The sequence below is a fragment of the Caretta caretta genome, chromosome 14 (assembly GCF_965140235.1).
Source record: "Caretta caretta isolate rCarCar2 chromosome 14, rCarCar1.hap1, whole genome shotgun sequence".
NCBI lineage: Eukaryota > Metazoa > Chordata > Testudines > Cheloniidae > Caretta > Caretta caretta.
The window spans coordinates 47102619-47243225 of record NC_134219.1 but is presented as its reverse complement, the minus strand read 5'-3'; the positions used below and the strand labels follow the sequence as shown (position 1 = coordinate 47243225).

General features: G+C 50.1%; 4 protein-coding genes and 1 long non-coding RNA gene across 21 annotated transcripts in view; 3 read left to right on the top strand and 2 right to left on the bottom strand.

The window, feature by feature from the left end:
• The first annotated feature begins 29017 nt into the window (after nucleotides 1–29017).
• LOC125629581 (early activation antigen CD69) lies at nucleotides 29018–41451 on the top strand. 2 transcript variants are annotated; one of them, XM_048834955.2, is made up of 6 exons: nucleotides 29022–29175; nucleotides 34437–35000; nucleotides 35742–35858; nucleotides 37256–37425; nucleotides 39730–39833; nucleotides 40074–41451. In XM_048834955.2, exons 2-6 carry the CDS (start codon nucleotides 34814–34816, stop codon nucleotides 40201–40203), a joined length of 708 nt encoding a protein of 235 aa, XP_048690912.1. In that variant the 5' UTR covers nucleotides 29022–29175; nucleotides 34437–34813; the 3' UTR covers nucleotides 40204–41451. The 2 variants fall into 2 exon arrangements, with proteins under 2 accessions (XP_048690914.1, XP_048690912.1); XM_048834957.2 differs by lacking the exon at nucleotides 34437–35000 and having other exon boundaries at nucleotides 29018–29175.
• A 706-nt stretch (nucleotides 41452–42157) lies between these two features.
• Nucleotides 42158–100636, bottom strand: LOC125629577 (killer cell lectin-like receptor subfamily B member 1B allele C). 4 transcript variants are annotated; one of them, XM_048834938.2, is made up of 8 exons: nucleotides 55697–55785; nucleotides 51831–51939; nucleotides 51298–51393; nucleotides 46270–46488; nucleotides 45230–45384; nucleotides 44540–44652; nucleotides 43787–43915; nucleotides 42158–43037 (listed from the first exon to the last, which is right to left on the bottom strand). In XM_048834938.2, exons 3-7 carry the CDS (start codon nucleotides 51323–51325, stop codon nucleotides 43792–43794), a joined length of 639 nt encoding a protein of 212 aa, XP_048690895.2. In that variant the 5' UTR covers nucleotides 51326–51393; nucleotides 51831–51939; nucleotides 55697–55785; the 3' UTR covers nucleotides 42158–43037; nucleotides 43787–43791. The 4 variants fall into 4 exon arrangements, with proteins under 4 accessions (XP_048690895.2, XP_048690893.2, XP_048690894.2 ...); XM_048834936.2 differs by lacking the exons at nucleotides 51831–51939; nucleotides 55697–55785 and adding an exon at nucleotides 100349–100636; XM_048834937.2 differs by lacking the exon at nucleotides 51831–51939 and having other exon boundaries at nucleotides 55697–55961.
• On the top strand, nucleotides 62354–69615 carry LOC142069149 (uncharacterized). Its single transcript, XR_012664991.1, has 3 exons — nucleotides 62354–62826; nucleotides 64895–64947; nucleotides 67687–69615. It is a non-coding gene; the product is annotated as an uncharacterized LOC142069149 (long non-coding RNA).
• Nucleotides 74625–126804, top strand: LOC125629579 (C-type lectin domain family 2 member B). 13 transcript variants are annotated; one of them, XM_075119595.1, is made up of 12 exons: nucleotides 74625–74803; nucleotides 77422–77569; nucleotides 78646–78808; nucleotides 81278–81587; nucleotides 95703–95829; nucleotides 98307–98409; nucleotides 111280–111354; nucleotides 112302–112361; nucleotides 113134–113226; nucleotides 114784–114968; nucleotides 117839–117948; nucleotides 120094–126804. In XM_075119595.1, exons 6-12 carry the CDS (start codon nucleotides 98325–98327, stop codon nucleotides 120254–120256), a joined length of 771 nt encoding a protein of 256 aa, XP_074975696.1. In that variant the 5' UTR covers nucleotides 74625–74803; nucleotides 77422–77569; nucleotides 78646–78808; nucleotides 81278–81587; nucleotides 95703–95829; nucleotides 98307–98324; the 3' UTR covers nucleotides 120257–126804. The 13 variants fall into 13 exon arrangements, with proteins under 13 accessions (XP_074975696.1, XP_048690896.2, XP_048690897.2 ...); XM_048834939.2 differs by lacking the exons at nucleotides 74625–74803; nucleotides 77422–77569 and adding an exon at nucleotides 78012–78135 and having other exon boundaries at nucleotides 81288–81587; XM_048834940.2 differs by lacking the exons at nucleotides 74625–74803; nucleotides 77422–77569 and adding an exon at nucleotides 78012–78135.
• Nucleotides 126805–132107: 5303 nt separating this feature from the next.
• The window catches only part of LOC125621671 (killer cell lectin-like receptor subfamily B member 1B allele A), an 8779-nt gene continuing 279 nt past the window's right edge, over nucleotides 132108–140607 (bottom strand). The window contains exons 1-6 of the mRNA XM_075119591.1: nucleotides 138746–140607; nucleotides 136820–136906; nucleotides 135623–135790; nucleotides 134685–134839; nucleotides 133398–133510; nucleotides 132108–132277 (exon numbers count right to left, since the gene is read on the bottom strand). The exon at nucleotides 138746–140607 is cut by the window's right edge and continues 279 nt beyond it. Coding sequence (XP_074975692.1) covers nucleotides 132154–132277; nucleotides 133398–133510; nucleotides 134685–134839; nucleotides 135623–135790; nucleotides 136820–136906; nucleotides 138746–138890 — 792 coding nt within the window. The 5' untranslated portion in view covers nucleotides 138891–140607 and the 3' untranslated portion in view covers nucleotides 132108–132153. The remainder of the gene's footprint in view (nucleotides 132278–133397; nucleotides 133511–134684; nucleotides 134840–135622; nucleotides 135791–136819; nucleotides 136907–138745) is intronic.

Sequence of the window (140607 nt, the reverse complement as noted above, 5' to 3'; positions counted from 1 at the left end):
GCGTGTGGCATTTACACCTGCACACAGGAGGGGGATCATTTGCGTGGGGCTCAGTGCTGGGAGGGAACTCATTGGGTGGCATTTTACATGGGATTGGCACACGGGTAAATGTTGAGGTCAAGTGGAGGGCCGGGGAGGTCGAGGTCCCCAGGCTGGGGACAAGGAGTTCCAGAATCTGGGCTAGGAGGCTGCACACTTCATAGCTTGTGTAGGCCGAGCTCACCGCACACACCAGGGGCTCTTTGCCTCCCTCTGTTCCACCCCACTAGCTCTTGGGGTGGGGGGAGACACCCTTGATGTCAAAGTCTTCCTGCAAATTCCCACATCTGCCCCTGCCAGCAGTTGTGTGTGGCCCCCCATTGTCCCCATACCAAAGGTGATAGGACAATTTAGTTGGGGATTGATCCAGCTTTGAGCAGGGGTTTGGACTAGATGACCTCCTGAGGTCCCTTCCAACCCTGATATTCTATGATTCTATGAATTTCCTGCAGTATTTTTTGGGAGATCTTATTGAATTCAGCATCAGTATCTTTGGAGTCCTGTGTAAGCAATGCAATGTTTATGTCTGAAATGCAAAGGTTTCATGTTACCGTGGGCCTGGATGAGCAAAGGACTGTCCTGAACGACCTCCAAGGCGAGGATGAACTTTTGTGACAGTGTAAAGTGGATTTCCTGGGAAGTATCTAGGGGGAGGTGAATTCAAACTTCTACCTCCCCTCTGTCTCAGCCCTTTGAAGCTCTGCCCAGAGGAGAGGGCAACTGTGTGCAGAGAAACTGTTCTCAGGGTCCCCAGCTGAAAGACCCAAACTCTTTATTCACAGATTCATGGGGGTGCTTGTTCTGAGCTAACAGCTGTTATGAACTTGCACCCCCAGGAAAACCTATCTGTGGGTTTGAAGGACTGACCCTGGCCAGATCTCTTGTTGGAGTTGGGGGGTGATCTCTGGTGAGCTGGTCGCAGGCCAGGTTCTGTCCTATGTTTTCTCTGTAATGCTTTAACCTTAAGAATAAATGTGCTTGCTTGGAGAGCGCTGGGTGATAACTTCACTATAGACAATGACACTGTTTATAGCCTCTGAGGAGAAGGCACAGCCGGCCAGGTGAGCCATTCTGGCTGGCTGGGGAACTTGCAGCAGAGGTAGGGAACTGCGCAGCCTGGAAAAACCCCAGTCAGGAGAGAGAGAGACCCAGGCCTCTGCCCAAGAGAGGTGGGGAGCTGGGATCCTAGAGTGGGTGCCCTTGGAGGACCACAGAGGGGGTATACAGGTGCAGTTACCCTGAACTATGACCCCAAAGTTTCCCATTTTCCCCCATGCTAGTGGTTCTCAAAAATTATGGGCCAGGCCCCTCAAAAACATGAAACTCTTGAAAAGCATAAGATTTCAAAAAATAAATAAAAGTTGGGTTCCGTATATTTGCATTCTGGTTTCTGAGCCTTTGGGGTCATGTTTTCAAGATTTTCCTCTGGTTCCACCAGGGCTAGACATGTACATTTTCCCTTAAGGCAGAGGTCCCCAAAGTGTGGGGTGTGCCCCCCTACTAGGGCGCGATGAGACATTTGGGGGACATGGTGGGTCCAGGCCAGGCCCCCAGGGGGCAGCATGGCAAAGAAGCACAACCCAGCCCCTACCCGCCCGGGGTTCTACTCCAGCCCAGCCTTCAGCTGTGGCCATGGCTCCCAGCCCCACTACGGCCCCCGCCCCCAGCCTCAGTCCGTGGCCATGGCTTGGTCCCCGGACCTGCTCCTAGCCCCATCCCCATCCCTGCAGCCCCCTTACCCCTGCCTGCATCTCCCCCCAGCCACGCCCTGCTCCTGGCTCTTGGGGGTTGGGCACAACCCTCAAAAGTTTGGGGGCTGCTGCTTTAAGGAAAACCGAGAGTCTCTCATTATCACATGACTCCAGGAGCTGGGGCCTTAAGGAAAACACCAAATATCGTGAGGTTTGCATTAAAACCGTGAGAGTTGGCAATGCTGATTCAAAGCAGCTTTCCTAGCTCCAGCCCATGGCACAGGGTAACAGTGGGGCAGTGGTAGAAACTAGAAAAAGCAACCGACAGGAAATGATGGAAAAAACCTCTTTACCTAGCTGTGCATTAAACTATGCAGTTTCTGTGAGTAAGGCAGCGTGGCATCTAGGTGAGGAGTCTAGAGCTATTTGTTGAATCACTTTGATAATAAGTGGGGAAATGCCCTGAATGAATGGAGCCTTACAGACAACTTCCTCTGCTGATGAGTATCCCATCCGCCTTCTGATTGGGCTGCAGATATGAAAGACCCTGAAAGGAATGCCAGCAGGGATTTCCCAGAGGCCTGCTATTGGGGTGAGACTATTCCGTATCCTGTCCCAGGATGAGAATCACCAGTAATAAGAGACTTCTGTTCTTCTCCTGTTATATAGATTTCACAGATTTTATGGAACCATTAGATCATCTAGTCTGACCTCCTGTATGACCATGGCCTGAGAATTTCACCAAGTAACGCCTTTAACGGGCCCAATAACTTATGTCTGGCTGAAAAATCTTCCAGAAAGACAACCCATTCTAGATCTGAAGCCATCCAGAATCCACCAGTTCCCTTGGCAGTTTCACAGAATCATAGGACTGGAAAGGACCTCGAGAGGTCATCTAGTCCAGTCCCCTGTGGCAGGACTAAGTATTATCGAGACCATCCCTTAACTAGTTTGCTCCAGTGTTTAACTACCCTTAAAATGTGAGCCTTATTTCTAACTGGAATTTGCCGGATTTTTATATTCCAGCCAGTGGTTCTTATGTGCCATGAGATTAAAGAAGACTTTGGTATCAGATGTTAGAAAGTTGCCGACAACCAGATTCAAACTTACAGTATATGACTATGGGTCAGCTTTAATAGCAACGGATCATCATCTTGGGCCACCTACTTTGAAAAGAAAATATATTCCAGTGTCCCAAATTTAGGCGATATCTGAGAAACAATAATAACAACAACTGACAGGAGTTGATACAATAGGAATGGAACCTGAGCGCTCAAGAACTAAACGCATGAGCGCCTCCAACTTGAGCTAAAAGGTCAGACATTTGTGAGTAGGGTTCGTAATAGTTTATGTCCTCTATGGCTCAGCAGGAGAGGCACTTGTAATACAAGCTTATGTTAGTTGCCGCTAACCCTGCGTTGTTCACTATTATGGAGAGATAGAAGTCACGCCATAGCTAAGCTTGTAACTAGAGCCGGTCGCAAAAATTTAGATGCAAGAGTTTTTCATTGTTTTGTGGGAATGTGCTGAGTTTGATGGAGTTTTCAACAGAAAAATGTTTCATTTCGATAAGGACGAAATGTTTCTTTCCCGCTCTGTATGCAGCGTTGTTTGTAGCCATGTTGGTCCCAGGATGTTAGTGAGACAAGGTGGATGAGGAATTAGCTTTTGTTGGACCGACTCAACTTCAGTAAAAGATTACCTCACCCACCTTGCCTCTCATTTCAGCCCTCGCATTTTGATTCATTTTGTTTAAATGTAAGTATAATATTCATATATCAGATTAAATATATCTACAATATTTTAATATAGCAATGAAATATAAAAGTCAAAACAAACTGAATCAAAAAATAAAGTCGAAATGTTTTTACCTGATCAAAGTGATTCAATGTTTTTAATCAAAATATTTCAATTGTCCTGAATCTAAATTTTTTCACACTTTTTATTTCATAAGACATTTTTGAAATATTGGCTTTTCATTCCAATTCAGCAGAAAAAATTCCAAGATGCTGGAATTTCAGGAATTCTAGTTCCCGACAAGCTCTGCTTACAATTGTCATTCCAATAGAAACTTGATTTTTGTGCGCCATCAACAATCCTTATTTCTAGTTTAAATTTGTCAAGCTTGTTTCAGCCATTGGTTTCTTGTTCTATCTCCCTCAGCTAGGTTAAAGAGTCCTTTAGTTCTTGGTATTAGAAAGTCATTACGAGTAGGACTCAAACTCATAGCATATGGTAGCTGAATAGGTTTGCAAGCGACTCATTGAGCCAACCACTTTCTCTAGAGAGCATTTATTTGTTCTAGTGTCCCGGTTTTAGGCAGACCCTGAGAAATAATAATTTTACTGAGCTCCTCCTAACCCTGGATCTTTTCAGTATCATGGAGAAATGAGAGTCAATCCATAGCTAAGCTTGCAACCGAGATTCTACCTGATTTTCACCCCCACATCCAGTCACAATGGCCTCAAAATGGGTAGGTTGGGTCTGGGTCCAAGGTAGAATAGTTCTACCAAGTTTGAAGGTAATCTGACATGGGGTTCTTGGGTTAGGACTCTCCCAGACCAGTGGGCTTAAATTATTGTAATGTATTTATTGGGCAGTCACTATTTGACAATAAATGCCTGGATCCCGATAGGGCCCCTTTGCAGTTATCTAGCATCGCAAAGGGTATAAAACTGCCTTGACTGGGGAAATAAGGATTCGCTCACCTTGGGTGAATCAGATGGTCTAGAACTAGAAGAGCTGCCCTATTCCATGCCCTCACACCCTCTGCACCCTTGTGTAGGGGGCATATGGGAGCATGCCCAGGGGAGGAAGCCTGGCTGGAATTCCGCTGCTCTCAGGTGATCTCTGGCTGGGAGAACTGCCCCTTTGGAAGATTGGAGTTGTGCGAACTTACTCCACCGGTTGATGCAGCCTCCTGCAGCCCTGGATGCAAGGACAAAGAGTGCCAAGGTGGCATCTGCTGCCTGCCGGCCAGTTGGGTCCTGCAGCTTGAGCCAAGTGGAAAGATGGCCCCATGGCCAAAGTGTTGGGTTACAACTCAGGAGATCCAAGTGCCAGCTCTTCTTCTCCCACAGGTGTCCTGGGTAACCTTGCTCAAATCGTGTCGTCTCTCCATGCTTCACCTCCCCATCTGTGAAACAGGTGTTATAATCCTTCTTCTGTCTACCTTAAATAGTAAACTCTTCAGGGCAGGGACTGTCTCTCCCTGTGTGTCTGGGCAGCAACTTGTACAACAGGACCTCCCAGTGCTATTGTAATTATAACGCTCCTCGGAGTAGGCCCTTCACTTCCATTCTAGTTTTTCTGAGTATTTTGTTATTGAGTGTTTTCCCCAACTCCTGGAGTCATGTGATTACGGACGTGAACCTGCCCCTCTGAGACCAATGGGAGTTTTGCCATTGACTTCACTGCGAGTTGGATCTATTGAGAATCTCAGGTTTGTTTCGTTTCAATGTAGGTGTTCAGGGCGCACCTGAGCCCAGCACCCCACAGAGCGGGTTCGCCATGGGTTTATGGAAAAACGAATTAATCATGAACTGCAAATAGCCACCTGGACATTATAGTCCAGAACATAAACAATAGCCTTTCTCAGAGGTTCAAGGCAAATACTGTCAAAGTTATGGCCCTGACTGGCCAGCTTACTGGGATTAGGGCAGGGAGAGCCAGCCTTCCCCATCTTGGTCTCTACCTGGATTAGCTCTTCCTAGAAGCAAATAGCCCTTTAGAGCCAGCCTGCTGGGCCCTTATTGGCCTCCCCCTGCTCCCAGACCTTCTAGTTACTGGAGGACCAACTCTTGCTGGTTCTGCCTGCGGCTGATCATGGAGACATCTCCAGGCACACACTGGGGCTCTCAGCTTGCAGCATTTCCCTTCCAGCAGGACTTCTTCGGAGCGCAAGGTGTGCCCAGCCGGTAGGGCCTCAGGTAGGCGCAGCAAACACCTGGTGCGTCCTGTCACTGTAAATTTCTACCTCTCGCGTTTGCTCAGAAAGGCTCGAAGATGTGATTCAAAGGCAGAGTGCAGGGCGGGTTCTTAAATAACCGATTCCAGGCCTTCCAATACCGATTTTCTTAGAGCTTAATAACAGAGCAGAGCTTTTCAAGGAGTCTTTGGTCTCCAAAGCCACTTTCCAAAGTCCAGCTTGTTCCCATAAATTTGTGGCTAAGGCCAGGTCTACAGGGGAAACTTGCCAGTGTAGCTGTGTTGCTTAGGGGTACGATTTTCTGTGATCTTTCTACACTGGCAAAAGCCCTAGTGTAGATGCTGTTGTACCGCCATCAACATGCTTTTGCTGGGAGAGCTTTTTTCTCTTGGGGAACTGGTGTATGCTCTGCTGGCAAATGCCCACTTTGCCGGATAAACGACATCTCCACTTGGAAGGTGTGACTCTCCGTACCCCCAAAGCAGCACCCTGGCACCCCCCTATTCACCACTGTCATATGACTAGGCGATGTTTTGTGCAAAGTGTGCCTTGGGAGGTATCATTTAAGAAGTCTTCATCTGTTGAACATTAATGTCCGGTTGGGTCGTACGTACTATCATTGTGCGTGAAGTTATGAAGTATTGCTATACGCATTACCGAACTATGTTGGGAGACGCCCACAGCCAGCCTTTCAGTAGTGACAAAGGGGCAACCATCTAGTCAGACAGGTGTTGACAGCCGATCAAGAAGAATTCACTCTCCCGAGGCTCCTTAGGGATGGCACTTACCCGAGGCGGACTGCCTGACCCCCATGTCACAGCAAGGATCTTTCTAGCAGCTAGACGAAAGTATAAAAGCGGGAGAGTAACATCATCACTTGCCTCCCCGCACCCTGCCCCGTCTCAACACCTGGAAGATCATCTGGAAGAGAGAGACTTTGAACCAGGGAGATTGGTCCTAGGCTGGAAGGGAGTTCAGTCTGAGTGTTGAGATCATAGGTGCTTTCTAATTTTACTGGGGGTGCTTGACCCCCACTCTGCCCCAGGCCCGACCCCCACTCTACCCCTTCACTCAAGGCCCCACCCTGCCCTGCCTCTTTCTGCCTCAATACACCCCTCCCCTAAGTGTGCCCCACCCTTGCTCTGCCATATCCCCCACCCGGCGCCTCCTGCATGCCTCTGAACAGCTGATCAGTCGCGGGCGGGAAGTGCTGGGAGGGAGGGAGAGCAGCTGATCGGTGGGGCCACTGGTGGGTGCTGAGCACCCACTATTTTTTTTCCCGTGAGTGCTCCAGCCCCAGAGAACCCACTGAGTCGGCGCCTATAAACTGTAAGCTGCCTATCAGCCTATCAGCATCTATCAGGGTGAGAGACTGTTTGATTCAAATCTTGCTTAGTCTGTGAAAGTTAGAATTTAGACTGCGATTTTATGTCTATTTCATATGTAACCAACTCTTATCTCTCTGCCTGCTACTTATCATCACTTAAAATCTATCCTTCCGTAGTTAATAAATCTGTCCTACATGTTACCTAAAACAGTGTGTTTTGGGTTGAAGTGCTTGGGGAAATCTCAGCCCAGGTTAACAAGGGCGTTTGCGCGTCCACTACCTTTTTGTCAGTGGTGAAGTAACTAACCAACTTGCCCTGTCCAAGGGAACCTTGAGCAGTGTAAGATGGTATATTTCTGAGGGGCAGGGCTGGGGTGATTGTCTGGTGCCTCTCTCCGTGTGATTCATGAGTGTCTCAGGGAACATCCATGCAATTTAGCTGGGCATGGGGCTCCACATGCTGATGGCTGAGTGATCACAGCACCTGGAGGGGTTTGCTGCTTGTCACTGGCATAGCTCCGTGAGAGACAGCCCAGGCTGGAGAGTTAAGGGGGCACAGCAGCCCCACAGCCCCAGGTTGTACCCCGGGGATCCTGTCACAGCGGGTTAGCCAATCTAGCCATTCTGGTCGAGCTGTACTGGCAAAGGTTTTCCAGGGTGGACCTGATCTGAGTCACCCACCCAGAAAGCCGTGGGGTAAAGCGCATTTCCTCCTCCTGTTACATGTTCAAACTTAAACATGTCCCAACTGCAGCCTGTGGGATTCGTTGAATTGGAACATACACAAAGCCAAGGCAAATTCTTAGGAAGGAGCGTTGTGCAGTTGATCGCTAAATCAGTTATCTGTGGCAGATTGCCCCATCCCTCTGCCAACAGACGGTTTTCCCTGGAAGCCGTATAGCTGAACAAACAGACATTGTGCAGCTGGCCTGTAAAGTTGTGCAAAGTTCCCTGTTTTATTCTGCCAGCGCTCAGGGCCTGGTTCCCTGCTGCGATCCGTCTCCTATGCATTGCTCACGCATTGCAAAGGGACTGGCAGGGCTGGACTTATTGGTGGGTGCCGTGGTCAGGGGGTGCTGTGCTCAAGAGGGTTAAATGAAAACATTCCAATAGCAGCCCCGCTCTGCCCCAGCCTGGCTCTGCACCCCCAGCCCTGTCCTTCAGCCCCAGTTCGGAGCAGGACGCAGAACGGGAGGGGAACAGGGAAGGGAGCTTGCATATAGATTAGTGGGAAGACAATCAACAGGCTGTTTACTCTGTGATAGGGAAGTGAACAATTGGCACACTGCCAGATAGGGGAAGAACAAATGGATTTTGTGCCCCTGTGCCCCCTCCCCCAAAAGACAAAGACCCCTGAACACAAGGGAAGTGCTGGGGGCTAACGGCTGTGTTCCTCTTAAGTGGTTTGGCCAAAGCTTTGTGGTTGTTACAGGCCAACGGCCTTCCTATACCCTGAGCCCCCTTTCCCTGCCATTGCCCCCTTTCCCCCCCAACCCGGCAAGAACTGAAAGACGGTTTCCACCCCTGCCAACCTGTGACCGCGGAGTAATGCACAGAGCAGAGAGCGACAAGCCCGGAGGCTGTGGGCTGGATTCTCATGAGCCCGGTGTACTTCCAGAGTGACCCCACGGCCGTCCATGGGGTCAGGGCTGGGTTCTGCTCTCGGTGTCCCCCCCTGACTTCAGCGAAGTGACCCCGGTTCATAACTAGTGCAGGGCAGAACAGCCCGGGGCTTTCTGTGCAGACAGACAACAGCAGCTAGTTCTGCTGGTTCATCCCACAACGCTGGGGGCAGTTCATGCTGCAGGCACCTCTCAGGGGTTGATCCTTTATCAAGAGCTGATAAGTGATTGCCCAGTGTTCCAGTAAATGGTTAATCGTTCTACCTTGGACCCTGACAAGAGTGAGGAGAACTGAGGGGAGCCCCGGAGGGGGAAGGACCTTTTGGGTGTGCAGCAGCTGGGACTGGGAAGGCCCCGGATGGGGACTGAACTGGCACTGGACTTGGACGAAGGGCTGGTGCCACGGAAAACCCAGAGAGGGTGTCGGGAGAAGACACTGGCTGGGCGGCCAAGGGAGTGGCCAATTGGTGGGGGTGGGGGGGTGAGACGTAAAGCCCCCTGCAAGGCCCCCAGAGGTGAGGATACACCCTGACTGTAGAGGGCATGGAGGAGGTGAGGGAGTGGGGAGGATAGCTCAGTGGTTTGAGCATTGGCCTGCTAAACCCAGGGTTGTGAGTTCAATCCTTGAGGGGGCCATTTAGGGATCTGGGGCAAAAATTGGGGGATTGGTCCTGCTTTGAGCAGGGGGTTGGACTAGATGACCTTCTGGGGTCGCTTCCAACCCTGATAATCTATGGTTCTATGATCTACGATTCTGTGGCTGCTGCATGGCACATGCCAGCACCCCCAAGAGATGGGCAGCCCCTTTGGGACCCAGCGTGAGCCCCAGCAGGCCTGGTGTGGCCCCAACCCCCGGGGTCAGGCAGCTGCACTCAGCCCTGTTGTGGTCTCTCTGCCTTTCGATTTCCCTAGGGAAGCGCAGGGCAGCTGAGAATCTGGTGCAGAGCTATTGCAGGGCGGGGAAGTGTTCAAACCATGGTTTCTAGTTCAGTGCAATGCAGCCTTTTCTGAGAAATGAAACCTATGCAGCTTGGCGACATGATAAGTTTTTCTGTTTTGTTTTCTTCTTCTTGGCTCTTTACCAGGCAACAGTAACCTCAGAGCTCAAATGTCACGCAAAGGTGCCATTGATAAACGGGCGATGACCCCTGGATCCTCCGAGCATGTTACAGACCTGGGGCAGGCTGTGTTCCAGCTGGATATAAGCCACCTCTGGACCAGCTGGACTCTACCAGGCTGGAACAATGATTAACCATTTACGCAATCACTTATCAGCTCTGTATAAAGGATCAAGTCAGTTTGTTCTTCCCTAGCTGGCAGTGTGCCAATTGTTCACTTCCCTATCACAAAGCAAAGAGCCTGTTTATTGTCTTCCCGCTAATCTATATGCTAGCTCCCTTCCCTGTTCCTGTTTTCCTTGGTTGGTGCCCAGCAGAGCTCCAGGCTCCAGTCTGACAGGCTGGATAAGGCCAGCAGGAGCAGGGCTTCCCCCTGGCCCAGCTCAGCCGGTCCCTTGGCTGTAGCTGTCCCCGCCTGGCCAGTGAGGATCAGAGCTGCCCTGGGCGTGGGCCCTGCTGGCATGAACCTCCCCCTCCATGCCCCACCGACTGCCCCAGGGACAGGGACAGAGCCCACTGGAAAGGCTCCCCTGACTCCAGTGGGTTTGGCATCCCCCCTCCCAGCCCAGCGCTGTCACCCTGGGGGGCCTAGAGGCAGGCACCCCAGTCAGAGGGGCTGAGGCCCCGGGGCAGCCCAGGCTAACCCGCGTCTGCTACAGCCCCAGGATTATCAACACACCTAGCCCGTTAGCTCAGGGGTGCCGCCGGGTGCACTGGGAACAAACCCCCTTGGGGTCAGCTGCAGGGACTGAACCGGGGACCTTGGGAACTGAAAACAGGAGCCTTCACTGCTTGAGTTACAAGGGCCCCTCTGTTAATGAAGAGGCAAGTAGCAAACTCTGCTGTGGTGGGTCCACTAGAGGAGGGCAAAGCCCCACTGGGTCAAGAGGGGTTAGGTACCGTGTGAGAATCAGGCCACGTTCAGCTGACCGGCTTCAGTTGCCTGGGTTTGAAAGCGTCCGTCTGTCGTGTTTGCAATTCTCGGCCCAGCCAGCCCCACCGCCCGAGCCGCAGAGACCCAGCAAAAGTGATGAGTTTGCAACAACGGCTCTACTTCAAGCCAAAATCGGGAACAGTTTTTCTTCTACTTGCGCAGAGGGTTCGTTTCCAGGGCCTTCCCGCAGGAAAGGGCCCTGGCCTGCAATTGTGATGATTCCCATAAAATAATTTATTCCCTTATAACTAAGAACAAATGTTCCCATGGCAAATCCCCTTCCTACAAGAAGCCGGGGGCGGGAGGTCAAAATAAGGCTCGCGATGGTCCTCTGGCTGCAGCTTTAACTAGAGGGTCGCGTCCTTTGTAGCTTGTGCTGGCTGAGCTCCTTGTACCCACCTGGGATCCTGGTGTCCCTTCGTTTCCTGGGTGCCCCCCTCTCCTTTCCCTCTCTCGCAGGGGCATGTGCGAATAGCTCAGCTTGTGTGATTTATTTCTTTTCATCGGGGCCGGCCTTACGGCTGGGTGATGTAGGCGACCGCCCAGGGCTCTTTGGTCAGCGGGCCCGGGGGGCGCTGTCCGAATGCTGCGTGCTGGCCGGCCTCGGCTGCTGGAGCGGGGGTGAATGGCCGGTCAGGTGGGGGGCTGAGTGATGCCACCCAGAGCTGCCAGCTTGGCGGGGAGGCCCAGGCAGCCGGGCTCAACCCTGCAGAGCAAGCCGGCCAGCGACCGGGTTCCTGCGGGCATAGGCGGGAGCCATGCACCCACTCTCCTCCTCCTCCAAGGGGGCCAGGGGGTGTATGGCCGGGGGAGCCCCCAGGCTCGGAAACTTCTCCCTGGGCAGCCCGGCTGGGCTGTGGGGTTGCGAGCTGGTTCCCGCGCCCTGCGCCCCGCGCTGCTGTTCTCAAACTCAAAGAAAGGGCACCAAGGTACGAGTTGGCCCAAGGTGCAGTTTTCCCTAAGGCCGGCCCTGCTTTTCGTTCTGCGAGGGGGATCGGTCGTTCAGGGTGTCCCCCTTTTAAACTCCAGGGGGACGCTGGGCAGAGCTGAGATGGTGAGTTGTTAGGCTGGGAGGTTTTAACAGCTGCCATCAACCAGTTCTTTGATCCAGAGACAATTACAGACCTGGGTAGAGGTGATGGGGAGCTAACCCAGTGCCAGGGGGTCTCTGTGTGCCCCTTTCTCCCCCGGATTTTTACCCAAATCGATAGGGTTCTGCCCATGGATGCCTAGAACATTCCCCAAAACTTTGGGATCGATCGGCCGCGGTGTCCAGAAGTTATCCCATTACAGCCAGGCAGAGAAGCCACGTCACGTTGACCGTCGGGCTTTGCTTCATTCGGCCACCTAGGGCGCCCCGGCCAGCGTCTGCGCAGAGCTGCAGAGAGCAGATGCCCTTCCCAAGCGAACAGGGCCGGGTTTCCAGCTGGCGCAGAGCGGTGTTGCTCCATTGGATCAAGGGGGCCCGATCTGCCGCTGATGTAGGGTGGGGTTGCTCCCTGGGAGTCAAGGGGCTGATGCCGGTTCATGCTGACTTCCTCGCGTTGTCGTGACATGTATGACATGACAGACAGGGCCCTTCCTTCCCTGAGGAATCTGTCTCATGTCAGGCGTGAACCATGCGGATTCGTAAAAATGTTTCCTCCTCCTGAGCTATTTGGCAGCTGGGAGCTTTAGCAGCGAGACCCAGTTCATGCCTTTCTCCCATACTCCCGAATTGCCCCCCCCCCACCCCCAGCTGCTCCCTTCCCACCAGCCAAACCTTCCATTTCCCCCCCGCCCCCTACAGTTCCTAGATGCAGTTCTGGGCCACCCGTTCAAAAAGTCCAGACACCTCAAAGGATGGGAATGTGGGGGCTGAGGAAACCGAGTGGGGTTTAAGAGAAACAGCTCACCAGGACACCGATGCGTGAGTCATTTTCAGATCTGATGCAATGAAACTGAGTTCTGCAGAATTTCCCTCCGACTCCACTGGGATGACTCAGGCCACCTCTACACTATTAAGTCAGCCGAACATATGTCGGCCCACAGCCACGGGGGTAATTATGGCGGCTTTTCACGCCCACGCCAGGCGCCTTGTGTTGGTGGCGGGGGGCTTCCTCGCCGGGGGCACTTTCACCAAATTAACCGAGGTGGTGGGGCACGGAGAGCCCGCAGCCCTGCCCCCCCCGGGCCTGAGAGCCGGAAGAGTCAACGCCGCGTCTCCCCTGACCCCGGGTGGACCGAACTACATCGACCGAAACACTGCGCCTCCCGCAGAGGTGGAGTGATTAGGTCGGTGTCGTGGGTGGCTCACGTCGGCGGGAGCAGCATTGTGGTGTCGAGGCTTGTAGACTGAGGTCAGTGTGAGCTGCCTTACGTCGGCCTAACTCTGTAGTGTAGACAGGGCCGGTGCAAGGAGGTTTCACGCCCTCGGTGAAACTTCCACCTTGCGCCGCCCCCCCTCCACCCTAAGGCGCCCCCCCTGCGGCAGCTCCCTGCCGCCGCCCCCCACTCGGCCCAGGAAGTCCCCCCTGCGGCAGCTCCCCCCCCTCGGCCGGGGAGCCCCCACCATGGCAGCTTCCCCCACCCTCGGCCCGGGCAGCTCCCACCCCGCGGCAGATCCCCGCCGCCCCCCCCCACGGCAGCTCCCCGTTGCCCCCTCCCCGCGCCCCCCTACCCCAGCTCACCTCCGCTCCACCGCCGCCCCCAACCACTTGGCGCGCTTGGTGACCGCCTAGTTTGCCTAGTGGTTGGGTAGGCCCTGAGTGTAGACCCGAGACCCCAGAGGCTTGGTTTAGGGCTTAGGTCCAGACAGCCATGGTTTGTTTTTATCCCTGTGTGGACATACCCACCGAACACCCTGGGCATGGACTCATGTTAGTGTCCCAGCCTCTCCCCTCTCCTTTGACTGTAGTTAATACTCCGCCAGCCCATTTCTCTGGTCAGTGGTTTGCAAATTATTGTTCTTGGGCTGAAGCAAAACAGACGCGGCTTTAATCCTGGAGCCGCCATCCAGGAGAATATGGGCATTGGGCATCTGGTTGTCTTTAAAGAGACGGGACCCTAAAAGAGTTAGCTGGGAAAAGATTTATAAGACCAAGTCCATGCCCCTGTCAGGACTGGCCTCAAGAGAGGAGGGTTCGAGGAAAATCAGTGAGGTCTGGAAGAATCAATGTTTTGTCACTGATGCGCTGTGTGACCATGACCAAGTCACTGCACCTCCCTGCCTCAGTTTCCCCATCTGTAAGTGGAGTGATAATATTTGCACACCTACCTTGTGTGTGTATTGTAAAGCTTAATTTGTTCGTGTCTGTGCACTGCTTTCAACACGCAGCATGCTATGTAAACGCTACGTTGGATTATTAACCTAGAAAGTTTGGATTTTTAGGAGGCTTTTTAAGAGACCTGGTCGAAACTCTTTTTTCCCTCCAGAGAAAAACTCTTGAGCAAAAAGTTTCCATCCAAAGATTGAGTCCGAATTTTTCACAGGAAACTTTTGCCCCAGTTCAAAAACTCTGACGGTTGGAATCACTGTCCCTGCGGGGTGCAAACTGAATAGTTCAGCTGTTCGCTGTCAGTAACGATTCTTCTTTTGTGAGTTCCTTCTGCTTATTGTCCTGAAGGCCTGGATCCAAACCAGCTGGTGTTTACTCAATGACTGGCTTTGAATTGGTGGAGCGGGCAAATCCTGTTTGGACGAGTCCAGTGCTCTAACTAATCCTCACCCATCAGCCAGGTGCAGCCTGGGTTTGGTTCTAATTAAATTGTCAGTGTGTATGTGTGTGTGTGTTTTCTTTGTCACACTTCAAAGGACTTTGTGAAACAAACCCACTGGGTGGGAGCTGGGTGGGGCAGGCAGCTGCAGGAAGATCCCTGGAGGGGTCAGCGGGGGGCCGGTTTTTAGAGGGAAGGGGAAGTGGCAAGTGGATGCTCAGAAGGGAAAGTTGAGGCTGGGCCCTGCAGCCAACTGTCTCCTTAGCACGAGCTTTGGGCCAGGCAGGCAAAGGGGGGAGAGGCTGGACTGCTGCCCTTAGGCTGCTTTAACTTATCCCACGGGCTGAGCCCTGCGGGTCCACAGAATACAGAGCACAAAGGGGGCTTCAAGCTGCCTTGACCCACCTCTGTCCCGTTCCCAAGAGCAAGAGAAAAAGAATGAGGCCCATTGGGAGCTACCAGAGCAATGTGACTATGGTACAGGGAGGGCTTGTGAGAACTAGTTGTGGCTGGCAAGGCGCGCTGTGCTCCTGGATTTAACTGGTGTAGATTTACAGGGCTGTTACTGGATTGTCAATATCTTTATAGGTGGGTGTTGGAGCAGCCTGGTGATATGCCAGAGAGTTCTCACACTTCTTGGCACCATTACTAAAAATGCCCCTTGCATCCGTGGCATATTATTTTCAGAGTGTGCAGGACCCTTCCAGGGGTTTGTGTCGCTGGTGCAGGGCCTTCCGGGCTTTAAATGCTCTTGAAAATGCCGCCCATAGGTGCCAATCCTGCAAAGACTAATGCAAGTACAGTACTTCGCTTGATGCATTGAGTAGCCTTTGAAGTCAAGCAGGCTACTCGTAGACCGAAAGCCCATGGGTGAGTGTTTGCAGGATCAGGGCCGTAAGTAGCACATGGAATGTGTCTTGGTGTTAATTCCACCCCTCTAGAAATATCAGTGGGCTATTTCAGTTTTTGCATAATATTTGCCTTGTGCAATGCGTTTCTTTTACGCAATGCAGGGAATCACAGCTGGTATTTCCCAGTGCTCCAGAAATCTGGAGTCTTTCCCCCATTGCATAACTTTCTTTCTCCACAACTTCCCTACAACCCAAATCCCATGAATTCTCAAAACTGCTGAACAGAGTTGGTTAGAAAACATTTTTTCCATGGAAAATTCAGTTTTTTGAGTGGAAAAAATTGAAACCCAAATATTCATAGGTGAAGACCAAACGTTTCAATTCAGAAATGCTACCCCAAAGCCTTGTGGGGGTTGTAGTTCAGGTGCTTCATGCCTCTGTTCTTCTCTATGGGCCAGGCTCCCCAGCCGGACTACATCTCCCATGATGCACCATGGCCTCTTCTCTTGTTGAGCCACTGCAGTGCGTCATGACAGTCCTGTGGCCGATAAGCGTAGTAGAATCGTAAGACGGGAAGGGACCTCAGGAGGTCTCCTAGTCCGGCCCCCTCCACTGAGGCAGGACTAAGTATTATCTAGACCGTCCCTGACAGGTAATTGTTCTTAAAAACCTCGTGATTCTACAACCTCCGTAGGTAACTTATTCCAGTGCTTAGCCACCCTGACCATTAGGAAGCTCTTTCTAATGTCTAACCTAAATCTTCCTTGTTGCAATTTAAGCCCATTGCTTCTTGTCCTTTCGATCCGTGACTGAGTCCCCAGTGAAGTGGACAGACAGCAGAGCAAAGTGCAGGATGCCGTTGTTGAAAGCAGGTACAGGAAAATGCGATGGGCCGAGCACAGAGCGAGGCTCCCTGACAATCAATGGACTGCAGCTGTCGCCGAGTGGCATCCATGGGATCTGAAACCACCACTCGGCAATCTCCAAAGAGGGGAAGATTTTATCGTGGAAAAGCCTGGCTGCACACGGAGAAGGACGGCCAGGGTAAGAGAAGAACGGAAGACGTGTTGTGATTGGCACAATCTATATGAGGGCTGAAGGACCGATTGATCAAGGTGATCAGGGCTACTTGTTCCATCCCCAGGGGATAAGGAGAACAATGAGAAGTCCTAAGGAATCTCCATCCTTAGAGGTTTTTAAGGTCAGGCTTGACAAAGCCCTGACTGGGATGATTTAGTTGGGGTTGGTCCTGCTTTGAGCAGGGGATTGGACTAGATGACCTCCTGAGGTCTCTTCCAACCCTAGTATTCGATGATTCCGGGGTTCTATTCCCAGTTCGACCACAATCTCTTTTGTGCAAGTCACTTCACTCATCATAACAACCTTTTACGTACTTGAAGACCGTTATCAGGCCCCCCCCCCCTCGGTCTTCCATTCTCCACACTAAACAAACCCAATTTTTTCAGTCTGTCCTTATGGGAGATGTAGTCCAGTTGGAGAGTCAGGGAGCAAGGGCAAGGGTGAATGGGGCCCAGTCTGGTTGAATCAGTATTAATTACTGCATTCGCACCAAACAGAGCGCCTCCGGGACAGGGGAAACAGCCCGAGTTAGGCAAATGGAAAAGGAGCCTTGTTTGAGATGGAAATTTCTCAGCTGAGTGGGGATTTGAATAGCAAAGAGCCTGGGACCCACCCTTTTGAGGAAGCTGATCCAGTCACAGTGTCGATAGCTGCTGACACTCCGCAGCGGTGGAATCAGGCGCGTGTGGTCCAAGTGTGACAGTGTATAAGGGTGGGAGAAGACAGCATGTGTGTGGTCAAGTAGAGGGATGAGGCTGAAAGAACACTGTGCCTATGTACTGTGCAGCTCCCACCCCTAGACTGTGCGTGGTTGGGGCCCGGGTCCCTCACAAGAGGCTGTTAAGGAAACTTAAGGCAGCTGATCCAAAGCTCATTGACATTCACGAGTGGCTTTGCATGAACTTCAATGAGCAATGGGGTGAGGCCCAGGATCAGAGGCAAATTATTAATATGGGAGTATCTGTGGTCACCAGCCCTATGCAAGCACGCAACACAGAGACCAGCTCTTTTGCAAGAAGCTGTGGGAGACAAATGGTGGCAAGGGTGAATGGGGCCCAGTCTGGTTGAATCAGTATTAATTACTGCATTCGCGCCAAACAGAGCGCCTCCGGGACAGGGGAAACAGCCCGAGTTAGGCAAATGGAAAAGGAGCCTCGTTTGAGATGGAAATTTCTCAGCTGAGTGGGGATTTGAATAGCAAAGAGCCTGGGACCCACCCTTTTGAGGAAGCTGATCCAGTCACAGTGTCGATAGCTGCTGACACTCCGCAGCGGTGGAATCAGGCGCGTGTGGTCCAAGTGTGACAGTGTATAAGGGTGGGAGAAGATAGCATGTGTGTGGTCAAGTAGAGGGATGAGGCAAGTAGAGGCAAGTTATTAATATGGGAGTATCTGTGGTCACCAGCCCTATGCAAGCACGCAACACAGAGACCAGCTCTTTTGCAAGAAGCTGTGGGAGACAAATGGTGGCAGGTGGAAACCTGTCCTGTGCTCTCCATGCTGCTTTCCCCTGGAATATCCAGTTGATTTCAAGGCCTTGATCCTTATCTTCAAGGCGCTCCATGGCCCGGGCCCAGGGTAGCCGAAGGAGCTGAAAGCTCCGAGATGGGGATCATGGGTAACAACTCTGCTTCTCAGGCACCCAAGGGATCCCTCTAGCTTAATGGTAAAGCACGTCAGTGCAAGGCAAGCTTTCTTGGGGGACCTGCTTTGAAACAGGCGTGAATTCCCCTAGGCACTAAAGACTATCACAAACCTCCCCACTTACAACTAGCTGAAATATTTCAATCAAAAAAATGTTGGCAAAAAATTAGATGAGTCAACAGTGAAACAGTTTGCGAGTTCATGTCGATTTCGCCAATTTGCTCATTTCGGGGAGCGGGAACCCCCCTTAAATGCCGAAGAAATCACAACGCTTTGTTTTGCCATCTTCCGTTCAAAATATCTTTTTTTTCCATTCAGAAATTTCCTTTCGTTTTAGGCCAATCAATTCAACCCTTTCAAAAAAGAAGCCTTGAAATCAAAACCCAATGTTTCATTTCGGGCCGAGCGAAAGGCGTTAAGTTCCACCTCTTCCCGTTTTTTGGGACTTTTTCTTATATAGGCGCCTATTACCTCCCACCCCCCACCCCCATCCCATTTTTTCACAGTTGTTATCTGGTCACCCTAGATTTAATGCACATCTGGTGACAAGGGCGGGATAAGAACATACTGAACAGAACTGATTGTCACCCACTCGCTAATCAAAAACCTCTCAAGGGCTTTTGCTAAAGCTTTCCCATCGAATGCTTCCTCTTCTCCCACGCTGACTCTTCCCTCCCTTCTCGCTAGGCTGAAGGATTTCTCATAACTAGAAAATTTCTGCTTGGTTCCCGCTCATGCTCCCTGCCTTTCCCGGCCAAGCCTCTTTCTATAGGAAGATGGAAAATGAAACAAGTTTCTCCTATCCAGGAGAAAGGCTGGCTGGCCTTTGCTTTCTGATGGGGATGAGCTAGACGTGTTCTGGACTCTGTAAAGATTTATGCATGTGATTAACTTTATGCACAAATGAACCCAGCAAGTTACTCAGGTGCTTCAAGACAAGTACATGCATAAGTCTTTGCAGAATCAGTGGCTGGTTCTGTTTCCTAGCTACTAAACTCCCTGGATGGTTTTGATTTTCCCCTCTGCATGTCACCGAATTTTGAAATACCTGCGTGGGGCATTTATATCCCCGGTTGCTTGTGGATGGGGTTCCAGTGGAGGGAATTGGGTGGCTAACTCCCTTGAGCTGTGATGCTTCAAAGAAACCTTAAAACAAGTCATGATCATTCTCTGGGTGATGGCGTGCGCAGGGCTTAAATTCAGCCAGAGCTATCCGGAGCGGAGCTCCAGTAAATATTTTCAACCCTTCTGGAGGTTTCATAGCATGTTGGGCTTGGGGACTTCTAGGAAATACTCTGTGCGTGATACAGGGGAGATGTTCTAAAGTCTGTTTGGAAGAGAAAAATCTAATCTTGAATAGCATAAAACTGCACCCAAGGTTATTGTCTCATTAGCCGAGACATTCAAACAGTGCACAGCTCAAAAGCAATATATATTTTTATGAGGCTGTTATTGTAAACGTTCATTCTGGCACCGAACACGCTGGTTGATTTCAGATTCTGTGTATAACACCTAGCTTATGTTGAAGGGGCCATTCTGACCATCTAATCTGATCTCCAGTGGGTCACAGGCCAGAGAAACTCGCCCAAGGATTCCTGCATTGAGGCCATAACATGTGGGGGAGCTAGAGTGTATTTTAGAGAGATCCAGGCTTGATGGAAAGGCTTCAAGTGAAGGAGAATCCGCCAGACCCTTTTCTATAGATGGGGGGAACTGGAAGATTGGGTGGAGGGATAGCTCAGTTGTTTGAGCATTGGCCTGCTAAACCCAGGGTTGTGAGTTCAATCCTTGAGGGGGCCATTTGGGATCAGGGCAAAAATTGGAGATTGGTCCTGCTTTGAGCAGGGGGTTGGACTAGATGACCTCCTGAGGTCCCTTCCAACCCTGGTATTCTATGAATTGCACCTGGATCTCGTAAATACCTGCTCACGACCTTAAATGCAAGGTCAGCCTTGCACAGCTCAGTGTTCTTGTGCCAAAGCTAATCAGTCATTATGACTTTCTGGAATGTAGGTGACAAGGGTCAGTGTCTGGAGCTCAGAAAGCAAGGTTAGCTTCCCCAAACTGTGTGTGACTTATTATCGAACAGCTCTTTTAGTTAAGGCTGCAATGGGGAGCCCATTACAGGTATGTCTGTATCTGGGAGGGCGATTAGATCCCACCTAACCTCAATGTCTTTTCCTAATGCAGACATACCCTGCAGGGCAGATTTTGTTCCCTTTGTTTGAGGATGTAACCAATGGCCTCTCTCCCCCGGGTCACTTTGCATTGCTGGGGGGCTGTCAAAGCCAACCCCGAAGGCAGAGGTTCTCGCAAGAAATTGTCTGGTAGCCTCAGAGTGCAGCCACCAACTCTTGCTGGTGTCCGCTCGGACACTTTTCCCTAAAATACTTAATTATCTTTAGGGAAAACAAATAAATCTGCCTCAACACACGGCCAGATCATTGTAATTTATGTACATAGCATTTTTTAAATTTTTTTTGCAGATTCAATAATTAAAACAATGGTGGGGAAAGAGATATATGTGTGTTCGCTAATATCACTTTTCACAGCAGACTTAGTAGCTAACTGGGAAGCCCTGATAAGTGATATTAACAAGCCTACAAGTATCACTGGTCAGGGCCCCCCAGCTAGCTTTGCTGTGAAAAGTGGTACTTGCATGTTTGTTAATCTCACTTTTCTCAGGTTTCAGAGTAACAGCCGTGTTAGTCTGTATTCGCAAAAAAAAAAGGTGCCACAAGTACTCCTTTTCTTTTTACTTTTCTCAGTGAGCCCCAGGGCAAATTAAGCCCTGGGCGGGCAGCTCAGAGCCGGAGGCAGCAGGGGCCAGGGGTGATGAGGGGGGGCTGTGGGGACCTGGGGGTGGTGGATTGGAGATTGGGGGAGGCAGTGAGGGCCCAGGGCGATGGGCGTGGTGGTGAGCCTGTGTGGCTGCAGCCAGGGGTCAGTGCCCACCGCTGGGCGGTCGGAGCTGAAGCCAGGGATCAGAGCCTGGTGCCACGCGGCTGGGACCCAGGGCCAGCTTCCACCGCCCCACAGCCAGAGCCGGGGTCCAGAGCCTGAAGCCGGGGCCACGTGGCTGGAGCCAGGGGTTGGTGCCTGGAGCCCCACGGCCAGGCAAACAAAGTCCCACATAAAGCAGTATAACTACGCCTGTCTGACAAGGGCCCAGTTCTCTCCTCCTTTCCACATGTAACCCCAGCCATGTATTGCCCTTGTAACACCACCGTGGGGCCGTGTCTGGCGTGGGATGGGACCTAAGCTCTGGGTACTCCATGTACTGTGAGTCAACAGACTTCTGGGGGGGGGGGGCAGGGGGCAGGGCTCCCCCCAGTGAGAGGGAGAAGAAGTGAGGTCAGTTCCAAATAACCTTATCTCTGACCCACACTGAAAACTCCTCTTTCAAAGGCAAGACTGTTTGCATGGGGCTGAGTTGCGTATGGCTTATATTTGCTAAGACTGTTGCTTTTCCTTATTACATGGGAGGTACAAGGGTTATGAGACTTGGATCGCTTTGTTTTCTTGATTTTTTAATGGCCTGTTGCTGTTGTTTTTTTTTAAAAACTACTAGAGGATAACTGCGCTGGTGTCACTAAGCAAACACATCCCGTTTGGGGTGGAAGGGGTCAGCTCTGTGACTCTTTTAGAGGCCCCAGCATGGTGTATTCTGTGCATGCCGTCTGGGGACCAGGAACGCTCGTGTAGATATGATCCAGGAAGGATGAGGACATGCATGGGCGGTGGGTAGCATAGGCAGGGGAAGGCTGTACCTCTGCAAACAGCCCTGTGAGGCCCCGCTCACGCTCCGCCCTGCTTGCCACGAGTTGGCCCCAGCCGAGGCAGCCGGCTCCTCTTCCGGGAAGCCTGCTGGGGCTAGGGCAGCTGGGGCTTGGGGTGGCCCCCGGTCCACTGGGGAGGCCCCCGGTGCTGGAGCTGTGCTGCCCAGGCCTCCGGGGCTGGGGTGAAGGGGGTGGGCGGCCCTGTGGCGCTCACCCACCCGCTCAGCGTTCTGGGGCTGCGGCAGGGGGCCGTGAAGCGCCTGTCCACTCGGCACTCTGGGGCTTGGGGGGGGGCACGCCATCCACTGGGCGCTTTGGGGCTGGAGGCGCTTAGGTGGCCCGGGGCTGGCGGCCGTGTGGAGGGGGCCTCTGGGCTTCTGTGGGGAAGGGGGGCAGGCGAAAGGGGTGGACCGGACCGGGGGCTAGCCTCCCCGAGCCTGGGGTTCACCCCCCACCCTTGAGAATGTGCTGTGGATTCTCTTTCTATTCCTTTTCCTGGAGAGGTGGACGCTTTAGTAGCCACTGAATCCAGCTGAATCGGGAGCAGAGAGGCGTTGTATGTCTGATATTTTAGGAACCACTGACAATGATCTTAGAACTCTCCCATGCATAAAAATGTCATGGCTCAATAGTCAAATATTCCAGGTCCCGCAGGCGTAGCATTGCATGCTGGGAATCGCTCGGATGCTGTGTGAAATTCCCATTTCTCAGGCTGCAGGCCGGTCCCTCAGTCAGGACAGAATGTTATGTTAGGCCCTAGGGAGAGGAGAGGCGAGGGGAGGGGAATTTGGGGGGGAAGGATGGTGCAGAGGTTAAAGCACTAACTTGGGAGACCCCCAGTTCAATTCTGTGCTCTGATACAGACTCCATGTGGTGTAGGTTAAAAAAATCCCTTCGTTTTTTTCCACTGCCTGTAAAATGACCATGATACAGACTTTCCTATCTCAGGGGCTGTCCTGAGGCAGTTACAGTGCTGGGGGCGGCATCTGTATCTAACACAGATTAAGGGAAATCCCACCACCTGGGGGAAAGAACAAAAGAATTTCCACAAAGGTCGATTACAAAGGAAAGGCTGATGGGAGAAGCAGAGCTGGGTGGGGACTAGTTTTCCTACCTCATGAAAATTTTTGCGATTTTTGAAAAAATTTCCTGTTTCTCATCAGGATGAAACCGAGCCCTTTTGGAATTATTTTCCAAAAAATGAAAGAAAAGATTAAGAACATAAGAACAGCCATACTCGGTCAGACCAAAGGTCCTTCTATCCCAGTATCCTGTCTTCTGACAGTGGCCAATGCCAGGTGCCCCAGAGGGAATGAACAGAATAGGTCATCACTGAATGATCCATCCCCTGTCATCCATTCCCAGCTTCTGGCAAAAAGAGACTAAGGACACCATCCCTGGTCCTCCTGGCTAATAGCCATTGATGGACCTATTCTCCATGAATTTATCTAGCTCTTTTTTGAACTCTTTTATAGTCTTGGCCTTCACAACATCCTCTGGCAAGGAGTTCCACAGGTTGACTGTGCATTGTGTGAAGAAATACTTCCTTTTATTTGTTTTAAACCTGCTGCCTATTAATTTCATTGGGTGGCCCCTAGTTCTTGTGTTATGGGTAAATAAAATTTCCTTATTTACTTTCTCCACACCAGTCATGATTTTATAGACCTCAATCATATCCCCCCTTACTCGTCTCTTTTCCAAGCTGAAAAGTCCCAGTCTTATTAATCTCTCCTCATACAGCAGCCGTTCCATACCCCTCATCATTTTTGTTGCCCTTTTCTGAATCTTTTCCAATTCCAATATACCTTTTTTGAGATGGGGCGACCACATCTGCACACAGCATTCAAGATGTGGGGGTACCATGGATTTATATAGAGGCAATATGATATTTTCTGTCTTATTCTCTATCCCTTTCTTGATGATTCCCAAGATTCTGTTTCCTTTTTTGACGGCTGCTCCACATTGAGTGGACGTTTTCAGAGAACTAGCCACAATGACTCCAAGATCCCTTTCTTGACGGGTACCAGCTAATTTAGACCCCATCATTGTATATGTATAAAGACAGATGGAGAGAATACCCCATATGGCCGGTGACCTGGGCTGTGGGAGATCTAGTTTTATGTCCCTGCTGCAATAATGATTTAATTATTTATACAAAGTGGACAAGCTCCCACGGGAGTGCGGGGGAAGGACACACCATATAGCCCAGCAGTCAGGACGCTCACCTGGGGTGTGGGAGACCTTCACTTGGGCTGTTGCTCCCAGTCAGGTGGAGCGATTGGGGTTTAAACCTGGGTCTCTCACACCCAGCTGGGTGCCCTAAGCAGCAGGCTATAATGAGACGGTGGGGGGGTGGGAGGCGGGGGGGGGGGGGGTGTCTTTCTGACCAGAAATTCCATCCTGGCCCTGATGTCCCATCTGCCTAAATGTCAGGGTTCAGTCGATTCTTCCGGCCAAACAGGAGCAGGGAATGGGAAACCAGCCCTGCTGATGTCAGTGGAAAAGGAGCCTGATTTGATATGGAAATCTCCATGCCGAGACGGAATTTGAATTGTAAAGCACCCACTGAACTAAGGGTCCTCAGCCTGGGACCGGCACAGTTCTGCAGCGCAGGGGCGGGTGGATGGTTGTGTGTTCAGTTGGGTAGGGTGGGTTGGGGGATGGGGTGGCCCAAGGCACAGGGCTGGATTAAGGTGATCTAGGCACACCAGAACCTGTCCTGCCCCACAATGGCCATTGTGCCCTTACCCTGACCCCTCTTCTGTGACAGGGACTAGGCTTGCAACAGCGGTGTGCTGGCTGGATTGGGGGGCCCTGTCTGGTCTGGTTTTGGGGCAGGCTGGGGTTCTCTGCCTCCCCAGAAGGGCAGGAGCAGCTGCAGGGATCACGATCCCATCAGGAGAGCAGGGGTAGCAAGGAGTTCCCACTCCACTCCACAGATGCCAATCTGGCAGTGGGAGCCCCCAGTACTTAGCCCAGCAGCTGGGGTGTCTCTGTTTGGAGGAGGGGGACATTGTAGTCTTCCCCATCTGCCACACACACACAGCCCCATGCTGGAGTGGGGTCGACAGGATGCCCTGAACAGTGGGGTTGGGAGTTAGCACCCCATTGAGATGAATGGTCAGTTGTTCCCCCCAGGTCACAGAGCAATTGGTTCAGGCTCTCTGCAGATTTAGGCAGCATTGCTGCATTGATTATACTCAGAGCCATTCCACTATTTCAGAGCAATCAGTTCAGGCTCTCTGCAGACTCAAGAAGATGTCACTGTGTTGGTTACACTGAGGATACTCTTTTAAGGTTTTCCACACAACCTCAAGAGCTAGAAATTGACTACTTCATTTAATATGAACTGAGACACCCGACAATAATTAATTGCCAAAATTAGGCTATCCCATCATACCATCTCCTCCATAAAGTCACCAAGGTTAGTCTTGAAGCCAGATAGGTCTTTTTCCCCCACTTCTCCCCTTGGAATGCTGTTCCAGCGCTTCACTCCTTTGATGGTTAGAAACCTTCATCTAATTTCCAGTCTAAACTTCCTGCTGGCCAGCGTATAAAACTATATACAGAGGAGTTTACAAGAAAACGTCAGTTTGAAGTTTAGCTTGGGAAACTGCAAATGCTGAGTAGTTCTCTTAGAATGCGTCTACCGGGAAGAATAGCTCTGTCCATTGGTTTATTTTTGCCACACTCATCCTGATGGCATGTGAGATCTTTATATAGTTGTAAAATCCACCCTGGAATGTCATCCTCTCCCACTGTCCTACCACTAGATGGCACCGTGCATAACATACCTTATTGACGCTAACCTCCCTCATACCTGGCTGGGCATTAAAGGCATGTATGGAAAACACATCTCTGGTTTCTCTCTCTCTAAAGGGAGCTCTGTAGCCCGTCCGGAGCTAATACAGATGACTGACTTGCTAGGAGCAGCCCCTACTAAGTACAAGGTGTCTGTGATGGGGCGGAGAGCCGGGTCGAGAGGAGAGGAAAGGGGACGGTCCTCATAGTGGAGGCTGAGAAGAAACGGGGTCAAAAGAAGAAAAGTGTCAGGACAGAACACCCCGCTACACGATCATGGTGTAAACACACTCCCAGAAGGTGATAGGGGGACACACTGACCCCTCTGAAAGATAAGGTCAGCATGATGGATACAGCTCTCTTAGCAAGCCAACACGTACAAGGTGAAGGTAGTTCCTGACCATCTCAGAGAGTGGTAACGAACCATGTCGGCGGGGCAACATGTAACTTGTTTGTATTGATGTATAAAGAAGGGTTTCAGAGAAGCGTGTCTTTGCCTGGCCAAGGGGGAAATGTAAAATCCCACCATTGACTGAGCCGAGGCCATTCTCATGGGCATCCATGTCCCAGTATCCCCATAAAGTCTGCCGGGTGTTATTATGGGGCTTCGTTGACAATAAACCCGGCTGGTAGCCTTCGCTACGGAACTGAGTCTGTGGTTTTTTTTGGGGCCATTGGATCGAGGTCTGCTGCGTACCCGTGCAGAGCTGGGACAGCACGCACTGAGAACACTCCTGCAGCCAATGACCGATTACGCCAAATGACAAATAAACGGAACCCGGACTTCATCCTCGCTTTAAATCTCCTGCTTTTTAAGCCAATCCGCTGATTTGGAGTTGGCTCAGTTCCAGCTGATCTGTGGGTGCTGAGCACATTGGCAAATCAGGCTAAAAGGGTGATACATTCGCAGACAGCAGCTGAATCAGTAACGTGAGATCCAGAGGGGGTTTTCATCCTGCTTTCGCTGCCAATATCAGCCCAGTTGTCTCTAAGGAGTCGTTACGGACACATCCAACCCGCAAAGCCTGTTGTTCCTGATCCCTGCTGAGACCTTGGGAGGGTTTGTTGTATTCACTGTGTCTATTTGACTACCACACAGCAGGGGAGCAACCAGTCCAGTTCATATAACTACACATTGTGCATTAGCAATGGAAGCTGGGATGTGGGGTGGGTAGGTGGGTTAGAGAGACCTAGGGGGGGAGGGAAGGTTTCTGTTGTGTTGTGTTGTGTTGGTTGGAGCTGCCGGTTGCCAGCTCAGAGGTGGCACATATAGGGTAACAAACTGCTCCCCAGCACAATTAGCCACTGGCAGCAAATACTGACATCCACCTATTAGCTATCCCTGGCTATTAGTGTTTGCTACCCCACACCTTTCTCCATCCCCTGGTCCAGGGCTAGGAACAGCGCTTAATTTGCACCACTTGTAACGCCGACAGATTCCCCCGTCGGCGGCAGCTGGGAACAAACCTGGGACGTCTGGAGCTTAAGGCATAAGCCTCTACTGGATGAGCTAAAAGACGCACCTCTCTTGGCCAAAGTTATAGCAGGCTCAACAATCGCTAGCTGGCCTAGCTGCCACAAGAGGGGGACAGAGGCCCACACCAAGCAGGCCTGGGTTACATATGGACGGGGAAAGGTACAAGGGAGAGCGACTGAATTAGTCCAAAGGAAAAGGTCTGCTGATGTAATTCAAGGACTGGGTTAAAATCATGCCTGGTCCACACAAAGTGTGACCCAAAGATGGTGTGTTGGAAACTAGGCCTAATTGGTGACCAAAATATCCCATGCCGCCCACCACGCCCCTGTGAGGGCCTTAATGAAAGAGACTTTGAAGCGAAAAATTGGCTCCTGGAGTGATCGACTGGCCTGACTGCCCCATCGTCTGCTGGGACCCCAGACCTTCTGCGTCCTACTGAGAGACGTCCTGCCCTGACCAGACCAGGCCAGAGAGAGGGACCCGGATAACATCGGCATTTTCTGCTGAATCCCAAACACCCCCCCGGGATGAAATGGGATCGGACTTTACCAGCAGCAACGGCAGCTCCAGCTCATCTCAACTAACTTCTTCTCTCTTCCCCCAAAGGACAATTGTTGCCATCTGTGATACCATCTAAGGGACTGTCTGACCAGGGGAGGGGCTTCCTTCTTTAAAAACTCTCTCCAGCGAAAGGGGACAAGGGGAGTTGGTACCATGGAGGACTTACTAGAGTTGATACTTTACATTCCAAAGGCTTGGACAGTTTTTCCTTCTTTGTCTTTATCTTTAATTAAAGGTTAGGAGGAGGATTTGTAGTGGGGGTTGCCATGGTCCTGAGCAAGCTGAAGTCTCCATGTACCAAACCTCAGACCTTGTTGGAAAGTGTCCAGAGCTGGGCAGTGACTGGGGCATGTTAACCCCGTTGGCCCATAGATTCCTTCTAAACCATACAACCTCACTCACCTCCTCCCCCTGGATACCCCTAATGTCCCAGTAGCAGGCTCATCAAAAGACGGGGGGGGGGGGGGGGGTGTGTGAAATCCGGATCCACTGAAGTCAAGGGAAAACTCTCACGGACGTCCATGGATTTCACTCAGGGAGTGTAAAGGTGCCTTAAACTTAAAATCACTTTAATTGCCCCTCCGCTCCCGCACCCCTGCACCCCGCACATGGATGGAGACACTGTGAATTAAGAGCTGCTCTACACTAGAAGAGTTATCCCGCTCTAAGTACCTTGTCTGGGGCTGTGAAATATTTTTAGCACAATAATTACACTGGTGAAGCCCTTGGTGTGGACAATGGGTTATACTGGTAATGGTGGATTAGCCACTGGGCCAACGGGGCCCGGGCCAATTGGGGGGCCCCCAGAAATATGGGTGCCCTGACCCGCTCTGCCCAGCACTCCTGCCAGTAGGGTTAGGGTGCAGTGGCCCCCACTCCCTGGCAGGAGCGCCAGGCGGGTGAGGGGTTGGGGGGGCAAGGCCCCGCACCCTGACCCTGCTCCCCAGCAGGGGTACTGGAGGGGGGTTGGAGGGGTCTCCATCTGCTCTGGCCCAGGGCCCCAAAAAACAGTGATCTGCCTCTGTATAAAGGTGCCCTGCACCTCTACAGGATATTCCCTCCCTGCCAGGGGATCTGGGTACCAATCTGAGCCCCTTTATCCAAGTACACCCCGGGGAGCCAACCAGGACGGTTAGGGCTGCAGGCCCCTGTAGTGCAGACAGGCCCCGAGTCCAGAGTGGCCCTCAGGTTTCAGCGCCCGGGGAAATCTGCCCCCAAGCTGTGTTGCACGGGGAGACTTTAGCCCGGCCTGACCTGCCTGCCTCAGTGAACCTGCAGTGCTCACTGGGCCAAAGAGTCTTTGGCTCGGGTCCCTGGGGCAGCTCAGCTTTCTGCCACCCGGGCATGTTTCTGTTTCTGAAAGACGTGTCAGGAAGTGGATTGTTTTTGATTTGAAATCCTCTCCAGGATGCAGTTTTAAAATTTCTTTTGTTTCAGCTTCTTGGAATATTTATGACTGACGCCCAGAGCAGGGAGGAGCTGTGGGGCCAGTGTATAACCCGCCTGCTACAGCAAGGGACCGACACAGGACTGTGAGTGTCTCACAGTTCAGCAAACCCTCCCTGATTGGAATTAACCCTTTCGCTGCTGTTGGTCCTCCTGCGGGGAGCTGCCTGGCTGCTGCCCAGGTGAGCAGAGAGCAGCAAGAGCTGGGGGGTGGGGTGGGGGGGGGAATATCTGCATGGGGAGCTCTCCTTGGGCTGCCTCCATTCTGTCTCTCCCCGGCTTTGTCCCCACGAATCCAGTTTAGCTCCCAGCTCAGTTGCCCCAGCGGGTCTCTGAGGGGCTGGTTGCAGGGGGCTCCTATGGGGCAGGGTGAGCGGGGGGGCAGATGCAATGCCCCTGGGCAGGCTGTAGTGAATGGCCTGGGATGTGTCCGCCCCGCAGAGCCAGGTGGGATCTGATTGCTTCACCCCACTGCAAAGCACCCGGATTTGTGCCCTGGGATCAGACCCTTGGTGCCAGCTCCATTGGATGCCTTTGCTGGGGCCGGAGCTGCCGGATTCACTCCCCGGGCTCCTGCCCCGATGCTCTGCCGCTGGCTGGCCCTGCAGATAGGGACCCTCCTGCAAACACCCTGGGCAGCAGCTGCTGCTTCTCTCCCTGCCAGAGCAGATCCACAGAGAGACCAGAGAGCGCTTGTCAGCTGCTTTGGCTGGACTCAAGTTACCGATTATTAAATTCATAGGCCCTGATTTTTCTTTTTGCTGGCGGGTGCTTTTGAAGAGGTTGTGTGTGTTTTGGGGGGCATTCTGCTAGTTTCGGGGGAGGCTATTTTCAGCATATGTATACATTTCTTTCATATTCTAGTTATTGGATGTGTCAGTCATTGGTATCTTTACTATTTGAATAAGGATTCAGTTGTTATTTTTAGCAACTACCTAATTACATTCTCATGAATTACAGTATATTAAGATCATTGCAGTCACCTAGAAGCTGTGTTCACTAATGTCCCAGTTTCAAGACATTATGTCTCCAGCCAGCAATCTTATTTACATCTAGTTCCCTGGTATGGTCTTGATGCACGTTCAGGACAGCTGCATTATCCATGAGAGAAGACTGGAGAGAATTTTTAAGTCTTCTGAAGCTAGAGAATGAGTTGGGGATGATAGAGGCACAGTGAGATGGATTCAATTTGCATATACTTCCAGAGTCCTGCAAATGATTCCAAGGTTTCTTTCTTGATGGGTAACAGCTAATTTAGACCCCATCATTCTGTATGTATAGTTGGGTTTATATTTTGCCATGTCATCGAATCATAGAAGATTAGGGTTGGAAGAGAGCTCAGGAGGTCATCTAATCCGACTCCCTGCTATAAGCAGGACCAATCCCAACTGAATTTGCATTACTTTGCATTTAACATTGAATTTCATCTGCCATTTAGTTGCCCAGTCACCCATGTTAGGGGGCTTATTCCTTCACCTGTTTACTTCCCTGGTCCTTCTCGCATGAACAGAGAGCAACAATACCCAAAGTCCAAAGGTGCAAACAATTCGATGTTTATTGGGCTGAACTTCCAGCAAGCATGATTCCAGTTTCCTTCCTTAGTGTCCCCCTTCCCAGCTCTGACACCACAGAGCCTTACCTGTGTCCCTGTTCCCATTCCCCACCCCCCTTAGCAAAACATGATTCCAATTCCCCTCCTAGCAAAGCACGATTCCAGTTTCCCCACCTCCATTCCCTGTTCCCATTCCTGCCCCCCTTACTTCCTGATTGACTGCAGACTATATAGTAAAACTTGAGTTCTGCTTAGCTATACCTTAACCAATCATTTTCCTGAAATTTAACTAACCAGTCCTAACATATTGTAACACGATTATTTAACCATTTTATATCCCACCACCTTAATTAGTTTACACCCAGCAAAATTAATTATCCAGCAGACAGAAACAATCACAGAACCAGACAGAGACCATGCAAATAAACAATAGCAAAGTGGGAACAATAATGACAAAACAATACAGAAGTGAGGATTTCACAACTACACCTATAAGGACATAAGGGTTTCCCAGCTGTGTCTATTGGTAAGTGAGTTCTTACCAGACAGAAAACTATCAAACTAAACGTCCTTTTACATCCTCTAGGCCCTTCCCTTTCTCTGGAGGTGATAGATCGGATCACCTTTCCAACAGCCCCAGATTGCCTTATTTCAATGTGACTGGTTTGGGATGTGAGGATGTGACCAGTCGCTTCCCAGCTTATGGCAGCCTCTGTTGCTTAGCCAAAGGCCTTAGCCTAAGAACAGGGCCTCAGACTGTCACAGTAAGAGAAGGACCTTACACTGGCAGACAGTGATTTTGATTCTTTCTTTTATACCTCTATAACTAGCCAAGTGACAAGAATACACCTAAATTCTTAGAGAAAAGGCCTTTACAGACAGGCCTGAATATCTATATCCTAACAACCCAGTTTTCAGAGATCCTTTCATAGCTCTTTGCAGTCTGCCTGGGTCTTAACTATCTTGAGTAGAATCATAGGACTGGAAGGGACCTCGAGAGGTCATCAAGTCCAGTCCCCTGCGCTCATGGCAGGACCAGCACCAGCTAGACCATCCCTGACAGGCGCTTGTCTAACCTGCTCTTAAAAATCTCCAATGATGGAGATTCCACAACCTCCCTAGGCAATTTGTTCCAGTGCTTAACCACCCTGACAGGAAGTTTTTCCTAATGTCCAGCCTAAACCCCCTTGCTGCCGTTTAAGCCCGTTGCTTCTTGTCCTATCCACAGAGGTTAAGGAGAACAATTTTTCTCCCTCCTCCTTGTAACAACCTTTTAGATACTTGAAAATGGCTATTGTGCCCCCTCTCTGTCTTCTCTCTTCTTGTATCAACTGCAAACGTTAGCACCTCACTGCTTACCCCTTTTTCCAGATCACTGATGCATTTTGCACAGTGCTGGTCCCAGTACAAGCCCCTCGCGGGGGGACACCTCTATTTACTCCTCTCCATTCTGAAAATGGACCATTTATTCCTGCCCTTTGTTTCCTACCTTTTAACCGGAGCGCCTGGCAATGCTTTCAGGATCATCAAACCTTCATTTCATTTAATGCCAAGACTTTTGCTATCTTTCTTAATCCCTCTGCCTCTGTTTCTAAACAAACTCCCTGCCCCCGGGGCAGAACCTGTTCGCAGCCCAGAGCTCATGAGAGCTCTGCCTCCATGGTGCTGAGCACCCCGCTACTTCTCTTCCATAGCACCCAGGGAGTCACATCGGTGATTGAATTGCTGCCCCAGCTTGTGGGTGCGTTTGTGCGTGAGCGGCGGGTGTGTGTAGGTGCGTTGGCTATGTGAGTCTGTCAGGGTGTCATATATCATACGATCTGCCAGCCCCACTGTGTAAGCTGGGTCCTGTGAGCAGCCGGGGACAAATGCCCACTGGGGCAGATGGTGTTGGGAGGAAGGCGGGCAGGGCTGATCCTATAATTGTGCAGGGGGAGCGACATAGGAGAGGGTGGGGGGCAGCTCTAGACAGAAGCTGTGCAGTGGCAGAGACTAAGATCTAAGCCGAGAATGCTGCGTTCCTTATTCTGCAAGTTTCTTGCTGACTGGTGGAAAAAAGTGACTCTAGGGTGTGTCTACACAGCAGTGAGCCCAGCTCAGACTCAGGTTTGAGACCGCGCCCCTTTTTGTCCACACACAGATCAGTCTGACTCCGGTCAAGTCAGGTCCTAGCATCCTGCTGGGGCGAGTCTGAGCCTGCGTCCTGGTGTGACTCCAGTCCGAGCTCTGCCATTTTGCAGTGTGGACACAGCTCAAGCTGCAGACCCATCAGAAGGTCTGTGCGGTGCGGTGCGGACCATTAGCACAGCTGAGAGGCCCCGGGCCAGCAATCGTATGCCTAGGTTTGCAGTGCAGTGTGGATGCTCACGCGTGGGCTCGGACGCAAGTGGCCACAAACCCGGGTCCCACAGAGCTGGCTTGACCATGCCGTGGAGATGTAGCCCTAGTGATTCACTGGCACCAGCCCAGGCCAGGTGTAGTTGCCAGTGGGTTGGTGATGATGCAAGTGTCTAACAGAGAGGGGAGAATCCTAATCCGGTGGCATTTTATACCCCACTAGGCAGGGGGCAGAGATGTTACAAGGTGCCGGGCAGGGGAGACTCCGAATCCCTGTACGAGCACAGGAGACTCTTACCGGGGTGCATTTTCTGTCTCCCGGATTCCTGCCCTTGTAGCATTTTATGACACACAATGGGACTATGGGGCAATGCCCAGCTGGCTGAGGTAGCCGTTACCCCCCTCCCCCATAGCTCTGCTAATACCCTAGAGGAGCTGTGAGAGGAGGGGGCTGTTTGTTTAGCTGCCTTTTATTGTTTCATTGATGGAGCTGTTTATTGCCTGACTGGAATGACTTTTCATTTCCACTCAGGGGCAGGTGTCATTTTGCAGCAGCTCTCCTGAAACCACGCCCCTGACTTGAAAAGGCGGCAGATTCAAATCTAATGAAATACGTTTTCACCCAAGGCACAGCTGGCCTGTGGAACTCACTGCCACAAGATCTCCTTGGTCAATCTCCTTTTCTAAATCCTGCCAAACTCTTGACATTTATAGATATAGTGGGACTGTCCAGAGTTATAAACATCAATATTACAAAATAACCTGGAGTGGGAAGGGCTCTAAACCCTCCTGGGCAAGGTATAAGCTCCAGCTTCTAACCAATGGGGGTGAGGGAGGAATCTGTCCCCGGGGCAGGTTATTCCATCACCGTCCAGTACAGGGGTGTCCTGCCCCTCCCGCTGAAGCAGCTGGTGCTGGCTGGTGTTGGAGATGGGGTGCCCCCTTCAGATCTGCTCAGTAACAGCTCTGCTGCGGCCATAGGGTGCAGCTGGGACTGTCTGTCTGCTGCTGTTCTCCCAGGCCCTGTCCCACCAGGGGTGCAGGGACTTCCTGGGGCATCCCCCAAGGGCAGAAAGAGGGAACTGTCCCCGGCCCCCCGTGCAAAATTCCAGGCACTGCAATTAAACCATAACGACTTCTTGTAAACTATTTGCATAAGGGGAAGTGATCATTCCTGCCAGTTCAGGTGTGGCTGTAACAGACATATACACAGACCTCACCCATCAGAGCTGGGGGTCAGAACCCATTGACTGCAGTGCAGCGATGGCTAATTTCACCAGCTGGGGATCTAGGTTCAGTGATTTCAATGGAGCTGCCCCAATTCACACCATCAGATCTGGCCCCACTCTCTCTACATGGAACTGACCCCGCTCCGGCGCATGTCTCCATGGGTTTGTCGAGTGCTTTGGGATCCTTCAGATGACAATCGCTGTAGAGAAACCCGGGCAGTCCTCGCTCTGCCAGCTCTAACTGCCCCTGCTGTGCAGGGCTGTGGCTGGGCAGATAAAACCCCGACACAAGCCAGCCAGAGTAACCCGACAATTCTCTCCACAGGCAAACCTCGAACCCAGACCCTACAGAAACCAGTAAGAGGAAACAGAACCAGGATGATTCTGTGACCTGGAATTGATTTGGTCAGCACCTGCTAAGGCCTAGTTGACCCTGGGGATAAAAGCCGTGCCAAGGATACCTTTGAAACAGTTCATTCGAACACAGCTCGGGCCCAGCCTGGCTGGTCGGGGTCTTCAGGTAAAACTCACAATCCAATTGTATTTGAAAGGAGTTTTTCCTGATCACCCCACGTAGCCAAACCGCACCTGAGCTGTAATCCAGTGAGCTGCTTTGAAGATCTCCTTACGAAGGGCTCTGCCGGCACCGCCAGACCCACTGTGAACAGGGCCGTAGTTACCACTGGCTGCAGAAAGGTGAACATGCCCCCTGTTTTGGAGTCCGCAATTCTTTCGGAGACAGAAAAGATGTGGAACGGGTTGTATCCTGCTGAGAAGATAAAGCCAAATCCACTCCTGGCTTCCCATGTAACCCAAATGAAACCAAACGGAACAACTCATGTGACCATCCCACCAAAGGATGGAGAGAGCAGCAAAATTTATCCTACAGGTACAGCTGCCTCTTTGGGATCTTCTTACACTTTAACTCAGGAGGGCCTTTATCTCCCTTTAGTGGCTGGTCCATGTAAAATACACTTAAATTAGCCACGGCCTTCAATGTACTGCAGCTTTTAGCTCTGTGTCCAGAGATCCCTGCTTCAGTCCCTGCATAGTCACCCCACCTCCTCCATCAGTGCGAGACAGGCTGGTCAAATGTCCATCAACGTCTTCTGGGTGGAAAATGCTTTTTTGAACTAGACAGATTTTTCCCCACAACTCTTTTTGCTCAGAAGGTTTCTGGGTTTCAAATGGAAACAAAGCCAATCTTCATTTCTAATGGGAAGGGTTTTTTTTGGCGGGGGAGGGGGGAATTTTGTGTTTGAAGTAGGAAAAGAATCCCTTTTTGATTTAAAATGTTGGGGTCTGTCCCCCCCCCCCATTCTCTCCCCTTTTAGATAAACACTTTCACTGGAAACAGTTTGAAAATGCAGGGGGAAACTCCGAAAACCTCCAGTTGAAACCCCTGTTTTTCTGATTTTATTTTTATTTTTAAGTTGAAAGGACTCCCCCCCACCCCCCATTTGGAATGAAAATTTTCACTTCATGCTCTCTAAATTTCTCTCTATATATTTGAAAATACCACCCCCCCTTTTTTTTTAAGCCAGCTCCAGCTGGTGCTGCTGATCAGTGCAGGGCCCATTTCTCCCTGCTCTAGCCGCCCCGTGAGCCTTAATGGCTGTTTCTATTACAGGTTTGCTCTCTAGGTGGAAATCACAGGCACGTCGCTGGGCAGTTCTGAACATGGTTCTTGTTCCCATCCTGACCATCACTGTCATCACCCTCATCGTCGCCCTCATCGCCCTGTCAGGTGAGCGTGGAGCCTGCACTGGCCCCGTCTCTGTGTCTTACACTCCGTGCTGGAAATCTCACAACACCCCCCAACTTCTCCCCTCTCCCCCCCTCCCCCCACAGCCCACCCCTGCTTCAACAGTCACATCAGACTCTGCTGAGCCCGGGGTGTTTCTGTGGGGTCTCTCCCCCCTCACCCACCATAGTCCAGCTCCCACTGGCTGTTGGCTCGCTCTGCCATGTCACCCAAACACACCTGGTTACCCAGGGCTATGAGTCACCGTGTTACCCCCCTGTCTCCAGCAGGGAGACACCTGTCTCCATCTTTTCCCAGCTGGCTGTCAGCTCCCTAACCCCACCAGCCTCTCAGCCTCGCAAGCCCTCTCCTCCCGGCTAGGCCAGCCCTGGCTTTACCTTGTAGATAACAATAGCTGCACCCCAACCCCTGTGTCCCTTTGCAGCGTGCCCCTGTGACCTCCAGCCCTGGCACCCAGATCCTCTGCCCCAAAGGTGCAGCATGCCCGTATTTACCAGTTTTACTATAAACCACCGCTCCTGTGAGCTCCCTTGTGAGCATGGCTAATAAACAGGAGAGGTTTGTTCAGGAAAGAAAAACGATTTAACTAGAAACGAGAGAACGAGGTGGGCACAAATGATAACAACACAAAACACGAACCTGGGTCCACACTCACCTTTCCTGTCTCATGAAGCCGCTTTCCCCCCAAGTCCAGCGTCTTGCCGAGCTGGCCGGCTTCACGGGCACCTAGATCCAAGCCTTCATGGAAACCCCCCCTGCTCCCCCTCAGTGAAAGGATCCAGAGGGTCTTTTCCTCTCCTCTGGTAGATTCAAACTGAGAGACAACAGCACCTCCTGGTGTCTGGTTGCGTCTATTCTATACCTAGCATCTCACCTGTGGGTGTCCAGGGGGTAACAGCTCCACCTGGCGGCTGATTATAATTATCTCATCGATTGGTTGGTACCACGGGAGGCCTCACCACTGGCCTTTTTTCAGAGCACGGTTTTGTGCCCACGACACACGGCTCCGGGATTGCTTCCCCCGCAGACCAGCCCTGCCATGCAGAAGCCGAAGTGCCCGACATGCGGGTGCAATCACCGGCACCGGCTGTGCCTGCGGTTAACTGCAAGGGGGCAAAACTGGGGCACAGCAAAGGAGACCAGGGCTGGAAACGTGGCTCCAAATTCACAGCCGGTGTCGCTGTGGAGGGTGCTGGTGGAGGGCGCTGGCCTCTCCCTGTTGTAAAGGGGAACGTGTCCCGGCACAAGACCAGCTTCCCCTGGTGTGCGTGCACGGTGTTCCATGGTGTGGTGTCGCTGGGGGGGCGGGTTCCCTTGGAGGGAGACCACTACAGAGGGAGACGGGCAGATCTCTCACCCTGCTACTTTCTCATCTCCAGCAAGGAAATCTGAGCCGTGTCCAGCTGGTCCTGCCTGCCCGGACGGCTGGCTCGGGTACCTGGGGAAGTGTTACTATTTCTCAGAGACTGAAGGAAACTGGACCTACAGCCAGAACAACTGCTCAGCACTCGGTGCCTCCCTGGCCGTGATCGACACCCAGCAGGAAATGGTGAGCCCCAGATTCTGGGCTGCACAGGGTGGGGGTGGCAAAGGCGGCTTTCTGCTGGGTTTGTCCTGGGGCTGTCAGGGCCCCAGATGCTGCTTGAATTTAGGGCAACTTCTCACATCCCAGAATAGCCAGAGTACAGAGTGCTCCACCCACTCTCCATCCTCCCCGTTCACTAGGGATTGAGTCGGAGCAGTGTGGGGCTAATGTGCTGACCTCCAGGGGAGTTCCCAGTGGGGGAATCTAGATGCTTTCCAGCCCCTTTTATGTGACAGGAGCAGCATTGCCAACCCAGGCATTTAAAAATCAGCAGTCAGGACCCCCAAAACCATGAGATTGACTGAAAAATAACAGCTGCCAGGGCTTCTAATTTGTTTTCTGGTGTTGTAGCTTTTAGGGGGTCACATTTTCAAGTTTATCTCTGCAACCATGAGAGTTAGAAACTTATGAAAGATGAGAGTCTCTTGTAATCACCTGACTCCGGGAGCTGGGGTGTTAAGAAAAGCACCAAACAGCATGAGACTCTCAGTAAAATCAAGGGATTTGGTCAGCATGTAGGAGTGGTAAAGGCCTGGAGTGCAGCTGAGAGCAGAGCCAGATGGCTGCTAACTACCGGAGCTGGTTGAAAATCAGAATTTCCAGCCTATGGGAAATGTAGGATAAAAATAAATGTCAAAATATTGGAATCGGGACAAGAAGCTGAAATGACTCAACTTTTAACTTTCCTGTCAGTTCCAGAAATATGTGACAATGTCTGGTTTTGACGTTTGATCAAACCAACTTCTTTTGACACTCACAGATCAGAACAGTTTGATTTGTCAAAGCAAATCAAAACATTTTGTTTCAGCCTGGTTCATAGAATCATAGAATCATAGAATATCAGGGTTGGAAGGGACCCCAGAAGGTCATCTAGTCCAACCCCCTGCTCGAAGCAGGACCAATTCCCAGTTATATCATCCCAGCCAGGGCTTTGTCAAGCCTGACCTTAAAAACCTCTAAGGAAGGAGATTCTACCACCTCCCTAGGTAACGCATTCCAGTGTTTCACCACCCTCTTAGTGAAAAAGTTTTTCCTAATATCCAACCTAAACCTCCCCCACTGCAACTTGAGACCATTACTCCTCGTTCTGTCATCTGCTACCATTGAGAACAGTCTAGAGCCATCCTCTTTGGAACCCCCTTTCAGGTAGTTGAAAGCAGCTATCAAATCTCCCCTCATTCTTCTCTTCTGCAGGCTAAACAATCCCAGCTCCCTCAGCCTCTCCTCATAAGTCATGTGTTCCAGACCCCTAATCATTTTTGTTGCCCTTCGCTGGACTCTCTCCAATTTATCCACATCCTTCTTGTAGTGTGGGGCCCAAAACTGGACACAGTACTCCAGATGAGGCCTCACCAATGTCGAATAGAGGGGAACGATCACGTCCCTCGATCTGCTCGCTATGCCCCTACTTATACATCCCAAAATGCCATTGGCCTTCTTGGCAACAAGGGCACACTGCTGACTCATTGAACAGCATTGAACAGCACCTGTGGTTCCTCATGCGAGTTGTCCTTTGGGTGCCTTCTGCCCCCTTTTGTGCATTGAGATCCCGGGTTGGACTACATCACCCATGATGCCCAGCAGTGGCTCAGCCAATAGGGAAACCATGGTGCTTTATGGGAGATGTAGTCTAGGGGGAACCAGCCCATAGTAGAGGGAGGTGGAGGTGTGAGGCCCAACTATAATTCCCACAAGGCACCCTGGTAGCTCAGCTGGCTACAGACTAATGCTGAACTGACCCAAAACACAATAATTGCTCAGTGGAAATGGAAAAAATTCAGCGAAATTTACTTTTGGAAAAATTCATTTTTGCAGGAAACACATTTTCTGTCACAGAATATTTTGATGGAAAAGCTCCAGCCAGCTCTACTAAGCGCACTAGACTAGTTGCAAAAAGAAAAGGCACCTTAGAGACTAACAAATTTATCTGAGCATGAGCTTTCGTGAGCTACAGCTCACTTCAAATAAATTGGTTAGTCTCTAAGGTGCCACGAGTCCTCCTTTTCTTTTTGCGAATACAGACGAACACGGCTGTTACTCTGAAACTAGACTAGTCTTAGCACAATGTCCACACATGGACTGACTTCCCCGTAGCTCATGGAGCGGATGGGTGCTGCCTTCGAGTCTGGATTGTCATGTCTTGGTGTCGAATTCCCAGCCTGGACCCCCTGCCCAGCGCCCCGTGTCGTAGCTCAGAGAATCAAGTGCAGGTTGTAGGGGCCCAGAAATGGTGTGTGACGCATACTTACTTTTATTTTTCTAACAAAGGATTTCATGATGCGCTATAAAGACATCCCCAACTATTGGATCGGCCTCCGGAGGGACCTGAACCAGACCTGGAAATGGGTCAGTGGCACCAAATTCAGCAACTGGTGAGTCCCTCTGAGTTCTGTTCACTCAGTGAATGATGCAGCTCACATTTAAAACGGAAGACAGGCCCTGTGGTTAGGGCCTGGGGCTGTGATTTAGGAAATCTGGTTCAATTCCTGGTTTCACCCCAGGTTTGCTGTGACCTTGGGGAAAATGGCTTGGAGCCAGATTATGGCTGCTAGTGGAGGCTGCTTTCAAAGTTTTGTTCGATTTCTGATTATTTTTATTTGTTGCTGTTGCAGGTTTATAATAGCAGGAGAAGGGTTGTGTGCTTTTCTGAACAGTGGCGATATTTCCAGTTCAGGCTGCTCCAGGGAGGGACGCTGGATCTGCAGCAAACCAGTGGAGAAAACAGAAGGCAGAGCACAGTGACAGTGACCTGGATGAGGCTGGGCCTTGTCCTTTTAACGGGGCTGTCCCAAGCTGCCTCAGCAAGTGGGGGACTGGATGGGGCTGGCGAAGGGGGACAGCCCCAGCAGCAAGGAAGAGAGACGGTCGCTGAAAGACAGCGTATAGCTCCTCCCCTTGGAGCCTCTGGCACCCATTGGCCCATTTGGGAATGTGGGGTGCTCCAGGGATTTAACAGGGAGACCACATAATGTGCGTCTTTTATGGCTCCATTCCAGCAGCCCCACCCTGAATTAGGGGCGAGACTCCGTGGCCCTCCCAGGCTGAGGGCAGCCCCTGTGTTCAGGTTTAATAACATTTGGAGCCTGCAGCTTAAAAACCAGGCGTAGGAGCCTGAGAAGAGCTGAGCGATCTGGCCAGGGGAATGAAGGGGCTGGGGTGAACCCCTGCAGCCTGGCGGAAGGACCCCTGATCTCCTGCTGTAAGGCGAGAAGGGCTGGTTTGCAGGCCCTGCTGCGAGAGCATGAAGAGAAGCAGCGAACAGGAGGGGATGTGAACCGCTGCTCCCAACCCTGTAGGGAAACTGAGGCAACAGCTGCATCCTGCCAACAGGGGAGTCCCCACAAGGACTAATAAACTGAGGACAATCCCTTCCATCTGTCATTCTCTCCTATCTAATGCCTGCCTTTATACCACACTCTTCACTATAATGTCCTGCCTTGTGTATGTCCCAGTGCTATAGCTGGAAAAACAAGAGCACCCCAACAATCGGACAGATGGAATACACTATAGCCATAAGACAGGACATGGCAGTTGTTTGTACTTCACAAGCAGTAGGGTGTGAAAAATTGGCAGCAAATCCTGCTGGGAGAGGAAACGGGTATAAAAGCCAAGGGCCCCGTCTATGGCACAGAGACAGAATCTTTTGACTAGGAAATTGGAAGGGGAACAGCCAAACCTGCAGCGTCCCTCCTCTCAGAGACCCAGGGCAGGAGCCGGAGACGAGCAGTGGCTGGACTGATCTGCCAGAGACTGTCTCTGGAGGTGTTGTGGCCCCTGCAGCCATGGGGGAAGGACTCAAACTCCTGCTGTAAGGCGAGAAGGGCTGGTTTGCAGGCCCTGCTGCGAGGGCTGCAGGAGCGTGAAGAGGCACCGCGGACAAGAGGATTGCTGGCACGTGCTAGGATAGACTCTGTGTGTGTGTGTGTGTACATGTACGACATTTTTATAATAATAAACCAGCTCCCAGAAGGGACATTTTTATTTTGTAAACCTTAAATCCTCATGTGAATGGCTCCTCCCACCCCAACAGGGAAACTGAGGCAGCAGCTGCATCCTGCCAAGAGGGCTGTGAGTGCCCCTCCCACCAAGTGTGTGTGTGTGTCTCTCTCTCCTTTTTCTGCCCGATCCTCTTCATCTTTCCCTCTGCCTGCCAAGGGGTGATGTTCTCTAGGGGAAGGGCTCTCCACTCACTAGGGGAAGGGCTTTTCCCTGGACTCTGCCTAGAAAGGGCAGGGCTCAGCCTGACGTCTCTGCCCTGGGAAGGAACTTGTCTGTCATGAGCACAGTGGAATGTGTGTGTGTGTGAGAGAGAGACATCAAAGAGCTGAGCTGTTCTCTGTCTAGCCATACACAATCCCCAGGAACCATTACTGATAGACAAACTGCAGACAATTACACATGAACCCACACCACCATGCTAAGCATCAAGTATGACACCAGTGGTTAGAGGCTCCAACTGAGATCAGGGCCCCGTTGTGCCGGGCGTTGCCCAGACACACAGCGAGAGACAGTCCCTGCCCCAGCTGAGATCAGGACTATATTGTGGTCCCTTCACCATCTGAACAGACAGGACAGACAAAGGGTGGGAGAGGAAACTGAGGCACAGATTGGGCAAGTGACTTGTCTAAAGTCACATAACACGTCAAAGCCATGGTTCGAGTCGCTCTGTGGCCCATCAACAATAAACACACCCAGCTTTCGCACGGTTTAACAGAAACCTTTAATGTCCCCATGATCATGATGATCCCTAGCTCCGATCTCGAGCTTTGCATCTGTAGATCTCAAAGTGCTTCATGCAGGAAGGTCAATATCAATATCCCCATTTCGCAGATGGGGAAAGTGAAGCACAAGGGCGATGTTTACACGGCAGTTGGACACCTGCGCCTGGCTCATGCCACCTAACCCGGGCTCGAGCGAAGGAGCGGTTTAACTGCAGGGTAGATGCTGGGGCTCTGGTTGGAGGCCACACCGTCTCCCTCTTGTGACAGCACCTTCAGCATGTTGCCTTCGTCCAGCTCCAGGACCAAACCCTGAACGGGCCAGCGCTCGCCAGCCCTGTCTCTTCCGCGGACCGGACAAGCTCTGTCCTGTTGCACTCACAAGCCCAGTTGTCTCGGGGGCGGCTCCTAAAGACACTTGGGTCTGTTTGGAAGGTCAGCTCTCAGCCTGGCCAGCCGCCCTGCCCTCCAGCTTTGCCAGGCCATCTCCTCCTGGGCTGCTGGGCCACGGGGTAACAGGGCGTTCGTTAGCCCCCAGCCGTCCCCGTAGTGCCCCCCTCACTGCCATGGAGCACCCCAATCCGGCTCCTCTGACAGAGACAGTGACCCCGGAGAGCGTCAAATAATGCACAGGGAAAGGTTCCATTTGGGATCGGGGTTGGGGGCACTGATCTACTTAAAGGTGCCCTAAGGAGGTAGCAAGTGGACAGCACATCCACACAGAAACCTCTGAAGCTGAGACCCCATCGTTAGTGACAGGAGTTAACGATCCGTTAGGGCAGGATGGGCAGAGGTGCGTCAGGTCACAGGCTGGACGGGAGCAGTGGGTGCGCCGGGGAAGAGAGCGGAGAGCGGAACCTGGCAGAGAGGTGAAAGGAAATGAATCGGGTGAAATCCAGGGGAAAGCCCAGATCCCCAGCTGGGGTCAATCAGTTCTGCTCCACTGGACACTGAATTGGGGCTGATTTACGTGACCTGGGGCAGACTCTTCTCTCCCAGTCCTGTGGGGGGTGAGGGATAAATTGCCCCAGGGCTCTGCAGAGCCTGATACCTGCAGCCCAAGCCCTGCCAGCCAGCGCTGGGCGAGGGGGAGGGGCTGGGAGCCAGGACTCCTGGGTTCCATTCCCAGCACTGGGCGACGGGGAGGGGCTGGGAGCCAGGACTCCTGGGTTCCATTCCCAGCGCTGGCGAGGGGGAGGGGCTGGGAGCCAGGACTCCTGGGTTCCATTCCCAGCACTGGGCGAGGGGGAGGGGCTGGGAGCCAGGACTCCTGGGTTCTATTCCCAGTGCTGGGCGAGGGGGAGGGGCTGGGAGCCAGGACTCCTGGGTTCTATTCCCAAGGCTGGGCGAGGGGGAGGGGCTGGGAGCCAGGACTCCTGGGTTCCATTCCCAGCGCTGGGCGACGGGAAGGGGCTGGGAGCCAGGACTCCTGGGTTCTATTCCCAGTGCTGGGCGAGGGGGCGGGGCTGGGAGCCAGGACTCCTGGGTTCCATTTCCCACTTTGCCATCAATTCTCGGTGTAATTTGGGCAGGTCAGTGTCTGCCGTGTGGTTTCCCCTCGTGTGACACGGGGATAACGGTGCCGCGCTCTGAGGTCTCCCCCGTACCCTGCTCAGAGCGGGACGGCGTCTCGCTGGCAAATCGACTGAAATGCAGAGCTGCAGGTGTCAGAACCAATCCGATTTCTGTTCACCATCCCACAGCTGTTCCCCTCAGCCTGGCCTGACACCGGGAGCCTGCGGGACAGAGGAGAGGGGCCCTGTCAGCGCGTGTGGGTCCATCACACGCAGTCGGTAGCGGCTCTTCCCTGTTCCAACGGGATCCGCAGCCGTCGTCTCCTCCAGCTCTGCCCTGGGGGCTGCCCCCACTCCCCACTGTCAGGGCCCTGGCCAGGGTCTCGAACGGCCTCTCCCTGCCCAGAGCCCAGGGATCTGCTCCAGCCTCCTCCTCCCCGCTGGGCTAGACCCTGTCCATCTCCCTCCCCTGCTCCGCGTCCCCTCCCCACCGGGCTGGGCCGACGCTGCCCCCTCCTGATCCCCTCCTGCCTCTCTGGCGGCTCTGTGTCTCCCCCTCCCCCCTGCCCCATTGTCTGGGGGATCCCCAGGGCTCTGGCCTGGCCCCTTTGCTCTTCTCCCTCCACACCCCAACTCTGGGAGACGTCCCCCGCCCCCAGGGCTCCAGCTTCACCTCCTCTGGGGGCCGGGGGGGGGAATAGAAGGGTCTTTGTCGTCACCTTACACTGAAAATGACTTCCCCCAAAGTCCTGACCTTCCCCCAAACATCCCCTCCCCCCATCTCTGTCCCCGGCCCCTGCTGCCCACGGAGGGGAGGGAAAGGGTTTGACTCAAGGAATCACTCACAGGGTCTGATCCAGCGGGGAGCCGTCCAGCCAGGTCCAGGCCTTCTCCGGGGAGGGGCGGGACAGTCCGACCCAGAACTGATACGTGCCTCGTGTCAGGGGCTGGAGGGACGCCTGCAGGGAGTGTGGGACAGGCAGCTGGGGACCAGAACCTGCTCTCGGCTCTTTTCTTGCAAATCCAAGTTCTCAACAACTTTAGCCCCAGAACTACTGTCTGGCTGTCCACCTATCCCTGTACACACCTATCCATCCCCACGCATACCTGTCCATCTCGCCAAGTATTCCCCATGTAGACTCTTCTGTCCACCCAGCCCCACACCTACCCCCTCTCTCTGTAGCCCTCAAGCCTCATAACTCTCTCTCTCTCACACACACACACACACACACTCAGCCCCTCTCTCCAGCTGAGTTGTGTTGGGCACATCCCAGAAGGGGGAGGGTACCGGTAGCTTTAATCCACCATTGTCAGTCCCTGATCTCAGGGCTGGTGATTTAGGCTGAGATTTGTCGTAGCTGCCTAGGGGATTTGGACACCCTGATATTAACAATTAATGGGAATGGGGTGTCCAAGTCCTTTAGGCAGCATTGACAATCCTAGATCTACCATGTAGCATATACGAGTCCTCGGACTCTCTACCCAGGGCCCAGGCCTGCAGGGGCAGCTCCCGCAGGATGTTACCGTCCCCTTTACCAGCTCCGCCTTGTCCCGGATCACCAGCAGCTGGGAGCCCCTCGCTGAGCAGTCGGAGCGGCTCTCACTCCACGTTTTACTTCCACTGCCGACCCAGTAGCACTTGTCCCCATGCAGCTGCCAGTCCGTGGGGCAGAGTTTGCACCCGGAGCCCCCTGCAGAGAGACAGGATTCATTAATGCTCTGAGCCCTCTGGGCCTCATTCCCGGCTACTCCCTTCCTGCGACTGGGGCTGGGATGGGGATAAAATGGGTTTGAATCCCCTTTGTGCTCCCTGAAATCTGGGGTTAGGCCGGGCCTTGCCTGGCTCCTGGCGTCAGTTAGAGCAGCCTCGGGGCTGCTCTGCCTTATCCATTGCTCCCATATGGGCCCTGGGGAGCAGAGAATACCCATAGTGCACTGCCACCCACGCCAATCTGCTCCCTACTTTGGGGGTTGGGAACAGAGTGTGTGAGGGGCTCTTACTCCAGTCCCACCCTAGGCAGGGAGGTCTCCAGGGCAGAGGAGACCTCATGGGGCTATTTGCATTCATTTTAAGGCTACATTATTCTGCCAGAGTGGCCTAGAAGGGGCTTAGGACAACTGAAGATGCGGTGGGGGCTGGTTAGTGGAAATCTAACAGGATATGGGAGGGGAGGTGGTAACTGGGGAGCACAGGAGAGAAGGTGGGATCCCAGGGATGGCTGGCAATGGGAGGGGGTGAGTCCATGAGACCGTCTCTCTGCTGGGATCTGTCCCTGCTCTGCAAACATTTGGCCATCCTGGTATTAGATTATTTTAAGACCCCCCCTTGAGCAGTACCGGGCATGGCCACTAGATGTCGCTCTCCCCCACGCCCCAGAGCCCCCACACCCAGTCCCAGCTGAGGCAGGTCCATTCCTCGCCTGGCACCCAGCGGGGCTGGTGGCTAGATCGGTGCAGCCAGCAGGGGGCGGCGTGTCCCTGCCCTGCAGGATCCCCACGGGCTGGGACGGCAGCTGGGTTTCCACTGGCCGTGCCCAGGGCGGAGGGCGGCTCAGAGACACACGAGCTGGGGTTACCTGCTGGGCCGGGCTGGGCCGGGGGGCACAGCTGGGATCGGAAACGCTCCAGGCGGGCGCTGCATTCTGCCATGCTGCGGTCTGCACTCCCAGGGGGTGTCGCTGTATCTCTGCTCCCAGCTCCCTCGCTCCCAGGGGGTGTCGCTGTATCTCTGCACCCGGCTCCGTCGCTCCCAGGGGATGCCAGGGTCCGTCCCTTCTCGGACATCAAGTGGGAAACTGCAAAGCGGCGTCGGTGGGAGTGAGGTGGCGGGTCAATGTGATGGGGAGTTGCTGGGGAAAAGCACCGGCTGAGACACAGGGCCTGGCCCAAAGCCCACTCAGCCCCACCTTCATTGACTCCCATGGGCTTCAGAACAGCCCCAAAGGGCCACAGTCCAAAAGAGTGGCTTGGGATTGAAAATCAGTGGGAGCTGGATGCCTAAATCCCTTGGGCCTCTTTGCAAACCCACCTCATCTTTGCATCTAAGTTATCCAGCCCCCATCAAAGCAGTATCAAAACACCTCAGAGTCTTTGCTAGATTTTGCCTCCCAGTCGCACCCTGTGAGGCAGGGCACGGGGCTGTTATCCCCATTGTACAGGTGGGGAAACTGAGGCACAGAGCTCTTCACAGTGGTGTGGACCAGCCTGGGTTCCGAGCCGGGACAGGCCACCTCAGCCGCCCCTCTGGGGCTGCAGGTTCAATACAGTGTAGCCCTCCTCACTGTGCGTCCTGCCCTGGAGAGAGGAGGGTCCAGGAGCCACGTGGGCGGGGGTGTGAGATCGCACAGGAAGCCGAGACTCTGGGCTGAAGCTGTGTGGGAGTCAGGGCCGGGGTCACAGCGTCCGGCGTCAGGGGCTCTCTGCTGCTGTGGAAGTTGGCTCAGTGAAAACAGGCCTCCCAGAAGCCTCCCCCTCCAATGCAGCCACCCAGAGGGGCGCAACCTGTCTGTTGCGGAGTTTATCTGACCCCTGTCACTTGCTGTCTCTGTCCTTCACCCACATTCCCTATGAAGAAGGGGAGGATCATGGGGACAGATTGTTCAAGGGGTTTAGGCACTTAAAGCTGCAAAGAGACTCCGAGTGGGGTTTTCAGAAGCACCTAGGCCCAGATCCTCAACAGGATTTAGGTGCCTAACTCCTGTGGGTGTTGGGCACCTAAATACATTTGAGAATGTGGGCCCTAGGAGCCCAATTCCCATTGACTTCAATAGGCATTAGTCACCGAGTGGGTTGTTTTTAGGCACCTAGATGCAGTGTTAGGTACTTATAAACTCCTGTGGAATTCCAGCCTTAAGGGACCAGCCCAGGGTCACACGGGGAATCAGTGGCAGAACCAGGAACAGGTCCCAGAGCTCCTGAGTCCCAGATTAGCACCAAAACCAGTGGCCAGCCTTCCTCTCGGGATGCCTGGGAGCTCCTGCCCCGTCCCACCATCCTGTGGCGAACAGCCAGCTCTGTCTGACACATCAGCCTGGCGATGGGAACACGACCTTCAGGGGGAAACATTCCCAGCCACATTTTGGGGACGCCCCTTCTCCATTTTATCCACCAGCTACATTTCTTCACTATTACGTGTTGGGGACAGTTGTATGGAAACGCCCACGGCTGATGAAAAGCTGGGGGTCCACTAGAATCATTTCCCCCTGCCCCCAGATTTTGAAGCAAGTGGAAATATTTCAAAATTTGAAATTACAACAATCCCTTTACAACTCCCCAGCCGGTGGTACAGTCGAGTGCCCAGCGTGATTAATGGAAAGGCAGCGTGAGGAGGAAATCGGGATTCAGACTTAGCTCTGCCGTATGACCTTGGCCAAGTAATTTCAACTTATTTGCTTTGACTGTCTTGTCTACTGAGATTCTGAGCTCTTGGAGGGGCAGGGACTGTCTCTCCCTGTGGCTCTGTGAAGCGCCCGGCACAACGGGGCCCTGATCTCAGCTGGGGCAGGGACTGTCTCTCGCTGTGGGTCTGAACAGCTCCTGGCACAACGGGGCCCTGATCTCAGCTGGGTTACTAGTGCAATGTTAATAAAACTTTCCATTGACTTAGATGACCTTTGAAGTTGAATCGCCCCCTCACTGCCCAGTCTAGTGTGGAAACAGCTCCTGTCCTCATTTTACTTCCTCTCCCGTACCACAAAGAGAAACCACCTATGTCGCTCCGGCCGCCCAAGTAAACAAGGTTACAAACAGGGACAGGGCAGCAAACGGCATCTTCTGCCCAGAGCCCAGCTGGCTCCTTACAGCCCAGCACAGACACTTTCTAGGCTGCAGCTAGGCCGTAGCCCCTCGGACCAGCCTTCTCTTACTGGTATTATATCTATGACTGTGGAGCCGAGAGGCCCAGCTGTGCCCAGACACCCAGCGAGAGACAGTCCTGGCCCCAGCTGAGATCAGGGCCCCGTTGTGCCGGGCGCTGCCCAGACACACAGCAAGAGACGGTCCCTGCCTCAAAGAACTTGCAATCTGCTTAGATGAAGGAGGCACGATCTCCATTTTTTCGATGGGGAAACTGAGGCCCAGAGCACTTGCCCACAGTCACACAGGGAGTCTGTGGCAGAGTCAGGAATTGATGCTAGAGCTAAGAGCGGCTTACAGCCAAGTGGAGGGTATTTAATGTCAGTGTGAAGGTGGTGCTCCTAAATTCCTTAAGGGCTTCTGAAAATCTCCCCGTAAATGGACAAGGCAAATCATCGGCTGGGGAGGGAACGGAAACACAAAGGCAAAGTGCCTTGTGCAAAGGTCACCCAGCAGATGTGGAAACAGAACCCAGGTCTGTTAAAGACAATATCCTCTTTCTACAGGTCTGGTGCGCTCCCTGTGTCTCCATTACTGTGACTATCTCTGGGGCTGTGTATGTATTAGAAAGAGTCGGTCAAAAAATCCGAATTTATGTGCCACAGGCAATTCCAATATTTCAACATTTGTTTTTGCCCTGAATTGGGACGAAAAGTCAAAGTATCAAAAGCTTGTTTGTGGAAGGAAAAATTCAGAATCAACCTGATTGGGAAGCATGAAATGTTTCACTTCAGGTGGGTTCAATATTGACCTGCCACGCCTAGGCTGCTGGGAGTTGTAGTTTCGTGCCTCATGCTGCTGTTCCTCCTTATGGACTAGGCTCCCTGGCTGGACTACATCTCCCATGATGCACCGCAGGCTTGGGACTCCCAAGGTGCACTGCAGTGACACAGCCGGAGCGGAGATATATATACATGTGTAAGCCCCAAGGTGCTTCCCTAGGTTCCTGGGGCTCTGTGTGCCAGTAGCTCAGGGAGAGGCGCTATCCCTGGGAGGAAGGCAACTCCCAGGTTAGAGACCTTTGTTGGGAGGGGGGTTTGAGCATTGTCCTGCTAAACCCAGAGTTGTGAGTTCAATCCTTGAGGGGGCCATTTAGGCATCTGGGGCAAAAACTGGGGCAAAAACTGCTTTGAGCAGGGGGTTGGACTAGATGACCTCCTGAGGTCCCTTCCAACCCTGATATGCTGTGTCTGTGAAAACTCCCCCCACACAGCCTGGCTGAGTTTAGCCCCCATCTCCCTAGGGAAAATCAGCCACCCCATGGCACCACTGCTCTGGCTGCTAGCCCGGGGCTGCCGCTGGCGGGGAGTGTGGCTGAGTGCTGGGGTGGGAGACTGAAGTAAGGATTTTCAGGCTAGTTTAGTAACCTGCCCCCGGAGCCGTACACCCCTTGGAGGTGAGGAGAAATCCTGGGAGCAGCAGCAGCCTGACCCCTGCCTGAAGAGGACACCTGCCCGCAGTGATCATCAGCCCCTCTGCAGTCCAGAGCCATCTCTGACCGTGAGGATCCGGCGTGGAGTTGTGAGTCGCCATCCTTCCGTTAGCTAGTCAGGGAGATGGTTCGGGAGAAACCCCCCCTACTCCTGGGAAATGTGCCCTCAAGCCAGCGGGTCTGGGTTTGGGGATTTTATAACCTGCTGACTATTAAACCCGTGGCGGGACTGACGGCCTTATCCCACGCGTGAGTCCTTTGGGCTGCACTGAGCCCAGTCAGCCACGCTGCTAACAGGCACAGATGATATTGTGGTCACAGGTCGTCAAGAGCCCCTACAAGTACGCACGCCAACGGGGCACTAATTTCACCTTTGCTAGATCAGGTCACGTGACTGGGGAAATTCATGGGTATTATCAGCGTGGACACCGGTTTCCCCTGGAATAGTGTTATATTTATCTCCTGTCTAATATAATGACGGTGTGGAATATATTGTATGTGTCTGTGTTATTTCTTGGGAGTCTCCAGCTAACTGGCAAGTAAGTGGGGGTTACCCTGGGCTGAGAATTTTCCTCCCAAGCTGCCCTGGTGACCCTGCCAGGCAGGAGTGAGGTGGGTAGCGGCACCGGCAAATAAATTCATACGGGAAGCAAATAAAAATGTTACACCCTTGGGAGCGGAAGGTGGGATCCAGAAGAAGACAGGCCCGTCCCTCAAAACCTGTCAGGGGATTGGTGCTAAAGAAGGTAACCGGGGGGATAGGGAGCACTACACATATAGCAAAATCCAAATTTCCTTTTTTAAAACACACATTTGGCTGACAAATTCTCAACCAGGGCTAGTATTGGAGTTGGCTGAAATTTTTTGCTAATTTTAAAATGTTTATGTAAATTTGAAACAAAAAATGAGGGAAAATGTTGATGAAACGGTCACCCAATTCTCCCCACTCCCTCCCTTTTTTTCAGCCAACTTGCAGAGCTTTTCAAATTCTGAGCTTTCAGAATTTAGGGGGATCTTTTGAATTTTGAACAGAGGGTGACAAGGATTTTTTTAAAAATATATCAGTAAATTCCCCCCCTTATTTTTAACCAGTTCCAGTGTATGCCTGGATCTATCTAGTTTTCCATCCATCCCCATTCACACCCATCTCCCTATATATTTAATTTTCTCTCTACGTTACAGTCAAGCTCTTCGGAGCATCAAAAAAATGTACCAGCTAGTGGGAGGGGCTCCACAATGGAGTGCTGGAGGGACAGGCTAATCCATGCTATACACTGATGGACCCGCACAAATAAACACGGAGCTGTCAGCTACTCACCCCAAATCCCCAGCGCTATCACAGCCATCACCAGGACAACGTTCCCAATCCATCCGACCCACAGCGCTGTCCGATGCCACCGGGGACTCGGGGGACCTGTAAGAGCCAACGTCTGGTGAAAAACAATCGGAACCTGGTGTACGAAAGACCGTTTCAAAGAAAAATACATCCCCAGCGTGGGTAGAATCCGATGCCCACAGGGAGTTGATTACAGGATTGGGGCCTATACACTCCCCTGTTCATCTGGTTTCCCTTCGTAGGCCAGTCTGGGATGACTGGAGAGCTGTCTGACTTTTAATGTAAAGGCAATGGGGTGAAATTTTGGCCCTTTTCTTGAAAATGGGAAATATGAACATTTAGGAAAATATGAACATTTTCTCAATATTTTACATTTCCCACATTTTTAAATGACCTCCCCTTTTTTTATTCTTCACCATATTTGTTTGTTGTTTTTCAAGTTCTTTTTCTGTTTGATTGCATTATTCTTAATTATTGTCTATTGTGTTCATTATGTATATTGTCAATTTGCATACCTTGGCTGTACCGTGCACGCCAACGGAAAGTCCAGGAGGAAATAATGTCACAAATTGGCAAGGTAGCAGCTGCATGGACCAGCTTAAACACGATTCGGTCATTGCAAATCTACAGTTTAAAGACCAAACTATGAGTATTCAGCTCAAATGTTATTTCCACCCTAATGCATAGATGTGAAAGCTGGAAATCCACCAAAGGCATAGACAGATGTCTAAATACCTTGGAAAGCAAATGCCTTAGAAAATTACTAGACATTAAATGCAATTAATTAATAACAAATGCCAAGAGTCCAACATCACCTGCTCTCTTAAGTTATCCAGAACAGAAGTTGGAAAGATCTGGGATGTGTTTTCTTTGGCCACTGTTGGCAGACAGGATATTGGGCTAGATGGACCATTGGTCTGACCCAGTCTGGCCGTTCTTAGGTTAAGAATGAAGCAGAGCATTGGCCATCGGGCAGCTGGAAGAACATGCAAAGGGGGCCTAGCAAAGGATCCCTCCATCGAGCTGTCCTCCGAGAGACAGAGAACGTACAGAACATGACAACCCCAAATACAGGCAAAGAGCAGCCCAGGTTAGCCAGGGATGGTGGAGTCTGGGTCGTGCCCTGAGCAACCTACAATGGCCCGGGCAGGATTCGGCATCACTATTATTACTTTGCTTTCCCAGCTTTGATTTTCTCAAAGGTTTCCCATTTGCAACTTTTTTGGCTGGAAACATTTTCCCATTTGTAAATATCTCTAGTTAGGTGCTTTCTCTTTGCATTTTCAAGGTTTAATTACTATGTTGCATGGCCAGCTTAGCCAAATGACATTATTATTTCAGACTTAACATCTTTCAATCTTGAAGACAGAGAACCACAGAAATGTAGGGCTGGAAGGGACCTCAAGAGGTCATGTAGCCCACCTTCCCCCTCCCTCACCCCTCACGGAGCTAGGACCATATTTACCCCTAGACCGTCTGTGACTGGTGTTTGTTTAACCTATTCTTAAAAACCTCCAATGACTGAGTTTCCACAACCTCCCTAGCTAACCTGTTTTAGTGCTTAACTACCCTTAGCGTTAGAAAGTTTTTCCTAAAATCTCACCTAAATCTCCCCTGCTGCAAATTAAGCTGATTACTATTTATCGTACCTTCAGTGGCCATGGAGAGCAATTGATCTACACCCTCTTTATAATAACCTTTTTCATACTGGAAGACTGGTCTCATTTCCCCCCTCCTCCGTCTCTCCTCTAGACTAAACACGTACAGTTCTTCAACCTCTCCTCGTCGATCATGTTTTCTAAACCTCTTCTAAACATTTCTGTCTTGAGATCAAAACATTTCAAAATGATGATGTTTGAGAACAAAAAATGGTGATTAAAAAGATTCCATGGAAAAGGTCCAAGAACAAGAATATCTGCCCTTGTCACAAACTGATTGAACTAACCACAGTTTAACTACGAGCTACTCAGAGATTCCCAGGCCGGAAGGGACCATTCTGGTTGTTTTGTCTGTCCTCTGGTATTACACACGCCAGAGAGCATCCTCAAAATAATTCCTAGAGCTGATCTTATAGAAGAATCACCCAGGGTTGATTTAAAACTTGTCAGTGATGGCGAATCCACCACGACCCTTGGTAAAATGTTCCAATGATTAATTCCTCTCCCTGTTAAAAATTTACATCTTATTTCCAGTCTGAATTTGTCTAGCTTCAACTTGCAGCCATTGGATCTTGTTAGAACCTTTCTATGCTAGATTGGAGAGCTTGTTATTCAATATTTTTCCTCATGTAGATACCTATAGACTGTCATCAGGTCACCCCTCAACCCTCTCTTTATTAAATAGATTGAGCTCCTTGAGTCTATCACTACAAGGCAGGTTTTCTGATCCTTTAATTATTCTTGTGGCTCTTCTCTGACCCCTCTCCAATTTAGCAACATCCTTCCTGAATTGTGGGCACCAGAACTGAACACAGGATTCCCACAGCGGTTGCAGCAGGGCCAAATCAAGAGGTAAAAAAAACCGCCCTGCTCCTACTCGAGATCCCCGTTTATGCATCCCAGGGTTGCTTTAGCCTTTTAGGCCACAGTGTCACACTAGGAGTTCATGGTCAGCTGATTATCCACCCCCCCCTTCCTGAATCCTTTTCAGAGTCCCTGCTTCCCAGGACAGAGTGCCCCATCCTGTAAGCGTGGCCTGCATGCTTTGTTCCTGTTGGACTCAATCATGTCAGTTAGGGCCCAGTTCAACAAAACATCCCTATTCAGCAAAGAACTTGGACGTGGGTTTAACTTGAACAGTGTGCTCCAGTCCCATTGACCGTAATGGGGCTTAAGGAAGTGGTTAACGAGAGGCGCGTGTGTTAAGTTCTGTGCTGAATTGGGGCCACAGCATAAGGAAGAATAATTCTAATCAAAGACAGCATCTGTAGGTGACAGTCTCTGGCCTGGGTTATGCGGGGGGGGGGGGGTCAGACTTGACGATCAGAGTGACTCTTAGACATGCAACGTGTATGAATCACAGGCGCCTAGCAAGAGACATGCCCTGCCTTGAAGACGCTGGGTGCACGGGATGAAATTCACCGCTGTGTAGAGAACCCCCACAAAGTCCAGACACCACTCTAGTCCTCTTTTGCAGGCTGGAAGTTGGGCATTGGCCTTTGCACTTGGCCCTCTGCAGAGATGTGAATTTCCCCCACCGAGGTTGGGAGAGGAAACAATAGCTTAAATATAGCTGCTGTGAAGTCACGGCTGCCCAGAGCGAGTTGAGAACCGTAGCTTCTCGAAGAGTTTCTTAAGAAGCGTGCTAATGCTGTGCATTGCAGAGATTCTGTGCAGCAGGGGAAGTGCAATCCCGGGGCTTGTGATTCTGGGCTTCTCCAAATCAGTCCCAGGTGTCAATTAGAGCAGCCCTGGGGTTGCTCTAATTTATGGACAGTCCCGAGAAACTCGGATTATCTGGAGCAGCAGAAATTCTCCTTACTGCTCCCAGGCCCACCCCTGCTGGAAACTGTTCTCTGCTAGGGTTCTTTGAGGGGGAGGCTCTGTAGCATGTGACTGCCCTACGCTGTACCTGCAAATTCTCCTCTGGCCACTTGCAGCAAAATCCTGCCCCTGTGTGCTGCAGATGTGGGGTATGAGGGCCGAGGCAGGCTGGGTGCTGAGCTGCGTACGGAAAACTGGCTCCAGCTCTGGGGGGCTGAGCACCTGACCAAAATAAGGACCCACCATGTCCAGATTCCCAGTGCAGGGGCTTACCCCGGAAGCTAGCCTTCCCCGCCCAGCCAGCGCTCCTCAGCTTTCGAGTAGCAGCTCCGTGGACCATTACAGAGGATGCCCAGAGGCAGCATTACAGTTGTGTGTACTGGTTTTCCTCGGAAGGAAGAGTCAATTACGGTAGCACCCTGAGAGGCTGTGTGAGATCAGGGCCCCGTTGGGCTGGGGGCTGCAGGTGCATATAGCCAGAGACAGCCCTCAATAGCACGTAGAGTTCGTGCAGTAGCTTTTGTGGCTCATCCCCACTCTAGGGTCGTGTCCGAGCAATTCAAATTATTCTTGCCAATGCCCTAGTAGCCTGAGTCCGTCATGCAACCATCTATAATTCCACAAGCCCCCAGCGAGAGCTTGGTGGGTCGTAACTGGAGAAGTCTGATGCACCACCCGGGCAGGCGAGTGGGTGCACGGACTTCCCCTTTCCACCCCAGGCTTCTGCACCGAGAGAGCCCCGCACACAGAAGTGAGCAGCTACAGAGAGCTGATCAAAAGTGTTGCAGCCACCTCCCCCCAAAGCCAGAAATTCCCCTGGCACAGACCTGCTCTGGGCTTCCCAGCAAAATCTGTCTTTGGGTTTACAGCGACCCCCCCGGGAAATAAAGGTCACTTACTGAGGGGCTGAGCTGAAAGGGGCGTCCTGGAGCCAGGAAAGCCAGAGGGGAGGTTCAGATCAGCATAGACTATCTCCCCAGCCATGATGCGAGCAGCTGATACGAGCACCTGGCTGTGCTCTCAGGGCAGCCGGGGCTTGGTCTGTGAATATAATTGACATCAATCCCATGTCAGGAAGTGCCGCCTCTGAGAGCTGAATTCCGCTCCTCTCACATGTGACTGCAAAGGGTCCTGTCACAGCCAGGGCTGTCTGGGTCCTGCAGCCTTAAACTAGTGCAACTGGCCTTGAAATGTAGAGACTGGTGCAGCCTTGGGGCCAGGGATTTCAGAGGCACCGTAGCTTTCAGGTAGCTGTAGTAGGGTCTAGTCACAGGGGCTAAACTCTTGGGCTGGGAATTAAAATTCCTGGCTTTGTTCTCATCTCAGTTCTGACCTGCTGTGTGAATTTGCACAAGTCACTTCTTTCCCCTCTGCTTCAGTTTCCCCGCCTGCTTCGTATGTATTTCAATTGTGAACTCTTTGCAGCGTGGACTCCCTGTGTGTGAAGCACCCGGCACGATGGGGCCCTGATCTCAGCTGGGGATCAACTCCCATTGAAACTAGGTGCCTAAATATCTCTGAAGGTCTGCTCCTAAGTGACTTTCCAAGATGACACACTAAATTTGTGGCAGAACTTTGCAACCCAGGTCTCCTGGGTCCCAGTGCAGTGCATTAACCAGAAGACCATCTTCAGTTCTCTTTTTAACACCACTTGAGGACATTGGTTCAGCCTGGGAATGATTTACCCAGTGCCGCTGTTGTGCCTGGCATTTTGCTGGTGAAAGGTTCACTGTGATGTAGCATTAGAACGGATCAATATCATAGTTCAAAGAGTTCACAGGGACTAATGGAAGAACAAACTAGCTGGACTAGTTATTGACTGAAACCTTGGACGATGTAGTTTGCAAGTGTGGCCTGAGCACGCATCGGAAAATATTACTCTCATACCACAACCGGCCAGCCGAGAAAGCTGTCGTGTGACAGTGGTTAACAAGTATTAACAGGGCTCTTGGGCCGGATCGCAGCTGCTGTGAATTCGCCCTATTTCTGTTGGAATCCATAGGGCCAGAGAGCCCCCCGCCAGAGCAAGGTAATTTTTTTCCAACGTGCGAAGTAATGCACATTAGGAAAACTAATCCCAACTATGCTGACACAATGATGAGGTCTAAATTGGCTGTTGCCACCCAAGCAAGAGATCTTGAGTCACCATGGCTTGTTCGCCGAAAACGTGCAGCAGCCGTAAAAGGGTAGCAGTATGTTAGGAAAGGGATAGAAAATAAGACAGACAATATCATAATATATATCTGTGTATAAATCCGTGGTGCGCCTACACCTTGAATACTGTGTTCAGTTCTAGTCGCCCTGTCTCAAGAAGGAGATAGTGGAACTGGAAAAGGTTCAGAGAAGGGCATCAAAGATGATCAAGGGGATGGACCGGCTTCCGTACGAGGCGAGACAAAGAAGATTAAGGCTGCTCATCTTAGAAAAGAGACGACTAAGGGAGGATATGATCGAGGTCTATAAAACCATGGATGGTGTGGAAAAAATGAACAGATAAGTGTTATTTACCCTTTCCCACAACACAAAACCCACGAGTCACCTAGTGAAATTAACAGGCTTCAGGTTTAATACAAACAAGAGGAAATACTTTTTCACATAGCACACATTAAACCTGTGGAACTCATTGCAAGGGGATATTGTGACGGTCAAAGGTATAACTGGGTTCTAAAAAAGAACTGGGTAAGTCCCTGGAGGATAGGTCGATCGATGACTATTAGCCAAGGTGGGCAGGGATCATAGAATCATAGAATATAAGGGTTGAAAGGGACCCCAGAAGGTCATCTAGTCCAACCCCCTGCTCAAAGCAGGACCAATTCCCAGTTAAATCATCCCAGCCAGGGCTTTGTCAAGCCTGACCTTAAAAACCTCTAAGGAAGGAGATTCTACCACCTCCCTAGGTAACGCATTCCAGTGTTTCACCACCCTCATAGTGAAAAAGTTTTTCCTAATATCCAATCTAAACCTCCCCCACTGCAGCTTGAGACCATTACTCCTCGTTCTGTCATCTGATACCATTGAGAACAGTCTAGAGCCATCCTCTTTGGAACCCCCTTTCAGGTAGTTGAAAACAGCTATCAAATCCCCCCTCATTCTTCTCTTCTGCAGGCTAAACAATCCCAGCTCCCTCAGCCTCTCCTCATAACTCATGTGTTCCAGACCCCTAATCATTTTTGTTGCCCTTCGCTGGACTCTCTCCAATTTATCCACATCCTTCTTGAAGTGTGGGGCCCAAAACTGGACACAGTACTCCAGATGAGGCCTCACCAATGTTGAATAGAGGGGAACGATCACGTCCCTCGATCTGCTCGCTATGCCCCTACTTATACAGCCTACTTATACATGGGGATGCAACCCCATGCTTGAAATTAACCTAAACCTCTGACTGCTAGAAGCCAGGAGAGGTGGGTGGGGTGAATCTCTCCAAAACTGTCCTATTCGGTACACTTCTCCAGAAGCTCTGGTACTGGCTAGTATCAGAGACAGGATACTGAGCTAGATGGACCATTGGTCTGACCCGATATGGCATTTCCTATGTAAATTGGCCCTAGCTCCACTGGAACCAATGGGGCCAGATCCCTGCTGTGTATCTGAATTGATTCACTGAGCTCCCCAGGGCTGTGCTGGTTTACACTAGCTGTGGGTTTGGCCCATCGCACTTCAGAGAAGGCTCGGTTGCTATGTGCTGCTAACCACATCCCTATTCCATTGAGGGAAGTGTGTCCTCTTACTTGACATGGCTCTTTCTCATGGTTTCACGCCACCCTTTGGTGTGTTCGGTATAAAGGGGATGTGAGGGGACAGGAAAAGGGGCGTGCAGATTTGAACTGTCCGTTCTCGGTCGAGCCCTCCCATCCCTCAGAGACGCGAATCGACACAGCGGAAAACTCAGCGAGGCGAGAAATAACCCAGCCGGAGGCTCTGGGGTGGAAAGACACAATTTAACGGGAAGGCCACTGGGTGATGTAGAGGCCAAAATGAAGAGCCCTTTAAAGGTGGGGCAGTCAGATATCAGTGCCCCGCTGACGCTAAACACAGCGGCGTGTCGTGTTTAGGAATGAGGTAGTATCTCTTTTAATAGTTTGTGACCCCTCGAATGATGCTCACTGTGCGATACCCTTTTATTGACCCCCGTTACTGTAACGTCTCTGCATATTCTAGCCTGTGCACCCTCGCAACGCCACTAGGGAAGCGCTGGTCACCCCGCTTTATAGCAGGGCAACAAAGACTGAAACGAAGGGCCAGATTTTTAAAGGTATTTAAGCACCCACCACCGCAGATAGGGCTCCTAGTAGCATTTTCAAAGCACACAGGGCCCTGGTTCGCAGTGCTGAGCGTCATAACGCCTAAGTGTGCCTGGGGGAACCCCAGCTTAGGGGGGCTCAGGATGTCTGAAACTGGGGTGAAATAGGAGGAGGTGGGGCACCGGCAAATGAGGTACAGAGGCCCCAAGTGTATTTTCATGGGCCTGTCACCTTACAACTTTTGTGAACTCCACCCCTAGCGGCTATTGGGGACGTTCTCTGACCTGTGATATACGGGATGTCAGACTGGATCAGTGGGCCCCAAACTGTGGAGCACATGCAGGAATGTCCAGGGGGATGTGGTGGGCCCCGGGCCAGCCCCCATGGGGAGGGAGAGTCACCTGGCCCCAGTCTGCACCAAGCTCTGCTTTGGTCTCGGCCACGGCTCGGCCGCCGGTCCCCAGCCCTCGCTCTCGGCCATCAGCCCCAGCTGCGGCTTTGCTCCCAGCCCCGGGCCAGCTGTGACTCCGCTCCCAGCCCGGTTGGGGGCCCAGAGACATTCTATTACTGGTAATGGGCGTGGCGGGGGGAGTACCACTGGACTCGATGATCACAACGGTCCCTTCTGGCCTTGGGATGTCCGAATCAGCTGCTTTTTATGCCACGCTCGATGACGTAGCTAGTGCATCACGTCAACATCAGAGCGCCTGTTGCACCCGCTAGCCCCCACCTCCCAGCACCTAACGATGATGATAGGTGCCCGGTGGGGTTTTCAAAAGCACCGAGGGGTGGGGTTCACAGAGGAACCCAGGTGAACGTGAGAACTAGTCATGAGAGGACTGGATTTGAACGGGTCATGAAAAAACTAGATTTGAACCAGTTCTGGGGCCACACAGCTCACTGGAAGAGAGGTCAGATAACCACCGAATATCAGGGTTGGAAGGGACCTCAGGAGGTCATCTAGTCCAACCCCCTGCTCAAAGCAGGACCAAACCCCCATAGTTGCCCCAGATCCCTAAATGGCCCCCTCAAGGATTGAACTCACAACCCTGGGTTTAGCAGGCCAATGCTCAAACCACTGAGCTATCCCTCCCCCCCATGGTGTGCCTCTGTTCAAATTTGCTTCCGCACACGGATTATTTGTAACGGCTACCAGGTTTCAGCCCAGTAATAGCCAGAAGTATACATTTCTGTAGCCACCGGGCCACGATGCAGCCTCGGATCACGTTCTACTTCAGAACCCCCTGACTAAACTCATCTGGGAGGCTGACCTTGCTCCGGAATCTGGGTGACTCCAAATAGCAACCATGATGTTCCACGTAATTAAGTTTCAGAAGTGGTGTGATGAAGCTAGCCAGCATGGAAGGGGTAAAGGAGAGTCTTTGGGCCCAGCGAGCCCTGGTCTGTTATACCTGCAGCCAATGCCTGGCCTGGGAAGGGGAAAAAAGGAAGGAGCCTGGCCCATTTCGGGGCTGGCTGGTGAAGAGGCAGAAGCTGGCTGCCTCCCTATCTGAGGGGAAGGTGCACCAGCCTGCCGGCTCAGGCCGCCAACAAGGAGTAAGCACCATCTCCCCGGTCGAGGGAGACTGGGAAGGGAACCGAGGAGCCTCCAGTCACTGAGGGAGCGAACCCCAGAGACAGTGTGGGGCTTGCCCTCACCAACATGCAGCTGCCCTGCCTGAAGGAGCCTGAAGGACCTCAGCAAGGTCCCACCCAAGACCGAAGAGGGGATCCAACGTGAAGCAACCCACCCAGCAAACAGGACTGGAGGGGCCACACCCCCAAACTGAACAGACATTGGTAGGAAGTAGCTCAGGGCAGCAGATTTTGACTCCCTACTAAGAGGGCCTTGACGTGTACAGGGGCCTGGGATGGGACTCCGTGGCGAGGGTGGGCCCAGGTCCCTGTATTCCCCACCCCTCTCCGGCCTTAAAGACTGAGGCTCCTCAACCAAGCAGTGGGGCTGAGAGCCACGCGCCCTAACCCCTAGGCCACCTGGCCCTCCAAGCCACCTGTTACACATAGGTGCCTTAAATAAATCCAACAGAAAGTCGGCCGGTGACATAAGAAGTGATACTTGCAGGCAAAACAGTCACAAAATGATAAAGGATCTGGCCTTGCTAGTATTTCATCAGAACTGCTAAAGAGGGGAGGTCCGGATTTCATTCACTGTCTTCACAGAATCCTTTAAAATGTTTGGGGAACAAGTCACTTTCCAGAAGATTGGGGAAAGGACTGCAGTATCCCTTTTTTACAAACGGGAGAGCGACCAAATTGCTCAAATCACATCACGCTGCTGTCAGACCCAGCGAAGGTGTTGATCATCATACTCCTGAACCGACTGAAAAACTGGCTCATCCCTAAAATGAACGACAATCAGTGTTGCTTCATTATAGGTTGACTTGCAATCCGTGCTATATAGGCCTTGTGGAATGTAATTAAAAATGTCGAGAGTAACAAAGGGAAATTAGCATCACCTTTATAGACTCTTCTCGCAGTGCTTCCATTGTCACTGTGGTTACTGTTACATCAGTATGGGGCACCTGACAATTTAGTGTCCCTAGTGAGTGATTTTACTGGGGTACATTTTCATTGTGTGATTGTCAACAGCTGTTTTACAGACTGGTTTTCCGTAGAATCAGGAGTACACCAGGGATGCAGTCTCTTGCCTACTTTATTTAATGTTCTAATAGATTATCTGATGCCAAAGCTGATGGATGCCAAAGTAGGAGATGTGAAATATGAAGATTAATCTTTAAAGGATTTTGAGTATTCAGAGGATATTGCCTGATTTGGAGAGACAACAGCTAATGGTGGAAGAGCTGCAGACTGTATGGGACGTCAGATCAATGGTGATCAAACTAAAGGTGTGCACGCCTCCTAGAAATGGAAACGGACGACTTGCCAACACTGCAGGTAGATGGCAATGATACCAAATGAGTGAATAGCTTTATTTCTCTAGGTAGTCAATTGGCAACCAGAGGTTCTCTAAAGACGTAAGTCATGCTTTGGGTCCTGCATCGATGGCCCTTCAGTATCTTCAAAGGCCCCTGTTTGGGTGGCAGGATAGCTGTGTGATAACTCAGGTGAACATTCAATGCAGTGGCGGTGACAACCCGGTTCTATGGAGCTTGTTAAAAACAGCTGAGGAGAGAGAATGAAACAGTTTTCGATGTCAAAAATTAAGGCATATTCTTAATGTCCGTTGGCTTGATTTTTGTCATAAGCGAGGAGATACTTAGACAACCCCTGCAAGTTGCAGCTTACACCAGTTGAGAATACGACCGTTGCAATGGTGGGATCATGTCCTGAAGGGTTCATGTTTAGCTATTCCACCTGGAAGCAGGCAGGGCACACCTTGACTGTTTTGTAGAAGCAATGCACACATTGCTCTATCCAAGGACAAGGGCTAGATATGAACCATGAAAACTTGATTGTTGGGACAGTAACTGCGGGAGGCTTTCTTAGCCTGGGCTCAAGGCCTGAGAACCAGGATTGTAGTAGCTAAAAGATGCAACTAAGTATATTAATCAACGTCATACATTCTTTTGTGTATCTTTTTGCTGTAGCAGTGTGTAATGCTTAGGGGGGAGAAATATAATAAAAGGAGAAGGTGGAAGGCGGGGGGCAGAACGCCCATCTCAGCTGACCAGCCTGCTTTCTTGCATAAAGCTGTGTTCTGTCTCATCATTGAACTGCCACAACTGGCGCCCAAACGTGGGGCCCTCAGCACTCACCTCGCCCGGCAAGGGTTTCAGACGCGTCACTCATCCGCTTCGTGGATCCCGGTGAGTATTTTTCATTGTGGTAAGTATGGGAAGCTCCCTCTCTGCTTTGCAAGTGCAACACCGCAATGAGCTGCAGTATTTGCTGCGTAAGGCTCAGCATGACTGCCCGGCTCGAGCACTTACTCTCCTGCTACAGGAGGTGCGTGCCCAGTGCCCGTGGTATCCTGAAGCCGGAAGCCTTAAGCTGGCGGACTGGGAGCGATTGGGCCAGACATTGCACGAAGAGCCTCGGGCGCCCGTGCAGGCTTTACATGCCTGGCACCTCTGTCGCGACGCAATACTGCGTGTCACCTCGGATAGGCCCTCTTTCACGAGGCTGGTGCTCTCGCCACGCCCGTCGGCTCCTGTAGCCATTCCCGTTGCAGCTATCCCCCCTTCTACTGATACAACCCAGTGTGTCGCTTCGGAAAGACCCTCTCCCGTACCCACAGCCCCCCCTCTCCCTGCCTTGCCCCCAGTGTCTTCATTATCACCGCCTCCCTTGCCTTCCCCACCGGAGCCAGTGCGTGATCACCCTCCCTCCGTGGGGCCCCATGCTCCGGGGCCCCCCGGAGGGTCATCTGCATCTGCTCAGAAGCTTTCGCTGGTGCAACAAATGGTTCACGCGGCGAAAGCTCGATCAGATCTTACAGCGGAGGAGCTGGCTGATCTGCTCTCAGTTTGCCCGGTGACCTGGCAGAATGATGACCAGGGCAACCCCGTGGGCACCTGGACCACTTTGTCATACTCGGTGGTTAGAGAGGTGAGGAAAGCAATTCGTGAGTTTGGCCTGACTAGCACTTTTGTGCGTGGTCTTGTTGAAGGGATAGGTACTGGGTACTCCCTAATCCCTGAGGATTGGAAAACGCTGCTGCGCATGATGTTATCACCTAGTCAGTATGTTATTTGGGTTAGTGAGTTTCGGCAGATGGCAGAACGCCAAGCTCAGATACACGCAGGGGCTATCATTTATGATCAATTGGTAGGGGAGGGCCAGTTTGCTACTATTCAAATGCAGTCTCAACTCCCTCAGGCCATTTTCCCCATTATTTCCACCTGTGCCCAGCATGCTTTCAAGAAGATCCCGGATTCAGGCAAGCCTACCAAAAGCTTTGTCAGTATCCGTCAGGGTGCCTCAGAGTCCTTTTTGGATTTTACTAACAGATTGCATGAGGCTATCCTCCGGCAGGTGGATAACACTGAGGCAGCTCACGAGCTCCTGTTAAAATTGGCAGTTGAAAATGCAAACGAGGATTGCCGCCGTGCTCTCCAGGCAGCACAAGTCTCTGGTATTTTAGAGCTCTCAGACATGCTGCGGGCGTGCCAGAACATTGGCACACAAGCCCACAAGGCTGGAGTTCTGGCTGCCGCCCTCAGAAAAACTGGGAAGGAGGGGAAGCGTTGTTACCGCTGTGGTAAGGAGGGTCATTTTCAGCGGGAGTGCCGCTCATCTAAGGCACCAGCCCGACCCTCAAAGAAGTGCCCCAAGTGTGGGAAAGGTTATCACTGGGCTAATCAGTGTCGTAGCGGGTCGGGAAACCGCGCGACGGGTCCCCCCCGAACCCAGGGCCAAACGGGGGTGTTTCCCACTCAGACAACCGTTCCTCTGCCTTAAAATCCATAGACTCTATGAGGGCGGCGACTGCTGGAAGTGCAGGGCTTGATTTGATCATGCAGGAGGACACTGACTTTCGGCTGCCAGGGGAGGTCTGTGCCATACCTACACAGGTGACGGGACCTCTCCCTGCCGGCTTTGTAGGTCTTGTTCTCCCTCGCTCACATGCTGGAAAACAGGGCTTTTTTGTCATTCCAGGGGTCATTGATGCTGATTACACTGGCATTGTTAAGGTTCAGGTGTGGACTCATCTTCCACAGTCGCTCCCGCGTGGACGGTCAATTGAACAATTGATTTTAGTCCCCTATCAGGTGCCAGCTGCCGAGGATCGAACTCGGGGCGGAGGCGGCTTTGGATCGACGTTGTCTCACTCGCCGTCTCACAGCGCGTCTTCTCCACTTGTTGCTCTGACAATGTCAGTCCGCCCCTCGAAACCTCAGTTAACACTTCTCTTAAATGATGTTCCCTTTACAGGGCTGGTGGACACTGGAGCTGACGTTACGGTGATTCGTGATCTGGAGTGGCCGGTTAGTTGGCCTACGGTTCCTTCTAAAGAATTGTGGGGGATCGGGGGTAGTAAACCCGGGCGCCAAAGCTTGTCTTGGGTCACGGTCTCTAAACCGGGAGGCCGTACCCTTGCTACTATCCGCCCTTTTGTGCTCCCTGTCCACCTCAATATTTGGGGCCGTGACTTACTTACAAAGTTGGACACCACCCTCGATATTAACATCTGATGGCCCAAAACCCTCCCTCACCCACCGTGCCCTCCGCATTACCCTTGGTGTGGCAATCCTTAGAGCCCGTATGGATTGACCAGTGGCCCCTCCCTCTAGAAAAGCTAAAAGCACTTCAGTTGCTTGTGCAGCAGCATTTGCAAGCACAGCGACTGGAGAGCTCCACTAGTCCCTGGAACACCCCGGTGTTCGTTATTAAGAAAAAATCGGGTGCTTGGCGGCTGTTACATGACTTAAGGGAAATAAATAAACGCATCCAACCTATGGGCCCCTTGCAATTTGGCTTGCCAAATCCAAATTTAATTCCTCAAACTGATCAACTTTGTGTGTTAGATTTAAAAGATTGTTTTTTTACCATCCCCCTTTGCCCTCAAGATCGTGAAAAATTTGCATTTACGGTGCCACAATATAATAATCAGCAACCCTCTCAAAGATATCAGTGGAAGGTCTTGCCCCAGGGAATGCAAAATAGTCCAACCTTGTGTCAGCTTTTTGTGGATCGGGCCCTTGCCCCTTTTCGTGCCCGGTACCCTTCGCTAAAGGTCTACCATTACATGGATGACATTTTGCTAAGTGGTCCCCGGGTCACGGCACAACAGCTTGAATCTTTATCTCAGATTCTCGGCCAAAATGGCCTGTTAGTGGCACCAGAAAAAATCCAACGCTCTTATCCCTACCACTACCTCGGATATAAGGTTTTACAAACCTATGCTGCTCCGGTTCGTCCGGAATTAATTCTACCTCAACCCCTAACCCTTGTTAAATTGCAACAGATCTTGGGTCATTTAAATTGGATTCGGCCCTACTTTTGTCTCCCCACTTCCATGCTGCAGCCGTTGTTTGAGCTCCTCCGTGGAGCCCGGGCACCGGGTGCAGTTATTGCCATCACTGAAAAACATACTGCCTGCATTCGACAAATCAATGCAGCATTGAGTCAGCAGTTTGTGGACAGACTCCCAGAGGTCCGTCCCTTACGATTGGTTCTTCTTGCCACCCCTCATACGCCAACTGCGGCTCTGTTTGTACCTCGTACAGACACAGCCGTCTCTATTATAGAATGGCTATACCTTTCATCCACCCCTCCTCGAAATATTTATCCGTATTTAGATGCCCTATCTGATCTTGTTCGTAAAGCCCGCCACCGTGCAGTGCAACTCACTGGCACTGACTTAGTTGCCATTGTGCTCCCCTTGTCCCGTACTGAATTTGACTCTTTGTGCCACACCTCCTTGGCCTGGCAGGTTGCTCTTTCTGATTATGTGGGAGAGATTTCTTACAATCCTCCAAAAGATCCTCGGTTGGTCATTACCCAAAAGGTACCCCTAGTTGTTCATCGTCTTAGCCGCTCTCAACCCATTGTTTCCGCTGTCACTCTTTTTACTGATGGCTCTCCCCACCGAGGTGTAGTCACTTATCAGTTGGGTGACCCCCCTCGTTGGCATTCTCGTTTTACCCTGCCTCAGCGTTCTGCACAGCGTTCAGAATTGGCTGCTGTTATTTTGGCCTTTCAACTTTTTGCTGATTGTCCCTTTAATTTAATTGTGGATACCCATTATGTTTATCAGGTACTTGATCATTTACCCCTTGCCCTCATTACCCCTCAGGTGGATGCAGACCTCCTTCGCCTGTTTTTGTCTTTGCAGCATCTTCTTGCCACTCGTCATTTCCCTTACTTTGTTGCTCATATTCGCAGTCATACCCCTCTACCTGGGCCACTCACTGAGGGCAATGCACGCGCCGATCGCGCGTTGCGTGGTCAGGTAAATTCCCTTTTTTCTGACCCCATTGAAAGCCATGCCTTTTTTCATCAGTCTGCCTCTGTTTTGACCCGGCAGTTTCACATTCCTGCTGATCATGCACGTTCCATTGTTCGTTCCTGCCCCCACTGTGCTGCTGCTGCTCCTACCTTTTCTTATGCCGTTAACCCCCGAGGTACCGCAGCAAATCAGCTGTGGCAAATGGATGTTACTCATGTGCCACAATTCCGCCCCTATTCGTTTTTACATGTTTCCGTTGATACTTATTCGGGTTTCCTTTGGGCAACCCCACAACGTGGGGAAGCCACTAACAAAGTTATTCACCATTTGCTGGCCTGCTTTTCTGTTATGGGTCGCCCCTGCCAAATTAAAACAGATAATGCCCCAGCCTACTGCTCTGCAGCCCTCTCCACCTTTTGTGCCCGCTGGGACGTCCGTCTTAAACACGGCATCCCTTATAATTCTACGGGCCAAGCCATTGTTGAACGTGCCAATCGCACACTCAAAACCTTGCTGGACAAACAATTAAAACAAGGGGAGCTGCGTCTCCGAACCTTAGGAGACATTCAACAACAAATGCATATCCTCTTGTTTACTTTAAATAATTTAACATTGAATGCAGATCAGCAGACCCCTGCGGATCGGCATTTTCACAAATCTGAGGTACTGGAAAGACCGCGTGTCTTTTATCGTCAGCTGCCCGATCCACAGTGGCTGGGCCCAGTACCTCTAATCACTTGGGGTCGGGGATATGCTGCTGTGTCTCTCCCTGCAGGACCGTTGTGGGTTCCAGCTCGGTGTGTGCGACCGGCACTTAAACAACATGGCATGGCACCAGGGACTGTCGAATCCCATACCAGAGTTTCAGCTGACCTTGGAGGAGACCGCGTTGCCCCCCGAGTCGACAACGACGGGACGGAAACGGAGGAGGCGTAGTGTCCCAAACCGGCCCGTGACATGGGGAGCAGTAAAAGCATTGGTTGCCGCGGCCCAACGAAGGCTGGCAGCAGATCAACAGCCAGAGACTCCTGAGACTTTGTTTGTGGCGATTCTTGCCCAAATCACTGCTAATTCTGTGATGATTGTGTGCCTTTTGTGCCTGCTATTTCCTGTAGGGGTTGGCTCGGACGCGCTTCCCCCGCTACGAGCCCGAATGACATATAACATATGGGAAAGATTGGCTTCAATAGCAAATGTTACCCACTTTTGTCTATCTAATTCTGTAGCAGCCGGAGATTTGTTAGGCACATGCCTTATTCCAGTATGTCATCACCCTGAGGAGATGGAGAATAAGACACTGTTCTCTGCTTATGCGAATCTTTCCTCCCAGTACTCTAGCATGGCTAATTGGGGCCCAGCCAACTATACTCTGCCTCGGACGGCTATATCCCTCCACACACCGTACCCAGCCGGGGCTCACAATGTTACTTGTGCGCGTATAGTTAACTGCACTAGTACAAAGGTGCCCTTGGGCTGTCGAAAAATTTCTCAACCCCTTTTAAATTGTTCTCATGCTGTTAATGTTTCATATAATTATGGCCATATCATCCTACCATCAGGATGGTTTTTTACTTGCGGCTCACGTACCTTTAATTATATTCCTGCAAATTTAAGTGATGGCACCCTTTGCTGTCTTAGTAGAATGACCCTTATATTGCCTTTTGCTGGACAAAATCGTAGTAAAAGAAGTGTACCCCTTTTAAATGATTGTATTGCAGATGTTGAGCTTTTTAGTCGTGCTGAGTATACTGCTTTAGCGGCCTCTATTGTTGGGGTCCCCGCGCTTGCTACATATTCAGCCAGAACTTTAAATAACCTGGCATGCTTTGCAGCAAAGGCAATTAATACAACATCCCAGGCTATTGCCTTACTTAACACAGAACAACACGAATTAAGAGATGCAATTTTGGATAACAGAGCAGCCATTGATTTTCTGCTCCTAAAACACCATCTAGGCTGCTCCACATTTCAGCACATGTGTTGCTTTAATTTAACTGATAATAGTCGCTCCATAGAAACTAGACTGGCTGAATTGGCCAATCTTACAACACACATACGCCAAGATCTGGGGTTTGAGGGCTTTTGGAATTGGCTTACAGGTTGGCTGCCCTCTCTAGACTGGCTGCGACAGCTTTTTGGTTATTTTGTGTTTGTAATCATTGGGCTTATTTTTTGCTGCTGCTGTGTACAATGTATTCCTTCCTTGTTAAGATTTTGTGAAATTTTGCCCTGGAAGGCTCCCCAAGTTATGTCCTTGTCTGTCTGGGAGTTAAATAGCATGACAAAACAAATTGACGGCTACAATGAGATGGCCAATTATCATTAAATAAAAAACGGGGGGATGAAGGGTTCATGTTTAGCTATTCCACCTGGAAGCAGGCAGGGCACACCTTGACTGTTTTGTAGAAGCAATGCACACATTGCTCTATCCAAGGACAAGGGCTAGATATGAACCATGAAAACTTGATTGTTGGGACAGTAACTGCGGGAGGCTTTCTTAGCCTGGGCTCAAGGCCTGAGAACCAGGATTGTAGTAGCTAAAAGATGCAACTAAGTATATTAATCAACGTCATACATTCTTTTGTGTATCTTTTTGCTGTAGCAGTGTGTAATGCTTAGGGGGGAGAAATATAATAAAAGGAGAAGGTGGAAGGCGGGGGGCAGAACGCCCATCTCAGCTGACCAGCCTGCTTTCTTGCATAAAGCTGTGTTCTGTCTCATCATTGAACTGCCACAATGTCCACCGTGCAAATGAAGATACGCATCTACAGAAGGTTTACGGAGCATTGGTGGAAGGAAATACACCATGAGGTTGGCCATGAATGAGGTTGGAAGACACAATTTTGAGGGCTGTAAGAAGGCTAAAGCCTCCCATACTAACTCTTGATGAAAGAAGGAGACTTGCAGGTGGTCATTCATGTAGAATGGACTCCCATCTCAGCACCATGGCTGCATTTATAGCCACGTGAGTCTGGACTCTGCTTCTACAGCACCCGGCACAATGGGGACCTTATTTCAGCGGGGGCAGGGACTGTCTCTCACTGTGTGTGAAGGGGATTATTTAAGTGGGCAAAAGTGGAAGGTTTTCTTTGGCAAGACACAAAATTAAGTATGGACACAGGCTGTGCCAACAGAAGGAAAGTTTTCCCTGATAAACTTCTTAGGGTTGACCATGCCAAAGAAGGAAATTTAAATCTGCAGAGATGACTGGCTGGAAGCAGAAATCTGTGGAGATAGAGAGAGAGAAAATCTGCAGGGACAGGTGAATAAAGGGAAGGAGAGAAAAATCCCGCAGGGGTGGCAGAAAGAAATCTGTGAAGGTGGCTGGATGGAAGGACGGAAACAGAGACATTTGCAGAGATGGGTGGATGGATCCATGCGGGGTCAGGCTGGGTCGATGGATGGAGCTCTGCAGGATTGGACACGCAGAGCTGCCTGGTGTGTTTTCTCCTACAAGGAAGGAGTGAGGTCTCAACGCCCTGTCGTACTTGAGGACCTACAAGTGTCACCCTTCTGCCTGGTGACGTTGGCAGCAACGAGGGCTGGGTTCAATATCTAGCAGTTCCTCATAACCCTACAAACAGAACCAGCTCCAGCCCCCACCCAGTATTTTGAGAAAACTTACTCCCAACCCCGGGCATCTCTGCAAGGCAGAACTTCCCCTTTCCCAAGCACAGAGTCTGCGTACAGGAAATGAGAACTTTTATGAAAGGGAACCGAGTGTTAGTTTAGGAAGACATGGTAACCACATGCCAAGACAGGCCACCATAAACAAACCACCCACCCCAGAGTACGCTGGGCGGTGGCCTTCACCTCAGTGGCTCATCTGACAGTGTGAAAGCCCGGCTCACAGAAGATCCTTTAACGCGCCGCTCCCCTCTCCCTCCATCGCATCCCACACTCAGTCGCTGTCCTTGGCCAGAGAAGGCCCAGAGTTCAGACGGGGCCACCTCCCACCCCTGCCGCTGCAACCGGGCTCACAGTTGCCCCGTTCACTCTGCATTAGCTGCCCGCTGCTAGGCCATTGTTCACTCCACCCCCTGGCCGCTGTGCCATCGTTGACCCCGGGGCCATGGCTTTCTCTGCTGCCGCCCGCCACTCTACGGCACTCTCTGCGATGCCGCATCTTGAAATCCCACCCCTTCACCCGGCTCTCGGTGATCTCGGCCGTTAGCCGGGCACCTCACCATTCGTGCAGGCTGGGCCGTGACTTTCACTGCCCCACAGCGGGTCTAAGGCTGAGCACCTCGACCTGGCTACCAGTGATTTCAGCTCCAGGGAGCACTGAACTTGACAAAAGACTCTCCACTGAGTCTTATCTGTGCTGTGTTTAAACAGTGCGGAGGGGACAGGTCAAAGGGCATCAAGGACTCTAAGGGCAGGTTTACACGGCAGACCTGTCTCGGCCAAGGCGCCGACTCCGTGGGTGCTCCCGTCCTGGAGCACCAACACCGGCAGCCAAGCTTCCCTCTCTCCCTGCACTCCACACTCCTGCCTGCCGGCAGCCTCCACCAGTCAACTCCTCCCCCAGGCCTCCTGCATGCCACAGAACAGCTGTTCTGCGGTGTGAGGGCAGCGTGGGGAGGGAGTGGAGCAGGGACGGGGCCAGCTTGGGGGAGGGACAGAAAGACGTGGAGAAGAGGTGGGGCAGGGGTGGAACCTTGGGAGAAGGGGTGGAGTGGGGGCAGGGATGGGGCTGAATGGGGGTTGAGCACCCCCAGGGAAACCGGCGCCTGTGTATATGGGTATAACTACATCACTAAGGGGTGTAAAAATCCCATCCCCCACAAGCAACTTACTCCCCCTGCCCGGATAGACAGCGCTATGCCTAAGGGAGAACTTATCCTTCCTCTCAGGGAGTTAGATTAACGATACTGATTTGAAAGCGCTCTCTTATTGGTACAGCCGCACTGCTGTACATAAACACAAGCCCTTCACCCATGCCCCCTCTCTCTGCTTTCAGTGGGGTTTGCCCTTCCTACCCCAGGCTTAGCGAGTGAGGTCAGGCTGAGGGTGAACTCCTCACTCCGGGCCGGCTACGCACAGTTCTGCTGCCCTTTACTCACACAAGCAGAAAAACCACCTTTCATTACCCCTGCACTCAGTAATAAAGGGGTTTGTAACCCAGCACCAGCCAGAATCGATCACTTTGGCGACCCAGCTGCGTTGCTGAATACCTGAGCAGAGTGGGTGTGTCTATGCAAATACAGTCCGGTGCTGAGGTCTTCCCTCCCTCCCCCCCAGCTCATTGCTAGATGCCAGCGGAGAGGTCGTTCAGACCCGGGAAATCCCCCAGGCCCTGTCGAATGAGCCTGCCTCTCAGCTGCTCGCTCACTCCTGTCACTCTCGGCGGTGGGGGGCTGAGAGTGGGGGTCGGGGTGCCTCAGGGAGTTAAGAGAGCCTGGCTATTACCAACACTCAGCACACTCTGCATCGCTTTTAGGGGTGTAAACGAGCACAGCATGGATGCACGCTGCCCCCTACTGCCGGGAGCGGTGAACTTTCCAGGTTGATTTCTACCAGCCGGGCTTCTGTTTGTATTTCGTGAAGGCAAAAGTTGCCCCTCGTGCTGAGCCTTGGGCAGCTCGTAGAGTCTGCTGGACTTTGTTTCACAGCCCGCCCGGCTCCCAGGGGAATGTCTACACTGCAAAAAACCCCAGATGTGCAGTAGCAAGTCTCCAGCTCACGCTACAGGGCTACAAATAGCTGTGCGGACATTCCTCCTTGGGCTGGAGCTCAGGGTCTAAGAGGCGGCTGCAGGGTACGGCTGCAGGGTTTTGCGGGGTTTTTGGCACTGCAGACGTACCCCAAGAAACCTCTGTCTTTTGCACAATGAGATGCGGATAAAGCTGGGCAAATAATTGGTTTGTGTTGGTACGCTGGCCATTCTGAAAAATAATGCCGACGTTTATTTGGGGTTGAACCGAAAAAATGAAACTCTTTGAAAGTTTTGGTGAATCAAAAAATTGAAGAAGAAAGAATTAATTTGGGGTCAAATTAAACATTTTGTTGGATACAAAATGAACCGTGGTGTGTTTCTTTTGAGCATTTTAAGCATTTGCTCGGTAAAATGAAAGGAAGTTTTTGAAACTACAAGTCAGGCTGAACCAAAAAAATCAAAACATTTTGTGGAAAAAAGGCCAAAAAAGGAAACATTTTGACTTTTTTGGAGTTCGTTTTGGTTTGTTATTTTTACTGAGACAATTTGGCAAAACCGAGATGAATTTGCCAAATGTCCTGATGTCGCTGGATCTGCGTTTATCTCAGGGAAAAAAAGCTTTGTGTGAAAAACTTCACCAAGCTGTATATACGGAACCTTTGTTTCAGACAGCTCTGTTGTGGTGCTGGGCTTTTAGGTGCCCAATTCATTAAGTGCGTTGGGAGAGCTAAGGCTTGATGTGATGTTTTCTAGGGAGCCAGTGCAGAGAGCAGAGGATGGGAACCCCCGTTGCTAAGCCAACATGATGTCGGGGTTTAAAAGCTCATTATACTGTCCTGTGGGAGCTGGCTCCATGCCCAGATCGATTGCGTTGCTATAGTACAGATAGAAGGTAACCGGAACACATATTGATGCAGCCAGTAATCAGTATTGTCACCCCCAAGTGTTTAAAAATCATGGATCAGGTCCCCAAATAATGAAATTGGCTTCAAAATGATGAGGTTTTTTTTAAAAATAAATGTTAGAAGATACTTTTATTTGACTTATGTTTTCTGAGCATTTAGGGCCCACTCTGGTCATTTTTTCAAGCTGTCCTATGGAACCAAAAAGGTAAGGAATTTGCTTTATAAAACAAATGCTTAGATTCTTATGTAATCACATGACTCCAGGAGCTGGCACTTTAAGAAAACCATTAAATATTGTGAGGCTTCTGATAGAATTGTGAGAGTTAGCAACACTGACAACTATTTAATTTAATTCTTACCCATGCAACTTTAGCTTGTAGCTAGAGCTAGCAGGAAATCTTTCCTCTCCTGGGGAAAATGCCCATGAAACTGGAGGGAAAAATAATTTTTGTCAAAATTTTCAAGGGGAAAAAATTTGATGTTTTGTAAAAAAATGGAACCCCCCCACCTTGTTTTGTTTTCAGGTTGGCAACAGAAAACTGATTTTTATCTGATATTGATTCCTGCCCCCCCCCCAAAAAAAAACAAAACAAAAACCCTGCTGTAAACCAAAAGAAAAAAAAATATCAGCTGAAAACTTAAGCATGTTCAGGTTTTCGCCCAAATTTGTTCTCTAAAGAAAAGTCAAAACTTTTCAGGGAAACCAGAAAATGTCCATTAACCGCCTCCCCTCCCCCATTTAACTGAAAATCCAAATTTCCATCCAAAAATTCTGGTGGTAAAAAGTCAACCTGCCCTAGGGCTGAGGTGAGCAGGTTGCAGGACGTCCTGTCAGGCTCGGCTGGAGAAAGCAAGATAATTAGCAGTGAAATGATTCCACCCCATCTATGCTGCATCTGCTTCCTCTTTAACCTCAGCTCCTTCCCTTCTACCTCCAGCGACAGCAGCTCATGGTGGGCAAGCAAGGGGCTGTATGAGGTGTTTGTTTTGGGGGGAGCAGGAGATCTGAGCAGAAGAGAGGAGGAGCTGCGTGTATCAGTGACTCAATTGGATCATACAGAACACGTGTATTGAACGGGGCTCTACATTCATCTCTGCAATTAGCTGCCACCCTTCCGTCAGTATTTTCTATTCATTTTCGGCAGGAGGAAGTGTGCAGGGGATGGAGTCTCAGCGGATTGCTAAAGTGATTTGCAACATCACTGGTGGAAGCAGGACAGAGAGCGATGGGCTCTGGGAGGACTTTGGGAAGCATCAGAGGTTGGAATCAGGGGTTAAAAGCCTCCCACTGGTGGGATGCCCCGGGGGAAGATTCAGTGGGCATTGAGGTACGAGAATCTGTGTGTGTGTCTTCAGGGCCATGCTCCAGGGTGTCAGAGCGTCGGTCCACACAGTGGGAAGTTCCTTCAGAAGAGGGGTGGGGAAAAGGGGTCAGGCCAAAGCAGCAAATTGGCAGCCGGAGTACTGTGTCCAGTTTTGGTCACCGATGTATAGAAAGGATGTCGAGAAATTGGAAGGGATCCAGAGGTGAGTGACAAAGATGACCCAAAGGATGGAATGCAAGCCCTATAAGCATCTGAAGGAACTGGGTATGTTTAGGTTGGAAAAGAGGAGACAAAGAGGGCATATGACAGCATTCTTCAAATACTTGAAAGGTTGCCATAAAAAAGATGGAGAAAAGTTGTCACAGAGAGCAGAACAAGAGGCCACGGGTTCAAACAACCGCATGGCAGGTTTAGATTAAATCTCAGGAAACGCTTCCTAACTGGAAGAAGAGCAGGGCAATGGAACAGACGCTTAGGGAGGTGGTTGAAGCTCCTTTGCTGGAGGTTTTCGAATGGAGGCTGGAGCCATCTGCCTTGGATGGTTTAGACACAACAAATCCTGCATCTTGGCAGAGGGTTAGTGTGGTCCCGTCTATGAACCCAGCCCTCTCCTCTCAATGGGTCTGAGCTGGAGGGAGAGGATCTAGCCAGCAGAGGTCGCTGCGTCACTCAGTTCAGAGGGCTGCACAATGAGATTGAGCTAGAAAAAACGGAGACTGGGAATGCTGTGGATGGGGGGGGGGGGGGGGACGGGGGGACGGCAGTGAGGCGGTGTGGGGCAGAGTGGGGCACATGCACGTGGGGTGGAAGGAGGACGGTGCAGAAAGTCCTGAGTGAGACCACAGACACAAATCGGAGCTCGGCCTGGCAGATCGGCAAGGAGCTGCTGGATTGTCCCTGGGAGAAAGGACCCTGGAGGGGCCCACGGGTTCAATTCCCTTTTCCCCTCTAATCGCCTGCCTTGGGGGGCTGGATTAGCAGCGGCTGCGCTGATCTTCTGTTATAAGCTGATGTCCCAGTGCTCAGGGCATTGGCTCCCTCTGTCTCTGCCAGCCACAGTATGGAGTTATCCACGGCTTACTGGGAATGGGTGGGGTTCATGGGCTGGAGCCGGGGGCGTCTCTGGCCTTGTGCTGTACTGAGCTCCCCGCTAGGCACACCCTGCTGGGGTGAACGGTTACTAACAGCTGTAGCACCTGGAGACTACAACTGAGATCAGGGCCCCGTTGTGCCGGGCGCTGCCCAGACCCACAGGGAGAGACCGTCCCTGCCCCAGCGGAGATCAGGGCCCCGTTGTGTCTCACGCTGCACAGACCCACAGGGAGAGACCGTCCCTGTCCCAGCGGAAATCAGGGCCCCGTTGTGCCCCCACCAGGCTATCAAGTCCCACACAGTTCAGATGTCCGTCCGCCCACTGCCGTGCACGCCTGCCTTCTGCCTCGGAGCTGCACCCGGGAGCCTCAGTGGGGGGGGAAGGAGGAGGAGGGAGAGGGGTGCTGATTTCAGGGTGTCCCCCTCCCTGCACCCCATCTCCACAGGGGGGTGGGCAGGCCAAGGCTCAGGACAGAGGGAGCTGGCTGGCAGCTGCTGCTGTGCTATATCTGAACTCGCTGATCTACTTAAGAGGGCAGCGTACTTAAAGGGCAATGCACGCCTCTCTCTCTCTCTCTTTCTCTCACTTCCCTCCCAAAACATGCTCGTGTTCTTGTTGTTACTTCTTGATACTTCTTTCAAAGTGTGTGATTTTAATTTTTTGACTGGTCTAGGCATTTCATACTTTTTATTTCTCTCTTACGCTTACATTTAATTCTTTGAGTAGTGAGTTCTAAAATACCCAACCTGTCCTGGCTGGAGTAATTCTCCCTTTGGTAACTTTTAAAAAATATATATTATGTCTAGGTTTTTGGTTTCTACTGGTGATGCACATCCGCACGTTACCTCAATATGGTGCACATAACAAAATTCATTCTGCACATGGGTGGAAAAAATTACAGGGAATACTGTGTGCCGGGCGCTGCACAGACCCACAGGGAGAGGCAATCCTCCCTGCCCCGCAGAGTCTGGCGACCTGAGCTGTAGAGACGTTATGACTTGCCCAAGGTCACACCGGGAGTCTGTGGCAGAGTCAGGAATTAAATCTAAATTTTCCAGGTACCATGGCAACGCCTCCAGCGCCGAGCCAGCCTTCTTCACAACATGGCTGCCCCGGCCCACACGGCTCAACACAACCAGTGTTGGCTTTGTTGTTGGATCAGGGTTGTGTTGGTTTCACAAAAGGTGCATTTTGAAATCCATTTAGTTAAACTGGTGCAAAACCCAGCCTGACTCCCCGTGTTCCCACGTCAGGGAAATGAAACTAATTGTGCCCCTTTTCGTAACCAAAGCAAGAAGTGTTAAAGGCCTCCATAATTCAATTGAGACCATGCTCCGTGTCTGCTCCCTGCCCCAGGTAGTCCATCATTCCTCACCAGAAGAACCGCTAATGTGGATTTTCATAACACTAATCAGCCCTCTCCTTGTTCCAAGGCGTTAATGAGCAGTGACATAACTCACAACATTAATATTTAAGGCATCATCTCGCTTAGTAGAGACAAGTTCGTATCTCAGAGTTTGTGTTTCAGGCTGTCTGCAGACTCAGGCAGAAGTCACTGCGTCTGTTATATTCGGGGCAGTTCCTATAGGACTTGCCGGACTGGAACAGATCAGATCCAAGATCCATCTAACACAGTACCCTGCCTCTGGCCGGTAACCGATGCTTCAAAGGCAAATGTAAGTGCAGCAGGAGATGTGGGTTAATCTGCCCCCCATATTAGGTCATACCTTGGTCTCTAATAGCCGGAGATTGAGCTATGCCCTGAACCAGGAGGTTCGCTGCCACAATTTGTTAGCATTAACTATTGTAACTCTGGTGGCTCTTTTTATGCATAAAAGGGCCCAATCCTTTTTAAATGTTGCAAAGTTCTCACAACCGACATCTTCCTGTGGCAATGAGTTCCACAGTGTAATTATGTAAAATTACATGTAACTAGATCACCTAGATCCACTGCAGTCACTTCATCCCAGCTCGTAATCTAGCCAGGAAGGAGTACAGCTGGTTAAGTACTCGCTCAGACCAGCTGGCTGTGCGGGATGGAGGTGAAAAGAAAAGGAGGACTTGTGGCACCTTAGAGACTAGCAAATTTATCTGAGCGTAAGCGATGGAGGTGTGGCCACACGAGTTGGAGATCTGGCCCCATTGACTCCAGTAGAGCGACTCTGACACACACCAGCTGGGGATCTGGTGTTTGTCGTCCTGCGGCGCCGGTGGGGAGAGAATGATTTAAATAACAGCTCAGGTACACACAACTGCTCTGGGAGAGGAAGCTATAAACCAGCTGCTCTCAAGCTCTGCCAGCAGGGAATGGCTGGGGGAAAGGCGATCTCAGTGCAGGGCTGGTATAAAAACCACTGAACCGGGGAGAAACTTTTGTTACCTTTTGATGGTGGGTTTTTCTGCGACCTAAAGGGCCAGGGCTCGGACTGACTCAGTGACTGGCTCTCCTGAGCCAGCCAGAGCAGCGCTGTGTGTGTAGCTGAGCCGGGTGTGTAGTCAGTAAACACGGTGTTGGGGAACTCCCCTGGGCCTGTGTTGGTGCCACACGGCTATTTTGTTGTGCAAAGAGCAAAAGGCACAGCCCAGTCCTTGCCTGGGAGAGTTTATTATCCAACTAGAAAAGACGGGGAGGGGAAGGTCATGCAGGGAGGGAGATTCCACAAACTCCCTAGGCGATTTATTCCAGTTCTTAGCAGCATGAACTCAATTCCTCACTTGCTCTCCTCCTCCTCACCTGCCCCTCTTCTGACAGCTCGTTCTCCCATTGGTTGTTGAGGATGACGAAGGAGTGAGAGGGCGCAGGAGAGAAAAAAAGCAAGAGGGGCTGAAATGCCACCTACCGCTGGATCCTACAGATGCTCACTACATGGAGCAGGCCCAATGCATTTAGCTCCCTGCAGCTGCTTGGGGTCAGGGTAAGTGGTGGCTTGTGTCCAGGGGAAGTTGAAGGGGGGTTAGTGGATTTCTTAAAGGAATATGGTTGTTGGAGGCAGAAGAGAGGAAACCCTCCCTTCAACTCCCCCCAAGGGTGTGGGGGAAACATCTGAGAAGGGACTGAGGGTTTGAGATCTGGGGGGAACGGATCCAAGGGTGGAGAAAAGGGGTGTTCAGGGCAGTGAATTGGCCCAGCCAGGCAAGGGGCAGCCCTCGGCTTGGCAGCGTTTCTCTGGGTCAGGATGACTCTGGAAAGCTGCAGCGGATCAGTTGCAGGATGGCAGGGATTGGTCTGGGGATCAAAGAGCCGGGTGCTGGCAGCTCCTTCCAGCATCACCGCCCCCCAGCTCAGCTCTGGCCCTGTCCCCGGGGAGTTTGACAGGCGTGATTGATGGCTCAGAGAAAAGAAATGAGTGTGTGGGGGGAGGGGGATGCACAGAGGCCCTGGCATGGGGGCAGAATGGGGGGATCCTTGTATCTGGGGAGGGAGGAATTTGGGGGCACACAGAGCCCCTGGCAGAGTGGAGGGAGTTGCTTCGAGTCCCCACAATAAAGGGAGATGGGAGCTTGTTGAGAGGGGGCAGGATGGATGCAGGTAGCCCACGGTGTGTGCAGTGAGCTTGGCCTGCACAGGTTGTGAAGTGTGGGACCCCCGGTGGGGTTCAGGGCAGTGTGTGTGTCTGTTTTCCTGGGGGCAGCGAGAAGGCAGGGGCTGACACAAGGCCCGCAGAATTATTTCCATTAGCCAGGTGCCTGCTTGTCTCCATCCAGCTGCCTGGATGTATCTCCACTGGGCCACACCCCAAATCCCTGGGGAAAGGGAGTGGGGTTCCTGAATTAAGGCAGGGCCGGGGCATCTGTGGGCAGATGGGAGCCAGTGGGCCGCACAGAACAGAAGGGCGATTGTGGGTTTGCTGGATCACCTCCCTTCCTATGGGGCCTCATGCAGGGAGAGCTGCAGCCATAACCAGCCTCCCCCTGCTCTGCTCAGATGGGCTGGGGGAAGGGTGGAGGGGTCTCAGCATGGAGGGAAGGAGGCTCCCTTGTTTTGGGACCAGCAGCACTGGGGTGGGTGGAACTGGGAATGGGGGAGGGAAGGAGGCCCCTGGATTTGAGGGGTGGGGCAGGAGGGGAGACCCATGCTTGCTGGGGGAAGGACAGAGGCGGCTCATTCCAGGGGGAAGGCAGACAGCAGAGGGGGTCTGGTTTGCAGCAGGCAGGGTGGAGCCGGGCTAAGGGAGCAGGGTGGGATAGGGGCCGGGTGGGGGAGCAGAGGGGAGTGGGGCTGGGAAGAGGAGTCCGACGTCTGTTTGCAAAGTGAGGGCCTGAGTCAGGATGCAAAGGGGCTGGAGAGGAGAGGTCAAGGCCCCTCTGCTTTGGGAATACCCTGAAAATCCCCCTCACCAGTGCAGGGGCCTTTCCAGGGCCAGACGGGAACAAGCTGCCCATCCTGTAGTGTGTGTTACGGGCACAGAGGATCTGGATTGTTTGAGCCTGGCTCAGCTCACACTGGAGCAGTTCATGCTGTTAGCGCTGGAGATCCCTGAATTCAGCCAGGCCTACAGCTGTTGCCCTGGTAGTGTGGCACCAGGCTGGAGGCCTGAAATTTAAGAGGCTGGGCTTGAGGAGGCAGGGAGGGGGAGAGACGTGCCGTGAACCCCGAATGATTATTCACCTTCTGGTCCGTTTCTAGGCCTTGTGGCCAGGGAGAAAAGTTGGAAAACATGAATCCGAAAGGCTGAGAAGCCAGGAGGCAAACAAACAGAACCCTCCTCGTAACTCCCAGCGGCCAGCGCCACCTTCTCTTTGTCACTGTTTTCAAGATCTGCTCCTGTCTCTTTCTCCTTGCCCAGCATTCAGAGCCATATAAAAATCCAGGCCTAATTATCGTCTTGTAGATCTTACATTGCAATTTGATAGGCGTTCTCCTCTCTCACGCTGCTCACGTCTCTCCATGTACCCCATGCCTTCGGATGCAAAGTGCTCGTCTTTGAGGGACAAAGGCATTAGTGAGAACATGTCAAAGGTCTAAATGCACGTTAATCTTACCAAAAGCCACACCTCTCTCCTAGTGATTTCTTGTAGATCAAAGCCTAGGGTGACCAGATGTCCCGATATTATAGGGACAGTCCCGATTTTTGGGATCTTTTCTTATATAGGCACCTATTCCCTCCTCCCCACCCCCCTGATTTTTCACACTTTCTATCTGGGGTCTCAAAGATATTAAATGCATCGACAGCTAAAAATTAGTAAATGTTGGCATAGTTCATGGTTTTAGAAGCTAGTCTCATGACCTTTGCTCATGATGTTTGAGCCCTTGTGTTATTTAGGAATACTGAAATGTTAGCAAAGGGTGACATTTGCCCTATGTGGGCTGGCTCAGCAGCTGATCTCAAGGGTATGGAGAATTCCTCTCCGTTTCTCATATTGCACATTTCTTGTTCTTGCAGGGGGCCGAAGGCCGTTTGATCTCTGCGGAAGGGATTATGATTTGTTACTTAGCAACCACCAATATCCTTGGAGCCATACGAATTAATTAAACGCCACAGCCCCTCTCCCTGAAGAGCTTACAGTGGAAATCAACAACGAATGGCTGAGATGTAAAAACAAGTGTCCGTGCTTGGTATCCCAACCCAGAAGTACAAACTATGGCTTTGAAATGAGCTGCGTGTCTGTGAAGGAACACAGATGTCACTCTGACATTCGCTTCCAAACCTGCTGTTCCAGCCTTGCCTCTCTGGGGTAACAGCCAAGTTGGAGGTGGGTGGAATTTCCTATTCCAGGTGTCTGGAGTTGAGGAGGTGTCTGCTGTTTGTCACTGCAGAGTCTGAGCCTCCCAAATAGGAATGAAATCTTTCCTTGCCAAGCAAGCATTATCAGGAGCCTGTTTGGTAGGTAAGGGATAGAGCGATGAACTGCCTAGCCCAAGGACCTTGTGACGTCATTGCTGGGAATTGAACCAAGACCTCCTGGTCAGCAGATCTGTGCTGTCTCCATCTTTTGTTGGGACTGAGATAAGATATAGAGGGTAGCCCTAAAGGGTATGTCTACACTGCAATGTAAGCCCAGGGTTCGTAGACCTCAACTGAGCAGACCCGGCATTTGTTAACCTAGGACAGTGGTTCCCAAGCTGGAGTTTGCAAAATGTTACAGGGGGTTCTCGGGGGGGGGGAAAATTCCCTAATGGCGAACAGAGCTGTCCCTAGGGACCCCGGGCAGCATGGGGCCTGGAGCCCCTGGGCTTCCAAGAGCTAAGCAGATCAAAGCAAGCGTATCTGTCCCACTGAGGAGATTTAAACTTCAAGACTCCTTAGAAGAAATGAAAAGGGAGGTGGATATTTTTTGCTGTTTTTGAAATTAAATAGGCAGCTAGTATTGTTTTTAAATTATTATGAAGAACAAGTTTAAGCTTTGTTGTAACATACGTTGTTTGCCTGGACTGCTCAAGACCTGAATGCTCTCTGAGTTGGCTTCTTAAATACCTTCATGCTGTTTCACGTCTGATACTCCTTGATGAAACATAGGAGCCTGGTCTTATAACAGGATTAATCAAAGTGATACAAGCTATGAAAGTGACATCTTGGAGGAGTGTTGCCATTTTCATAATGTAATGATTAATAATAGTGTGTAATAAGCATGTCATAAGAACAAATTCTGTATTTCCCAGATCACTGCTTTTAGAATTTATACTCAGGTAAAATGGAGAAAATCCCTGGAAATATTCATTTTTAAGAGGGGGTTCGCGAGACTTGACATTTTAGTGAAAGGGGATTAGTTGTTAAAGTTTGGGAACCACTGACCTAGGACTTGAGCATCTACATTTAGTCAACCCTGGGCCCCACCCCAGAACTCCAGTGTCTTCAATGCGCCCTGCCAAAATGTGACCATTCTAGCCCTTTGTTCGTGATGCTGTGTGGAAAACCTTGGCTATCCAGAGGACAAAGAACGTCGGCCTGTGGGATTGTGGGATACTATTGGTGGACTCCCAGAGCACGAATCCAGTGGGGCTGCATCTACCCAACAAAGCAATAGGGCTTGAACCCTGGGTCCTGGCTTGAATCCGGTTCAGGCCTTCTACCCCAGTGAAACCCTGGGTTAGCATGATTTGTGTGTTGATGGAAGAGGGGTTAGCCTTGAGTCTGAGTTTGAACCCTGGGCTTACATTGCAGTGTGGACATACTAGAACCTGATCCCAAACCCGCTGTTTCTGTTCAGGTCACTGAGTGGTGGGTCCGAACTGGCAGGACCACAGTAGGTGGATAACAGCCGAAGCTTGGGCTAGTGGGGATTTGTTGACTAGGGGACTTTAAATGACTTGTGTTTATAACTAGGCTTGGCAGACGATGATGATGATTTTCATAACTTTGACAGATAATACTGAAGTTTATTTTTAAGCTTTTTTAAAAAAAGATTTTTATCAATTTTAAATGTTCACAGCTGTGCAAAATTATGGGTTTTAAGCCTTTTAAAAAATGTTTCTGTAAATGCTCGCCGTTGTGGGAAATTAATGGGGGGGAGCGGGGGAGCAGAGAATAATTAATGGCAATAGATGTTGAGATTTAAACAGTTAAAGCTTTATAACCTTTAAAACACAAATTGCAACATCTCATGTCAAAACAGACGAGGGAAATACACGTCAGAGAAACCCTAATCCATTCTCAAGCAGCATTTTCCTTACTTTGCCCTTCTGTAAATCTTGATAATGGTGGATGGAAATATTTTGTCCTCAGTTTGTGCACTTGCGGCGAAATTGATCAGTGGCAGATCCATATCTAATCCTGCCGAGCCTATTTATACTGCATGAATGGTTCACAAAGGAAAAAGAAAACATCCGCTGAAGTGAGCTGTAGCTCACGAAAGCTTATGCTCTAATCAATTTGTTCGTCTCTAAGGTGCCACAAGTCCTCCTCGTTCTTTTTATGGATACAGGCTAACATGGCTGCTACTCTGAAACCTCACAAAGGAAAGTCCCCTTTCTCCCCAGGTAGCTTTCAGGAGCCTGGAAAATAGGTCCATCGCAGAACATTGTCTGCTTCCCAGTGGGTGAAGAGGGGCGCGTGTGTGTGTCTGTGTTGCCCCAGTTTGTGTCCTTGACCCCTGGTGTGCGTGTGTGTGTATGTGTGGGTTTTTTTTCAGTGTCCTCATCTGCTCCCCCAAAAATGTCTCTCTTCCCTCCCCTGCCCTCTATGTTCCCCGCCATTGTGTCCTCTCTGATTCCTAGTATGTGTGAGTCCCCCCCTGCCTTGGGGTGTGTGTATGCGCCTTTTGCACCCCCCTCTTATGTGTGTGTTCTCCCCAAGTGTGTATTGTAGGATGATCTCATAATGGAAGAAAGAGGACCAGGTTTCAGAAGAGATCTATATAAATCTGTGACATGAGAGACTCAGGAATCCAAGCCAGCTGTGTGTGTGTGTGTCCGTCCCTGGGCAGGGGTGTGTGTGTGTCTGTACCTGTCCCCACTGCCCCCTACTTTGCTCCTCCTGAGGATAAAGGTAATCCCCTGCTGCGTAGCTCCATTCCAGACATGTGCATGTGAGCCATGCTCTGTAGGCCAATGCACTTTTCTTCTCTGCTTTAAAGAGTCCTTTGTTTGCTTCCCCCACCATGCGGCTTCTAAGAGACCATCTGTCACCGCCCCGCCCCCCCCCCCCCCCCGCCGCCCGCCCCCAGCATATTAGGACCACAACAATCACTCTGTTTACGTCTGCTCTCACACACCCCAGTTGCTGCTTCTAAACGCCAGACGCTTGGACCTATGGTCATTGGGAGCAGGTGTTAAGCTAAACTGCAGCACACCACTCAGGGCAACCACATAGGGGCTTGTCTCTGTTTAGTTACGTTGGGGTTCCCCTGAGACCTCTTCACCTCAGCTCCCCAAGCACAACTCTGGGCAGATCGCTCAAGTTTCTTATTTGGCATATAGGAAAGCTACTCTGAGCTGATCAAACTCAAGTGTAGGGGGTGGGTATAGGTCGTACCACACCTCCCCAGATTACACCGCCAACCTCCTCCTTTATACATTACATTGCATTCATGATACATCGCTTCACATTTTGGAATTGCCTTGGTTCCTTTGCAGGAACCAATCCCTGTACCGCAAGTTCTACCCACGCACTATGTTTGACTTTACTCTTATTTATGCTCCTGACTTCTCTTGTCCTTTGTTTTCTTCTTGTTAACGAATGGTTCCCCATGTGGTCTCCCTCTTATTATAGCTAGCTCATACATTCTCTCTTTTAGCTTACTGTCCCATTTGCTTATCTTAGCACAACATTTCTGCTGCTCTAGTTACCTTCCTTAATCTTGGAGGAGGGGGAGGGATAGCTCAGTGTTTTGAGCATTGGCCTGCTAAACCCAGGGTTGTGAGTTCAATCCTTGAGGGGGCCATTTAGGGATCCGGGGCAAAAATTGGGGACTGGTCCTGCTTTGAGCAGGGGGTTGGACTAGATGACCTCCTGAGGTCCCTTCCAACCCTGATATTCTATGATTGTCTTCCAAGAAACAAGGCCTCCCCCATGTTTCATTACTCATGTTCTGCTACAAGTTATGTTGGCTTATCCCCAGGGTATGTGTGAAATTTTTCACATTCATCATTTATTTGCTGCAGCTATTTGCAAATTTGACACCATTTCACTGACTAGTTTGGCCATTTCCCCCCCTTGACTTAGGTGCCATTCACAAAATAGTGGGATGGGGGGTAGATGCTGTCTTACCACTGGGCTAAAAGCTCTATGGGGGAGGATGTTCACAGAGGATGGAGCAGAGATTTCTCTGTCCTAGGTGACTGGTTCCATAGCCTGGTGGCTGGGACATTCTCACATGTTCTCTGGCCCAGTGAAGATCTGAGAATAGAATCATTCCATCGTTCCAGACCCGTCCATTGCCATGGGCACTCTGCACATCCTACCCCCAAGGAGTTTGGTGCCAGGCTTTGTATCAACATTGCAGGCAGACAGAGTAGCTTGCGGGGATAATGCTGTTTCCTTTGAAGTGCCTACTGCCGGTTTTCTTGCTGTTACTAGGGGAACAGGCTGCTGGGTGGGTTGATCTCGCATCTGACCCAGTTCTTCGTGAGACCAGAGCTCTTTGTTCAGAGACAGGAGCTCTAGGATTCTTTAGCCACTGCATCATGACGCCAGCCTGGCTTGATTTTTAAGCAGCAGGGCAAACAATGGGCCCAGTTCATGCAGCCCATTTATACCAGCGCAGCGGAGACACAAAGCCTGGCACCAAACTGCGGTGGTAAGACTTGCTCATGACAACTGTAGGGTCTGGAACTGGGGCCCATTGATGTCCCACGACTTTGAGACAGAGCGGATCAGTATTTTCATGTACTGGAGAGGTCAAAAATTGGTTAACCCCTCCCCCCCAACCAAATAGCTTTTGTAAAACCCTGGAATTTTTCATTTAAAAATTGAAAACCAATGGCATTCTGTATAATAAGCATTCAGCCAGAAACTCAGCCAGCCAGACACCTACAGTTCTTCATTGTTCCCTGTAATTTTGCGGTTTCGGGAGGGGCAGGGGATTTTGACACCCGTCAAAGAAGAAATTTATTTCGGCTGCTTTTCCGTGGAGGAGGGCTGTGGTATTTCACCACGCTCCGTCTTTCCTTATCTAGCTCTGCAGTTTGTCCCTTCCGGGCTGGAAAATAATCGGTTGTGAGATAGGTTGTATCTACCCCCCAGCTGCTGCTGCAGTCAGCCACAACTCCCAACTGCTGTTTTCTGACGGTTCGCCCACAGCGCCCTGAAGCAGGGAGCCTCCAACTGCCTGTTCAATTCGGCAGATGCAGGCGTCATGGGGATTGTTCTGAGACACCTGTTAGTTATGGAGGGAGAGACTAACGCCTGCCTCAGACTCTCCCAACTCACCCCTGTCGGCGCCCCCAGCAGTGCAGGATTCATCTGCTGATCTCTGGCCTGTACACTTGTGTCCCTCCTGCCCGCCCACCAGACACGCACGCAGCCTTATAGACTCATAGACCTGAAGGCCAGGAGGGCCCGTCATGATCATCCAGTCTGACCTCTTGCACATCACAGGCCACAGAATCTCACCCACCCACTTCTGTGATCCACCCCAAACCTTTGGCTGAGTCACTGACATCCTCACATCATGGTTTAAAAACTTCAAGCGACAGAGAATCCACCATTTTACACTAGTTCAAACCTGCAAGTGACCCATGCCCCATGCTGCAGAGGAAGATGAAACCTCCCCAGGGTCTCTGCCAAGCTGAGCTAGGGGAAAATTCCTTCCTGACCCCAAATCTGGCGACCAGTTAGACCCTGAGCATGTGGGCGAGACCCACTAGACAGACGCCTGGGAAAGAATTCTCTGTCGTACCTCCGAGCCCTCCCCGTCTAGTGTCCCATCACGGGCCATTGGAGATATTTGCTAATAGCAGTCATGGATGGGCCACATGCCTCGGTAGGGAACTTCATCGTAACTCCCCCCTCCACCTCCCATAAACTTATCAAGCTCAGTCTTAAAACAAGTTATCTTATTGTCTGCACTGCTCTCCTCGGAAGACTGTTTCAGAACTAAACTCCTCTGGTGATTAGAAACCTTCATCTAATTTCAAAACTAAATTTATTGATGGCCAGTTTGTATTCATTTTTTTTTCTTATGCCAGCATTGGCCCTTGACTTAAATAACTCCTCTCCTTCCCTGGTATTGATCTCTCTGATGGATTTATAGAGAGCAATCCTATCTCTCCTCTGCCTTCGTTTGGTTAGGCTAAACAAGCCAAGCTCCTTAAATCTCCTCTCGTAGGGTAGGCTCTCCATGCCTCACATCGTCCTAGTAGCCCTTCTCTGCATCTGTTCTAGTCTGGATTCATCTTTCTTAAACACGGAAAACCAGAACTGCCCACAGTATTCCAGATGAGGTCTCACCAGTGCTTTGTATAATCAGAGAATCATAGGACTGGAAGGGATCTCGAGAGGTCATCTAGTCCAGTCCCCTGCACTCAAGGCAGGACTAAGTATTATCTAGACCATCCCTGACAGGTGTTTGTCTATCCTGCTGTTAATAATCTCCAATGAGAGATTCCACAATTTATTCCAGTGCTTAACCACCCTGACAGTTAGTACGGACTAAGGGTACGAACACTTCCCTGTCTCTACTGGAAATATCTTGCCTAATGCATGGCCTGATCACATTTCTGGCTCATAGGGAGAGGCAGCTGAGCAGGGAGGATGACTAGATAGACTACTCAGGGGGTTTAATCTCCTGACTCCAGAGACATGTCCCGTTCGTGGATAGCTAGCGGAGATAGGTGCCTCGCTCCGGCCTGGACTTAGGTGCCAAACTCCCTGAGGGGGCAGGGCTTAGGACACATCCCTCGTTAGCACTGGCTGGAGTAGGTGTCTCCCTGTCTAGCATGCTGGCTGGTGTGGCCCCCATTCTACGGCATCTACCTCTCCCCATTCATTGTGTAGGGAGCCGGGGAACCTAACCCAGGCGTGGTGGATCCCGGTGCTGTTCCTGAGATTTTTCTAGGCATCTGAAAGTTAGGTGTTGTGACTCTCCGCAGCACGACACCCTTTGTGGGTCCAGGCCTCCCTGCCTTGAAGAGAGGAAGGATGGTCCAGTCATTAGGACATTAGCCTGGGACCTGAAAAACCTGGCTTTGATTCCCTGCTCCACCATTGATACCTGGGGTAAATCACCTAGGTCCTGATCTTCATTGGTATTTACAAGCCTATTTCCCATTTAAATCAATCTGGTTGCAGTTCCCCTTCTGTCACACGGGGGTAAAAGCACTGCCCTTCTTTGTAGGGTTAAATGCTTTAAAAGATTAAGGTGATTAGAGGCTATTGGAATGGGGTCCATAGACAGAGGAGATGGGACCTCCGGGCACTAGTGCAATGCTAATACAGGCTTAAATCGGGTTGTGGTGAATTGTGAATCCTCCTAATTAAGAGCCCGTTCCTGCAAATAGACTGCTACTCCCTTGCAGAATCTGTTGGGGGAGCAGGCATTTGGTGCGGTCCATGGTATTATAGCAGTGCCTAGAGGCCTTAAGCTTAGACTCATAGAAATGTGGAGCTGGAAGGGACCTGGAGAGGTCATCAAGTCCAGTCCCCTGTGCTGAGGCAGGACCAAGTAAACCTAGACCATCCCTGAGGGGCCTTTGTCCCGCCTGTTCTGAAAAGCCTCCAGTGAGGGGGATTCCACAAGCCCCCTTGGAAGCCTATTCCAGAGCTGAACTTCCCTTAGAGTTAGAAAGTTTTTCCTAATATCTAATCTAAATCTCCCTTGCTGCAGATTAAAGCCCATCACTTCTTGCCCTACCTTCAGTGGCCGGGAGAACAATTGGTCTCTGTTGTCTGTATAACAGCCCTTTTGTTTAAGACAAATACAATCAGCATGTTTTGCATAGTCAGTCAGTCTCGGCTCACCCCCGGCCAGTGCCCTCAGCAGCTGGCCGTGTTCTATGGGTGTCGCAGCAGAACTGAGTCGAAAGGAAGGTATTGTAGGGACTTTCTGTTTTTTGCCGGCGACGTCTTATACCTTGATGCGGGGAGAGCCTGGAGACACTTGCTGGGGGAAAGGCTGGATATCATTGGCAGTGCAATGACATGGCATGACAAAATAGCAGGTCTGCTAGGAAATGAGGAGCTAAAGAAGAACTGTGACAGGGTGCTAAGCAGAAAACTGCTTCGCCAACCCTCTGTCACTCCAGCTCCAATGAAGGGAAGTGAATTGGAGCTGGGTAGACCACCTGGCCCTGATTGTGGAAGCTTGAACAGCTGCTGCCCCAGCAGGCTTGAGTTGGATAAGAGTCCCAGGGAAGAAAGCCAGGGGGGAAGCTGGAAAGAGGAAAGCTGCGGTAGAGGGAAGGCAGTGAGGGGAAGCAGAGAGATAGCTTGGCCCCTCTCTCCTGCTGGGGGACTGCAAGAAGGGGACAACTTATATGGTGGAAAGGTGTTGGGAGCACAGCCTGTAAGTAAAAGCACCAGGTGGGCACTGCACCTAAAGGTCTCTGTGTGACTTTCTCAGCCCAGCGAGGGCAGGAGCCAGGAGGGCCCTGCAGGGATGATGTTACACAAACCTTAAAGGTATGTGTCTAATGCTGTAAAGGAGCGGGAGCCAGTGGGAGAGACCCGAGAGAGGCGTCTAAGCTGGCAGGGTAACAAACTCTAAGGGTAACCGTCACTGGAGGTTTTTAGGAACAGGTTAGACCAGCCCTGACAGGCGTCTGTCTAGGTTTACTTGGTCCTGCCACAGAGCAGGGGGCTGGACTTGATGAGCTCTCGAGGTCCTGACCACCCGACATTGATGTGACTCTGTGTTCTTAGCAGCCATGTTGTGAATAAAGTGGAGAAGGGGTGAGCTCTGTTGTGTGTGTGAGGGAGCTGGGGGAGGGAGGGGGGACAGCATGGGAGGGAGAGAAAATTGCTTCTCTTTGGGACCTTAAAGTGAACGTAGGGAAAATTGGCATCAATATGAAAGATGCTTTATGCTGCCAGAGTAAACATTTTATATTTCGTACCCAGACCAGTGTGTGCACTAAAAACAAAACCCCCATCAAAACAAAACGCTCCCCAGCACACCCTATTCTGTTCTCCTCCAGGGATGGGATGGGATGAGATGAGAGAGGGAACAAATCTCATGTCACCGACAGGTGCTCATGTAGTGCAGCAATGAGGAGGGGAGAAAAATAGAATTTATATGGCAGCATCTGGAGACTTTTTGGGATCAGAGCCCCTTTCCCTGGGAGTTTTACAGATAGAGTTAAGTCCCTTCCCCGAAGAGCTTGCAGTCTGAATAGACACAAAACAGACCAGCAGCTGGGGCCTTTGCTAGAACATGCATGTGAAGAATGGGAATAGCTTTTTAGTGATGTGGTTGGTTGTGATTGGTTGCAGTCTTGCACAGGTGTGTTACTTACATAGTTAAGTTTGCAAAAAGAAAAGGAGTACTTGTGGCACCTTAGAGACTAACCAATTTATTTGAGCATGAGCTTTCGTGATGAAAGTGATGAAGTGAGCTGTAGCTCACGAAAGCTCATGCTCAAATAAATTGGTTAGTCTCTAAGGTGCCACAAGTACTCCTTTTCTTTTTGCGAATACAGACTAACACGGCTGTTCCTCTGAAACCTGTCATAGTTAAGTTTAATGCTGCAGCTGCAGTTTGGTCTGTTTTTACCCTTAATAGTTTTAGTTTCATTCTATTTATACGATGCGAAAGTTCCCCAATTTATTCTGTGCGACAGGCCCAGCTCTGTTTTAATTATCAACCGGAGAGCCAGGGGGCATAAATTTAGGGCTACGCACACCCCTCAATACACAGCAAGGGTCCCGCTAACGCCTGTGGCAGTCTGCAAGGTGATGAAGGGGAAATCTGTTCTTGATGAAATAACGGAATTCTGAGTTATGATCGTTTGTGTGGTTCCTTGTTCCAGCTGACTCACTCATGTGTGGGTGCCAGGCGGTTTATTCCCCCCACCACCCATGGAAAAATGATTAAAATTTTTTTCCCCATGTCGACAAGGCCTTTATCACAAGGCCATCCTCTGTCTCCGATAAGGCCTCAAGGGCATCAGCTGCTACCCTGGATGCAAGGAGGCTCTGTTCCCCCTAGTTAGCTCAGCTGTGCGGGAAGAAGGGATATTGGGTGCTGGGCTCTTTGGAAAATCCGACTCCCCGGGGTGAGTTCACTTTATTTGCAGCGGCAGCCCATTGCTGACTCCTTCAATTTGTGATCCACTTGCATCCTCAGCTGCTTTTCAGCAGTACAACCCCCGAACCAGCTATTCCCCAGTTTGTAGGTGTGCGTTTTATTTTTTTTTTTTCCTTCCCATGTACAGTACTTTGTGCTTGCTTGGTCTTGTTGAATTCAGACCAGTTCTCCTATTTGTTAAGGTCGTTTTGAATTCTCATCCAGCCCTCCAAAGTGCTTGTGATCTTCCCAGCGTGGTGTCAGCTGCAAATTTTACAAGCTCCTGAGACAGGACCCTGGTAGACGCCACTAGATCCATGTAGACTTTCCTGCCCTGAAGCTCGGTGAGATGGGTGGGTCTCCGAGCTCGGGCGACAACATTTACATGGCAATTTTTAGCACCATAGCACAAACACGAGTCTGTAGTCCCAGACTCAGACTTGCTGCCGTGGGTGTTGTTTTGCCGTGGAGACTCTGTGTGTTGCATCTGCCCATGGCCAGATGGGGTTTACAGCACATCATGAGAAAAGAGAAGGAAGAGAGTTTAAACTCCCCCCATACCCAGCGAGACTTTATGTACGAGTGGACACTTGAAGGCTGCCCGACTCCCCTGCAGCTTTGGGAGCGTGGCCCAGACCCGGGTGTGTGTTTGCAGCAGGCTAGCGTGTCTGGCTCAACAAGGCAGGGTGCTGGAGTCCCAAGCTGGTAGGGAAAACAGGCTCAGAGGTGAATTCAGCACATCAGGTGACAGTCCCAAGGGGGTCTCTGTGACCGAACCCATCACAAAACCTACCTTTAAGAAGGGGAAGAAAGAGGACCCAGGGAATTATAGATTGAAAATGCGGTCAACCCTTCCTCCCAGTCTGGCAGTGAACCAGTGAAAAGCACTCTGTGTGTACGGTCTTTCACCCAGTTGGGCACCCACCTTATAGCAATTTCATCTAGACCATGCTTCCCAAGCTTGCTTATGACAGTGTTTATGTGGGACTGTGTCAGAAGCCTTATTCTCATGCTCCCATGACTGGAAGTGGAAGTTAGCCAAATTCAGGCTGGAACATAAGGTGTATATTTTTAACAGGGAAGGGAATTAACCACTGGAACAACTCACACAGCGTCACAGTGGAATTATTTTGGGGACACGTCTCTGGCTTAGAGAGAAGAGACTCCAGTCTGTCTCCACCGTGAGTTTGTATCAGCTTAAACTTTGGAGGGGAGGAGGGGGGAGTTGCTCATTAAAGCCCAGTTCTGCAAACAGACTCACTCAAGTGAAGGAGCATGAGGCTCAAATTGTGGCAACAGTCGAGAGGCATGACAACAAGTCATGACAACAATATAGCAACCGGTGGACGAAACAGATGGGGCAAGTGCAACGAGCATGATTTAGATAGCCGGTGATCATCACAGCTTGTCCCTTGCCTAGTAACCGTGCCGCAGCTCTGAAATCTCTGTTGAGGGGACAGAGCTGGGGGCACAGAGTACCCCTGCCAGGAGGGGGGTTAGTGACGGTCATTGAGTATTTAGCCCTGTTTATTAGCCTGAGATGGAATTTGGGGGTTTGTTTGCCTGTTTGACTTTTGATCTTCTGTATGTTGCATCTGCCCACGGCCAGGTGGGGTTTATAGCACAAAATGAGACGAGAGAAGGAGGAGAGTTAAAGTCTCCCTGGGGATGGTGGGAGTTTGACTTACGAGTGGACACTTGAAGGCTGCCTGACTCCTCTCCCAAGCCAAGGTCAAGCAACCAGTCGGGAGGGGAGAGACGGGTCTGTGTCGGGGACGGACGGACAGGGGAAGGCATAAGAGAGGCTAAAAGCCAAAGAAACAGTGACCCTGGCCAAAACGCACCCTCTATCCTTACCCCGTACGAAAAGAAGTGGTGATGAAGCCCCCAGACTCCCGATCCTCCAAAACGGAACATGACCATCAATTGTCAGGGGTCAGACCGGGGGCAGACGCTACGGGTCTGATTAGGCGTGGTAAGAAAGAGGAGGGGGAACAGGAATTGCTCTGCTGGTGTGCGGATCTGTGATTGTGTTTGCTTGGGAACCCCAATAAACATCGTGCTTGCACTCGAGACTGTGGCCTTCGGCTTTTCGTCTGCGTGACCGGAGCCAAGGGAGGGCAAATGGCCAGGGGAAGTTGCAGGAAGGGCCTGCAGCGGGGGAGTAGAGGAAGGCGGCATCAGGAAGCCTGTGGGGCGGGGGCAGGCTATGGGGAGATCCAAGGAGCCCCTGCTGGGTGCCGTGAGGGCAGTCAGCACATGCTACCAAGTGCCACTCCCCTTAATAATGTCACAACACTGAAGGCCCAGAGGGGTTTGTTGTCACAGCCGGCTCGAGCCTAGTGATCCACGCTGCAGAACAGCTGCTGGCTCACCGGCTGAGTTCACTGGCCACACAGAGACGGGCAGAGCAGAGCGTTTGTGCCCGGTGACTTGCCCTAACTGGAGGTCCCTCAACCCCAGCGGGGCGGCTGGCTCTTGGTTACGGCACCGCTTCACTAGGGCTAGAGGTTTGGGGGTGTGCTCGGGAGCTGGCTCCGGAGCAACGCTCGAGTGGCACCCCCAGCTAACCCGGCGGCAAGGACAAGTCCCCAGAAGCAGAAGAAAAGCTGTCACAGCCTGGAGATTTTTATGGCTAGTAGCAAACATTGGTATTTACAGAGGGTGGTGTGTGCATTAACACATCCCAGCTGTGGTAAATGAAGGGGGATAGCTCCCTCTGATGGCCAGCCAGTGAGCTGTAAAATCCCTCTTGGTAGCTGTTTACTTGCTTTATCTGTAAAAGGTTAAAAAGTCCCCCAGGAAAAGAAAGTGGGCACCTGACCAAAAGAGACAGTGGGAAGGTAGAACTTTTTAAAATAGGGAAAGAAATTTTCCCTTTGTCTATTGTTCTCTGGGCTGGAGGGACAGAGCAGCCATGCTATAAGCAGCTTAAGCCAGGTATGATCATAAAGCATCAGATTGTGCCTAAAACTACTCATCTGAACTCCAAATGTGTAAGTAGATCAGCGTGTTTAGCTAGACGCGATCAGGGTTATTTCTTTTATTTCTTATTGCCTCGTAGACTCTGTGCTAACTTCAGATGCTTTTGTTTGCTTGTAACCTTTAAGCTGAACCCCCAAGAAAGCTAGCTGGGGTGCTTATTTTTTGTAATTGTTTCTTTTAAGATCTAGGAAAAAGCCTAAGTCCCAGATGTATTTTTGTCTTTTTGTTTTTAATAAAATTTACCTTTTTTAAGAACAGGACTGGGTTTTTGGTGTCAGCAGAGGTTTGTGCATGTTGTTTGATTAGCTGATAGCCACAGCTGATTTCCTTTGTTTTCTTTCTCAGCTCTTCCCCGGAGCGGGGTTGGGAGTGAAAGGGCATGAGGGTACCCCACAGGGAGGAATTCCCAAGTGCGCCTTCCTGGGTTCAAAGGGGGTTTTGTTGCATTTTGGTGGTGACAGCGTTGACCAAGCCAAGGTCAGAGAGAAGCTGTGACCTTGGGAGTTTAATACAAGTGTGGAGTGGCCAGTATTAATTTTTTAAAAATCCTTGTGGGCCCCATTTCTGCACTTTGCGTGACAGAGTGGGGATTCAGCCTTGACACCTGCCAAGACAAAACGCTCCAGGGCACTGGCAATTCACCCCCTGGGCAGAGGGCAATGGAGAATAAGCCACCCATGACAGATGTTCATCTCCGAGCCTGGGGCCACACACTGTGGTGCTGAAAAGAGCCACGTAGACGTTCCTGCCCTGAAGCTCGGTGAGAAGGGCGGGTCTCCGAGCCCGGGTGGCAACGTCTACATGGCAGTGTTTAGCGCCATAGCACAAACTCGAGTTTGTAGTCCCGGGCTCTGAGGCTCGCTGCCCTGTGTGCTGTTTTGCAGTGTAGACCTACCCTGGGTTATTATTGAGCGCCTGGAACCTGCCCACTTTGCAGCGATGATGCAGGCGAAATCATCTCGGAACTGTTAGCGATTATCTTCAAGAACTCATGGAAGGTGGGCAAACGTAGGCCCTATCTTTAAAAAGGGGAAGAAAGAGGACCCAGGGAATTATAGACCAGTCAGTCTAACTTTGATCCCTGCAAAGGGACTAGAACAAATGATTAAACAATCGGTTTGTAAACCCCTAGCCTAAAGGATAACAGGGTAATAAGTAAGCGTCAACATGGATTTGTCAAGAAAAAAATCATATTAACCCAACCTAATTTCCTTCTTTTAACAGGGTCACTGGCCTAGTGGAGAAGCAGGAGATGTGATATATCTTTATTTTAGTAAGGCCTTTGACCTAGTCCCACATGACATTCTCACAAGCAAACTGAGGACTGTGGTCTAGACGAAATTACTATAAGGTGGGTGCACCACTGGGTTGAAAGATTATACTCAGTAGTTATCAGTGGTTTGCTGTCCAGCTGAGAGGATGTATCTAGTAGGGTCTATCGGGGTCAGTTGTAAGTCAGGTGCTTTTCATTATTTACATTAATTACCTGGATAATGGAGTGGAGCGTACGCTTATAAACTGGGAGGCTGATACCAAGCTGGGAGGAGTTGCAAGCACTCTGGAGGACAAGATCAGAATTCAAAATGACCTTGATAAATTGGAGAATTGGTCTGAAATCAGCCAGATGAAATTCAATAAGGACAAGTGCAAAGTGCTACACGTAAGAAGGGGGAAAAAAATAAATGGACGACTATAAACTGGGGAATAACTGGCCAGGTGGTCGTAGTGGGGGAAAGGATCTGGGAGTTCTAGTGGATCAAAAAATTGAATGTGAGACAACAATGTGATGCAGCTTCAAAAAAGGCTTTCATATCATTCCGGGGTGCATGAACAAGAATGCTGTGTGGAAGACAGAGGAGATCATTGTCCAGCCCCCTTGGAGCTGATGAGACCTCATCTGGGGTACAGTGCCCAATTCTGGACCTTAAGAAAGATGTGGACAATTTAGAGAGACTTCACAGGAGAGCAACAAAAGTGATAAAAGGTTTAGAAAACCCGACTTATGGGGAAAGGATGAAAGAATTGGACATGTTTAGTTGTGAGAAGAGAAGACTGAGGGAGGACTTGATAGCAGCCTTCAAATATGTTAAGGGCTGTTCTAAAGAGGACTGTGATCAATTGTTCTTCATGTCCACTGATGGCAGGACAAGAAGTAACGGGCTGAATCTTCAGCAAGGGAGACTTAGGTTAGATATTAGGAAAAAATAGAACTCTAAGGGGAGTTAAGCTCTGGAACAGGCGTCCATGGGAGGTTGTGGAATCCCCATCACTGGGGTGTATAAGACCAGGCTGGACAAACACCTGTCAGGGACGGTCTAGGTTTACTGGGTCATGCTCAGCGCAGGGGGCTGGACTTGATGACCTGTGAGGTCCCTTCCCATCTGACATTTTTCAGATCCTATGATTTGATGAACTGGTTCTTTGAGGAGCTCAGGGGCAATTTGCCTCCTTGGATTTTTGCTTTTAAGCATTGTCAATCTGAAATATTTGTTGACTGAAAATGCGGTCAACCCCGGCTCTGCCTGCCATTCCACCCTGTCTCAGTAAATGCACACCACGTAACAATGGCTCCAAAGCTAAAAGCCTCCAAGGCCCATCGATGTTAAAGGCTCAGGTTCAATTAAAGGTCTCGCTTCGCCAATCCCACCTGAAAATGTGTGGGAGAAAGGAAACTAGGTCCAGGAAGGGAGAGTTAGGTAAAAGTTCTAGCATTTAGGAACTGTGATTGTAACCAAGGTCAAGTCAGCCACCCCTTCCTCATTAAACCAGCACAAGACTTTCAGCTGAACTGCCTCAGCTGATCTCCATCATGTGTCCTCTGGCGTCTCTCACTCGCAATCACCAGCTGTTACTTTACTAGTTGTATTCTTACTGTGGGGTCTAGAGGCCCTAACTGAGACCAGGACCCCATTGTGCTGGGCACAGAACAGACACACACTCAGAGGCAGGGAGCTTGCAAGTGAAATGCACCAGAAAGAAAGGGGCAGGTGGGGAAACTGAGTCACAGAGCAGGGCCTTGTCCAAGGTCATCTAGGAAAGCAGTGGCGTAGCTGCGAACAGAATTGAGCTCTCCTGAGTCCCAGCATGGTACCCTCACTACTTAGGGTGACCAGATGTCCCAATTTTGTAGGGACAGTCCTGATATTTGGGGCTTTTTCTTCTATAGGTTCCTATTACCCCCCCACCCTCTGTCCTGATTTTTCACGCTTGCTGTCTGGTCACCCTATCGCTACTAGACCATCCTGTCCCACAGGAGTCCATGGGTGTTGAACTAGATAGAAACAGGAAGGGGGCATCCTTTCTGCACCAGCCAGAAAGGAGGGAGAGCTGCGAAGGAGGCTGCTCAACCCAAGCCAGGGAGAGGAGGATGGGCCTTGCCTCTGCTTTTAGCACCCCCTTTCTTTAACCCCTGGAGTTCTGACAAGAAGAAGGGACAAGGGGAGATGGGGGGGTGGGGAGGTCAGCATAGGGATCAGAGCCCAGGCAGTGGGGGTGCAAGGCCTAAAGCCACCGGTGGGTCTCTCTTATTCAGGACTGCTCCAGGGATGTTAGTGCAAGTTAGAGCAGCCCCAGGGCTACTCTAATTTGCAGCAGCCTTGCAGAGTCATGCTCGCTCCTAGCCCTAGTTGCATCCCCAGCAGGCCTTTATGCTAGGGTCTGTGTAGGAGGGGGGGTCACAGGGCTTCTGATCAAGTCCAGTGGCATAAAGGGTTCAAGGGGGGTGGGGAGAGAATCCACCATACTGTCATGGCTCCTTGTCCTTCTGGAGGGGTGGTTTATACTTCCCCAAGTTCACATCTGACTCTCACAGTCAAACGCCTTCCGCAGGACTTGTCTACACAGGGAATGGACTGGAATAGCTCCCATGGGCTACGCTGTTCCGGGATAGCGCCCCTTGTTCCAGAAGTGGAGGAAGCTGAACCAGAACGAGGTGATCTTATTTCAGAATGAGAGCGCCCGCCCTGGGAGTTATTCCAGAATAGCTCTGGCGCTTTAACGTCTCTCTCTATCTTACTCTGGAATCACTTCTTCTCGTAGCCCAGCCCTCAGATGGGAGCCCAGCAGTGGCTGTCACGTTGATAATGCTTATCTGGGGATTGCAGGCTTTTCCCTGTTTGCTGCCTGCAGAGAAAGCCGCTCTAAATAAGCACTGTGGCTGGAGAGGCCATGCTGAGCTGCCCCAGGGAAGTCCCTGGCATGGAGCAGACAAAAGCAGAGCCAACAGAAGGAAGCTGAGGCTGGGGAAAGTCCGACTGCAGAAAACAGTACCTGTTTTCACTCAGGTTTCAGAGGAACAGCCGTGTTAGTCTGTATTCGCAAAAAGAAAAGGAGTACTTGTGGCACCTTAGAGACTAACCAATTTATTTGAGCATGAGCTTTCGTGAGATACAGCTCACTTCATCAGATGCATACCGTGGAAACTGCAGCAGACTTTATATACACACAGAGAATATGAAACAATACCTCCTCCCACCCCACTGTCCTGCTGGTAATAGCTTATCTAAAGTGATCAACAGGTGGGCCATTTCCAGCACAAATCCAGGTTTTCTCACCCTCCACCCCCCCCACACAAATTCACTCTCCTGCTGGTGCTAGCCCATCCAAAGTGACAACTCTTTACATAATCAAGTCGGGCTATTTCCTGCACAAATCCAGGTTTTCTCACATCCCCCCCACCCCCATACACACACAAACTCACTCTCCTGCTGGTAATAGCTCATCTAAACTGACCACTCTCCAAGTTTAAATCCAAGTTAAACCAGAACATCTGGGGGGGGAGGGGGTAGGAAAAAACAAGAGGAAACAGGCTACCTTGTGGACCTTGTACCATAAGTCATTATGCAAGGTAGCCTGTTTCCTCTTGTTTTTTCCTACCCCCCCCCCCCCAGATGTTCTGGTTTAACTTGGATTTAAACTTGGAGAGTGGTCAGTTTAGATGAGCTATTACCAGCAGGAGAGTGAGTTTGTGTGTGTATGGGGGTGGGGGGGATGTGAGAACCTGGATCTAGGCAGGAAATAGCCCGACTTGATTATGTAAAGAGTTGTCACTTTGGATGGGCTAGCACCAGCAGGAGAGTGAATTTGTGTGGTGGGGTGGAGGGTGAGAAAACCTGGATTTGTGCTGGAAATGGCCCACCTGTTGATCACTTTAGATAAGCTATTACCAGCAGGACAGTGGGGTGGGAGGGGGTATTGTTTCATATTCTCTGTGTGTATATAAAGTCTGCTGCAGTTTCCACGGTACACATCTGATGAAGTGAGCTGTAGCTCACGAAAGCTCATGCTCAAATAAATTGCTTAGTCTCTAAGGTGCCACAAGTCCTCCTTTTCTTTTTGTTTTCACTCACTCATGGGAACAGCGCTCCGGGGCCGAGATGGTTCCAACAGCAGGTGAAGCCACTAAACCGAGATTCGTTATCTTTCTGAAACACACACTCTCTTTACCACGTACCCGTTCTGGATGCCGGACGTGCTGCGAGGGAGGCTCTCTGGCCTGTGTTACGAATTATACCTGATAGGTCACGCACAAGGACTGCTACGAATTATACCTGATAGGTCCCGCACAGTTCGAGTCTAGGCTGAGGCACACAAACAAAGTCCACAACTGCAGAGTTCCCAAAGATACTAAGTTTATTACGCTCGAGCGTGGTGCCCCCCTTGCTAGTCAGGAGGGGACCCCGAATGCAGGTTATACAGAGATTATATACCTTTTAGCAAAGCATGTTACCCTCGCGCATCGGAAACCTTAGCCAATAGACAAACCTTCTTCTTATCTCCCACCTATCCCTGCTAGGTACATTCCTCGTGCTAAACTGTTACTTTAACTCCCCACCATGGCCCTGAAGCAATGCATCAGTAACTTTTCTTACCAGGATGGGAGGCCCACATCAAAAGGCCAGGAGGCAGGGAGTTAGGAACAAAGAACAGAAACCTGGAGTCGAAACAGGCTGGAGACCGGGGGCAAACCACGGCGCTAGCATCCTGTAGGAGCCACAAGGACACTAACTCGTGTGTACCCGTGTCCATGGTACCTGCTCCGTCAGCGCACCAGGGTCCTGTCCCCTAGATCAGCGTAAATCACCCCTCCTCTGGCGTCTGCTTTGTAGGCATTGATACAAACAAGTGATGTGTGACGCCCCGGACGTTGCTAGTTACCACCCTTGTCCTTGCACCTTCCAGTTCCACCAAAACATCCTTATGTTATTCTGTCCTCCCCTCCTTGTCGTAGGAGGGGTCGGTGTGTTCCTGCACCATCTCTTGGGAATGTGCTGACGTAGTCTCTTGAGAGAGCTGTGTGTTTTTGTCTCAGGTCAGGATATGCTTGCTTGGTGTTAGCTAAAACTTATCTTGCCAAGGTCAGGCCTGCTTTGGTTCACACTGTTCGTTATGCCAAGGGCTCCAGCCAGGCCCATGCTAATCAGAACAAAAAACCACAGCAATGCTTTAGTCTAGTGCCTGGAGCAGCAGAGTGGGTGACAGAAGACCTGGGTTCTAATCCTGGTTCTGCCACTAAACTGTGGTGTGACTCTGAGCAAGTCCCCTCTCTGCACGATTTCCCCTCCCGCCCTTTGTCTGTTTAGATTGGAAGCTCTTTGGGTCAGGGACTGTGTCTGCACAAATGGGCAGGAACTCTCTCTCTCTCGCTGTGTGTCTGGGCAGCGCCCTGCACAACGGGGCTCCAGTCTTGGTTGGTGTCCCGTGCCACTTCTGTAAGAGAAGTAGCTAATAATATTAACCATAAGTCCATTGGCACATGGGAGATTCTCAGAAGCTACGGCGATGAGAGAGAACCTGTAGCACTAAGGGCTGGAATGAGGGAGACAGTCAAGAACCATCTGCATTCCCAGGTGTTTGTGCAAAGTCTCGCTCGCCCTTCCCAGCAGCCTGCACCACTGAAGCCAAGGTGGAAAGGAAATGCCGCGTGTCCCCTGAGCTAAAGGCCTGGTGCCAGAGGGGGTCACATTCTTTAATGCCTTAAAAGTAGCCATCTGGTTGTTGTAAGTGAAGGTTGGGAATTTGGTGGCCCAGAGTCCAGTGGCTGGAGCAGGAGAATCTGCAGTTCTGGGGATGGGGACTGATAACTCAGCAGCGCTGGCCCATTGCTCTTACTTACTAAACCCTTGTGTGGGGAGCCCTGTGCTCCTCATTACATTAAGGGCCCCTTTATCAGCCAGGAGATCTCTCTGATCAGCGGAGTGTGTCCTGAACCCCACTAAACTGTTTGTTAACATAAAGACTTTCCTCATTGTCTATGAGCTGGGTTTAAAGTGGGGACAGTTAGCACCGCAACATAGAACATGAGGTGGCAGCAGTAGTAGGCTGTTATCCGCTGTGTGAATGGACCAGTAGAGGGGTACAAGAGACTCCCTTTGCAATGCATTACACTGAATGTATTGAAAAAGCAGGTTATTATCTCAGCCTGGGGGAGCAGGGGTGATAATGAACAAGCAATTCAACCCATGACAAAAATCGCGAACGCGATCCGTGAACGTGTAAACGGGAGCAGGGGAAGGCGGGTGATTTAACCTCTGTGTATGGCACTGGTGAGGCTGATACTGGACCAGTGATTCCACTTCTTGTGCCCACATTTTAAAAAGGATGTTGAAAAATCAGAGAGGGGCGGAGAAGAGCCACTAACATGATTGCCGGCTAGAGAAAAGGCCCCACAGTGAGAGATTTAAGGAGGTCCGTCTGGTTAGTTTCTTAAACAGAAGATTGAGAGGTTTCAGAGGAACAGCCGTGTTAGTCTGTATTCGCAAAAAGAAAAGGAGTACTTGTGGCACCTTCATCAGATGAAGTGAGCTGTAGCTCACGAAAGCTCATGCTCAAATAAACTGGTTAGTCTCTAAGGTGCCACAAGTACTCCTTTTCTTTTTGAGAAGATTGAGAGGTGACTTGGACCTGCCCTGGGAGGAAATACCGGGTGCTAAATGGCTCTTTAAACTAACAGAGACAGGCAGGACAAGGCCCAATTTCTGCAAGCTGAAGCCAGACAAATTCAAATGAGAAATAACGCCCAGGTTTTCTAACCGTGAGAGTGTTTAACCCTGGGACCAAATTCCCTAGGGAAGCGCTGGATTCGCCTCTTCTTAATGTCTTTGGGCTAGTGCTGTCAAGCGATTACCAAAAAAAAAAAAAAGTAATCATGATTAATTGCGCTGTTAATAACAGAATACCATTTATTTAAATATTTTTGAATGTTTTCTACATTTTCAAATATATTGATTTCAAGTACAACACAGAATACGAAGTGTACAGTGCTCACCTTATATTTATTTTTGATTACAAATATTTGCACTGTAGAAAAACCTAAAGAAATAGTATTTTTCAGTTCACCCAATACAAGTACTGTAGTGCAATCTATTTGTCATGAAAGTTGAACTTTACAAATGTAGAATTACGTATAAAAAATATCTGCATTCAAAAATAAAACAGTGTAAAACTTTAGAGCCTACGAGTCCACTCAGTCCTGCTTCTTGTTCAGCCAGTCACTCAGACAAACAAGTTTGGTTGCAGTTTGCAGAAGATAATCAGAACTGGAAGGGACCGCGAGAGGTCGTCTAGTCCAGTCCCCTGCACTCATGGCAGGACTAAGTATTATCTAGACCATCCCTGTCAGGTGTTTGTCTAACCTGCTCTTAAAAATATGCAATAATGGAGATTCCACAACCTCCCTATGCAATTTATTCCAGTGCTTAACCACCCTGACAGTTAGGAAGTTTTTCCTAATGTACAAGCTAAAAGGCCCTTGCTGCAATTTAAGCCCATTGCTTCTTCATAGAATCATAGACTATCAGGGTTGGAAGGGACCTCAGGAGGTCATCTAGTCCAATCCCCTGCTCAAAGCAGGACCAATCCCCAACTAAATCATCCCAGCCAGGGCTTTGTCAAGCCTGACCTTGAAAACCTCAAAGGAAGGAGATTCCACCACCTCCCTAGGTAACGCTTTCCAGTGCTTCACCACCCTCCTGGTGAAAAAGTTTTTCCTAATATCCAACCTAAACCTCCCCCGCTGCAACTTGAGACCATTACTCCTTGTTCTGTCATCTGCTACCACTGAGAACAGTCTAGATCCATCCTCTTTGGAACCCCCTTTCAGGTAGTTGAAAGCAGCTACCAAATCCCCCCTCATTCTTCTCTTCTGCAGACTAAACAATCCCAGTTCCTTCAGTCTCTCCTGATAAGTCATGTGTTGCAGACCCCTAATCATTTTTGTTGCCCTCCGCTGGACGCTTTCCAATTTTTCCACATCCTTCTTGTAGTGCAGGGATCCAAAACTGGACACAGTACTCCAGATGAGGCCTCACCAATGTTGAATAGAGGGAAACGATCATGTCCCTCGATCTGCTGGCAATGCCCCTACTTATACAGCCCAAAATGCTGTTAGGCTTCTTGGCAACAAGGGCACACTGTTGACGCATATCCAGCTTCTCGTCCACTGTAACCCCTACGTCCTTTTCTGCAGAACTGCTGCCGAGCCATTCGGTCCCTAGTCTGTAGAGGTGCCTGGGATTCTTCCGTCCTAAGTGCAGGACTCTGCACTTGTCCTTGTTGAACCTCATCAGATTTCTTTTGGCCCAATGCTCTAATTTGTCTAGGTCCCTCTGTATCCTATCCCTACCCTCCAGCGTATCTACCTCTCCTCCCAGTTTAGTGTCATCTACAAACTTGCTGAGGGTGCAGTCCACGCCATCATTACACTGTTGACTCTTGTCCTATCTTCAGAGGTTAAGAAGAATAATTTTTCTCGCTCCTCCTTGTAACAACCTTTTATGTACTTGAAAACTGTTATCATGTCCCCTCTCAGTCGTCTCTTCTCCAGACTAAACAAACCCAGTTTTTTTCAGTCTTCCCTCATAGGTCATGTTTTCTAGAACTTTAATCATTTTTATTGCTCTTCTCTGGACATTCTCCAATTTGTCCACATCTCTCTTGAAATGTGGCACCCAGAACTGGACGCAATACTCCAGTTGAGCCTAATCAGCACAGAGTAGAGTGGAAGAATTACTTCTCTTGTCTCGCTTACAACATTCCTGCTAATACATCCCAGAATGATATATTTGCTTATTTTGCAAAAACATTACACTGTTGACTCATATTTAGCTTGTGATCCACTGTGACCCCCAGGTCCCTTTCCACAGTACTCCTTTCTAGGCAGTTGTGATGTTGCATGCTATATGATTTTATGAAAATATGATAATGAGTGTGAATATAATGTAACTGGAATATGCTTCCTGCAAAAACTCTCTTGTAAGGTATCATTACAAAGCTTATAATCTACTGAGTGTGGTCATCCTGTTTGTATGTATGTATTATTCTTGTATCCGAAACTAGAAATATGAAATATAACTTGGAGGCCCTATTGTAATTATTCAAAGCGTGGGCCATTAATGTTGGTTTTGGAATCTTGATGGCTCCCATCAACCAGGACAATTGACTGTGGATGGCTCTGTTGGCTTGCAGGCCTTCCTGTGAATCAGGCCAGGAGGAATGTAAGCTTGGGGTCTTACAGTGACCTGTGATCATGTCACCTGAACTAGAATCCATCTTTAACCTGGTGCTTTTCCATTTAGACGAGGGGTGGGTTATTTGCTCCATTATCTTTCCGGGTACAGAAGTATAAGCTGACTGGTCTGTAATTCCACAGGTTGTCCTTATGTAAGGGGACTGTTGCCCCCTTACTGACATTCAGTGGGGATGTTTTGGTTGCTAGCTCCCAGTACTAAAAGGGGAAGGGTGTATGGGAAACCAGGACCCTGAGACTGATAGTCCCCAGGAACAATGGGGAGAGGCCAATGCTCCTGGTCAGCCTGAATGACAGGGCGAGCAGGCTAATCAGGGAGTCAAGAGGCCAGGGAGGTCCCCTCCTCCGTATGAGCTGGATTTGCCTTGGTCAGACAGAGTGGGGCCGAGCTAAGGAGAAAGCAGGAGCCCAAGCTGAGCTGGGGAGCAGAGCTGGGCCAGATCCAGGGGGACCAGAGAAGCAGCCCAGAGAGAGCAGACCCTGTCCTGGGAGCAGAGCTGCAGACCCAAAGCCAGAGGCACAGCCCAGGGAGAGCAGACTTGCCCTGGGAGCAGAGCTGCAGCACCCAGAGCCAGAGGGGCCAGAGAAGCAGCCCAGGGAGCTGGATGCAGATCAGCAGAGACCAAGTGGTGGAGCTGGGGCTGGAGCAGTCCGGAGCTGGGCGCGGTGAGCAGCTGCGGTGAGCGAGGGGGACCCTGGGCAGCGGGCCCAGCACAGGGAGACACCTCAGCCAAGGGGCTCTGCAGGCCAGGCTTGGATCGTAATCCCGACAGGGCAGGGGCGACAGTGGGAAGAAGGGTCCTTCCACTTAGAGCCTGAGAGCCTGTGGCCACCACCAGAGCAAGTGTCCAACCCGCAGCATCCCTGCAGCACAGCCAGGGCCTGAGAAGGAGGTCTGGGACTTACAAGGAACAGACTGTGAACTGCCCTGACGTTCCAGAGACCCTGTTTGTGATGTTCCCTGCCACAGAGCGGGGTGATGTGTTTCCTTGAACCTTTCCCATTTTTCCTTATTCTTTTTAAAATTAATTGTTGATTAAATAACTTGCATTTGCTTTAACTTGTATGTAATGGTCAGTGGGTCAGAGAAGTGCCCAGTGCAGAGAGAGTACCCCGGAGTGGGGACACCCTAGTCCCTGTCCTAGGTGACCACAGCAGGGTTGGGGGTCAAGCTCCCCCCCCAGGAATCCTGGGCCCACCCTTGTTGGGGTGACGAGGATTCTGCCAGACAGGAGGGTGGAAGGGGAGTCCTCAAGGGCAGGGAGGCCTCTGGGTAAAGGAAGTAGGAGCGAGGACTCGGATCCTTTCGCTAGCCCACTTCACCGGGGTCGTGCGGAAGCCAGGAAAGTTCCCCACAATAGTGGGACTATTCCCCCGCTTACACTTATTTCCCTTTTTATAGATGGGCACTGTATTTGCCCTTTTCCACTCTTCTGGAATGTCTCCCGTCTTCCATGACTTTTCAGAAATAATTGCTAATGGCTCAGAAAGCTCCTCAGTCAGCTCTTGGAGTATTCTAGGACGCATTTCATCAGGCCCTGGTGACTTAGAATCATAGAATCATAGAATATCAGGGTTGGAAGGGACCCCAGAAGGTCATCTAGTCCAACCCCCTGCTCGAAGCAGGACCAATTCCCAGTTAAATCATCCCAGCCAGGGCTTTGTCAAGCCTGACCTTAAAAACCTCTAAGGAAGGAGATTCTACCACCTCCCTAGGTAACGCATTCCAGTGTTTCACCACCCTCTTAGTGAAAAAGTTTTTCCTAATATCCAATCTAAACCTCCCCCACTGCAGCTTGAGACCATTACTCCTCGTTCTGTCATCTGCTACCATTGAGAACAGTCTAGAGCCATCCTCTTTGGAACCCCCTTTCAGGTAGTTGAAAGCAGCTATCAAATCCCCCCTCATTGTTCTCTTCTGCAGGCTAAACAATCCCAGCTCCCTCAGCCTCTCCTCATAACTCATGTGTTCCAGACCCCTAATCATTTTTGTTGCCCTTCGCTGGACTCTCTCCAATTTATCCACATCCTTCTTGAAGTGTGGGGCCCAAAACTGGACACAGTACTCCAGATGAGGCCTCACCAATGTCGAATAGAGGGGAACGATCACGTCCCTCGATCTGCTCGCTATGCCCCTACTTATACATCCCAAAATGCCATTGGCCTTCTTGGCAACAAGGGCACACTGCTGACTCATATCCAGCTTCTCGTCCACTGTCACCCCTAGGTCCTTTTCCGCAGAACTGCTGCCTAGCCATTCGGTCCCTAGTCTGTAGCTGTGCATTGGGTTCTTCCGTCCTAAGTGCAGGACCCTGCACTTATCCTTATTGAACCTCATCAGATTTCTTTTGGCCCAATCCTCCAATTTGTCTAGGTCCTTCTGTATCCTATCTCTCCCCTCCAGCGTATCTACCACTCCTCCCAGTTTAGTATTGAAGACATGAAGACTTGAAGACATGCTGCCCGCTTCTTGTTTACAATGTCACCTGAAAGTGAGAACAGGCATTCACATGGCACGGTTGTAGCTGCTGTCGCAAGATATTTACTTGTCAGATGAGCTAAAGATTCATATGTCCCTTCCTGCTTCGACCACCCTGATGACGGGTTCTGCTTGATAACGATCCAAAGCAGAGCAGACTGACACGTCCTCATCTGAGTCAGATGCCAGCCGCAGAAGGTTGATTTTCTTTTTTGATAGTTCAGGTTCTGTAGTTTCTGCTTCTGAGTGGTGCTCTTTTAAGACTTCTGAAAGAGAGCTTCTTAAACTTTGGGTCGAGTGCTGTAGCTTTCTTTAGAAATCTCACATTGGTATGGTTTTTGCATTTTGTCAAACCTGCAGTGAAAGTGTTCTTAACATGACCACGTGCTGGGTCGTCATCCGAGATTGCTAGGGCTTGAAATATAGGGCAGAATGCAGGTAAAACAGAGCAGGAGACCTACAATTCTCCCCAAAGGAGTTGAGTCACAAATTTAATTAACACATTATTTTTTTAACGAGCGTCATCAGCATGGAAGCATGTCCTCTGGAATGGAGGCCGAAGCATGAAGGGGCATATGAATATTTAGCATATCTGGCACGTAAATACCTTGCAAGGCCAGCTACAAAAGTGCCATGCGAATGCCTGTTATCAGTTTCATCACAAATAAGAAGCAGGCAGCAGAAAAGGACCTGGGGATTACAGTGGATGAGAAGCGGGATAGGAGTCAGTGGTGTGCCCTCGTTGTCAAGAAAGCTAACGGCATATTGGGCTGTATTAGTAGGAGCCTTGCCAGCGGATCGAGGGACGTGATTATTCCCCTCTATTCGGCACTGGTGAGGCCACATCTGGAGTATTGGATCAAGTTTGGGCCCCCCACTGCAGAAAGGATGTGGACAAATTGGAGAGTCCAGCGGAGGGCAATGAAAATGATCAGGGGGCTGGAACACATGACTTATGAGGAGAGGCCGAGGGAGCTGGGATTGTTTAGTCTGCAGAAGAGAGGAGTGAGGGGGGATTTGATAGTAGCCTTCAACTACCTGAAGGGGGGGGGGGGGTTCCAAAAGGGATGGAGCGAGGCTGTTCTCCGTGGTGGCAGATGACAGAACAAGGAGTAATGGTCTCAAGTTGCAGTGGGGGAGGTCTAGGTTGGATATTAGGAAACATTATTTCACTAGTTTCAGAGTAGCAGCCGTGTTAGTCTGTATTCGCAAAAAGAAAAGGAGGACTTGTGGCACCTTAGAGACTAACCAATTTATTTGAGCATAAGCTTTCGTGAGCTACAGCTCACTTCATCATAGAATCGTAGAATATCAGGGTTGGAAGGGACCTCAGGAGGTCATCTAGTCCAACCCCCTGCTCAAAGCAGGACCAATCCCCAACTAAATCATCCCAGCCAGGGCTTTCAATGTTTGTTTATTGATTCTAGAGATTTAGGTTAGTATTTCTTGGATTTCAAGACATTTTAATTTTAAAAAAAACCACATATGTGCTAAAACAGTTCTTAGCAGATCTAATATTGTAACCTTATTTGTATTTTATCTGGAAAGTGTCTTTATTTATCAGGAAACATGAGTCTTGAACAGTAGTCTACAGGACCCCTACAAGCTAGGCAATTCCAACCTGCCACCCAGTGACCTGCTGCCAGAACAGCAGCTGAATTCTGACAGAGGACTCCAGTCCTGGAATCTGATTGGTGGAACATTAGGGGATCCTGATTGGTCCCCAGCTTCTATTTAACCCAAGCACAGGAACAGGAAGTTGTCCATGCAGATTAGGACTGCAGACCCTGCAACCTGGTCGTCCTCCTCTCCTAGTAACCTCACCCTGCCTGACATCTGAGTCTGGGTTTTGCCCTCTGACCTGTCTTGGACTCTGACCTCCTGGTATCTGACCCAGTCTGATTCCTGCTCTCACCACTAGGTCAGACCACCCATGCCCAGTCATGACACTATTATTTGGCTATATTATCTGTTCAGGTTTCTTCTCCTAATAGTTCACAGTCGTACGCTATATTATACATATAAAACTTTTACAACCTCAAATGCAAATAGAACAAGAAAAGCATAATCCATTTTTACATTAATATGGAACAGTTTCTTAAGGTGGCAAATACATAGCTAATTTTACATCTCAAACTGGAGCATATAAAGTCCATAGGGACTCCTATTGTACCTTTATTGATCATCATCTAGACACCCTTTTTGGGATTAGATCCTCCTTTCCTACCAGTTGTTCAAGTGCACCCAGACTTCCTCTTTTCCTTCTCATGTGAGAATTTACAATCTCCACAGGGAAGCACCATAGACTGCAATGCCTACTTTCAAGATCATGGAAATTACAATGCCTGTGGGTTTCCATGTTAAGTTCCTAAATACTGCACGGTAGCATAAAGAACCTATAATGTTCACAGGAAAATACCCTACAAAACCAAAACTTAAATAACTAAAGATTTATTAATTCCAAACAGTAAAGCTAGACCTACGTACAAGCGACGATAAATATGTAAAACGTATTTAGCCCAAGCCACTTTTGAATTATGAGCAGTTAAAGTTAGAACTATTTTAAAAATGTGAAAAACAAATAATATTTCAAAGACTCATAACTTACAAATGGCTTATTCAACTATCCTCAAAGTTTCTCCAAAAATTCTCAACAGACCTATGACTTACTATACAAAATTTCAGGCTGAAAAAAGTTTTTCTTAATATTTTATGGTCTAATTCTCCACTGCATTACACCAGTTTTATGCCAGAGTAACTTAATTGAGTAGCTCCTGAGTAAAACTGGTATAATGCAGTGGAGATTCAATCTAGCCCCGATATAGGATAGCGGTTGTAAAAACTGAGGTTAAAATGGAAAATGTTTTACAACTTTAACAATGGTATCCTTACTGTAGCCCCATAGTATTTTAAACCACAGAAAGGTCAGACCACAATGGACAGGAAACGTATGTACAGGAAACAGCACAATATTTTTAGAAAACATTTTAATACTGACAATTTAATTATTACAGCACATCGGGAGCTAGTACTCCTTTTCTTTTTACTATTTCACTAGGAGGTCTCGTCCAACCCTAATCTTCTACGATTACCTCCCATAAATGTAAACAAACTTATTTGTCTTAACGATTGGCTGAACAATAAGTAGGACTTGTAAGCTCTCAAGTTTGATGTTGTTTTATTTTTGAGTGCGGTTATGTAACAAAATATAATCTACATTTGTAAGTTGCACTTTCACGATAAAGAGATTGCATTACAGTACTTGCATGAGGTGAATTGAAAAATGCCATTTCTTTTGTTTATCCTTTTTACAGTGCAATTATTTGTAATCAAAAATAATAATATAAAGTGAGCACTGTACCCTTTGTATTCTGCCTTGTAATAGAAATCAATATATTTGCAAATGTAGAAAAACATCCAAAATATTTAATAAATTTCAATTGGTATTCTGTTGTTTAACAGCGGAATTAATTGCGATTAAGTTTTTTAATCGTGATTAAGTTTTTTTTTTTTTAATTAATCGTGTGAGTTAACTGCAATTGATCGACAGCCCTATTTCAGGACTTAAAATCTGTGAAGGAGGGGTGGGGACTGTTTGGGTATTTGAGGATATTAAGGCCGGGGGAAGCCACGTGGGTCTTACGTGGTGACGGATGCACTGAAAACACCTAGTTGGCACAGTGAGAGGTTGGACCGGGCATTGTCTGTTGCATTTGGCATGTTCTGACGGCTTTAAAGGAGAAGTGCATAATTAAAATAACCCACCCTGAGTGACCGTCTCTGTTCCTTCCTGGTAGGTGGAGACACAGCAGTCTCGGTGCTGATTGTCCAGAAAATGGCCGAAGAGAGCGCCGAAGTGACAAGCGATACCAGTAAATAAGAAATACTTTGGTCTTAATCAAAAGGGAGCCTGTGGTGTGACTGGCAGAGGGACAAAAATATGGTGGCTGGGTTACCTCCTCATTTTTATGGGGGATAAAGACAGGATACAAGGAGTTTTTGTTGCTCTTTGGTTCATGCTTGTTTTTTTTGTTGGCAATTTGGGTCTTTTCCACCCTGAAGGACTCTGGCCAACAGGGGATCTGGTGTAGTAAAAGGCTTGAAATCTGGAATACTGTGTGCACCCCATCTCGGAAAGGATATTGTAGACTAGAGGGGTTCAGAGAGAGGTGACGAGAAGGATCAAGGGCCTGGGAAACCTCTCCTGTGACGAGAGCTTGAAAAGACTGAGGCCGTTACCTTGGAGAGGAGACGGGTACAAGGGACAGGATAATGGATGGGCTAGAGAAGGTAGATCCGTGTCAAGCACAAAGCACAAAGGAATGGAACGGAAAGGTGAGAACTTCAAAACGGATCAGAGGAAACAATTTTTCACGCACTGGGTAATTAGGCGGTGGAACTCACTGCGAGGTGACATCAACCGATGATGTTAAGGCCAAGAACTTAGCAAGAATTCCAAGAGGGTTTGCACATTTCTGTGGAGAACAGGAAGAGCCCGAGTTGTTATAATGCTAACAAAAATGTTGGCAGAGATATTATCCTCTTGCCAGCCACTAGAGGGGGACATAGCACACAATTTGTCAAATGCGTTACCATGCTCTCTGATCTGCTTGGAGCCCCTCAATCAGGCTAAGGCCGGGCTGTGTGGGGTGAGGATAGCAAGATCTGGGGACTGCCAGTCACTCTGGGATGCGCGAGGGGAGGGGAAGCAGTGATGGATGCATTCAAAAGGCCTGGACTTCATACACAGCACTGGGCCCTGCGTGGAGGGGACTGTATGATCTGACCTTAAATGACAGTTTCTTTTGCTTTCTGGTAGGTAGAGGAGCGAATGTCTCAATGCTGCACGGACCAGTGGCAGAAAGGAGAAGAGATGTAGGTAAAAAATTATATTATTTATTAGGTATAATACGGTAACACCTAGAGACAGCAGCTGAGCCCCATTGTGCACTGCACAGACCCACAGGGGGAGAGCGTCCCTGCCCCAGCTGAGATCAGGGCACCGTTGTGCCAGGCACTGGGTAAATAACACTTCTTTATTCACTTGTTCCACACCGTTCATGGTTTTATAGACTTCTGTCCTATCTAGGGAGGTGGTGGAATCCTATCTATCTATCTAGGGAGGTGGTGGAATCTCCTTCCTTAGTTATTTTTAAGGTCAGGCTTGACCAAGTCCTGGCTGGGATGATTTAGTTGGGGATTGGTCCTGCTTTGAGCAGGGGATTGGACTAGATGACCTCCTGAGGTCCCTTCCAACCCTGATATTCTATGATTCTATGATCCTACCCCCCCTTTTAGTCGTCTCTTTTCTAAGATGAACAGCCCTAATCTTTGTAGTCTCTCCTTGTATGGTTTCAGAGTAGCAGCCATGTTAGTCTGTACCCGCAAAAAGAACAGGAGGACTTTTGGCACCTTAGAGACGAACACATTTATTTGAGCATCACCTTTCATGGTCTACAGCCCACTTCATCTCCTTGTATGGAAGCTGTTCCATGCCCTTGATCATCGTCAGCTAGATTTATCCACTCACGGAAGCACTTAGCAAAACAGGACCGTTTTCACACACCGGCAGCATGTGCTGTTGATATATGTTTGCTGCCTGCCTTCATCTGCTTTCGTGTCTTTTCATTTATTTTTTTTTTATTTTGCAGATTTCAGCCTAAAATGCATTAAAGATAAACGGATCCCAATTACCGTTACTGTCGTCATCACAGCTTTGATCATCACCATAATTGCGCTGGCGGGTGAGTGAAGGGTCATTCCTAACCCTGCCGATTCTCATTCCCTTGTCACGTATTCTTCATTCACCGCTTGTCCGAGCCCCAAGGTCACAGGGCCCACTTGCGTTTCCCACCCTGTCGTTGCCCTGGTCTGACACCTCCGTGGAAGCACATGCCCCTTTTCAGAGGGGAAATCTCTCTCCAGACCCTTTTCCCCCAAAGAGGAAGGGCCTAGATTCCCAGCACCCGCAACCCCACCCAGAGCCATCAGGAATGGCAATTGCTGAGCGCCTCTGGGAAAATCAAGCTCTGGGCCGCACTCAGCTCCATAGAACCCCCCCACGGACGATGAGAGTAGCCCCTCAGTTTTTGTGGCTGCTTCGCTCGCCTGCGTGGAAAGCCTCAGCGAGCGTGTGTGACAGGCCGGCCTTTGGGCCCAGCCACAGAGAACATGAGCTGTTATAGCCCCGCCTAGGGGCTCTCGGCTCCCACATTACGGGTCTCGCTCTTAGCTGTGAAGGGCCCCAGTTCTAGCCCTGGTGTGGCAGCCATCACAGGTGTGCACTGAGGAGGGTACGTCAAGGGGGAGTCCATGAAATGCACCCACCCTTCCCATTTTTCACCTCTTGCCTGACAGAATGGGTCCAACCCTGACGGTGCCGGAAGTTAAGATGGCGGATGGGCCCATTTGGATGCCAGGGTACAGTGTGTCATGATGCCATCATAGCTCCCACCCTGTCCTCCCCAGCCAACCCATGCAAATGGTGGCCGTACATACAGGATGGGGGGTTCTGTCCGGGGAAGCAGGGACTTTGACAAAGGTTTGGGGGTGATGGGGAATAATCAGCTGAACACGAGCTCCCGGTGGGTCAGAGGAGCTAATGTAACCCTGGGATGTATAACCAGGGGAATCTCGAGTAGGAGAAGACGGGTTATTTTACCTCTGGATTTGGCCCTTGTGCGACCGCTGCTGGAATCCTGTGTCCAGTTCCGGTGCCCACAATTCAAGAAGGATGTTGATAAATTGGAGAAGGGTCAGAGTTGAGCCACAAGAAGGATTAAAACCTGCTTTATAGTGATAGACTCAAAGAGCTCCATCTATTTACAGGAGAAGGTTAAAGGGCGACTTGATCCCAGGCTATAAATACCTACTTGGGGAACAAATATTTAACAATGGGCTCTTCAGTCTAACACGATCCAACGGCTAGAAGTTGAAGCTGGACAAATTCAGACTGGGAATAAGGCATCAGCTGTTAACAGAGAGCGTTATTCACCATCGGAACGATTTACCAAGGGGCGCGGTGGATTCTCCATCACTGACAGTTTTTAAACCACAGTGGGACGTTGCTGTAAGAGCTCTGCTCGAGGGATTATTTTGGGGGCAGTTCTAAGACCTTTGTGATGCAGGAGGTCAGACAAGAAGATCACAACGGTCCCTTCTGGTCTCGGGATCTATGCAAAACGACAACCCAGGCCTGAGACGTGTGGGGCTTAGTGCTCTCTCTGGCCGGGATTCCCACGCGGAGACAGACACCAGGGAGAGGTCCATCTCTCACCACTGTGTTACTCACTTATTTTCAGCCAAGAAGACTCCTCCCTGCCCACGCTGCCCGCCCCACGTCACTGCTGCATGCCCGGACGGCTGGGTTGGATACCAAGGTAACTGTTACCACTTCTCAGAGACTGAAGGGAACTGGAGCACGAGCCAGAGCCACTGCTCTTCCCTCAACGCCTCCCTGGCTTCGATTGATTCCCTGATGGAGCTGGTAAGGAAGAGACACGCACCTTCATAACCACAGCTAGGGACACGCCAGAGCCTGGCGCCCCCTGAAGGCCTAAGGCAGCTTCTAGATTCAAGGAACTGAATCTCCTGCGGAGCTGGTTGTAAAATGCAAATTCAGGGACAGGATTTGACTTTTTTTAATAGAAAAAAGTTGACCCCCCCCCCCAATTTTTCATTTCATTTTTAACTTCAAATGTCATTTCAGTTTGGGGGTTGTTTGTTTTGTTTTTTTTAACTCCAAAATCTCATTTTTCAAAATTTTGGGTTCCCTTCTTTTTTTTTTTTTTTTGGCCTTTTTCCACATCACTTTATAAAGAGAAAAAGGGAGGAAAAGTAAAAAGCGTGGGAAGGAGGTGTGGAAACCTGCCTTTAAAAGAAGTAGAAATAAAAACCTATTTCCAAAAAAGGAAACCAGTGCAAACGTTACCCTGAAAAAGAAAGGAACGTTTTCATCTCAGCAGTATATGCCTATATACCTAGATCTACCTAGATCTATATCATTGAACCAGCAATAAAGACAAGTGCGAAGTACTTCCCCTAGGAAGGAAAAACCAAATCCATGGAGACAAAATAGGGAATACCTGGCTAGGCGGTCGTACGGCTGAAAAGGATCTGGGAGTTACAGTGGACCACAAATTAAATCTGAATCGACAATGTGATGCAGCTGAGAACAAGGCTAATATCGTCCTGGGGTGCATGACCAGGAGTGTTGTATGTAAGACATGGGAGTTAAGACATGGGAGACACTACTTGGCACTGGCATAGGCACCGACTCCGTGGGTGCTCTGGGGCTGGAGCACCCATGGGGAAAAATTGGTGGGTGCTCAGCACCCACCGGCAGCTTCCCCCCACCCCACCCCAGCTCACCTCTGCTTCCGCTCCGCCTCCTCCCCTGAGCGCTCCGCTTCTCACCCCTCCTTCCCAGGCTTGCCATGCCAAACAGCTGTTTTGCGCGGCAAGCCTGGGGGGGTGGGGGGAGGGGAAACAGGGTGCACTCAGGGGAGGAGGCGGGGATTTGAGGAAGGGGTTGGGGTGGGGCCGGGGGGGCGCGAGCCCCCACCGGCGCTGGAGAAGCTTGGTGCCTATGGGCACTAGTGAGGTCTCAGCTGGAGTATTGTGTCCAGTTCTGGGTGCCGCACTTTAGGAGAGACATGGACAATTTGGAGAGAGTCCAGAGGAGAGCAACAAAAGTGATGAAAGGTTGACAGAGCCTGAGCTTTGGGCAAAGGTTTAAAAGACTGGGCATGTTTAGTCGTGAGAAGAGAAGACTGAACGGGGACCCGATAACAGTCTTCCAGTATGTTTAGGGCTTTTATAAAGAGGACACTGATCGGTTGTTCTCCATGTCCACTGAAGGCAGGACAGGAAGCAATGGGCTTAATCTGCAGCAAGGGAGATGTAGGTTCAATACTAGGAAAAACTTTCTAACTCTCAGGGTAATTAAGCTCTGGAACAGGCTGCTAAGGGGGTGTTATAGAATCCCCTTCATTGGAGCTTTTAAAGACCAGGTCGGACAAACACCCCTCAGGGATGGTCTAGGTTTATTTTGTCCTGCCTAAGCACAGGGGGCTGGACTTGATGATCTCTTGAGGTCCCTTCCAGCCCTGCATTTCTGTGATTCCCAAAAGTTGGGAAACTGTAAGAAAATGGGAGGAAACCCCCTAGTTTTGAAATGGGGGTGGGGGGCGGTATTTGGTTTGGTTTTTTTAAATAAATTTTCCTGTGGCAAAAATCATTTTGGATAAACTGCTTTGTCCTGTGTAGTTTGACTGGAAGATCTTTGGGTGAGGTGTTAGGGGGCTTATTCCTTCACCCACTTATTTCCCTGGTCCTTCGCGCATGAACAGAGAGCAACAATACCCAAAGTCCAAAGGTGCAAACAATGCGATGTTTATTGGGGTGAACTTCCAGCAAGCATGATTCCAGTTTCCTTCCTTAGTGTCCCCCTTCCCAGCTCTGACACCACAGAGCCTTACACCTGTGTCCCTGTTCCCATTTCCCCCCTTAGCCAAACATGATTCCAATTTCCCCACCTCCATTCCCTGTTCCCATTCCCGCCCCCCTTACTTCCTGATTGACTGCAGACTATATAGTAAAACTTGAGTTTTGCTTAGCTATACCTTAACCAATCATTTTCCTGAAATTTAACTAACCAATTCTAACATATTGTAACATGATTATTTAACCAATTATATCCCACCACCTTAATTAGTTTACACCCAGCAAAATTAATTATACAGCAGAAAGAAATAATCACAGAACCAGACAGAGATTATACAGACAAACAATGGAGAAATGGGGACTACAGTGATAGAACAATACAGAAGTGAGGATTTCACATCCCGGCTATTGATAAGTGAGTTCTTGCCAGACAGGATGCTATCAAACTAAGTTTCCTTTTACATCTTCTAGGCACTTCCCTTCCTCTGGAGGCGATAGGCACTATCAGGACAGGATTGTATTCCTAACAGCCCAATAGCACCTTCTTTCAATGTGACTAGTTTGGAATGTGAGGAGGTGACCTGTCGCTTCCCAGCTTATAGCTGCCTCTGTTGCTTAGCCAAAGGCCTTAGCCTAAGAACAGGGCCTCAGACTGTCGCAGTGAGAGAAGGCCCTTACACCGGCAGACAGTGATTTTGATTCTTTCTTTTATACCTCTATAACTAGCTAAGTGATAAGAATACACCTAAATTCTTAGAGTATAGGCCTTTACAGATAGGCCTGAATATCTATATCCTAACACGAGGGACCAGCTTTCTTCGCGTGTACAGCACCTAGCACATGGGGGCCCTGATCCCTGTTAAGGTGGCTGTAATACAGATAAGGATATAATGTGTGTGTTCTTATCCACAGAATTTCACGCTGCGCTATAGGGGGATCCCTTACCGCTGGATTGGCCTCCAGAGGGAGCAAGGCCTGGGCCAGCCCTGGAAGTGGACCAACGGTACCATATTCAACAACCTGTGCGTCCTTTTTCCTTATTCGCTTTCTCGGTATTAGGGCGCAGACAAATGCAACAAAACCCTGGGCTGGGTGGAGAACAGGGATTGGAAGCGAGACCTCAGGATCTTAAAAGCCTGTGGAGGTTGCACCTGTAAGAGACTTGTAGACGCTCTTCCATAGCGTAGGCACCAGAGGCAGACAGAGAGCCCCACTCGGTTAATGCGGATGACACAAGTGGGACTGGTTGGAAAAATTCCCACTCAAAGTTTTCCCTTATGGAAAATCTGATTGTGTCGAAAGCAAAATTTCCTGCAGGGAAAGGTCACTTTGGATGAGATTTTTCCATTGCGGAAATTGACTCAAATGTTTATTTTCAGTCAACCCAGAATGAAACGTTTTCATTTTGGTTTGCCCGTGGGGCCACTGCAGCATATCATGGGAATTGTAGTTCTGGGTTCTTCTGGTTCCATTTGCCCCGGTCTTTGACCAGACAACGTCTCCCATGGTGCACTGCAGTGTCTCACTCATGCGCGTTCTTATGTGGTATTTTGGTGGTAGGAAGACACTGCAGTGCGTCATGGGAGATGTAGTCCAGCTGGGAATCAGGACCTATAGGAGAGAACAGGGGCGGAAGAACCAAGAACTACAGTTACCATGATGCCAGGCATCAGCCCCGCAGTCTAGCTAATGAAAGTGTTTCATTTTGGGTTGACCTAAATCTTTTTTTTTTTTTGGGGGGGAAAGAGAATTTCTGTTCTGTGGGAAATCTAAATATTTTGACTTTTTGTCCCGAAACATGAGAATTTCCCTCAGGATGGAAATTCCGTTTGTCACCCACCTCTGTGCAAATGGGTCCCCCTAAATCATTCACAAGCACATCCCATCGTTCATACACAATGACACGCCACCAAGCGGAGTCACTATGGCTACGGGACAGGACAGAAGATGCGGCAGCTCGGTGGGGGAGCATCTCAGTAGCCGCGTGAGGGCCTTGCTTAGCACAGCTGGGCTCTGGCTGCCTGGGGCAGAAGGGGAGGCAGAGGAAATGGATGGAAAGTGTGGGGGAGGGCTTGGGAGACCCACAGGGAGAAGATAATGGGGGCGGGGCAGGTGGGGCAGCAAAAGGATATTGGGAGAAAGGAGAAGTTGCTGGAAGAGGCGAGTCTGAGAGGGAAAGCGGGAGGACAGGTCCATCCATGGCTATTAACCAAGATGGTCAGGGAAGCAACCCCATGCTCTGGATGTCCCTACTTCTGTTTGCCAGAAGCTGGGAATGGCCGACAGGGGATGGATCACTTGAAAATTGCCCTGTTCTGTTCATTCTGCACCAGCCACTGTTGACAGTGGGCTAGATGGACCATTGGTCTGACCCAGCATGGCCGTTCTTATGAGGTTTGCTTACCCTGAGGTACTGCCTGATTTCCAGTCTAGCTGCACTAATGTGTCCAGTTCTGTTCACCTATATTCAAGAAAGACACACTCAGACTGGATCAGGTGCAGAGAAGTGCAGCTAGGGTGCTCCCGGGAATGGAGAGTGTCTCTTGTCAGAGGAGACTGAAAGAGTTTGGCTGGTTGAGGCTAGCAAGATGAGAGGGTATCTCATTGCTCTCTGTAAATACCTCAGGAGTAGACACCTGGGAGGGAGAAGAACTACTGAAGCTAAAGGACAATGTTGTCACAAGATCACACAGGGATAAACTGGCCAGGAATTAATTTGGGGCTGGAAATTAGCAGAAGATTTCTGCCCATCAGAAGAGGGAGGTTCTGAAGCAGCCTCCCCGTCAGAGCAGTGGGGGAAAACCACCTAACTAGATAGAATACAGAGCCTGCGAAGTCTACGAACAGGACGATATGCCGGTTTTGCCTGCCGGAGTAGGGCTGGGACCCAGGAACTCCCTTGCAGGCCTATGTCCCCTCATACACTGGGAAAATCCTGCAAGAGGCTTGACAACTTCTGTTGCCTGTTCTCTGTGAGCCTGATTTCCAGGTGCTCAGCATCCACTGTGACTTTTACAGCTAGAAGTGACTAGCTCAGGGTTGATTAGTAGCAAAGCCTGGTTGAGAACCCAGTTCCCCTGCATCATACACCGCTGGACCACATCGCTTCCCTGTACGTGAGCAGGAATGGAAGCTGGCTGATAACCCCACACTGCTTCTCGTTGCAGGTTTCTGGTCAGAGGGGAAGGGCAGTGCGCCTACCTGAACGAAAATGGGGTCAGCAGCTCCCGGTGCTACTCAGAGAGACCTTTCATCTGCAAGCAGCCGGACGAGTGCTCTAGAAGGAAGCCAAGCGCCGCAGGAGGGGACACGATGGCTAAGATCACTTAAAGGGCCAATGCAGCCTCTTCCGTGGATGCAGAACTTACACATTCATCATCTCTTGGGGAGCATCCTACCTCTCCAGCCATTGCTCCATCCCGCTCCCTGCTGAAAAGCTCTCCTCACAATGCTCGACTACACTAACTCGACAACACCATCTCTCCGTTGCCGTGGTACTACTGGACACAGGCCCTGGAGTTATTGTGTAGTCGAGTCAGTGTAGTCGAGTGTTGTGAGGAGAGTTTTTCAGCAGGGGCCTGGAGGGAGCAATGGTTGGAGAGGTAGAGGATGCTCTGCAAGAGATGACTTAATATTAAATCTAATATTCCCTTAATACGCCAAGTGGATAAATTATTTAGATTATGAAGAATTTTATTTAAAAAAGAGTATGTTTCTAGCTTGCTTGGTTATCAATATGCCCTGGCAAATCAAAGAGAGCCTGAGTCAGCAGAGAGCTTGAAACAATAACTCAGAAAAATGCCCCATTTAATTAATTGACTCTGGAACCTAGTGATGACACTAACTTCTTTCTTTCTGTTTCCTCTATGCCACTTTTCTTGGTGAGGGTTGCGGCAGCAGCATGGAGAGTAGGGCGGGCTAGACCTCCCTTTCCTCCACGACAGATTCCAGCTCCTCCTGGGGAACTCCCAAGCATTCCCAGGCCAGCCGGGAGATATAATCCCTCCAGCCTGTTCTGGGGGGGCCTCAGGGCCTCCTCCTAGTGGTACGTGGTCTTACTGAGTTCCAAAAGAAGCCTGCCCGGGGGCATCCCCAGCTGGATCCTCTCAATCCAGAGGTGTAGCAGCTCTACTCCGAGGCGCTCCCGAAGAGCCGAGCCCCTCACCCCGTGTATTAAAAAAAGTCATGATTTTGGGGGGATTTTTGAGTGCTTGGGTTTGACAAAACTGGATTAACAAAATCTAAAGGTCATACGTTTTGGTCGCAGCTGGAACTAGGTGAAATTTTTTGAGCAAACCCTTTTATGTATTTTATTTATTTTGTTTGTTTTATTTATTTAGGCAAAAAATGCAGATCTTGTGTCACCAAAACAATGTGAATTTGTGTCAATCTTTGCCAAATTGATTTGAAAAAAAAACCACCCCGAAAAAAAAAAAAAGCTGAACGTTTCATTTTCCTGGTTTTGAAAGCAAACTTTTTGACTGAGAATGGCTTTTTATTTCATGATTTCCTTTAATTTTTGTTTTCAAAAATTTAAACCTTAAAAATCAAAATGAAACCTTTTTCAATTTTTTTTTTAACTGTTCAATGCAATGAGAATTTTTGGGGAAAAAAATTGGTTTTGATTCAATCTGAAACCGAATTTTTGTTTGATTTGTTGGAATTTCCAGCAAACTGCAAAAAATCCATTATTTGCCCAGCTCTAGCTGCGACCTCCCCTGCCCTTTCCGTGTTGCTCAGTGAGGGAGGTGGGATCAAGGTTAGATGGGAAGTGGACACTAGTGTTCAAAGAGCTTGTGAACAGCCCTGTACCCTGGACTGCAGCTACCTCAGGGACACAAAGACCCTGAGTGTAGGATACAGACCCTTACACTTGGGAAAAGGCCGAAGAGACACTGAACCAAAGTCAGGGTAAGAAGTAGCCAGTGGATCTTGGAAACATCACTTGAAGCTGGGACACGGGATGGATCAGTTGATAATTGCCTTGTTCTGGTCATTCATTCTGAAGCACCCGCCACCAGCTTCTGTTGAAAGTCAGAGCACTGGGCTAGCTGGACCATTGGCCTGACCCTATATGGCTGTTCTTACGAACTTTATTTTTTTTTTTAATATGTTTTTGAGTAGATCTGATCACAATTTGACAAGAAACATTTTTTAAAACGTGTTTTCTCCAGGATTTTTTTTTGCAATGCTGAAAGTTATTTATTTATTTATTTATTTATTTTAAATTGTGACTGCAACTGTGAATGGGAGAAACTTATCATCTCTCATCATCTGCATTTAATTCATTGCTGTGAGCTAAGATTGTTTGGGTCAGGAGAGCTCCTGAAAGCATTTAGTCACTTCCCCTAGGCTGTGTAAATACCAGAATAACCCATAATGACTCCCAGTTAGGAACCAGAATTAGTGGCCAGGTTTTCAATAGATTCATGGAGTTTAAGGCCAGAAGGGAGCATTAAATCATCTAGTCTGGCCTCCTGCCTAGCACGGGCCAGAGAACTTCCCCCACTTCCCCCTGTATTGAGCCCAACAACTTGTGTTTGGCTATAGTCTATCTTCCAGGAAGGCATCCAGTGTGGATATGAAGACATCAAGAGATAGAAAATCCACAACTTCCCTTGATAGTTTGTGTCAGTGGTTAGTCTCTTTCTTTGTGAAAAGTGTGTGTCGTATTTCTGATTGAAGCATGTCGTCTGACTTATCTTCCAGGCGTGAGTTCTTGTTCTGCCTTTCTCTGCTAGGTTGAGGAGCTAGTTGTTTGCGCTAGTAGTTAGTAGCTAGCAGTTTCTCCCCATGAAAAGACCTACACACTGTAATCAAAGGCCCTTCTTGATCTGCTTTTCGTCAGACTAAACAGATCGAGCTCCTTAAGTCTCTCACTATGAGGCAACTTTGTCCAACCTTTCAGTCATTGTGGAAGCTCTTCTCTGCACCCTGTGTGACTTTTCAACCTTTTAAAAAACATGGACCCCAGAACTGGATGTACGATTCCAATGTCGGGCTCACCGACACCATATACAATGAGCTGAGCTGTTCTGAAAATGTGCCCTAAGTGTCACAAGGGGAGCTGTCACAATGGTTGAGGGAAACCTGAAGGTCCTTAGCTTGGAGCAGAAACTAAAGCAAAAAGCAAACAGAAAACACAAACAGAAAACTGAACATGAGTCATAGATTCCAAGGCCATAAGGGACCACTGTGGTCATGTCGTCTGACCTCCTGCACGATACAGGCCAGAGAACTGCTCCAAAATAATTCCTGCCTAAGCCAGGCCTCCCATTTTGGGTTACTCTGGTGTTTAAAATAGACAAGTAAATAAATCTTTGTTTTGGTGGGAGGAAAAATAAACCAACCAATCCTACTTCCTCTCACTTCTAAAAACTCTTTTCCCCATGTCGGGAGGGAGGGATGGGGAAATATTTTTTGTAAAAAAGGCATTTTGTGTTTCAAAAAATGTTTTGATGGCAAGTTTCTGATCTGGTCTATTGATTTGTAGATAAATGTTTTAGATTCCCTGTTGTGAATTGCTTACAGTCTCAGGACACAGAGTGCCTTTGGTGTTTGGAAAGTGCCTTATGCAGGGCAGCCTGTGTATCATTGGGCAGGAAATAGTTTTCCCATCCCACAAAAAATTTTGATATTTAAAAAAAAAAAAAAAAAAATTCTGTCCCAAATTGGGATGAAACCATTTCACAATTTCCCAAACAAGCCGAGAGCAACCCACTCCCCCAACCGTGAGCGCACTCACCTGAGAGGGAGGAGATACAAGTAAGTCGCTGCTCTGAATGGGACTTGACCGGGGGTTTTTCACATCCCAGGTGAGGGCCCTGACCCCCAGGCTATTCTCACATAGTCTGGCCTGGCTGTGAGAACTCGTCCCAAGGAAAGTTTCACCAAACAAGCTCTGTTTCTGCAAAAGGGTTTGCGTTCACTGAATCGGCATTTTCAAACAAGGAGCGGCTTTATCAAAAGATTCCTGACTAGCACGAGAGGGACTCTCCCAGAAACAGATAACGAGACTGGCATTCGTTATAACAGCACTAACGAGCACCACACTCTGTGGGGGGTGCCAAAAAGGAGCCTGACAGAAGTTCTGATCCAAAGCTTATTGAAATTACTGGAAAAACTCACAGGACTAGATGGTCAAAGGTGGGAGATGAGAATTGCAATACCTGTGAGGTTCTGGGCCCCATTAACTTCACTGAGCAGCCCCCTTTGACACTGTCATACCAGCATCCCCTGTACGGGACTGCCCCCTAGAGACCGAATTACAAATTATTATTTTAATGTTTGATACTTAGCGATCACATTGTGCTAGACTCTGTAAAATACCGTACTCTTACCATGTGCTGTACCTGTTGTCGTTTGTCGTACGCTTGTCTATTCTGCATTTGTACAGCCCCTAGCACAACTGAGCCCTGCTCCATGACTGGGGCTAAGTGCCACTGGAGTACAAATACAATGGCACCGTCCCTCTTTACAGAGCATGGTATGTGCGCCGGTGAGTTCTCTGATGGCTGCTGAGTCCGATGGGCGAGTGACAGTCCAGTCCACAGGTATGACACACCCACACGTTAGCAATGCTCTGAATCCGAGTAGCAGATTCTTTCCTCCTCCGATGCCGGGCATCGGAAAGCTTGATCCAGGCCGCCTCGCTCCATCTACAAGCTGCCTCTGCCAACCGGCGCGGCATTCTGCATTCCTTTCTCAATCATCCAGCGAGATTCCAAAGGACACTAAGTCAGCTTTGCAAGCATCCCGGAATCTGCCTCTTTCTAAACGCTTTGCGAGTGTCAAAGAACTGCAAACTTCAGGATCCTGTCATCCGGCATTCGTGTGACACGACCAAGCTGCCTGAGTCCTTTCTTACTAATTAACGTTCCCATAAATGACATACCAGCACGAGTTAGCACTTCCACGTTTGTCACCCCGTCTTGCCATCTTCTTTGAAGAATTTTGCTCAAGCATCTGACATGGAAGCTGGTTAGTCCTCCTGGTATGTTTGGTGTAAGTCGTCCATGTTTCTGAGTCGTATAGAAGAGTGGATAATACACACATTTTATAAATACGGATTTTCACTTTAATTGACCATTTGTCACTGTTCCAGGCTCTGTCTTGCAAAAGACAAAAGTTCCCGGCTGCTTTGCTGATTCTGTTAGTGAGCTCAGCATCAAGATCTACATTGCTGGTAACAGTAGAGGCAAGGTAGCAAAACTGGTCCACAACATCCAGACGAATACCCTCTAAGGTGATATCTGGAACTGATTCTGAAGAACTTCGAGGCATGATAACAGTCTTCAAGCTTATTGCTAGCTCAGAGATTTTGCATGAATCAGAGCACTTGGTAATAAGCTGTTGCAGGACATCAACACAGTGAGCCACAAGACCTGCATCATCTGCAAACAGGTCCCTTATGATGATCTCCTTCAGCTTCATCTTAGCTCTGAACCGTGCATCGTTAAACCAATCTCGATCATGTCTAGTGCTAATACAGAGACCCTCTCGAACACCACGGAACGCACGTTCAAGCAGGAATGGGAAGTAAATATTAAACAATGGAGGAGCCACTACGCAACCCGGCTTCACTCCATTGTTGATGTTAAATGACTGGGGGTAAGTGTTACTTGTAATACCAATAAATAATAATATACTAACATGTAACAAAAAGCTGCCCCAAAGAGTTTACGATCTAAGTGCAAGACAACAATCAGGGAGAGAACCAGAAAACAATGAGGATATTGTTGCTGGACTTTCATTCTAACTGTCTAAGCCAGTGGTTTCCAACCTGGGCTCCGCGGACCACTGGCGGTCCGTAGATTATGTCTAAGGGGTCCGCAAAAGATATTGTTACCGTAGAACAGTGGTTTTCAACCTGTGGTCCGTGGAACCCTGGGGATCTGCAGACCATGTCTAAGATTTACAAAGGGGTCCACACCTCCATTTGAAATTTTGTAGGGCTCTGCAAATGAAAAAAGTTTGGAAACCAATGGTTTTAGGCTAAGCCATGGGGCTTAGGGCATGTGTATCTTATTATTTTTGTTTCATAGGGCGTAGGGGACCCTGTCATTCTGCTTCTCTTCTCTAGATGACCCCTGGACTGTCCCATGATGGACGCGCAGTGTGATCCAGGGACCCCTTAGTGCCACCTGCCAAAGGGGCCAGAGTGGGAGCCCAGGGGTGTGAGCATTCTAGCTCACCAAAGAGCATCATGTGAGGTCTCAAATTCAAGCGTGCGTCACACTGGTCACCAGCATCATTGTGAAACACGTACGGCTGCTGTGCAAGCAGTTCTGTGTAAACACTGACCATTATGGTCCCCATGTCTGTGTCTAGGTAGGGGGTCACTGGCAAAGGTGTAAACCAGGTTTTCTGTCAGACAAAGGCTGTTTCTCTCTCTCCCTGGCTGTTTATAGGTAAATTAAGTGTTGGATAGTTCACATTTGGGCTCCTCTTCCGGGTCTGAACCAAATGCTAAGGAAGGATGGGGGAAACCACACAGAGAGAAAAGTAACAGGATGGAACAGTGCGAGTTCCTTTGTTTCTGCCTCTATTTATAACTGGAAATTAAACCCCGTTGCTTTGTCAGGAACATAAATGATCCTGCTACTGCAGTCGCTGAGTGCATAGAAACTGACCGCAGCTTCTGGGCAAATGCTCTGAGTTATGACATTTGGTCTGTAATAACATGTATGTACCGTATCTGTCTCATTTGTGCCTGAATTCTGTTTATATTTATATGTAATATATTGACCGACTTGTGGTGGTGGTTTTTTTTTAAGTAGCATGGGAGAAGCTCTCTCTCTTGTGGGATATGCGGATCTAAGGTTTTCCTTCATCTTCCTCATCCTCACCCAATAAATGTGCTGTTTTGTGAAATTCTACTTGGTTGTTTGTGAATCCTCACCTGACTCCTAGAGATTTGCCTGTCCTGCAACAGTCCTTGCATTAAGAGGTGTGTGTTTATTTCCGCTGGGTGTCCCAGTGGAGGTGTGACAGCTGCTGTCTTGGTTGACACCCCAGGAGTTGAGCCTGTCAACCTCTGGAACTCCTTCCCAGAGGGTGTTGTGAAGGCCAAAACTAGGACGGGGCTCAAAAGGGAGCTAGATAGATTCATGGAAGATAGGTCCATCGATGGCTATTAGCCAGGATGGGCAGGAATGGTTCCCTAGCCTGTTTGCCAGAAGCTGGGATTGGGTGACAGGGTATGGATCACTCGATAATAACCTGTGTTCATTCCCTTTGAGGCACCTGGCATTGGCCACTGTCAGAGGACAGGATACTAGGCTTGAAGGACCTTTGTTCTGACCCAGTATGGCCGTTCGTATGTTCTTACGAGCCAAGGAATGTCCAGAACAAGACGCATAAACGGCCATGGGCTTGAGCTGAAGAGCCAAGCTTTGTAGCGAAGGGTGTAACAGACGTAGATCCTCTGTGGAGCAGGCGCAGGCAGCGACCTGTGACACGTACTGACCAGTGTGTTACAGAGTCACTAATTTCAGAGTAGCAACCGTGTTAGTCTGTATTCACAAAAAGAAAAGGAGGACTTGTGGCACCTTAGAGACTAACCAATTTATTTGAGCATGAGCTTTCGTGAGCTACAGCTCCCTTCATCGGATGCATTCCACTAATGGATCCAAGCAGAAATTTTTCGACAGGCCATTTTTCCTGGCAATTCATCAAAAATCAAGACATTCTGCAGGGCTGCGTCTATTTTGACAAAAGTTTGGATGGAAACTTACCTGGTCTCCTACCCACTTGCCTGCCTTCCTGGCTCCTCAGCAGCCCCCGTGGTGACTTGCGCAGGAGACTGAGTTGTTAGACTCCCAGGTCCTCAGCATTGTGTCAGTGGGGAGCAGGATCTTCCAGTGCTTCCCACCTGTTTGGACGTTTGCCCGCAGTGGGATGCCAGGGAGCTGGGGAGGTGGGACTGGATGTTTTTTGCAAAATTCTTCCAAAATTGATTTTTTTAAAAACAATCCCTCCCGTGGAAAGTATCGCACAACTGACCATTAATTCCTGTTTGGAACACACACACACACACTCTCTCTCTCTCTCTCTCTCTCTGCCAGAAATGTGGAATTTTCCATGGGAAGGAATTTCCAGTTTCCCTCCCAACTCCAGTCTCTTGGGATGACTTTTGGTGGGATTTTGGCACCAAACTACCTTAAACTCCTTAGAAAATTCCAGCCTATTTAGTGAGATGTATGGGAGTGCAGGGGGGATTTGAAGAACTTTGTGGGCCCAGTTCCCACTGATGTTTCTCTCCCAATTTCCATAGAAAACTCCTCCTGAACATTGCTAGAAGAGGGGCGCCTGTTCCTAACACACCAGCCCCCCTGCAATAACTTGAAAATGCATCACAAATAATATGCCTTAAGTGCAGCGGTACAATTTAATATAGGCCCTGCCTGCAATAAGTCAGGCAAATTACAAGTCTACACCCAAATCCCGACCTTCCTCCCCTTCCAGTAACACACACACACTTACTTAAATTACATATTTTGCAACATTCCTTGAAGCTCGTGTGACGCAGTCTGTTTCAGACCAAAGACCCGTGATCCTGAGTTTGGTGCAGAGGTCTGCCTACTGTTTCAGGGTCTTAGATTTACTCCAGGGATCACTTACACCAAGGTTACATGACTCGAACCTACATTCCGCAGTGCCCGGAGCCTGATTCTCAGCTACACTCACCTTTATGCTACCATGGCCGGTGTGGAGCTGGCATAAGGGCCCTGCACGTACCCTGCTTCCAGCCCCTTGGTGTAGGGGCTGGACTGAGGATGTGGTCGGGGTGCACTGTGCTACGCCTATTCTGTGCTACCTAAGGCCAATAGAGAACAGACTGTAGACTAGAGCAGCCTTGAAGCTGCTCCGATTTACACCAGGGGGCAGGCAGAGCTCTGCACAGCCCCAGAATAGGGGAAGCAAAAAGGGGGGTTAAAACTACTTAAATCCCAGCCTGAGCTGAGGAACGTAGTCACTGGGGATCAGGCCCTGTATCCCCAAAGGGGAGGTGTCGACACATCCAAATCTGTTTACGTGCCATGGTACAATACTGACTACGTGCTGGGGGGCAGACAGCAGAGGGAGCCAGAGTTCACTCGCAGTTCCTCTTCGCGCTGGGCTTCTGTGATAAAAATACACTTCACGGTCACCAGCTCCCCAGCTGCGGTAAATCGGCCATAGCTCGTTAGAGTCATTAGAGCCAAATCCCCAGCTGGTAGAAGTCAAAGGAGCTGGGCCAGTTAATGCTGGCTGGGGCTATGGCAGTGGTCCCCAAACGTTTTTGGTCGTGCCCCACCCGGCCCCCTCCTTACCGGGTCCCTGCCCCGCCGGGATTGGGGCTGCAGCTGGGGCCATGGCCGGTGCTGGAGTTGCAGCTGGGACTGCAGCCAGGAGCGGAGCTGGGGCCAGGAGCCAGGGGCAAGGCTGGGGGTGGGGCAGAGCTGGGGGCAGAGTGGGGCTGGGTAGTGCTCACTCCCTGCCCCACGTGGAGGCTGGCCTGGGCCCCCCCCCCAAACGTTCCTCTGTGCCCCCCTTAGGGGGGGCCCACCCCACAGTTTGGGGAGCACTGAGCTATGGCCTGGTAATTGTAACTATATCTATAATGAGCAGTTAAGAGACGCCTTTCACACGTACAGAGGAATAGTGCTAAGTGTTTTTTGTCGCCTGATGAAAGCGATATCTGCTCTTTTGTGGTCAACTGCGCTCCGGAGGCGTCGAAGATCAACTGACAACTTTGAATCACACTGTAAGATGAGCGAGGGTTTTTTTAACCCACTACCTCAGGAGGTCAGAGCTGTCTCTTTACAAAGATGTTGAAAAATTGTAGCTGTTTCAGAGAACTACAAGAAGGATTTAAGCTCTGGCAAACGTGCCGGGCAGCGGATGACATTAAAGAGGTCCGTCTACTTCACTTATCACACACAGCGTTCAGGGGAGACTTGTTCACAGCCTACACGGGAAGAGGATTGCTAATGGAGATCTCAAGTCGAACACACTGAGGCAGACGAAGATCCCGTGGCTGGAAGCTGAAGCAAGACAAATTCAGACGGCAAATAAGCTGCCCCTTTGTTAACCGTGAGCGGAAGTAGCCATCGGAGCAACTTACCGAGGGACGTGGTGGATTCGTTGACTCACGATCGGGTTGGTCTAAGAGCTGTCGCTCTGCCACAAGGATTGGGCTCCGTGCCGGAATCACCGGATGCGATTCTCCGGCCCGTGTTACACCGGAGATCAGACGAAATCATCGGAATGGCCCTTTCTGGCCTTAAAAATCTACGGCTTTTTTTCCTTCCGTTTCTGGACTTTATATTTAGTTTGGTTACTTTCCCCATTTAACTGTACTTGGTATAACGGCCGAAATCTGCCCCATAGTCCAGTGCCCCTGTGTGTGCCTCTGTCCTGTGCCGAGAAGAGAACAACCATTTTTTAAAAACCACAACAATTGGCGGGGGTTTTAGGCCCAGGCACCGGCTTCCTCATTTCCCTGGGGGTGCTCGACCCCCACTCCGCCCCAAGGCCCCGCCCCACCCTGTCTTCCCGCCCCTGCTCCGCCTCTTCCCGCACCGTTCCATCCCCACCCCCTCCCCGCCTCCTGCATGCCGCTGAGCAGCTGATCCGCGGCGGGCTGGAGTTGCTGGGAGGGAGGGGGGAGGAGCTGATCCGTGGGGCTGCCAGTGGGTGCTGAGCACCCTCTGTTTTTTCCCCATGGATGCTCCAGCCCCGGAGCACCCCCGGAGTCGGCGCCTATGGACTGAGGTTACTTTAAACTCTCTGGGCCAAATCCTCAGATGGCGTAAGCTGTCATAGCTCCGTCAACATCAGTGGACTGATGACAGTTTACACAAGTTAAGAATCTGTCCCTGGTTTTTTTTTTTTTTAAAAAGTAACTCCATTTCAGTTTCAGGTGGTCTCTTTAAACAAAGCGGATTCTGGATCCAGAGAGCCGGCAATCCCTATTGTCCATTTTTATGTATTTTTCTAAAACACGTTTTAAATAGAGGAGGAAATGTCATGCAAAAAGACTAGCATTGAGCTAACAGTGAGAGAACTCAACCAGCTAAAAGCCAGGCAGGTGACAAAGAAATACAGGCTTAAAGGACAGAGTGCTACCCCCTGGAGGCCCTGACGGGTCCCACTGATCACACTCAGCGTATGCAGGGAGTAAGAGGAATGCCCTTGTGGATAAGACATTGAATTGCAGCACAAGCGTCTCCCTCCAGTTCTTGGCTCTGGCCTGGTTTACACTTACAATGTAAGTTGGCCTAGTGAGGCCTCTCAGAGGTGCGATAAAGCCAAACCCCTGAGCACGGGAGCAAAGCCAGCCTAACCCCCAGTGTAGACACAACTTGGTCAATGGAAGAGTGCGTCTGTCAACCTGCACGGGGAGGTGGAGTTCCTGCACCAAGGAAAAACCCCTCCCGTTGCTGTCGGCTGCGTCTACACTACAGGGTTACACCAGCACAGTTATGGCAATCTCACTCTGTTACTATAGTCCCTGTAGTGTAGACACACCCTCTGTTTTACACTTCTGTTGTAACTTTGTAATCGCTTCATCGCTGGGCCTCAATTCCCCCATTTATTAAATGTAGATAGTAATGTTTGCTCTGTCCAGTTAGGCTTTGATTTTCAGAGGAGCCTAAGGGTTGAATTTCATTGGGATTTGAACACCTGACACCTTCAGGGGCCTTGGAATCTCAGAGTCTGATTGTAAATTCTCTGGGGCAGGGACTGTCTCACACTGTGTCTGGGCAGCGCCCGGCACAACAGGGCTCTGATCTCAGCTGGGGCATGGGCTGTCTCTCGCTGGGTGTCTGGGCAGCGCCTGGTACAGTGTGACCCTGATCTGAGCGCTACCATAATGCACGTAATGTCATCACAGGAATCAAATTATTTGTATACATTGAAAACAATTTTTGGAAGCTAAGTGATTTTATAATTTTGTAAATCTAGAACCCTTCCAAAGGGCCAGATCCCCCGCTGGTATAAATCGGGGGGAGCTCCAATGGAGTCAATGTGGCCCGACCCCCAGCTGGTTGAAATCAGCCATAACTCCATTTGAATCAGTGGTCCCAGATCCCCGGCTGCTGTGAATCAGTCTAGCTCCACTGACTTTAATGGAGCGGCCCAGATTTCCCCTACCTGAGAATTTGTTAGTGGTAATAAAGACAAACACACTTGGTGTTTTGCATTCCGCCTATTCAAACAGAGGTCACCAATCCAGCCGGTTAAATTAGCACAACTTCCTTTTGGCAAATCCATTTATAGTCAGTGGTGCAGATTTCAGACTGGATCCGATTCTTCTTTACTGCAGCGCAGCTGTTCTCTTCAGCAGGACCCGATACCGTGAATCTAAGGAGTGAAGGAGACAGTCACTATCAGTGTGTTTAGAGGTGGAGAAGAGCCGCTTTTCTCCTCCCTTCCAGGAGGCTGGGGTTCCAGCCATGATCTTTGGTCTTTCCTAGATAGGCTAATACGTAAAGCAAGTTGGTATGTTTTGGAGAGCTGTACGTGGTACAGAAACTTGCAGCGAAGTGTTTAATGCGGGTGCTCCTTTCGAGAGGCCAACCTTTAGAACCCTGCAAATGTTCCGCTTTTGAAACTTACATGAAAAGTTGAGTCCATTTCAAATTTCAATTAAAAAATGGGGAAGTTTTGATGAAATTTGTGAGTTTTTTTTCTAGAATTGGTTTTTTCACCAATTATTTGAGGTAGTTGGAAATTTTCAGTTTTGAACCTGATCAGCTTTGGAATTCTGAAATCTCAAATGTTGATTAAAAACAAGAAAAGACTTAAAAAAATGTTTCCCCTGTTGTGTAACCAGTTCCAAAGGTGCCGACTGCGTGGGTGCTCCGGGGCTGGGGCACCCACGGGGCAAAAATAGTGGGTGCTCAGCACCCACCAGCTACCCGCCAATCAGCTGTTCAGTGGCAGGTGGGAGATGCTGAGGGGAGGGGGCAGAGCCAGGGCGGGAAGAGGCGGAGTGAGGGTGAGGCCATGGGGGAAGGGGCAGAGTGGAGCCAGCGCCTCGGGGTGGAGCAAGGGTGGAACACCCACCCAGAAAGAAGAAAATCGGCACCTGTGACCAGTTATGCCAAGGATTGATGAGCCCAGGGTTGCCAACCCTCCAGGATTGCCTGGGAGTCTCCAGGAATTAAAGATTAATCTTTAATTAAAGATGCTGTCATGTGATGAAACCTCCAGGAATTCATCCAACCAAAGTTGGCGACCCTAGATGACCGCATGCAAACAGAGACCCTGATTCATTTATGTGTTTGCTTAGGTTTCCTCCCCTGGGTACTGCCATTCACTCCAAAGTGAAACCCATGTGTGTTTGCAAGATTGAAGCCTTTACACTGTAAAATTAATGGACGAAATCCTTCACCAGCAGATTTGCCATTGACTTTAATGGGGATTTCACTCTATATACCTATTGCAGGCTGATGTCAAATAATAATCAGGAATCACTCACAGTGTTTGATTTAACGGGGAATCATCCACCCAGGTCCACTTCCTCCCTGGGGATGTGATGTTGAGTCCAATCCACACCGGATTTTGATTTCCTGGAATATTCTGTATGAACTCCTGTGAAATGGACAAGGTGTCAGAGGGAACAGAACAAGGTAGAATTCTCTGGTTCCTTTGCTCACAATGCAAATGAGACCTGATCTCTTGTTGGGGTTTTGATCATCAATTTCGGTGACAAATCAGGACTAGCTGAAACTCCAATTGAAAGTACTGTAAACATAACAAATAATTTACACTACTAATTAATAACTGAGTCAGTCCTGTTCCCCTCCGCCAAGATTTTGATGAATTTTGTTTAAATTTTTCAATGAACTTCAGTAAACATTCTCAACGTTTTTGAATGAAAATTTTTTTACAATTTTTTTGTGCTGGCTTTTTTTAACACAGCTCTAATGAATAATTCGTAACATTTCAGCTCTGGGCAAACTCTTTGCTGTTATCCAGCTACTGCACCTCTTTCCATGATTCTGTACTGAGTGAACAAACCCTGTGCAACATTGCTATACAGCTGTTACCCAGCTACCCCACCCCAGAAGTAGCCGCATCCCAGTGATAGCTGAACAATCCCTGTTTCCAGTTTGTACTTCATCATTTTAAGACCATAAAATGCTTTGGGATCTACTATTCATATATTGATTTCAGTATATTTAGGCTTGGAAAGATTAGATTTTTATTGGTAAATGTCGACTTCACTGTAGACACACAAACTGATGAAAAAATATTTTCCATTGATGATGATAAAAATTTACAGAGAGGCAAAGTAAGAAAAATACTGCTCAAGAAGTTAGCATTTGATTTAAGGATTCTTACTTTGCATACTTTGATGGTTACAAAACTTTACCTTTTTGAATCTCAACATCTACTGTCATTAAATAATTATGGCCGGACCTCCCAGCCCAGTGTCTGTCCCCGCCCCATGATTTCCTACAACCGTGGAAATGTAAAGCAATAAAAATGGATAAAAAATACTTATAACCCATAAGTTTGCATAACTGAAAATTTAAATTGTTAAAAAAAATTTAAAATGATTAAAAATAAATGGAGAATATCTGTCAACATTCTGAAAAAGATGAACATCTCGTTTCACTGTAAAATTTTCCAGTGAAAAATAGAAAAATTGTGAATGAAAATGTTGCTTTCAAAAGTTTGTGGATAGAAAAATAAAAAGGGATTTTTGACCTGCTCTCATTCACAAGGTCACAAATACGGTGCAGTTTAGCACATTCTTTACCAGCTCCTCCCGGTCCTGGATCACTAGCAGGTGAGATCCCCTCCGTGCGCAGTCATCACGGCCCCGGCTCCAGTACTGATTCTCTTCAGACAGCCGGTAGCACTTGTCCCTGTGCGGCACCCAGTGCCTGGGGCAGAGTTTGCACCCGGAGCCCTCTGGACGGGGAAAGGGAACAGTATCAATAACGGGTCTGATCATTCGAACAGCTCTGACCCGCTTCCCCCGCAGAGACGCACGGAGCCTTCCCACTCAGCGTATTAGTGAGACAACGTGCAGCGCATTGGCAGAGCTCTGGGGACACCATGGGGTGACCCCAATACCTCCGTGTGATGCAAGGGGGCGCTATCCTGCAGGTTAGTGGAGCGGGGGGCTCAGGAGGGGGCAGTCTCCCTTCACAGTCATTCCTGGCTCCAATGCCCCAGTGCGGCACTGGGGGCACTGTGTTGGGCTATCAGAGGCTCAATAGGGGGCGCTCTCACCTTGCAGCCACGGCTGACCCCAATGCACCAGTGCAGGGCTAGGGGGCGCTGTGCTGCAGGGCTCAGTAGGGAGTATGCTAATGTCAGTCAATGCTGGCCCTGATCTCAGCTGGGGCAGGGACTGTCTCTCGCTGTGGGTCTGGGCAGCGCCCGGCACCACGGGGCCCTGATCTCAGTTAGTGCCTCTGGGTGCTACACGTGTAATACACGGATCAGCTAAAGAACTGTAAAATCTTATTACACTGTTATGGCTCCAGCTGCCAGGGCTCTGCCCACCCTGACTGGCCACGGGCTGTCGCAGCTGAGGGTGTAGGTCCCTGGCGATATTACAGAGGCTCAGGAAAGGAGGGATGGGACAGAGAGGGGGTGGGAACGAAGGTGTCTCGGCTCTATGTAAACGTCAGGGTGTGTAACAGTGAGGGCGAGTGACGGGCTGGATGCAGGATGCGCGGGGGTTACCTGCTGAGCTGGTTTCCACCCCACACAACTTTCGCTTCAGGCAGGATTGGAAATCCTCCAATCTACGGTGGTACGGTGTTGTGTTTCGATTGATCTCACAGGAATCGCTCTTCTCAGCGGTCTGCAGCACGGCTGCCGTCTGGCGATTCTGGGATGGGCGCTGGGAAACTTCAAGATAAATAGAAGCCAAAAGTTGGAGAAGACGAGGCCAGATTCCAGCTGGTGTCGATCCGCCGGAACTCCACCCACAGGCACTGATTTTTGGATTTCCCACAGGGTGCTCCGCCCCTGCTCTGTCCTGAGGCCCCGCCCTCACTCCGCCTTGCCTCCAAAGGCCCCGCCCTCACTATGCCTCTTCATGCCCCCACTCCACCCCCTTCCACAAGATCCCCCTTCCCCATCCTCTCTCCCTTCCTCTACCCACTGTCTCCTGCCCCATCCCACACTCCCGCCCCCTGCCCTCTGAACAGCTGATCAGCAGCCAGCCCTGGGGCCAGGCCGAACCACTGTGGCGGGGGGTGCTGAGCCCCCCCTATTTTTTTTCTGTGGGTGCCTGAGGCCCAGAGCACCCCTGGCGTCAGCGCCTATGGCTCCATCGGAGTCCATGGGCCAGATCCCAGCTGGTGTGAATCGGCCGTAGCCCCATTGGAGTCCATGGGCCAGATCCCCAGGTGGTGTAAATCAATGACACTATGGCAATTTATAGCAACTGAGAATCTGGCACAGTTGTCCCAGAATCACAAATTTCAAGGCTAGAAGAGACCTCCTGTATCACCCAGGCCAGAGGCGATTCTTGCAACTGAGAATCTGGCACAGTTGTCCCAGAATCACAAATTTCAAGGTAAAAATCATAGAATCATAGAATATCAGGGTTGGAAGGGACCTCAGGAGGTCATCTAGTCCAACCCCCTGCTCAAAAGCAGGACCAATCCCCAATTAAATCATCCCAGCCAGGGCTTTGTCAAGCCTGACCTTAAAAACTTCTAAGGAAGGAGATTCTACCACCTCCCTAGGTAACGCATTCCAGTGTTTCACCACCCTCTTAGTGAAAAAGTTTTTCCTAATATCCAACCTAAACCTCCCTCCTGTATCACCCAGGCCAGAGGCCGCTGCTTGCCTTGAGCCCCAACAACGTGTGTTGAGTTCCCGCTGTGTTGCTGGGCCGCAGCACAAAACCCACAGCCGGGGGCTACTCACCCAGGACAGCCATGACTATCACAGCTCCCAGCAGGACGATGTTCCCGGCGCAGCCGACCCGATGCCAAAGCGGACACTGCGGACAAGCTGCAAGAAGCAAGGCGGGAAATGCAGAGCCGGTTTGCATGCACCAGGGGAGATAACTGTCTGTGGTGCACCCCACACCCATTGACATCTGCAAGGCGACGTCTCTGCCTTTTAACACCTGGCCTGGCCTGTTTGCAGGTCTCGCCTGTCAGTGGAAACAAGCCCCCTTGTTTGATTGGGGCTAGCTGAGCAAATTGCTTGCAAAAGTCTCTGAGACGGAGGTGGAGAAGACACTGTTCTTCTCAGCTCAGCAGATCAGGAAACCCACTGCTGGAAATGTGTGTGAGGGGGAAGGTGAACGTGTTATAATGCATCTGATGAAGTGGGTTATAGCCCACGAAAGCTTATACCAAAGGAATAATACTAGAAAGAACTGGAGTTGGTAACAGAATTCTGTCCTCCTAAGGAACTTCACCCGGCTCTGTTTCTGTAGCAGCTGAGCGCCTCATCGTAACCCGGGAAATATTTACCCTCCCTGCGCTGCTCTGAGACAGGGCAGCGCTGTTATCCCCACCTTGCGTAGATACCAAGGCCAGAAGGGACCTTTGTGATCATCTAGTCTGACCTCTCGATAGCACAGGCCCGAGACCTGCCCCACAATAATGCCTTCAGCGGAGCTGTCAGAAAAAGTCTCAGCTTGATTTAAAAGCGGTCAATGATGGAGAATCCCCCGTGACCCTTGGTAAATTGTTCCACGGGTTAATTACTCTCCCTGTTATAAATGCATGCCTTATTTCTCGCCTTAATTTGTCTAGCTTCAAGTTCCAGCCCTTGGGTTGTGTTGAAGCTTTGCGAGACTGAAGAGCCCGTCATTAAATATTTGTACTGACAGCCTGGGATCAAGTCACCCCGTCACCTTCTCTTTGTTACACTAACTAGATGGAGCTCCTGGAGTCTCTCACTGTAACGCGGGTTTCCTAACCCTTTAATCGTTCTCGTGGCTCTTCCCTGACCCCTCTCTAGTTCATTAACCTCCTTCTTGAACGGCGCACACCAGCCCTGGCCGCAGGAGCCCAGCAGCGCTTGTATCGGGGACAAATACAGAGGTAATAGAACGCTGCCCTGTCTCTCCACGCCTGCTTACAGGTGGGAAATGGAGTGATGGAGGGCCAGGTTTCCTAAGGTATTTAGGTACTTAAAAAACCATGCCGGGTGTAATTTTTTTAAAGCCTTTAAGTCCTGCTGAAGCCAGCTTGCTCAGGCACCTAATTACCTGTGGAAGTCTGACCCTACGTGCCTAGCTCAAGACAACACAGGGAGTGTGCAAAAAAGGACTTAAACACAGGTCTTCCAAGTGTCCTTCCCCCCCAGGCCTCCCTGCTCCTTCCTCTTGGTCTCAGTACGTGTCGATCACATTCCAGTCAGGCAATGTGATGGCAAAGGAGGGCAGAGCTGTACATTTACTGTGACCAACTGTGTATTGCTCTCACTATGCCCAGATCTCAGTGACCCTGTTCCAAATCCAGAGTGACTCCACTGCGATGAATTGTGTCAGAGCTGCATTCAAATCTCAGTTACCTTGTTCCAAATCCAGAGTGACTCCACTGCAATGAATGGGGCCAGGGCTGGACTTTGACCTTAATGACCAGAGGTAAATCCAGAGCAACCCCTCTGAAGTCAGTGGAGTTAGGACCAAATTCTGATCTCCGTGACCCTGGTGTAAATCCGGACTTAATGCATTGAAGTCAGTGAAGCTATGCCCGCTTGCACCAGATGGGGATCTCACCCCTCGTGCATTGTTAGACCTGCTATTTATCAACATCACAGTCGCAAAAGTGGAATCCCAGCCTCCCAAAATCCACACCCCTGAAAAAACGCCACAAAGTGAAAGGCACTCACTGTGATGCTGAGCCGGGGCCGACGTGTGGCTGGGCAGAGAGCCTGCCTTGAAGTTTACATTCTCATAGACTTCTCCATCAGCCATGGCCAGCAAAGGCAACAGCTGCGTGCGAAGGCACCGTCCTAGCTGTGTGGGAGCTAACATGAACACGCCTCCACCAGGAAATATTGTGTCGGTTGAAACCTGCCACCTTCTGACCACTGCCTGAGCTTTGGCGAATGGCGGAATAATTTGTACCTTCTGCCCCTGCTGCTCTTTTCAAAAGTGCCCGGAGAGTTGGCTGCTCCACCCGACTCCGATTCAGTGCAGATCCGAACTCAGTGAGGCAGCAAATGCCAATCTGGAGCCATACAGAGCCAGTGCGAGCAGGCTTGTGTCGAGATCCTGCCCCTCTGCTTTTGTCTGTGCTCGGAGAATCAATGGTCTTTGAGGGGGCTGCCCACAGCAGCCAGCTGTCAAAAGCCTGTGTAGCAATTTTAGATCAAGAGGCGGAAATGAGCTCGAAAAGAGGGTGGGTGGACAGGTTTCCATCACAGTGTTTTCACTACCATGAATTTTTATTTTATTTTTGGGCAGAAAGCAGCCGCTTTCCTCGAAAAGTCTGGAATGTTTGTCCCCCCAATGAAAAATCCCCCCCTGAAAAGAAATGGTTGCAATTGGGGGCGGGGCGGGGGAAGATTTTGAGTGGGGAGGATGCACAAGAAGAGGAAAGTTTCCACTGCAAATGGGGGGGAAAAAAATCACTTCCCATCAACTTTTTCTGTGTGTGTTGGGGGGAAACAGCATTTCCCAACGTTTGAAATCAAACTTCTCTGGCCTGGTTTAACTGCATGGTCCAAGGGGTGGGAAGTTTGTATTTTTAGGATTTATGATTTGCCTTGGGGCAGTTGTTTCATTGTCTGTGCAGCTAGACAGACTCGCCCTCCCTTAGCACCCTAAAAATAGCAGCGTGGATGTTGTCTCAGGCTAGCAACTCACGTCCAAGCCTGCCGGCCTTCCCCCGGGTCTGAGCTCAGGGCAGTAGCCCAAGTCACAGGCACCGTACCCGCCACCCTGCCAGTTTTTCAATGCTAGCTCTGGCGAAGCTACCATGAACCTTTTCACAAGTAGCCCTGGTACGTGGGAGCAGAGCGTGGCGATGACCTGCTCTGGCTGCACGTGCCCTCCAGCTGGCCTTCAAGCCCCCCTGCTCGTTGACTGGCTAAAAAAGTCACCCACCTCTCACTGAAGTTTTTCTTTCTACTGCGGAAGACCTTTCCAGCCCACCCACTGCTCTGAGTGTGATGCTCCACCCCGGTGACCTACGGTGCGGTTTAGAACCGAGCTTGAAAACAGCTGGAGAACGGGGCTGTGTAGAATGATTAATAATTTCACAGATTTGAAGCTCATTAGATCATCTTGTCTAACGTCCGTACCGCAGGTCAGAGAATATCCATAGTGCTGTGTCAAGTCCATAGCGGCTATTTGGGATGCCTTAATCTGATGATACTTGACAATGCTTTCCTCCATAGTGAATAGATATAGTGCACAATGACAGGCCCCAACTGACCTGTTAAAAGTGAAAGTGTAAAACATTTTGGGGTTGAAAGCAAAAGCCTTTTCAAAACCAGACATTTCTACCCCAAAATGTACTTTGGATGGGTTTTTTAAAAAAACAAAATATTGAGTTATTTAGTATTTTTCCTTTCCCTCCTGTGACAAAAATTGAGGACTTTCTTAGTGTTTCAATGAATTATGGTGTGTGCCTCAGTTTCCTCTGTTTGCTTCATGTTTAACAAGGGGGTGGGAGAGGGTTTGTTGTTGCAGAGGACCCTCCAGGTGTGACCTTGCCTAGAAGCCAGGACCCCGGACGGCGGCCTGG

Excerpts from the sequence above, each read along its gene's own strand:
- LOC125629581 (XM_048834955.2), top strand. The coding sequence starts at position 34,814 with ATGCCCCCTGTTTTGGAGTCCGCAATTCTTTCGGAGACAGAAAAGATG. Across the intron at positions 35,859-37,255 it reads CGCCCTCATCGCCCTGTCAG|CAAGGAAATCTGAGCCGTGT; the intron begins GTGAGCGTGGAG and ends TCTCATCTCCAG. Across the intron at positions 37,426-39,729 it reads TCGACACCCAGCAGGAAATG|GATTTCATGATGCGCTATAA; the intron begins GTGAGCCCCAGA and ends TTTCTAACAAAG.
- LOC125629579 (XM_075119595.1), top strand. The coding sequence starts at position 98,325 with ATGGACTGGAATAGCTCCCATGGGCTACGCTGTTCCGGGATAGCGCCC. Across the intron at positions 114,969-117,838 it reads TTGATTCCCTGATGGAGCTG|AATTTCACGCTGCGCTATAG; the intron begins GTAAGGAAGAGA and ends TCTTATCCACAG. Across the intron at positions 117,949-120,093 it reads GGTACCATATTCAACAACCT|GTTTCTGGTCAGAGGGGAAG; the intron begins GTGCGTCCTTTT and ends TTCTCGTTGCAG.
- LOC125629577 (XM_048834936.2), bottom strand. The coding sequence starts at position 100,505 with ATGGACACGGGTACACACGAGTTAGTGTCCTTGTGGCTCCTACAGGAT. Across the intron at positions 46,489-51,297 it reads GATAGCGCTGGGGATTTGGG|TTTCCCACTTGATGTCCGAG; the intron begins GTGAGTAGCTGA and ends GCCGCTTTGCAG. Across the intron at positions 45,385-46,269 it reads GGCCCAGCCCGGCCCAGCAG|GGGGCTCCGGGTGCAAACTC; the intron begins GTAACCCCAGCT and ends GTCTCTCTGCAG.